The 144,179-nt window shown below is 38.6% G+C and overlaps 2 protein-coding genes and 2 pseudogenes across 2 annotated transcripts; all 4 read right to left on the bottom strand.

Moving 5' to 3' along the window:
* Positions 1-26,454: 26,454 nt before the first annotated feature.
* On the bottom strand, positions 26,455-28,650 carry LOC129517998 (translationally-controlled tumor protein-like; annotated as a pseudogene).
* Positions 28,651-36,142: 7,492 nt separating this feature from the next.
* ARMCX5 (armadillo repeat containing X-linked 5) lies at positions 36,143-110,439 on the bottom strand. Its single transcript, XM_055338069.1, has 3 exons — positions 110,300-110,439; positions 106,759-108,406; positions 36,143-36,368 (listed from the first exon to the last, which is right to left on the bottom strand). The coding sequence occupies exons 1-3, from the start codon at positions 110,437-110,439 to the stop codon at positions 36,258-36,260; spliced, it is 1,899 nt and encodes a 632-aa protein (XP_055194044.1). The 3' UTR covers positions 36,143-36,257.
* GPRASP1 (G protein-coupled receptor associated sorting protein 1) lies at positions 67,334-73,301 on the bottom strand. The gene is made up of 3 exons (XM_055337658.1): positions 73,135-73,301; positions 72,504-72,583; positions 67,334-71,785 (listed from the first exon to the last, which is right to left on the bottom strand). Exon 3 carries the CDS (start codon positions 71,462-71,464, stop codon positions 67,349-67,351), a length of 4,116 nt encoding a protein of 1,371 aa, XP_055193633.1. The 5' UTR covers positions 71,465-71,785; positions 72,504-72,583; positions 73,135-73,301; the 3' UTR covers positions 67,334-67,348.
* Positions 110,440-136,911: 26,472 nt separating the features above from the next.
* LOC129517996 (AMMECR1-like protein) lies at positions 136,912-141,745 on the bottom strand (annotated as a pseudogene).
* Positions 141,746-144,179: the final 2,434 nt, after the last annotated feature.

Here is a 144,179-nt window from a genome sequence, read left to right as displayed (position 1 = left end):
CTATATAATTGTCCTTCTCACTGAAGAATATTGATTAACTGGAGACAAATTCTCTCTCTCTCTCTCTCTGGCTCTCTCTCTCTCCTCTTTTTGTCTGAGAATGTCTTTATTTTTCCTTCATGTTGGAAGAATAGGCTTCCAGATACATAATTCTAGGTTGGTGGATATTTTCCTCCAACACTTTAAATATTTCACTTCATCTTCTTAAGCTTGCAAGGTTTCTGGAGAGAAATCTGATGTAATTCTTACCCTGTTCCTCTCTATAGGTAATGTGGTTGGTTTCTCTGTTTTGTTTTCATTTTTCAATATTTTCTCTTTGTTTTTGATATCCCACCATTTTTTTTTTTTTAGAGAGAGCCCTAGCGGGGAGGTGGGGGTAGGGGGAGAGGGAGAGAATCTTAAACAGGCTCCATGCCCAAGACAGAATCTGATGCAGAGCTTGATCTGATGACCCTCTGATCATTACCTGAGCTGAAATCAAGAGTCAGATGCGAAACTGCCTGAGCCACACAGGCACCCCAATATTCCTCCACTTGAATATGATATGCACAGGTATATATTTTCTAGTTTTTATCCTAATTTATGTTTTCTAAAATTCCTAGATCTGTGGTTAGGACTGTAATATTAATTTTGGAAAATTTGGGGGAGGAGGGTCAAGATGGCGGAAGAGTAGGGTCTCCAAATCACCTGTCCCCACCAAATTACCTAGATAACCTTCAAATCATCCTGAAAATCTACGAATTCAGCCCGAGATTTAAAGAGAGAACGGCTGGAATGCTACAGTGAGAAGAATTCGCACTTCTATCAAGGTAGGAAGACGGGGGGGAAAAGAAATAAAGAAACAAAAGGCCTCCGAGTGGGAGGGGCCCCGCGAGGAGCCGGGCTGAGGCCGGGGCGAGTGTCCCCAGGACAGGAGAGCCCCGTCCCGGAGAAGCAGGAGATGCACCAACCTTCCCGGGCGGGCGGAAAGGCGCCCACAGGGAGTTAGAGCAGGACCCAGGAGGGCGGGGATGCCCTCAGGCTCCCTGGGACACTAACAGACACCTGCGGCGTGCGCAGGAGAGTGTGCCGAGCTCCCTAAGGGCTGCAGCGCGCACGGCGGGACCCGGGGCAGCTCGGAGGGGCTCAGGCGGCGGCTCCGCAGAGAGGCGGCTGCAGAGCCGGAGCGTGAATCCAACAGTGCAGGCCCGGGAGCACTGGGCGCCGGGGACACAGCCCAGGATCCGGCTACCCCCCTGGGGACAGGCAGAGGCCAGGAGGGCTCAGGACAGCAAGGACGCTCCTGCCCTGAGCTGAGCAGATCAGCGGCCCCGCCCCGGAGCCTCCAGGCCCCTGCAGGCTGAGAGCTCCATAGTTACTGTGGGAGCTGAATCCAGGGCTCCAGAGCTGGCCCCGCCACTAGCGCTGTTCCTCCTGGGGCCTCACAGGGTAAACAACCTCCACTGAGCCCGGCACCAGGCAGGGGGCAGAGCAGCTCCCCCAAGTGCTAACACCTGAAAATCAGCACAACAGGCCCCTGCCCCAGAAGACCAGCTAGACGGAAAGTTCCAGGGGAAGTCAAGGGACTTAAAGTATACAGAAACAGAAGATACTCCCCTGTGTTTTTTTTCTTTCCTTTTTGATTACTGTTTGCTTCCACCATCCTTTTTTTCCCCTTTCTTTCTCTTTCTTTCTCTTTTTCTTCTTTTTTCTTTTTTCTTTTCTTTCCTTCTTTCTCTCCTCTCTTTTTTTCCTTTTCCCAATACAATTTGTTTTTGGCCACTCTGCACTGAGCAAAATGACAAGAAGGAAAACCTCACCTCAAAAGAAAGAATCAGAAACAGTCCTCTCTCCCACAGAGTTACAAAATCTGGATTACAATTCAATGTCAGAAAGCCAATTCAGAAGCACTATTATACAGCTACTGGTGGCTCTAGAAAAAAGCATTAAGGACTCACGAGACTTCATGACTGCAGAATTTAGATCCAATCAGGCAGAAATTAAAAATCAACTGAATGAGATACAATCCAAACTAGAAGTCCTAACGACGAGGGTTAACGAGGTGGAAGAACGAGTGAGTGACATAGAAGACAAGTTAATGGCAAAGAGGGAAACTGAGGAAAAAAGAGATAAACAATTAAAGAACCATGAAGACAGATTAAGGGAAATAAATGACACTCTAAGGAAGAAAAATCTACGTTTAATTGGGGTTCCCGAGGGCGCCGAAAGGGACAGAGGGCCAGAATATGTATTTGAACAAATCCTAGCTGAAAACTTTCCCAATCTGGGAAGGGAAACAGGCATTCAGATCCAGGAAATAGAGAGATCCCCCCCTAAAATCAATAAAAACCGTTCAACACCTCGACATCTAATAGTGAAGCTTGCAAATTCCAAAGATAAAGAGAAGATCCTTAAAGCAGCAAGAGACAAGAAGTCCCTGACTTTCATGGGGAGGAATATTAGGGTAACAGCAGACCTCTCCACAGAGACCTGGCAGGCCAGAAAGGGCTGGCAGGATATATTCAGGGTCCTAAATGAGAAGAACATGCAACCAAGAATACTTTATCCAGCAAGGCTCTCATTCAAAATGGAAGGAGAGATAAAGAGCTTCCAAGACAGGCAGGAACTGAAAGAATATGTGACCTCCAAACCAGCTCTGCAAGAAATTTTAAGGGGGACTCTTAAAATTCCCCTTTAAGAAGAAGTTCAGTGGAACAATCCACAAAAACAAGGACTAAATAGATATCATGATGACACTAAACTCATATCTGTCAATAGTAACTCTGAACGTGAACGGGCTTAATGACCCCATCAAAAGGCGCAGGGTTTCAGACTGGATAAAAAAGCAGGACCCATCTATTTGCTGTCTACAAGAGACTCATTTTAGACAGAAGGACACCTACAACCTGAAAATAAAAGGTTGGAGAACCATTTACCATTCAAATGGTTCTCAAAAGAAAGCAGGGGTAGCCATCCTTATATCAGATAAACTAAAATTCACTCCGAAGACAGTAGTGAGAGACGAAGAGGGACACTATATCATACTTAAAGGATCTATCCAACAAGAGGACTTAACAATCCTCAATATATATGCCCCGAATGTGGGAGCTGCCAAATACTTAAACGAATTATTAACCAAAGTAAAGAAATACTTAGATAATAATACACTTATACTTGGTGACTTCAATCTAGCTCTCTCTACCCTTGATAGGTCTTCTAAACACAACATCTCCAAAGAAACGAGAGCTTTAAATGATACACTGGACCAGATAGATTTCACAGATATCTACAGAACTTTACATCCAAACTCAACTGAATACACATTCTTCTCAAGTGCACATGGAACTTTTTCCAGAATAGACCACATACTGGGTCACAAATCGGGTCTGAACCGATACCAAAAGATTGGGATCGTCCCCTGCATATTCTCAGACCATAACGCCTTGAAATTAGAACTCAATCACAAGAAGAAGTTTGGAAGGACCTCAAACACATGGAGGTTAAGGACCATCCTGCTAAAAGATAAAAGGGTCAACCAGGAAATTAAGGAAGAATTAAAAAGATTCATGGAAACTAATGAGAATGAAGATACAACTGTTCAAAATCTTTGGGATGCAGCAAAAGCAGTCCTGAGGGGGAAATACATCGCAATACAAGCATCCATTCAAAAACTGGAAAGAACTCAAATACAAAAGCTAACCTTACACATAAAGGAGCTAGAGAAGAAGCAGCAAATCGACCCGACGCCCAGCAGAAGAAGAGAGTTAATTAAAATTCGAGCAGAACTCAACGAAATTGAGACCAGAAGAACTGTGGAACAGATCAATAGAACCAGGAGTTGGTTCTTTGAAAGAATTAATAAGATAGATAAACCATTAGCCAACCTTATTAAAAAGAAGAGAGAGAAGACTCAAATTAATAAAATCATGAATGAGAAAGGAGAGATCACTACCAACACCAAGGAAATACAAACGATTTTAAAAACATATTATGAACAGCTCTACGCCAATAAATTAGGCAATCTAGAAGAAATGGACGCATTCCTGGAAAGCCACAAACTACCAAAACTGGAGCAGGAAGAAATAGAAAACCTGAACAGGCCAATAACCAGGGAGGAAATTGAAGCAGTCATCAAAAACCTCCCAAGACACAAGAGTCCAGGGCCAGATGGCTTCCCAGGGGAATTCTATCAAACGTTTAAAGAAGAAATCATACCTATTCTACTAAAGCTGTTTGGAAAGATAGAAAGAGATGGAGTACTTCCAAACTCATTCTATGAGGCCAGCATCACCTTAATTCCAAAACCAGACAAAGACCCCACCAAAAAGGAGAATTACAGACCAATATCCCTGATGAACATGGATGCAAAAATTCTCAACAAGATACTAGCCAATAGGATCCAACAACACATTAAGAAAATTATTCACCATGACCAAGTAGGATTTATCCCCGGGATGCAAGGCTGGTTCAACACTCGTAAAACAATCAATGTGATTCATCATATCAGCAAGAGAAAAACCAAGAACCATATGATCCTCTCATTAGATGCAGAGAAAGCATTTGACAAAATACAGCATCCATTCCTGATCAAAACTCTTCAGAGTGTAGGGATAGAGGGAACTTTCCTCGATATCTTAAAAGCCATCTACGAAAAGCCCACAGCAAATATCATTCTCAATGGGGAAGCACTGGGAGCCTTTCCCCTAAGATCAGGAACCAGACAGGGATGTCCACTCTCACCACTGCTATTCAACATAGTATTGGAAGTCCTAGCCTCAGCAATCAGACAACAAAAAGACATTAAAGGCATTCAAATTGGCAAAGAAGAAGTCAAACTCTCCCTCTTCGCCGATGACATGATACTCTACATAGAAAACCCAAAAGCCTCCACCCCAAGATTGCTAGAACTCATACAGCAATTTGGTAGCGTGGCAGGATACAAAATCAATGCCCAGAAATCAATGGCATTCCTATACACTAACAATGAGACTGCAGAAAGAGAAATTAAGGAGTCAATCCCATTTACAATTGCACCCAAAAGCATAAGATACCTAGGAATAAACCTAACCAAAGAGGTAAAGGATCTATACCCTAAAAACTATAGAACACTTCTGAAAGAAATTGAGGAAGACACAAAGAGATGGAAAAATATTCCATGCTCATGGATTGGCAGAATTAATATTGTGAAAATGTCAATGCTACCCAGGGCAATTTACACGTTCAATGCAATCCCTATCAAAATACCATGGACTTTTTTCAGAGACTTAGAACAAATTATTTTAAGATTTGTGTGGAATCAGAAAAGACCCCGAATAGCCAGGGGAATTTTAAAAAAGAAAACCATAGCTGGGGGCATCACAATGCCAGATTTCAGGTTGTACTACAAAGCTGTGGTCATCAAGACAGTGTGGTACTGGCACAAAAACAGACACATAGACCAATGGAACAGAATAGAGAATCCAGAAATGGACCCTGAACTTTATGGTCAACTAATATTCGACAAAGGAGGAAAGACGATCCACTGGAAGAAAGACAGTCTCTTCAATAAATGGTGCTGGGAAAATTGGTCATCCACATGCAGAAGAATGAAACTAGACCACTCTCTTGCACCATACACAAAGATAAACTCAAAATGGATGAAAGATTTAAATGTGAGACAAGACTCCATCAAAATCCTAGAGGAGAACACAGGCAACACCCTTTTTGAACTTGGCCACAGTAACTTCTTGCAAGATACATCCACGAAAACAAAAGAAACAAAAGCAAAAATGAACTATTGGGACTTCATCAAGATAAGAAGCTTTTGCACAGCAAAGGATACAGTCAACAAAACTCAAAGACAACCTACAGAATGGGAGAAGATATTTGCAAATAACATATCAGATAAAGGGCTAGTTTCCAAAATCTATAAAGAACTTATTAAACTCAACACCAAAGAAACAAACAATCCAATCATGAAATGGGCAAAAGACATGAAGAGAAATCTCACAGAGGAAGACATAGACATGGCCAACATGCACATGAGAAAATGCTCTGCATCACTTGCCATCAGGGAAATACAAATCAAAACCACAATGAGATACCACCTCACACCAGTGAGAATGGGGAAAATTAATAAGGCAGGAAACAACAAATGTTGGAGAGGATGCGGAGAAAAGGGAACCCTCTTACACTGTTGGTGGGAATGTGAACTGGTGCAGCCACTCTGGAAAACTGTGTGGAGGTTCCTCAAAGAATTAAAAATAGACCTGCCCTACGACCCAGCAATTGCACTGTTAGGGATTTACCCCGAAGATTCAGATGCAATGAAACGCCGGGGCACCTGCACCCCGATGTTTCTAGCAGCCATGTCCACAATAGCCAAACTGTGGAAGGAGCCTCGGTGCCCATCGAAAGATGAATGGATAAAGAAGATGTGGTTTATGTATACAATGGAATATTACTCAGCCATTAGAAACAACAAATACCCACCATTTGCTTCAACGTGGATGGAACTGGAGGGTATTATGCTGAGTGAAGTAAGTCAATCGGAGAAGGACAAACAGTGTATGTTCTCACTCATTTGGGGAATATGAATAATAGTGAAGGGGAATATAAGGGAAGGGAGAAGAAATGTGTGGGAGATATCAGAAAGGGACACAGAACATAAAGACTTCTAACTCTGGGAAATGAACTAGGGGTGGTGGAAGGGGAGGAGGGCGGGGGGTGGGGGTGAATGGGTGACGGGCACGGAGGGGGACACTTGACGGGATGAGCACTGGGTGTTATTCTGTATGTTGGTAAATTGAACACCAATAAAAATTAATTTATAAAAAAAAAAAGAAAAAAGCATAAAGGACTCAAGAGACTTCATGACAGCAGAATTTAGATCCAATCAGGCAGAAATTAAAAATCAATTGAATGAGATGCAATCCAAACTAGAAGTCCTAACGACGAGGGTTAACGAGGTTGAAGAACGAGTGAGTGACATAGAAGACAAGTTGATAGCAAAGAGGGAAACTGAGGAAAAAAGAGACAAACAAAAGACCATGAGGATAGATTAAGGGAAATAAACGACAGCCTGAGGAAGAAACACCTACGTTTAACTGGGGTTCCTGAGGGCGCCGAAAGGGACAAAGGGCCAGAATATGTATTTGAACAAATCATACCTGAAAACTTTCCTAATCTGGGAAGGGAAACAGGCATTCAGATCCAGGAAATAGAGATTCCCCCCCTAAAATCAATAAAAACCGTTCAACACCTCGACATTTAAGAGTGAAACTTGCAAATTCCAAAGATAAAGAGAAGATCCTTAAAGCAGCAAGAGACAAGAAGTCCCTGACTTTTATGGGTAGGAGTATTAGGGTAACAGCAGACATCTCCACAGAGACCTGGCAGGCTAGAAAGGAATGGCAGGATATATTCAAGATCCTAAATGAGAAGAACATGCAACAAAGAATACTTTATCCAGCAGGGCTCTCATTCAAAATGGAAGGAGAAATAAAGAGCTTCCAAGACAGGCAGGAACTGAAAGAATATGTGACCTCCAAACGAGCTCTGCAAGAAATTTTAAGGGGGACTCTTAAAATTCCCCTTTAAGAAGAAGTTCAGTGGAACAATCCACAAAAACAAGGAATGAATAGATATCATGATGACACTAAACTCATATCTGTCAATAGTAACTCTGAACGTGAACGGGCTTAATGACCCCATCAAAAGGCGCAGGGTGTCAGACTGGATAAAAAAGCAGGACCCGTGTATTTGCTGTCTACAAGAGACTCATTTTAGACAGAAGGACACCTACAGCCTGAAAATAAAAGGTTGGAGAACCATTTACCATTCAAGTGGTCCTCAAAAGAAAGCAGGGGTAGCCATCCTTATATCAGATAAACTAAACTTTACCCCGAAGACTGTAGTGAGAGATGAAAAGGACACTATATCATACTTAAAGGATCTATCCAACAAGAGGACTTAACAATCCTCAATATATATGCCCTGAATGTGGGAACTGCCAAATATTTAAAACAATTAATAACCAAAGTGAAGAAATACTTAGATAATAATACACTTACACTTGGTGACTTCAATCTAGCTCTTTCTACCCTCGATAGGTCTTCTAAGCACAACATCTCCAAAGAAACGAGAGCTTTAAATGATACACTGGACCAGATGGATTTCACAGATATCTACAGAACTTTACATCCAAACTCAACTGAATACACATTCTTCTCAAGTGCACATTGAACTTTCTCCAGAATAGGCCACAGACTGGGTCACAAATCGGGTCTGAACCGATACCAAAAGATTGGGATCGTCCCCTGCATATTCTCAGACCATAACGCCTTGAAATTAGAACTCAATCACAAGGAGAAGTTTGAAAGGACATCAAACACGTGGAGGTTAAGGACCATTCTGCTAAAAGATAAAAGGGTCAAACAGGAAATTAAGGAAGAATTAAAAAGATTCATGGAAACTAATGAGAATGAAGATACAACCGTTCAAAATCTTTGGGATGCAGCAAAAGCAGTCCTGAGGGGGAAATACATCGCAATACAAGCATCCATTCAAAAACTGGAAAGAACTCAAATACAAAAGCTAACCTTACACATAAAGGAGCTAGAGAAAAAACAGCAAATGGATCCTACACCCAGCAGAAGACGAGAGTTAATTAAGGTTCAAGCAGAACTCAATAAAATCGAGACCAGAAGAACTGTGGAACAGATCAACCAACCAGGAGTTAGTTCTTTGAAAGAATTAATAAGATAGATAAACCATTAGCCAGCCTTATTAAAAACAAAAGAGAGAAGACTCAAATTAATAAAATCATGAATGAGAAAGGAGAGATCACTACCAACACCAAGGAAATACAAACGATTTTAAAAACATATTATGAACAGCTATATGCCAATAAATTAGGTAATCTAGAAGAAATGGATGCATTCCTGGAAAACCACAAACTACCAAAACTGGAACAGGAAAAAATAGAAAACCTGACCAGGCCAATAACCAGGGAGGAAATTGAAGCAGTCATCAAAAACCTCCCAAGACACAAAAGTCCAGGGCCAGATGGCTTCCCAGGGGAATTCTATCAAACGTTTAAAGAAGAAACCATACCTATTCTAATAAAGCTGTTTGGAAAGATAGAAAGAGATGGAGTACTTCTAAATTCGTTCTATGAGGCCAGCATCACCTTAATTCCAAAACCAGACAAAGACCCCACCAAAAAGGAGAATTACAGACCAATATCCCTGATGAACATGGATGCAAAAATTCTCAACAAGATACTAGCCAATAGGATCCAACAATACATTAAGAAAATTATTCACCATGACCAAGTAGGATTTATTCCCGGGACACAAGGCTGGTTCAACACTTGTTTTTTTTTTTTTTTTGTTCAACACTCGTAAAACAATCAATGTGATTCATCATATCAGCAAGAGAAAAGCCAAGGACGATATGATCCTCTCAATAGATGCAGAGAATGCATTTGACAAAATACAGCATCCATTCCTGATCAAAACTCTTCAGAGTGTAGGGATAGAGGGAACATTCCTCAGCATCTTAAAAGCTATCTACGAAAAGCCCACAGCAAATATAATTCTCAATGGGGAAGCACTGGAGCCTTTCCCCTAAGATCAGGAACAAGACAGGGATGTCCACTCTCACCACTGCAATTCAACATAGTACTGGAAGTCCTAGCCTCAGCAATCAGACAACAAAAAGACATTAAAGGCATTCAAATTGGCAAAGAAGAAGTCAAACTCTCCTTCTTCACCGATGACATGATACTCTACTTAGAAAACCCAAAAGCCTCCACCCCAAGATTGCTAGAACTCATACAGCAATTTGGTAGCGTGGCAGGATACAAAATCAATGCCCAGAAATCAATGGCATTTCTATACACTAACAATGAGACTGAAGAAAGAGAAATTAAGGAGTCAATCCCATTTACAATTGCACCCAAAAACATGAGATACCTAGCAATAGACCTTACCAAAGCAGTAAAGGATCTATACCCTAAAAACTATAGAACACTTCTGAAAGAAATTGAGGAAGACACAAAGAGATGGAAAAATATTCCATGCTCATGGATTGGCAGAATTAATATTGTGAAAATGTCAATGTTACCCAGGGCAATTACCATGTTTAATGCAATCCCTATCAAAATACCATGGACTTTCTTCAGAGAGTTAGAACAAATTATTTTAAGATTTGTGTGCCATCAGAAAAGTCCCCAAATAGCTAGGGGAATTTTAAAAAGAAAACCATATCTGTGGGCACCACAATGCCAGATTTCAGGCTGTACTACAAAGCTGTGGTCATAAAGACAGTGTGGTACTGGCAAAAAAACAGACACATATATCAATGGAACAGAATAGAGAACCCAGAAGTGGACCCTGAACTTTATGGTCAACTAATATTCGATAAAGGAGGAAAGACTATCCATTGGAAGAAAGACAGTCTCTTCAATAAATGGTGCTGGGAAAATTGGACATCCACATGCAGAAGAATGAAACTAGACCACTCTCTTTCACCATACACAAAGATAAACTCAAAATGGATGAAAGATCTAAATGTGAGACAAGATTCCATCAAAATCCTAGAGGAGAATACAGGCAACACCCTTTTTCAACTCGGCCACAGTAACTTCTTGCAAGATACATCCACGAAGGCAAAAGAAACAGAAGCAAAAATGAACTATTGGAACTTCATCAAGATAAGAAGCTTTTGCACAGCAAAAGAAACAGTCAACAAAACTAAAAGACAACCTACAGAATGGGAGAAGATATTTGCAAATGACGTATCAGATAAAGGGTAGTTTCCGAGATCTATAAAGAACTTATTAAACTCAACACCAAAGAAACAAAGAATCCAATTATGAAATGGGCAAAGGACATGAAGAGAAATCTCACAGAGGAAGACATAGACATGGCCAACATGCACCTGAGAAAATGCTCTGCATGACTTGCCATCAGGGAAATACAAATCAAAACCACAAAGAGATACCACCTCACACCAGTGAGAATGGGGAAAATGAACAAGGCAGGAAACAACAAATGTTGGAGAGGATGCAGTGAAAAGGGAACACTCTTATTACTCTGTTGGTGGGAATGTGAACTGGTGCAGCCCTCTGGAAAACTGTGTGGAGGTTCCTCAAAGAGTTAAAAATAGATCTGCCCTACGACCCAGCAATTGCACTGTTAGGGATTTACCCCAAAGATTCAGATGCAATGAAACGCCAGGACACCTGCACCCCGATGTTTATAGCAGCAATGTCCACAATAGCCAAACTGTGGAAGGAGCCTCGGTGTCCACTGAAAGATGAATGAATAAAGAAGATGTGGTTTATGTATACAATGGAATATTACTCAGCCATTAGAAACGACAAATACCCACCATTTGCTTCCACGTGGATGGAACTGGAGGGTATTATGCTGAGTGAAGTAAGTCAATCGGAGAAGGACAAACAGTGTATGTTCTCATTCATTTGGGGAATATAAACAATAGTGAAAGGGAATATAAGGGAAGGGAGAAGAAATGTGTGGGAAATATCAGAAAGGGAGACAGAACATAAAGACTCCTAACTCTGGGAAACGAACTAGGGGTGGTGGAAGGGGAGGAGGGCGGGGGGTAGGGTTGAATGGGTGACGGGCACTGAGGGGGGCACTTGACGGGATGAGCACTGGGTGTTATTCTGTATGTTGGTAAATTGAAAACCAATAAAAAATAAATTTATTTAAAAAACTTTTGGAAAATTCTCAACCATATTACTTCAAATAGTTCCTCTTTCCCTTTCTCCTTCTTCTCTTTTTCTGGTATTTCTACTATCTGTATATTACATATTTTGTATTTGTCCTCCAGTTAATGGATATTATGTTCATTCTTTTTCACTCCTTTAGCTCTTTGATTCTGTTTTGGAAGTTTCTATTGACATTTCCTGAAGCACACTGATTCTATTCTCCTCCATGTACAGCCTATTGAAGAACTCATCAAAGACATTTTTCATTTCTTTTACACTTTCTGATTTCTAGCATTAACTTCTGAGCTTTTCGTAGGGTTTCTATCCCTGTGCTTATATTACCCGTTTTTTAAAAAATATTTTATTTATTTATTCCTGAGAGAGAGGAAGAGGGAGAGGGAGAGAGGCAGAGACACAGAGAGAGAGGCAGAGACACAGGCAGAGGGAGAAGCAGGCTCCATGCGGGGAGACTGACATGGGACTTGGTCCCAGGTCTCCTGGACTGAAGGTGGTGCTAAACCCCTCAGCCATCCAGGCTGCCCCACCCATCTGTTTTTTAACGTTACCCACTTTTCCAATAAGAGCACTTAGCATGATAACCATAGTTGTTTTAAATTCCTGGTTTGAGGGGCACCTGGGTGGCTCAGTGGTTGAGCGTCTGCCTTTGGCTCAGATCATGATCCTGGGGTCCTGGGATCGAGCCCCATATCAAGCTTCCCTCAGGGAGCCTGTTTATGTCTTTGCCTCTCTCATGAATAAATAAATAAAATATTAAAAAAATTCCTGGTATGATAATTCTAAAATTTTTACCATATCTAAATCTGGTTCTGATGCTTGCTCCATCTCTCTTTTTTTTTTTTACAGATCTTTTTATTTCTTTTTTTATTTTTTTATTTTTTAATAAATTAATTTTTATTGGTGTTCAATTTACCAACATACAGAATAACACCCAGTGCTCATCCCGTCAAGTGTCCCCCTAAGTGCCCGTCACCCATTCACCCCCACCCCCCCCCTCCCCTTCCACCACCCCTAGTTCATTTCCCAGAGTTAGGAGTCTTTATGTTCTGTCTCCCTTTCTGATATTTCCCACACATTTCTTCTCCCTTCCCTTATATTCCCTTTCACTATTATTCATATTCCCCAAATGAATGAGAACATACACTGTTTGTCCTTCTCCGATTGACTTACTTCACTCAGCATAAACCCTCCAGTTCCATCCACGTTGAAGCAAATGGTGGGTATTTGTCGTTTCTAATGGCTGAGTAATATTCCATTGTATACATAAACCACATCTTCTTTATCCATTCATCTTTCGATGGACACCGAGGCTCCTTCCACAGTTTGGCTACTGTGGACATTGCTGCTAGAAACATTGGGGTGCAGGTGTCCCGGCGTTTCATTGCATCTGAATCTTTGGGGTAAATCCCCAACAGTGCAATTGCTGGGTCGTAGGGCAGATCTATTTTTAACTCTTTGAGGAACCTCCACACAGTTTTCCAGAGTGGCTGTACCAGTTCACATTCCCATCAACAGTGCTTGCTCCATCTCTTGATACAGTGTGTGTTTTTGGGTTTTGATATCCCTTGAAACTGGTTAAAAGACAAACAATATGGGTTAAGGAAACGGATGTTAATAGGCCTTTAGTGTGAGGTTTTATGTTTATATGGGTAGAGAGATTGGAACTGGAGGGTATTATGCTGAGTGAAATAAGTCAATCAGAGAAGGACAAACATTATATGGTCTCATTCATTTGAGGAATATAAAAAATAGTGAAAGGGAATAAAGGGGAAAGGAGAAAAATGAGTGGGAAATATCAGAAAGGGAGACAGAACATGAGAGACTCCTAACTGGGAAACGAACTAGGGGTGGTGGAAGGGGAGGTTGGCGGGGGGTGGGGGTGACTGGGTGATGGGCACTGAGGTGGGCACTTGATGGGATGAGCACTGGGTGTTATTCTATATTTTGGCAAATTGAACACCCATAAAAAATAAATTTATAAATAAAAATATGGGTAGAGAGATTAGACTGTGTATACTGTGTCCTGTAGCTGTATATGTCAGAGGCTAAATTTTCTTCTAATGTCCTTGTTTTTTTATCTCCCCATTTGTGTTTCCTTAGAGAATTTTTTTTTTACAGAAATATGACCTTGCTGAGGCTGGGAAGGCTTCTTTATACTATACATGATGTAAATGATGTACTTACAAAGATTTCACATTTAGCTTTTATCTTAATACTTAAAACAATATTTCTAAAGTAAAGTAAGCTCTATGCCCAATTTGGGGCTTGAACTCATCATCCCAAGATCAAGAGTCACATGCTCTACCAACTGACACCCCTTTTATCTTATTTAAACAAGAATGTGCAAACATCAATGAACTATGTTTCCAAAATTTTATTCCATTGAACAACAGGTCAGCAGGATGTTAATTGGTGTTCCATTTCTACCATCATCTAATGAAACTGGGAAATGTTGTTATAGAAAACCTTGAAATATTTTGATTAAAATGATGTGAAGGACCTATGAATAGAGATTTAAAAAGAAAAAAATATTCAAAAATATTTTTATAGGAGTAAAATAAAACCGAGGGGAGAACAAGTAGTTGTAAGTGGGAGGGTTATTATAAGCTGAATACTGCCTGATGAGAGCGTGAGAGGAAAATATTAAATTATTATTGTGAGAGAGCATATCATATTCAACTTTGGATACGTGATAGGAAAAGCAGAAAAACATTTAAAAATGATGTACGGTTTCGATTTCTATTTCCCTGATGGCCAGTGATGCAGAACATTTTCTCATGTTCTTGTTGGGCATGTCTATGTCTTCCTCTGTGAGATTTCTGTTCATGTCTTTTGCCCATTTCATGATTGGATTGTTTGTCTCTTTGCTGTTGAATTTAATAAGTTCTTTATAGACCTTGGAAACTAGCCCTTTATCTGATAGGTCATTTGCAAATATCTTCTCCCATTCTGTAGGTTGTCTTAGTTTTGTTGACTGTTTCTTTTGCTGTGCAAAAGCTTCTTATCTTGATGAAGTCCCAATAATTCATTTTTGCTTTTGTTTCATTTGCATTCGTGGATGTATCTTGCAAGAAGTTACTGTGGCCAAGCTCAAAAAGGATGTTGCCTGTTTTTTCCTCTAGGATTTTGATGGAATCTTGTCTCACATTTAGATCTTTCATCCATTTTGAGTTTATCTTTGTGTATGGTGTAAGAAAATGGTCCAGTTTCATTATTCTGCATGTGGATATCCAATGTTCCCAGCACCATATATTGAAGAGACTGTCTTTTTTCCAGTGGATAGTCTTTCCTCCTTTGTCGAATATTAGTTGATCATAAAGTTGAGGGTCCACTTCTGGATTCTCTATTCTGTTCCATTGATCTATGTGTCTGGTTTTTTGCCAGGACTACAATGTCTTGATGATCACAGCTTTGTAGTACACCCTGAAATCTGGCATTGTGATGGCCCCAGCGATGGTTTTCTTTTTTTAATATTCCCCTGGCTATTCGGGGTCTTTTCTGATTCCACACAAATCTTAAGATGATTTGTTCCAACTCTCTGAATAAAATCCATGGTATTTTGATAGGGATTGCATTAAATGTGTAAATTGCCCTGGGTAGCATTGACATTGTCACAATATTAACCCCTTCCAATCCACGAGCATGGAATATTTTTCCATCTCTTTGTGTCTTCCTCAATTTCTTTCAGAAGTGTTCTGTAGTTTTTAGGGTATAGATCCTTTACCTCTTTGGTTACTTTTATTCCTAGGTATCTTATGCTTTTGGGTGCAATTGTAAATGGGATTGACTCCTTAATTTCTCTTTCTTCAGTCTCATTGTCAGTGTCTAGAAATGCCACTGACTTCTGGGCATTGATTTTGTATCCTGCCACACTGCCAAATTGCTGTATGAGTTCTAGCAATCTTGGGGTGGAGTGTTTTGGGTTGTCTAGGTATAGTATCATGTCATCTGTGAAGAGGGAGAGTTTGACTTCTCCTTTGCCAATTTGAATGCCTTTTATTTCTTTTTGTATCCTGCCACATTCCCAAATTGCTGTATGAGATACCACCTCACACCAGTGAGAATGGGGAAAATTAACAAGGCAGGAAACAACAAATGTTGGAGAGGATGTGGAGAAAGGGGAACCTTCTGGCACTGTTGGTGGGAATGTGAACTGGTACAGCCACTCTGGAAAACTGTGTGGAGGTTCCTCAAAGAGTTAAAAATAGATCTGCCCTACGACCCAGCAATTGCACTGCTGGGGATTTACCCCAAAGATACAGATACAGTGAAACGCCGGGACACCTGCACCCCAATGTTTCTAGCAGCAATGTCCACAGTAGCCAAACTGTGGAAGGAGCCTCGGTGTCCACTGAAAGATGAACGGATAAAGAAGATGTGGTATATGTATACAATAGAATATTACTCAGCCATTAGAAACGACAAATACCCACCATTTGCTTCGACGTGGATGGAACTGGAGGGTATTATGCTGAGTGAAATAAGTCATTCGGAGAAGGACAAACATTATATGGTCTCATTCATTTGGGGAATATAAAAAATAATGAAAGGGAATAAAGGGGAATGGAGAAAAAATGAGTGGGAAATATCAGAGAGGGAGACAGAACATGAGAGACTCCTAACTCTGGGAAACGAACAAGGGGTGGTGGAAAGGGAGGTGGGCGGGAGGTGGGGGTGACTGGGTGACGGGCACTGAGGTGGGCACTTGATGGGATGAGCACTGGGTGTTATGCTCTATGTTGGCAAATTGAACTCCAATAAAAAAATAAAAATAAAAATAAAAATGATGTATGTATCTTGCTTCCTGGAGCTGTGAGGCAGGTGACCCTTTGAATTTCTTTCTCACTACATAATTCCATGATGTTAGTACGGTGGACCTGAGGATGAAGGTAGAGACTTTTTCTTAAATAAGGTCTAAGATGTAACTTCCTTCAGCTTAATCTGCTATTATTACACTTGAGCCTTATTGAAATGTGTAGGAAAAATAGGAAACATTCTATATTTCTATTATTAGGTCTCAGTGTTGTAGTGAGCCTTTGTCCCTAATTGTGACCTTCACAAGTGCTTCTCAGATTTTTTTCCACTTTTAGGTGAGATAGGGAGTCTAGAGTGGGCAAGAGTTGTGTTTTCATCTGGTCTGTGGCTTCACAAGCATTCTTTACCTTTTTTTCCTCTCAGCAAGACAGGAAAGTTAGATGGGGCTGGAAATGAAAAAAAAAAGGCCTTCCCCAGGTGGTGTAATACTCTTCTAGACTCTTCCCATTCAGAGTAGGTAATTGTAATGGAGAATGTTGAGAGTATATTCCAGAATGGTTACTCTTCCTCTTCTCCCGCTATATGTATGAGCGGATTTTTCTTGGCTCTTCACCATGAGAACTGAATGGTTTTCCTGAAGGTCAAATCCACAAAAGCCCATTACAGAATCCCTCACTCTGTTGCTGGCCCATACTCAGCTTTTAGCAATTTATCAAAATTGCCATTTAAGTGTTCCTACCAGTTTATGGCTCCAGTGGATTCTACTTCTGGTAAACAAATCTCAACTGTGATTCTGAATTTGTCTGTTTCTCCACATATTAAGATGGTGGCGGTTTGTCCTATGAACTTGGTGTTTTAGTTTGTTCAGCTTTTCTTGTTGTAAGTTTAGCGTGATGATTCCAAGCTCTTTATATATTACAGCTGAAACAAAAATTTTGGATAGAATACTTTTATATTTATGTTATTTGAAGATGTACTGACAGTTATTTTTTCTTTTGTTTTTTAAATATTTTATTTATTTACTCATGAGAGACAGACAGAGAGAGGCAGAGACATAGGCAGAGGGAGAAGCAGGCTCCCTGTGAGGAGCCTGAGGCAGAACTCAATTCCAGGACCCTGGGATCATGATCTGAGTCAAAGGCAGGTGCTCAACCACTGAGCTACCCGGATGCTCTGACAGTTATTTTTTCTTAAGTCTCTAGGGGCCCCTTTATTCTTCTTCTTTGTTCAAATACTCAACCACTAGATAAGTGTTACTGTGCTCCCATAAAGGAAGTGACAGAAGATGATTGTAATTTTTCTTTTATAACTAAGAGTTATTTAACAGAAATTGAACTAGAAGTTCTACTCCTAGGAATATTCTGTAAGGAAATAGCTAAGAATGTACAAATCAAGTACAGCAATCTCCTCTTATCCCTTCAACTATGGAATGAATGGAGAGAAGAAAACATCACAGAGGGAGTGCACTAAAAGTGTTGATGGAAACAGAAAAAGTGAAAAAGTTATCTAGGCACCAGCAAACACAGACACCTACACAATCCACAGGTTTTCAAGGTCTGTATTAAGTATTCTGGAATTTACCCGGGTGATCATGCTAGGTGAAAGAGGGCAAAAACTATAACTGGACTGAATTGAATTGGACTGAAACAAATAAAAATACCTAAGTGAAATGTTCCATTTGGTGATAGAAATTTGCCACAGGGAAGTTTATCACAGAATTGTTTATAATAGGGAAAAATAGATATAACTTAAATACACTATTATCAGAAATTTGTTAATTATGACAAGCTCAGGAGATAGAATGCTATGCCAACAATAAAAGAAAGTGTGTGTTTCAGAAACATCTTGTCAGAATTGGCTATTACAAACTTTTATTTTTGTCAATATTATGGATAAAAACCAGAATACTATTATTTTGATTTGTATTTCTATTATTGTGCATGAGCATATCAGTCAGAACATGATGCATTATGTAGCAGTAACAACTCCTAAATTTTAGTAAGTTAAAACAGAAAAAATATATTTCTTGTTCTCACTACATATCCAACACAAGTTGGCTGGGAGCTCTGCTTACTAAGATTAAAATGATGGGGTTCCTCTTTCACCACATCCTCACCAACACCTGGAAAACAGTATAACGGTTCCTCAGAAAGCTAAAAATAGAACTACCCTAAGATCCAGCAATTGCACTACTAGGTATTTACCCAAAGAACATAAAAATACTAATTCAAAGAGATACATGCACCCCGATGTTTATAGCAGCATTATCAACAATAGCCAAGTTACGGAAAGAGTTCAAGTGTCCATCGACTGATGAATGGATAAATAAGATGTGGCATACATACTGTGATATATATATTCAGTATATATACTCAGCCATCAAAAAGAATGAAATTTTGCCATTTGCAACAATGTGGATGGAGCTAGAGAGTATTATGCTAAGCAAAATAAGTCAGAAAAAGACAAATACCATTTGATTTCACTCATATGTGGAATTTAAGAAAAAACATATGACCATAGGGGAAAAAGAGAGGCAAATGAAGAAACAGATTCTTAACTACAGAGAACAAACTGATGGTTACCAGAGGGAAGGTGGGTGGAGGGATGGGTTATATAGATGATAAAGATTAAGGAGTACTTGCGGTGAGTACTGACGTGTTGTATGGCAGTGTTGAATCACTATGTTGTATACCTGAAATTAATACTATGCTGTATGTTAACTAACTGGAATTTAAATAAAAATTTAAAAATAGACTGATGAAATAGTGACTATATGGAACATTATTGGATACCATGGAATAGGAAGACAGATCATGAGAAATCATAGTGTCTATTAAAAGTTCCCTCCCCAAGAGTTTCCCCCAGAATTGACAAAAATCTTTCTATTCCATTTTATTGATTAAAGTAAGGTATGTGGACATAGCTGTAATTAAAATGAGTGGGGAAGTACAAACCTAAGTGTCTGGAAAATTAAAAGGCAGAAAATCTTGGTGAGCAACACTAATAACTAAAAAAGATCTCAAATTTTGTCATTGAGTACTGAAAATTCAGTTCATTTCCTATGAACTGAACTATTTACTATTTGCTTACTCAGTTTTCCATTGGGTTATTCACTCCACTGATTTGTACTATTTCTCTGTAAAATCTGAAACTAGTCTATAAATTGCATCTATATTTTAACTAGTGTTTCCATTATATGTTGTCTTTTCACTTGATTATAGTATTTTACAACAGCTTTATTTAGATACATTTCATACACCATTTAATTCACCAATTTAAAGTGTAAAATTAAATAACTTTTAATATACTTTTCATTTCATTCACTTTTCATTCATTTACTTTTCATTTACTTGATTATGTCTTTTGATGCACAAAAGGTTTTCATTTTGATGATGTCCAGTTTGCCTATTCTTCCATTTGTTGTTGTGTTTTTGGTATCATATTTGAGAAACTATTGCCTAATCCAAGGTCACATAGCATTATACCTATTTTTTCCTCTAAGAGTCTTATAATTTTAGGTCTTACACTTAAGTTTTGATCAATTTCAAATTTTTTATATATGGTGTGAGATAAGGATCCAAATTAATTATTTTACATGTGCCTATTCAGTTGTCCCAGCATCATTTGTTGAAAAACAAGTAATTTTGTATATTTATATTTTATCATGCAAACTTGATGAACTTGTTAATTGGTTTTCATAGATTTTAGTGGATTTTTAAAGGAATTTTTATATATAAGATTAATCTGACAGCAAATGTTTATGGTATTACGAGTCATGTTAGCATTATCAGTTAACTTTATCAATCTTTTTTAATGTACCCATTGATTTCTATGTAACCTGCAATGGCATTTTCTCTCAACAAGAATATAGGTAAAAAAATCTCTAATATATTCTTTTAGTACTTTTATGTTTCAATATTTGTGTTTAAGTCTTTGAATCAATTACAGTTTATTTTGGGAATATATTTTGTTATTTTTTTTCCAAATAGGTCACACTTGACCAAATGCCATTAATTTATTCTGGTAAAGTATACGTACATAATATTTATCACTTTAATGATTGTTAAGTGTATAATTCAATTGCATTAAATACATTTACAATGTTGTATAATTATCACTACTATTTATACCAAAGCATTCTAATGATTCATAACAAAAACACTATAACCAATAAATAATAGTCCCCCACATCCCCCTTCCCTAAACTCCTCCTCCTCCTAACTACTATTCTACTTCATGTCTCCATAAATTTGGCCATTCTAGGTACCTAACACAAGTGGAATCATGTATTTGCCTTTCTGTGCCTGCTTTATTAATAAGCATAATTTTTCAAGGTCTATCTATGGTATAGTATATATCCAAATTTTATTCCTACTTATTGCTAAATAAAATTCCATTGTATGTATTTATCAAATTTTGTGTACGCATTCATCCACCAATGGACACTTAGGGTGTTTCCACCTTTTGGCTATTGTAAATAATAATGCAAGAACACTGGTGTAGACATATCTATTTAAGTCATTGCTTTCAATTACTTTGGGTATATAGCTTGGTGTGAAATTCATGGGTCATATGGTAGTTCTATGTTTAACAATGTAAGAAGCTGCCAATCTGTTTTCCACATCAGCTGCACTATTTTACATCCCTACCAGCAATGCGCAAGGGTTCTAGTTTCTTCACATCCTTGCCAACCTTTGTTATATTCCATACTCATGGATTGGAAGAACAAATATTGTTAAAATGCCTATATTACTCAAAGGAATCCACATTTAATGCAATCCCTATCAAAATACCACCACTATTTTCCTTTCCTTAAAAAATTGTTATTCTAGTAGGTACAAAGTGGTATGTAGCAACATTATCAACAATAGCCAAAATGCAGAAAGAGCCTAAATGTTCATCAACTGATAAATGGACAAAGATGTGATACTCAGCCATAAAAAGAATATCTTGCCATTTGCAACAGTGAGGATGGACCTAGAGTGTATTACGCTAAGTGAAATAAATCAGTTAGAGATAGACAAATACCATATATTTCACTCATATGTGGAATTTAAGAAACAAACAGATTAACATAGGGGAAGGAAGAAAAAAGAGGGAAGGAGGCAAACCATAAGAGACTCTTAACTCTAGGAAACAAACTGAGGGTTGCTGGAGGGGAGGTGGATGGGGATAGGCTAAATGGGTCATGGGTATTAAGGAGGACACTTGTGATGAGCACTGGGTGCTATACGTAAGTGATGAATCACTAAATTATACTCCTGCGGGCACCTGGGTAGCTCAGTTGGTTACGTGTCTGCTTTTGGTGAGGTGGTGGTCCAGAGGTCCTGGGATCAAGTCCTGCATCAGGTTCCCCGCAAGGAACCTGCTTCTACCTCTGCCTATGTCTCTGCCTCCTTCTCTGTGTCTCTCATGAATAAATAAATAAAATCTTAAAAAATAAATTCTACTCCTGAACCAATATTACAATATGTTAACTAACTAGTATTTAAATAAAAACTTGAAATAATAAAATAAAATAAAATAAAATAAATAAAATGGTATGTCATTGTGGTTTTGATTCACATTTTACTAATGACTAATGCTTTTTACATGCTATTAACCATTTGTGTATCTTCTTAGGTGAAATGTATATTTATATCCTTTGCTCATTCTTAATTAGGTTGTCTGCTATTTTGTTATTTAGTTTTAGGAGTTCTTTACATATTCTGGATATTAATCACTTTTCAGATATATCATTTCCAAATATTTTCTCCCATTCAGTAGGTTATCTGTTCACTCTCTTGGAATTATCTTCTGAGGTACAAAAAGTTGTTAATTTTGATGAAGTCCAATTTATCTATTTTTTTTTATTTTATTTATTTATGATAGGCACACAGTGAGAGAGAGAGAGAGATGCAGAGACACAGGCAGAGGGAGAAGCAGGCTCCATGCACCGGGAGCCCGACGTGGGACTTGATCCCGGGCCTCCAGGATCGCGCCCTGGGCCAAAGGCAGACGCCAAACCGCTGCGCTACCCAGGGATCCCCCAATTTATCTATTTTTGTTGCTTTGCCTATGCAGTTTGGTGTCATATCTGTGAAATCACTATCAAATTCAATGTCATGAAGTTTTCCCCAAATGTTTTCTTGAGAGTTTTATCTCCTAAATTTAGGTTATGAATTCATCTTGAATTATTTTTTGTATACGGTATAAGATAAGGGTCCAACTTCCTTCTTTTGCATGTGGATATTCAATTTCCCTGAATCATTTATTGAGAAGAAGGTCTTTTCTCCATTAAAGGGTCTTGGAATCTTGGTTGAAAACTAATTGACTACTGATTTTTTGCTTACTTCTGGGCTCTCTCTACTTTATTCCATTGGTCTATGTATCTTTATGCAAGTACCATACTGTTTTAGTTGCAGCTCTGTACTAAGTTTTGAATTTGGGAAGTGTGAGTCCTCCAACTTTATTTTTCTTTCTCATGACTGTAATGGTTATTAAGAGCACCTTCCAATTCTGTGTAAATTTGAACATCAGGTTTTCCATTTCTGTGAAAAAAGCTGTTGGAATTTTTATTGCATTGAATCTTTAGTCACTGGGGTGCCTGGGTGGCTCAGTGGTTGAGTGTCTGCTTTCAGCTCAAGTCATGGTCCTGGGGTCCTGGGATTGAGTCCTGCATTGGGCTCCCCATAGGGAGCCTGCTTCTTCCTCTGCCTGTGTCTCTGACTCTCTCTCTGTGTCTCAAATAATCAAACAAACAAACAAATAAATAAAATCTTTAAAAAATTAATCTGTAGATCACTTTGGATAGCACTGACATCTTAATAATGCTAAATCTCTGTAACCATGAACACACAATATCTTTCCATTTATTTAAGCCTTCTAAAATTTCTTACAAAAATATTTTATAGCTTTCAGCATACAAATCTTTCACCTCTGTGGTTAGATATATTGTAAAATATTTAATTATTTTAGATGCTATTGCAAGATTAATTGCTTTCTTAATTTCCTTTTCAGATAGTTCATTGCTGCTATATAGCAACAGAACTGATTTATTAGTGTTGTTCTTTTACCTGGCAACATTGTTAAGTGGATTATTAGCTTTAATAGCTTTCTTGTAGATTATTTGGATTCTATGTATAAAATATCATACCAGCAGTAAACAGAGATAATTTTACCTTTTCCTTTCCAATTTTTATGTCTTTTATTTCTTTTTCTCATAGAATAACTCTGGCTAGAACTTCTAGTACAATGGTGAATAACAGCAGTAAAGGTTGGCAATCTTGTCTTGTTCTTGATCTTAGAGGAAACCTAAGTCTTTCTCTCTCTTTTAAAAGATATTTATTTATTTGAGAGAGAGAGAAGGAGAGGAAGAGGGAGATAGAGAGATACGAATGAGTGGAGGAGGGAAAAGCAGACTCCCCACTGAGTAGAAAGCCCAGCACAGGACTTGATCTTGGGACACTGAGATCATGACCTGAGCTAAAGGCAGGCACCTAATTGGCTGAGCCACCCAGGTGCTCCACCACTGAGTATCATGTTAGCTGTGGAATTTTCTCAAATACCTGTTATCATGGTGATGAATTTTCCATTTCTAGGTTTCTGAGTTTTTATTATGAAAGGTTATTGGGTTTTGTTAAATGTCTTTTCTTTTTCAACTGAATTAATAATGTTTTCTTCCTTTATTTCTATGAACGGGATGTATTACATTGATTTATTTTCTTATGTTGAAACACCCTTGAGTTCCCATTTGGTTATACTGAATAATATTTTTAATATGCTTTTGGGTTTGATATGCTTTTGTGTTAAAGATATTAGTGTTCTATTTATAAAAGGTACGTTTTTAATTTTTTCTTGTAATATATCTAATTTTTGATATGGTAATTCTGGCCTCACAGAAAGAGTTTTAGAAAGTGTTTCTCTAATTTTTTGGAAGAATTTGAAGAGGATTGCGTTAATTCTTCATTGAATACCTAATAGAATTCACTAGTGAAGGTGTCTAGTCCAGGACTTTTCTCGAGAGGTTTTTGATTTAGTGATTCACTATTTGTTCTAAGTCTTTTGAAACTTTTTCTACTATGCTAAAAATATGTAACATAAAATTTAGCATCTTAACTATTTTTAAGTGTACAGGTCAGTAGTTTAAGTATATTCACATTATTGTGAAAATATTTCCAGAAATTTTTCATCTTGCAAATCTGAAACTCTATACCAATTAAACAATTCCCCTTTATCCCTTTCCCCAGCCCATGGAAACCACCATTCTACTTTCTGTAGCTATGACTCAACTACTTTAGATACATTATATAAACAGAATCATACACTACTTGTCTTTATGGAATTGGCTAATTATACTTAGCATAATGTCATCAAGATCACATTCATGTTGAATAATATGACAGATTTCTCTCCTTCTTAATGTTGAATAAAATTCCATTGTACACATATACACATTTTGTTTATCCACTCATCCCTCATTGGACACTTAAATTGCTGCAACCTCTTGGTTATTGTGAGTAGTGCTGCTATGATCATGGGCATGGAAATAGCTCTTAAAACCTGAATTATTTCAGATACATACCCAGAAGTAGAATAGTTAGATAGTATGGTCATTCTATTTAAAACGTTTTGAGGACCCACCATACTGTTTTCCATGGTGGTTGCACTATTCACAACCCCACCAACTTTTCCACATCCTTGCTAAAACTTGTGTTTTTGTGTATAGTAGCCATACTAATGGGTGTAAGGCAGTATCATATAGTGGTTTTGATTTGCATTTCTGATTATTGATGTTGAGCATCTTTGCATCTTCGTTGGCCATTTGTATATCATCTTTGGAGAAATGTATATTCAAGCTCATTACCCATTTTTAATCAAGTTATTTTATTTTTTGTTGAGTTGTAGTTCTTTATAAATTCTAAATATTTATCCATTATTAGATATATAATTTGCAATTGTTTTCTCCCCTTCCATAGGTTACCTTTCATTCTGTTGATTGTGCTTTTTGATTCACAAGAGTTTTTATGTTGGAACAATGTAGTCCCATTTGTCTGCTTTAGCTTTTGTTGCTTGTGCTTGTGGTGTTATATTCAAGAAGTCATTGCCAAGTCCATTTTATGAAGATTTCCTCTTTTGTTTTCTATAAGAATTTTATAATTCAGGTTCTTACATTTAGGTCTTTAATCCATTTTGAGTTAATTGTATATGGTACAAGGGCCCCAATTTCTTTTGGATATAGATATCCAGTTTTCCCAACACCTTTTGTGTGTTTTTGGTTTTGCTTCCAACTGTATTAGTCTTTTTATTCTTTTGATAATTTCTTCCAGAGTTAACTACTTCCATTTGTAGGTAATGGAACGTGTAAGGAACCCACTTCAAATGTTGGCACAGCTACGAGCATGGTCTTTCCCTTTACTTGAACTCAGAATTAAGACTTTTGGTTCTTGTTTTTATAGATCATTCCCAGAGTAGAGATTTCTATAGAAATTACCTGCAGGGAGTCTTATGATTTCTAGTAGTAGTCTACAACCAGACTCTAGCTTCTCCAGGACAATACATAGGATGGATTTAAATATGTATTAAACTATGAGACACTTTCTCAAATGAATTTAAATGCATTTTATTTTTTAAAAAGATTTTATTTATTTATTCATGAGAGAGAGAGACAGAGAGAGACAGGCAGAGGGAGAAGCAGGCTCCATGCTGGGAGCCCGACGTGGGACTTGATCCCAGGACTCCAGGATCGCACCCTGGGCCAAAAGCAGATGCTAAACCGCTGAGCCACCCAGGGATCCCAAATGCATTTTATTTTTAGACAGCCTGCATGACCTGTGTTTTTTTCCTTAAAAACAATGCTTCCACTCCAAATACATCAAGGTCAAAATAAATGAAGAGCTGAAGAAGACACCAGTCCCATTTCTCTAAGTCCTGGTGTTGTGTGGATTAAGAGCAACAGCCAGTTATGACAACAGGTGATACATCCAAAGTAATAGTCAAATTCCTTAACATTTTTCCATGTCCAAACCGTCCTTAAAGAGAATCATATATGGGGTCACACCATCCTTATCGTAGTCTAGCAAAGAAGCCATGCCATCTGGATTCACATTTTCACCAGTAAAGAAATGGTAGTTTTTGAAATTAGCAAAGGCGTGCTTGATTTGTTCTGCAGCTTCTGTCATGAAAGGTTTTACTCTCTCTAATCTGTTTTTCAAGTTTGCCTTTGATTGATTTCATGTAATCTTTGACGTACTTCATGTATGCTTCTTTTGTGAAGCAGGTTTCCTGTAAGTGATGGTTCATGACAATCAGTCATGATCAGCATCAGTGACTTCTGTGATTTTCGTACCTTTGCCCTCAGGGCCTTCAGCAGAAGCATTTCCACCCATGAGCAGCAAGTCATCAGTGTCACCTTCTGTTCTACTGATTATCTTCTCCTCTATCTCTAGGCACAGGTCATCCATGATCTCCTGGATCTTGTAGATGTTGGAGAATATCTCATCATGGCTGAAGATGTCTGGGTAGATGATTATAATGGAAGCTGGAGAAAGGATGGCAGCACTAGCTTAGTAGGAGCTGGGAGTTTTGAGCCTGTAGTGCAGCCTGGGTGACACTTGCGGGGAGGGGAAGCAGGCAGAAAAGCTCCCATCACCATTTGTTGATAAGACTGTCCTTTCCAAAAAAAAAAAAAAAAAAGACTGTCCTTTCCCCATTAAATGGTCTTATCACCTTTATTAAATATAATTTAACCATATATGGAAAGACATATTGCTAGGATCTTTATTCTATTCCATTGGTATATTTGTCTGTTTTCATGGCAGTACATTGTTTTCATTATTATAGCTTTGCAATGTTTTGAAATCAGGAAGTGTGTCCTCCAAATTTGTTCTTTTTCAAAATTGTTTTGGCTATTTGAGTTCCCTTGAGATTTCCATACCTATGAATTTTAGAATGTTTTCTCTATTTCTGAAAAAAAATATGATAGGGATTGTGTTGAATCAGTAGAGCACTTTGGGTAGTATGCACATCTTAATAATATTACATCTTCAAATCCATAAACATGGGATGTCTTCCCATTTACTTCTGTCTTTTAAAACTTCTTGGGACACCTGGGTGGCTCAGTGGTTGAACATCTGCCTTTGGCTCAGGATGTGATCCTGGGATCCCGGGATTGAGTCCTGCATCGGCTTCTCCCTCTGCCTATGTCTCTGCCTCTCTCTCCGTGTCTCTCATGAATAAATAAAATCTTTAGAAAATAAAAAATAAAACTTCTTTCAGTAATATTTTCTTGTTTTCTGTGTACAAGTCTTTCACCTCCATAGTTAGGTTTATTTCTAAGTATTGTATTATTTTGATGCTATTGTAAATAACATCATTTTTTTCTTTGTAAATTACCTTGAGATATAACTTACATACAAAATAATCTACCCTTTTTTTGTATCTTCAAGTACTTGATTTTTTTAAATAATAAATTTATTTTTTTATTGGTGTTCAATTTGCCAACATACAGAATAACACCCAGTGCTCATCCCGTCAAGTGCCCCCCTCAGTGCCTGTCACCCATTCACCTCCACCCCCCGCCCTCCTCCCCTTCCACCACCCCTAGTTCGTTTCCCAGAGTTAGGAGTCTTTATGTTCTGTCTCCCTTTCTGATATTTCCTACCCATTTCTTCTCCCTTCCCTTCTATTCCCTTTCACTATTATTTATATTCCCCAAATGAATGAGACCATATAATGTTTGTCCTTCTCTGATTGACTCATTTCACTCAGCATAATACCCTCCAGTTCCATCCACGTTGAAGCAAATGGTGGGTACTTGTCATAATCTACCCCTTTTATTTAAAATTTTTTCCATTTATTTTTTAAAATATTTTATTCATTCATTCATGAGAGACACAGAGGGAGAGGCAGAGACATAGGCAGAAGGAGAAGCAGGCTCCTGACAGGGAGCCCAATGCAGGACTCGATCCCAGGATCCCAGGATCATGACCTGAGCCAAAGGCAGATGCTCAATCACTGAGCCACTCAGGTGTCCCTTATGTTTTTTTTTTCCAATTTGTACGTTTTATTCCCACAAGATAACCGGGGGGGGGGGGGCGCCAAGCCTCGAGCCGGGCAAAGGAACCTTCCTCCGGCAGGGGGTGCACGCCGGGTTCTCGGGTCTGCCCCACCAGCGGACTGGTTTTTAGACAGACCGTCATGGGTGCCGGGATCCCTTATGTTTTTATTGAAGTTGGATGTGACAGCATATAGCATAACACCAGTGATGGGATGAGCACTGGATGTTATAATAATTATTTTCTTAATTTCTTTTTTGAATTGTTCACAATTCATATACAGAAAAACAATTCATATTTTTTATAATAAATTTATTTTTTATTGGTGTTCAATTTACTAACATACAGAATAACACCCAGTGCTCATCCCGTCAAGTGTCCCCCTCAGTGCCCGTCACACATTCACCCCCACCCCCCGCCCTCCTCCCCTTCCACCACCCCTAGTTCGTTTCCCAGAGTTAGGAGTCTTTATGTTCTGTCTCCCTTTCTGATATTTCCCACACATTTCTTCTCCCTTCCCTTATATTCCCTTTCACTATTATTTATATTCCCCAAATGAATGAGAACATATAATGTTTGATTTTGCATCCTTCAACTTTGCTGATTTCATTCTTTAGTTATCTCAGTGTGTGTTTGCGTGCAAAATCATTAGCATTTTCTACATATAAGATCAAGTCATCTGCAAACAGATTTTACTTCTTTTTAAAAAGTTTTTATTTTAATTCCAGTTAGCATACAGTGTAATATTAGTTTCAGGTATACAGCATAGTGATTCAACACTTACATACAACACTGGGTATTCATCACAAGTGCTCTCTTGAATCCCCATCACCCATTTAACCCATTCACCTACCCACTGCCCCTCTGGTAACCAGAAGTTTGTTCTCAATAGCTAAGAGTGTTTCTTCGGTTTGGATCTTTTCCCCCTTTGCTCATTTGTTTCCTAAATCCCACATATGAGCAGAATTATATGGTATTTGTCTTTCTCTGACTGATTTATTTCACTTAGCATAATACACTCTAGCTCCATCCACGTCCTTGCAAATGGCAAGATTTCAATCTTTTTATGGCTGAATGATATTCCAGTGTGTGTGTGTGTGTGTGTGTGTGTGTGTGTGTGAGTGTGTGTATCGTTTCTTTATCCATGCATCAGTCAAAGGACATTTGGGCTCTTTCATAATGTAGCTATTGTAGAAAATGCTGTTATAAACATCGGGATGCATGTATCCCTTTGAATTAGTATTTTTATATTTTTGGGGCAAATACCTAGGAGGGCAATTGTTCGATCTTAGGTTTGTTCTGTTTTTAACTTTCTGGGGAACCTACATACCCTTTTCCGGAGTGACAGCACCAATATGCACACTCACGAGTGCAGAAAGGCACCCAGCCTCACCAACACCTGTTGTTTCTTGTATTGTTGATGTTAGCCATTCTGACAGGTGTGAGGTGATATCTCATTGTAGGTTTGATTAGTATTTCCCTGATGATGAGTGGTGTTAAGCATCTTTGCATGTGTCTCTTAGCCATCTGGATGTCTTCTTTGGAAAAATGTGTATTCATGTCTTCTATTTTTTCATTGGGTTATTAATTTTGGGGGTGTTGAGTTGTATAAGTTCTTTATATATTTTTGATACCCTTTATAAGATATGTCAATTCCAAATATTTTATCCTATTCAGGAGGTTGCCTTTTAGTTTTGTTGACTGTTTCCTTTCCTCTGCAGAAGCTTTTTATTTTGATGAAGTCCCAATAGTGTATTTTTGCTTTTGTTTCCTTTGCCTCTGGAGACATAACCAGAAAGAAGTTGCTCTGACAGATGTCAAAGAGGTTACTGTTTGTGTTCTCCCCTAGGATTTTTATGGTTTCAGGTCTCCAATTTAGGTCTTTAATCCACTTTGAATTTATTTTTGTGTATGGTGTAAGGAAGTGGTCCAGTTTTATTTTTTGCATGTTGCTGTCCATAGACTTTTATATTTTTTAATGTATGCATTAGCAGCTATAAATTTCTCTTAGCACTTGTTTTGCTGCATCTATCTTAGGATGTTGTGTTTTTGTTTTCATTCATCTTTAAGTATTTTCTAATTTTCCTTGTAATTTCATTTTTGACATATTTATTGTTTGATCTTGTTTAATTTTCACAATTTGTTAATTTTCCAGTTTTCCTTCTCTTATTGATTTCTGAGTTAATGCCATGTCATTGAAGAAGGTATTTTGTATATTTTTCTTTTTAAATAGATCAAGACTTGTTTTATGGCCTAACAGAGTCTTGAAGAATGTCCTATGTGCACTTGAGAATAATGGGTATTCTGCTTTTGTTGAATAGATGTTCTGTAAATGTTGAATAGATCTAGTTGGTTTATTATGTTGTTCAAATTTTTTATTTCCTTACTTATCTTCTGCCTACTTTATCCACATATTATGGAAAATGATGTATTGAAGGCTTTAACTATTACTGTAGAACTATTTCTCCCCTACAATTCTGTCAATTTTTGCTTCATTAAGTGTCTATTAGGTATGTAAATATTTATATTTGTTGTATCTTCTTGATGTATTGATCCTTTATTAATACAGAATGCCTCTGACTTTTATAATCTTCTAAAATTTATGTCTATTGTTTCTGGTATCAGTATAGCCAACAAAGCGTTCTATTGGTTACTATTTGTATGGAATATCTTTTTCAATTTTTTCATTTTCAATCTGTCTTTGGAGGTAAAGTGAGTCTCTTATGGAGAACATGTAGATGAATCATGTTCTTTTAATCTCTTCTGAAAATATATTTTGATTGGAGTGTTTAATTCATTTACATTTAAAGTAATTATTGATAAGAACAGGCTTACTTCTGCCATTATGTTATTATAAGTCTTATAACTTTTACACCCTTCATTTCCTCCATTATGGCCTTTTTTTGAGTATTTAATTGATTTTTGTAATAAAATATTTAATTGCCTTCTAATTTTCTTTTGGATATATTTTATAGATTTTTTTTGTGGTTACCAGGGGGATTACATTTAAAATTCTATAGGCATAGTAATCTAATTTGAATTCATCCCAACTGAACTCCAGTAGCTTACAACACTTTCCTCTCTACAGCTCCATCACCCTTTTTTTCTGTTATTGTTATCACAGATTATATCTTTATACATTGTGGACCCAAAAGTATAGCTTAATGATTGCTTTTTCTTACTTGTGTTTTTTATTTTATTTTTTTTCTTACTTGTGTTTTAAATAGTATTTTAAAATGTGGAGTTACAATCCCAACTAAAATGATGCTAGCTTTTATAATTGCCCTATATTTATCTTTACTGCAGGTCTATATTTCTTCATATAGCTTCATATTGTCTAGTGTCCCTTTCATTTTAATCTACTCCCTTCAGCATTTCTTGCAGGATATATCTAGTGGAAATGAACTCCTTCAACTTCTGTTTATCTGAGAATGTTTTAATTACTCTCCATTTAAAAAAATAGTATTTGCCTGATAGAGAATTCTTGGTATAAATTCTTCCTTCAGCATTTTGAATATATAAACTCACTACATTTTTGTCTCCAAGGTATCTGGTGCTAATAATCTTAAGGATGATCCCTTGTATGTGACAAGTCACTTTTCTTTTGCTGCTTTCAAGGTTCTCTTTGTTTTTGTCCTTCAGTAGTGTGATTATAATATGTCTTAGTGTGGATTAGTTTGTTTTTCCAACATGGAGTTCATTGAACCTCTTAGATTTGCACATGTGTCTTTAATCAAATCTGTAAAGTTTACAGCCATTACTTTTTTTTGGATAATTTCTGTTCTTGTTTTTTCTTTCAAGTTTTTAAGTTCCAGTCAGTTAACATACAGTGTAACATTAGTTTCAGGTGTAGAATTTAGTAAATCATCACTTACATACAGCACCCAATGCTCATCACAAGTACCCTTCTTGATATCCATCATCCATTCAACCCATTACCCCCACCACCCTCTAGTAACCCTCAGTTTGTTCTCTATAGTTAAGAGTCTGTTTTCTGGTTTGCCTCTCTCCCATATTCATCTGTTTTGTTTCTTAAATTCCACAACTGATTAAAATCATATGGTAGTTATCTTTCTCTGACTGACTTATTTCACTTAGCAGTGAAGGAAACAATAAAACTAAGTTTACCTTCTGAATGGGAGAAGATATTTGCAAATGACATATCTGATAAACAGTATCCAAAATATATAAAGAAGTTATAAAACTCAATACTCAAAACACACATCTCTGCTCCTTTCTATCTCTTCTTCTGGAGTTCCTAGAATTGTATATGTTGGTTTATTGGTCAGCTTGATGGTGTCCCACAGATGTCTTAGGCTCTGTTCACTTTCCTTCATTTTTTCTTCCTATTTATCAGACTCAATAATTTCCATTGCCCTTACTTCAGATTAACTGATTCTTTTTACTGCTTGCTCAAATATGCCTTTGAGCCTCTCAAGTATATTTTCGTTTCAGTTAACTTTCAATTCCAAAATTTCTTTCTCGTTCCTTTTTATTATTTCTCTTCATTGATATCCTCACTTTGCTCATACATTATTCCTTTCTTTGTCCATGTCTTCTGTTAGATTTTTGAGCATCTATAAGACAATTGTTTTAAAGTCTTTGTTATGTGTGACACCTGTGCTTTTTTTTTTGAAGTTTTTTTTTTGACTTTTATTTATTTATTTATGATAGTCACACAGAGAGAGAGAGAGAGAGAGGCAGAGACACAGGAGGAGGGAGAAGCAGGCTCCATGCACCGGGAGCCCGACGTGGGATTTGATCCCGGTCTCCAGGATCGCGCCCTGGGCCAAAGGCAGGCGCTAAACCGCTGCGCCACCCAGGGATCCCCACACCTGTGCTTCTTTAGGTAAGTTTCCTGTAAATTTATTTTGTTCCTTCGAAGAAGCCACACTCTTGTGTTTCTTTGTATGCCTTTGAAAACTGAGCATTTGAATCTTATAATGTGATAACTTTGGAAATCAGATTCCCTTTTCCATATCCAGGATTCTGTTTTTTATGTTGTTGTTGTAGGGAGCCTCTTTGCTGGAAATCAACCTGAGGTGGAAGTTTAACTTCTCAGGGCTTTTCTGAGACTGTCTTTTCTTGTGCATGCACAGTGGCTTTCTAAATTATCCTTTATATGCGTTTTTTTTTTGTTGTTGTTTTTGTTTTTTTGGGTATGCGGTTGTTTTTGAATGCCCCTTCCCACAAACACCCTGGGTGCATCTCCTCTGTTTACCTTAGAAGCCACCTTGGCTGGTAGGTGTGAAACAATGACCAGCCTCTGTGCCAGTAATCTTAAACAATCAAAAATCAGAATACAAACCCCAATTCTTAGAATACAATGTATTTACTGTCCACCCTGGCTCCAGCAAATCATGTTTCAAATGCAGGTTGGTGTTCCACAGCTGCCTGTCATGGGCCTGGAGATTGGAGATTTAGTAGCTGCTACCGCACTGAAGGGTGAAATTCACTATTATTCATAGTTTTTTTTAGCTAAACTTTCCCCTAAACACTGCAAAAGTTCATATAGAACCCATAATTTCAATCTAGTCACTTCAGACAGTTTTTTACCAGTAAAATTTTCTAAGTGGAGAGATGGTTTCATGGCACTTTCTACTCTACCATCTTCCCTGATATTACTCCCCAAATATAATTTTAGAATATCCCATCTTTTACATGGAGACCTGTCATGCCATCTTTATTATATATAAAGTCACCATTTTGGTCAGTTACTGATTTCTAATCCGTTCTATAGTTCTATTTTTACCTCATCACCAAATTATCTAATTATTGTAGTTTCATGATAAGTATTTACACAGTTTAAATTCAATTTTGTATTTTGAATGTAAGGTCTGATTGAGGTAGTGCTATACTAGAGGAGGAATGAAACAATATAAGACACTAGTGGACTGCCTGGTTCCTTTCAGATTTCATGATCCCTGTAAAATTGTGTCTGTTCATTTTATCACTTTTACCCTAGTGCCTATCATGGTGCTAATCAGTTACTACTTGACAGAAGATGAGGATTACTGGCCTTTGTCCCTCAAATAGCAGCATTTCATGCATGGAAGTCCTGCCCTCAGCTGGCTAGATGGCCACACACTGAATACTTTTTCCTGTTAACTGCTTTTGCCTTTTCTTTCAGATTCCAAACATAGGAGCCCACAGGAGAACCTAGCCCTTTGCCTTCCTGGTGTAATGCCTTCTAGGTCTGGAGAATATGAGGCAATTCTTGTGATATTTATAAAATTATCCAGAGATGAGTGAATCAGTTGACATCTAATATTTGAATAAGTCTTTTTAAGTGGACGCACTGTCTCTTCTCATTGGCATCTGCATTCCCTTTAGAATCTCTCAGAGCTCACCATTATTTGTGGTTTAGATGCACTGCCAGTAGCATTTATTAGTGCTAAACTGTCACTTTTTTTTTCTATATGAAACAGAGACTACTGTTTTAAGCCATGATCACCATCATCATACACACATTTTTATCTCACTTGTCTACTTTATTTCCTAATTATGTATTTCTACAAGTGAAAGTGCTGGACCCAAAAATATGGATCTCCTCTATTTACTGATATTATAAAATTATTTCTGTGTTAAAATCATACCATAGTACAGTCCTTACAGCAAATTATTGGTATGCTTATTTACTCAATTCTTCTGATTTTATGTATCCAACATTTAAGATGAAAAGCCTCACCAATGTCATAGATGAAAACCAGTATTTTTTTACATATGAATTTAAAGATTCTTTTAATATTTTAGTTGGTCAAACTTTATTTCTTGTTACAAATCTTCATATTCTTTAATCATTTTGCTTTACATATTCTCACATGTTCCTTTAGATTTGTGCCTTCCCTCTCCTGGTCCTGAGATAAATATCAAAGTTGGCTAAATCCAAGCTTTGTGGTCTTGTCATGAATGACTACAAAACTACTTTGGGAGGCACTTATGCATGAATTCTTGTCTATTACTGATCACTTGTAAGTCAACTATGGCTAAAGCTTGAAGGATGGTCCTTGACAGCAATTAGAGCTTATTCTTTGTGAAATGTCAGGATGATTACATTTCTCATTTCTTGATGATTTTATATTTAATTCTAATTTGTGCACTGTAAATTGGTACAATTTTCTGAGTGCCACCTGTGAAATTGAATTAAATTTGGTCATTCTATTTGAGTCAGCATTTCTACTTATAAAAGTGCATCCTAATGCAATAGTAAGGGATGTTTCCAAAAAAATAATTAAAATTGTCATCCTTTTAATCACCAGCCTAACTCATCTGTTATGGGATGGATGGAATTTAGAAACGATAGGGGTAGGACAATAATAAAGTTCCAAGGGGAAACAAATTCGATAGACATCACCAGATGTGCAGTATGCATGTGCACTTACACATACACTCGGTGCATACACACATATACATACAGTCCTGTAGGTCCTGTTATTATAATCATAAATTGCGGGGGAGCGGAGACAAGGGGAAACTTATTGTTTGGCTGAATGAGTCAAATGATATACATGAAACATATACTTTAACAAATGAAATAACTAAAAGAATGTTAGTGTTCACTTCCTATTGGTAATGTAAAAAATTGCCACAGATTGGGTGGCTGATAACCAAAATTTATTCTCATAGTTTTGGGGAGCAGAAATGCAAAACCAGTATCACTAGGCCAAAATCAAGGTGTTGGTAGTGACATGCTCCCTCCAGAAGTTCTCAGGAACAATCCCTTTCTTTCCTCTTCCAGCATCTAGTGGCTGCTAGCATTCCTTGACTTGTGGCTTCATTACCCCAGTTTCTGCCTCTGTGGTCACATTGCCTTCTCTTCCACTTGTGTCTTCTCTTCTGTGTGAATATCCTTCTGCAGCTCTCTTAAAAAGATATTTATTATTACATTTAGAGCCCTCTACCAATGAAGGATAATCTCTGAAGAACCTTTTTTGCCACGTATGGTAACATTCACAGGTTCCAGGAGTTAAAACATTGGTATCTTTTGAGAGGTAATTTTCAGCCTACCACAGTATTCATTGATGTATATTTTGTAAGAGGGAAAAGTGAAAATCATCCTAAATTGTCAACTACATGAACTGGTTCAGTGATGTCACAGTCATAGGATAGAATGCTATGTGACCCTTAAAATTACTTATAATTGAAACAATTATTTTTTTCCTGTAAAACTATACACAAAATATAAAGAATAGACAGTGTTTGCTAAGGTGTAGGAAACTAGACACTGCAATACACTGTTGGCAGAAATATACATTACAATATTTGCAAGATTTTTTTGAAATAAATAGTAAAATATACAATGTTCAAGTTTTTTTGGTAAAAGTTTTAGGTCTAGGGACGCCTGGGTGCTCAGCGGTTGAGCCCTTGCCTTCTCCCCAGGGCATGATCCTGGAGTCCTGGGATCGAGTCCCACATCGGGCTCCCTGCATGGAGCCTGCTTCTCTCTCTGCCTGTATCTCTGCCACTCTCTGTGTGTCTCTCATTAATAAATAAATAAGATCTTTTTAAAAAGTTTTAGGTCTAGGACTTTTCAGGTAGATATACATACTCCCTTCTCAAGTGCAAATTGTATAGAGAAAGTTGATTTCTGTAGCTAGTTTGTAGTAGTAAAAATGGGACAGAAGCACAATGGTCTTCACTCAGGAACAAATGGAAGAGTAGGAAATCTCACAGAGGAAGACATAGACATGGCCAACATGCACATGAGAAAATGCTCTGCATCACTTGCCATCAGGGAAATACAAATCAAAACCACAATGAGATACCACCTCACACCAGTGAGAATGGGGAAAATTAACAAGGCAGGAAGTCACAAATGTTGGAGAGGATGCGGAGAAAAGGGAACCCTCTTACACTGTTGGTGGGAATGTGAACTGGTGCAGCCACTCTGGAAAACTGTGTGGAGGTTCCTCAAAGAGTTAAAAATAGACCTGCCCTACGACCCAGCAATTGCACTGTTAGGGATTTACCCCAAAGATTCAGATGCAATGAAACGCCGGGACACCTGCACCCCGATGTTTCTAGCAGCAATTTCACAGTAGCCAAACTGTGGAAGGAGCCTCGGTGTCCATTGAAAGATGAATGGATAAAGAAGATATGGTTTATGTATACAATGGAATATTACTCAGCCATTAGAAACGACAAATACCCACCATTTGCTTCCACGTGGATGGAACTGGAGGGTATTATGCTGAGTGAAGTAAGTCAATCGGAGAAGGACAAACAGTGTATGTTCTCATTCATTTGGGGAATATGAATAATAGTGAAAGGGAATATAAGGGAAGGGAGAAGAAATGTGTGGGAAATATCAGAAAGGGAGACAGAACATAAAGACTCCTAACTCTGGGAAACGAACTAGGGGTGGTGGAAGGGGAGGAGGGCGAGGGGTGGGGGTGAATGGGTGACGGGCACTGAGGGGACACTTGACGGGATGAGCACTGGGTGTTATTCTGTATGTTGGTAAATTGAACACCAATAAAAATTAATTTATTAAAAAATAAAAAAAATAAAAAATAAAAAGAGAAATAGATTAAATTTGTACTTTAAATGGAAAGACAAGCGTTATATATTAAAAGAAAAAGCATTCAAAGATAGCCTAGATACATTGTTAACCTAAAAATCAAGACCTGTACTATTTTCTGTAGGGATGGAAAAAGAAAGAGAACACAAGGGACATATGCTTCTGTGTTGTTGGAATTAGGCAGGCTAATATACCTACCTGGATTCAATAAATACATATTTATCTTTTTCTCTTATACATTTTTTGGCCTAAACTTTTAAAAATAAGTTATAACATGTAAGCCTAAATAATTTACGATGCATCTTTATAAGAACATTCTCCTATATAACTAAACTACCAGTTTCCCTAGCAGTAGGATTAGCTATAATTCCCTGTATCTGATTTACTCTACATTAATAATTTCCCAATTGTTCCAAAATGTGGTTTTATAGCAGTTTTACAAAACAGGTTCCAATCAAGAAACATGCTCTGCATTAGTTGTCATTATTTCTTGAATCTCATTTAATCTATAATAGTTTATTCTCTTCACTTTTTTCCTATGACACTAGCTTTTTGAAGAAATTGTGATTATTCTTTTGAATAATGTCCTACATTCCTAATTTGACTGAATATGCATGATATTGTTTAACTTGTTTTATGCCCTATATTTCCTATACCATAAAAATAAGATCCAAAAGCTATATTTCTGTAACTTTTTTTTCCCCTCTCATTTTTGGGGGTTGCATTCTACATTGACAGAGTTGTCTCTTTTACAGTGAGGGTTTAATTCCATTGTGTTCTGGTTTCCATTGATGTTCTCGTTTGAAGGCAATTTATATTCTTTAGCTTTTATTAAGGTCATCTTAATTTCGTGTATATGAATATGATGTGTACAATTTTACTATGATGGGTTTAGATGTGTATGTCTTTTCCTTAAGGGGCTTTAGATTCACTGGGGTTTTTGAAGATGTGGCTTCTGTTTTTCATCAATTCTGAAATACTCTCATTCATTTCTTCAAATGTTGCCTCTATAATTCCTTGTTTCCCTTCTATATGAAATATTGTCTCTTATTTCTAACTGCAAAAAAATTGTAATCAATTCCACTTAATGTATTTTCTCATGTGAATATGCTATAAAATATCAATTTCAATTAGTATACATTGTCCTTTGCAGAATTTCAATTTGTATTTATTTTTCTAATTTATTTAGAATTTTTGTTGGCACTTAATAATTTCATTTCTTTTTTCTAGAAACCTATTAGATATATTTAATTCTCCATGATTGAAAATTCCAAAATATGAAATTCCTGAGAGTTTTGATTCTTAGAGCACTAGGTCTTGAGAGTTTTCTCATGTGTCTTTTCTCATGTGATTTTTAACTGTGAAGTATAACTTTTCCTTGAAAATACATCTATTGTAATTCTTTAAGACCTAAGGAAAAGGTAGATGTCCTTCAGGGATTTATCTATTTGAGCAATGTACCTAGGTTCACAACTTTGTTGGAAACTCAAAATTGTCTACATGATATTCATTTCACCCAAATAGAGTGACATGAAACTTCTAAATTCTGTGTGAATTGGCTTGATTAAAAATTCTCATAGTTGTGATGTCATTGAAAATGGTAGAGTAAGAAATTCCAAAACCCTATTCTTTACCAAAGGAAGAAATTAAGGTGGCAAAAACTATCAAAATCAAATGTTTTAGAAAACTGTGGTAAAAAAAAAAATCTTACAATACACTGGGTGTTATGCTATATGTTGGCATATCGAACTCCAATAAAATTATATACAAAAAAATCTTATAATAACCAAGGGAGCATTTAATGAGGAATTAAATGTTGTAGCCTTTTAACTTACCACCTACCATCCTACACTACCTAGCTCATAGGCAGCCATGAGGATGGCTGCCTGTGTTCCTGGTTTACCTTGCTTGATCCAGAGGGGCAACACAGATCTTATTATCAAAGAAACATGTTTTTTTAATTTCACCTCTCTGAAGATTTCCAGAGACGTCTGAGGACTTGACTTTTTTTTTTTTTGCCTGCCTTGGAATTTTCTTAAAGAAGTGGTTTATCGGGCAGCACTTGTTGAAATCATTTATACATAAACATACTGCTGCAACCATGTGGGACAAGCAATATAGAGATTAAAAAGCCTATGGGCAGCCCAGGTGGCTCATTCAGAAGAAAAAAAAAAAACTAAAGTAGAAACAGTCCCTGAGTAAGCCCAAATATTGGACTTAATAAACAAAGACTTTAAAGTAAATATCCTAAATATGTGGAAAAAGTTAAAGGAAAGCATGAAAAAAAGGCAATCAAAACCTGGAGAACAATGTCTCAAGAAACAGAAATATCAGTAAAGAGATAGAAACTATAAAAAAGAAACAAAATTTCTGTAGATATAAAACAGTACTTGGAATGAAAAATTCATTAGAAGGGTTCAAGAGCAGATTTGAGAAGTTAGAAGAAAAAAGTCAGCAAACTTAAAAATAGTTCAGTTGATATTATTCAGTGGAGGAACAAACAGAAAGTAAAAAGACTGGAGAAAAATGAACACAACCTAAGATCCCTCTGGAGAAACATCAAGCACACCAACATACAAATGAGAGTCACAGGAGGAAAAGAGAAAAAGAAGCAGTAATGATGTTTGAAGAAATAATGGTTAAAAAATTCCCAAATTTTGATATATGACATAAATCTATACATTTAAAAGTAGCTCAGTGAATTCCAAGTATGAAAAACTAAAGATATCCACACTATCCATATTGTAATCAAACTGTCAAAAACTAAAGCCAAGGAGAATCTTGGAAGTATCAGGAGAGTAGCAACCTATGACATATGAGGGAATCTCAGTGGGAAAAAGTCAATTTCTCATGAGAAACATGAAAAAGCCAGAAGGCATTTGGATGGCATATTTAAATTGCTCAAAGACCAAACTGTCAAACAAGAATTGTGTATGTGGCAAAAATATACCTCAAAGATTAAAAAGGCATTAATATATTCCCAAATAAATTCACAGATAAATAAAAACAAAAATCTTCTGCTTTTAGTAGATTTGCCCTGCAGGAAATGCTAAAGGGAGTACTTCAAGCTGAAATGAAAAGACACTAGACAGTAACATGATGTCTTCTGAAGAAATAAGGAATATGGGTAAAGGTTAAGTACATAGGCAAACATGAAAAAGCCAGTATTACCATATTATTGGCTTATAATTCTTGTTTTGATTTAAAATATTAATACATAAAACAATAATTATAAAATTGTGTTAATGGGCACACATGTATACAAATAATTTGTAACAATAAGATGGGCAATTGAAGTCACAGGAATAGAAAGTTTCTATATTATTGAAAGTAAGAAGGTATTAATTCAAACTAGATTTTTATAAATTTAGGATATTAGCTGCAATCCTCAAGTCAACAAATAAGAAAATAACTAAAAAATATAGAAAATGAGAGTAGAATCAAAATGCTACCCTAGGAAAAAATCAAGTGTAAAAGAAAGGAGTAATGGAGGAAGTAAAGAACAAAAAAGATATGACATATAGAAAAAAATAGCAAATTAGTAGAAGTCATTCATAATTAAAAATTACTTTCAATATAAATGGATTAAACTCTTCAATCAAAAGGCAGAGAATGGAAAAATGGATTTAAAAATGAAGCCATGATCCAACTATATGCTGTCTACAAGAGAGTCACTTTAGTTATTTTAATTTTCATACCATTATAAGTAGCAAAGTGTTGTACTAGTTTCAGTTGTATAATACAGTGATCAAAAATTCTATATATTACTCAGTGCTTATCAAGATGAACATACTCTTAACCTCATTCACATATCTCACCTATCCCCCCCACCAACCTAATATCCTGTAACTATCAGTTTGTTGTCTATAGTTAAAACTGTTTTTTGGAATTTCTCTTTCTTAGGACATTTATTTTGTGTCTTAAATTCCACATATGAGTGAAATCATATGGCATTTGCCTTTCTTTGACTGGCTTATTTTGCTTAGCATCATACTCTCAAGGGCCCATCCATGTTGCTGCAAATGTCAAGATTTAATTCTTTTCTATGGCTGAGTAATAATCCAATGTATAGATACCATTTCTTCTGTATCAATTTATCTATGAATAAACTCATGGGTTGCTTCCATACTTTGGCTATTGTAAATAATGCTGCAATAAACATAATGGTGCACATATCTTTTCAAATTAGTGTTTTTGTATTCTTTGGGTAAATATCAGATTGGAATTACGAGATCATAAGGTAAGTTTATTTCTATTTATTGAGGAACCTCCATGCTGTTTTCTACACTGGCTACACCAAGTTTGCATCCCCACCAACCATGTATGAAGGGGCTGTTATATCTACAGGATTGCCAAACACTGGTTATTTCTTGTGTTTTTTATTTTAGCCATTTTGACAGTTCTCAGGGGATGTCTCATTGTGGTTTTGATTTGGATTTTCCTGATGATGAGTTATGATGAGCACCTTTTCATGTGACTGTTAGCTATCTGTATGTCTTCTTTGGAGAAATGTCTATTCAGGTCTTCTGCCAATTTTTAATTGGACTATTTGTTTTTATTTGGTGTCGAGTTGTGTAAGTTTTTATATATATGGGATGCTAAGCACTTATTGGAGATGTCATTTCCAAATATATTCTCCCATTCAGTAGGTTGTCTAGTTTTGTTGACTGTTTCCTTTGCCATGCAGAAGATTTTTATTTTGATGTATTCCCAATAGTTTACTTTTGCTTTTGTTTTTCTGGCCACAGGAGACACACATGGAAAAATGTTGCTATGGACAACACTAGAGAAATTACTATCTGTGCTCTCCTCTAGAATTTTTTATGACTTCAGTTCTCACATTTAGGACCTTAATCTATTTTGAGTTTATTTTTGCATATGCTGTAAGAAAGTGCTCCAGTTCATTCTTTTGCATACAGTTGTCCAGTTTTCCCAACACCATTTGATGAAGTGACTGTCTTTTTCTGATTGCATATTCTTGCCTCCTTGGTCAAAGATTAATTGACAATATAAATGTATGTTTACTTTATAGGCTCTCTATTCTGCTCCATTGATCTATGTGTGATTTCTACTGTAATACCATACTGCTTTGATTACCAGAGGTATGTGACATAACTTGAAATATGGAATTGTAACACGTCCACTTTTTAAAAAAATATTTATTTAAATACAATTTAGTTAACATACAGTGTATTATTAGTTGCAGGGGTAGAATTTAGTAATTCATCAGTTGCATACAACACCCAGCACCCATTACTTCAAGTGCCCTCCTCAATTCCTATCAACCAGTTGCCCCTTCCAACCTATGACTTGCCCTCCAGCAACCTCAATTAGTTTCCAAGACTTAAGTGTCTCTTATGATTTGCCTCCCTCTCTGTTTTCATCTTATTTTTCCTTCCCTTCCCCTGTGTTCATCTGTTTTGTTTCTTAAATTCCACATCTGAGTGAAATCATATGGTATTTGACTTTCTCTGACTGACTCATTTTGCTTAGCATCATAACTTCCACCCACATCATTGCAAATGGCAAGATTTCATTCTTTTGGATGGCTGAGTAGTATTTCATTGTGGACACACACACACACACACATATTCTTTATCTATTCATCTGTAAATGGACATCTTGGCTCTTTCCATGGTTTGGCTATTGTGGGCATTGCTGCTATAAACATTGGGGTGTGTTTGCCCCTTTGAATCACTGTGTATGTATTCTTTGGGTCAATACCTAGTAGTACAACTGTTGGGTTATAGGGTAGCTCTATTTTTAACTTTTTGAGGAACCTCCATACTGTTTTCCAGAGTGGCTACACCAGTTTGCATTCCCACCAATAGTGCAAAGGGGTTCCCCTTTCTCCACATCCTCACCAACATCTTTTGTTTCTTGACCTGTTAATTTTAGCCATTCTGACCAGTGTGGAGTAGTATCTCGTTGTGTTGAGCATTTTTTCATGTGTCTACTGGCCATTTCTCTTTGGAGAAATGTCTGTTCATGTCTTCTGTCCATTTCTTGACTGGATTCTTTGCTTTTTGCATGTTGAGTTTGATGAGTTCTTTATAGATTTTGGATACTAGTTCTTTGTCTGATAAGACATTTGCAAATATGTTCTCCCATTCTGTAGGTTGACTTTTAGTTTTGTTGACTGTTCCTTTGTTATGCAAAGGCTTTCTATCTTGATTAAGTCCCAATAGTTTACTTTTCCTTTTGTTTCCTTGCCTTTGGAGACATCTTTAGCAAGAAGTTGCTGTGGCTGAGGTCACCAAGGTTGCTGCCTGTGTTCTCCTCTAGGATTTTGATGGATTCTTGTCTCACATTTAGGTCTTTCATCTATTTTCAGTTTATGTTTGTGTATGGTATAAGAAAGTGGTTCAGTTTCATTCTTCTGTATGTGGCTGTCTATTTTCCCAACACCATTTGTTGAAGAGATTGTCTTTTTCCATTGGATATTCTTCCCTGCTTTGTCAAAGATCAGTTGAACATAGAGTTGAAGGTCCATTTCTGGGTTCTCTATTCTGTTCTATTGATCTTTGTGTCTGTTTTTGTGCCAATACCACACTGTCTTGATTTTTACAGCTTTGGAATACAGCTTGATGTCCAGAATTGTGATGCCACCGCTTTGGTTTTCCTTTGCCTATTTGGGGTGTTTTCTGGATCCATACAAATTTTAGGATTATTTGTTCTGGCTATGCGAAAAAAAGTTGATGGTATTTTGACAGAGATTGCACTGAATGTGTAGACTGCTTTGGGTAGCATAGACATTTTCACAATATTTGTTCTTTCAATCTATGAGCATGGAATGTTTTCCCATTTCTTTGTGTCTTCCTCAGATTTGTTCATAAGTGTTCTGTAGTTTTCAGAGTAGAGATCCTTTGGTTAGGTTTATTCCTAGGTGTCTTATGGTTTTTGGTGCAATTGTAAATGCGATCAATTCCATGATTTCTTTCTTCTGCCTTGTTGGTGTATAGAAATACAACCGAAGTCTGTGCATTGATTTTATATCCTGTGACTTTGTTGAATTCCTCTATCAGCTCTAGCAGTTTTTTTTTTGGTGGAGGCTTTGGGTTTTCTTTTTTTTAAATACTTTATTTGTTTATTCATGAGAAACACACACACAGAGAGAGAGGGAGGTAGAGACGAAAGCAGAGAGATAAGCAGAGAGAGAAGCTGGCTCCACGAAAGGAGTCCTATGTGGGACTCAATCCTGGGACTCCAGGATCACGCTCTGGGCCAAAGGCAGGTGCTCAACCATTGAGCCACCCAGGCATCCCTCTTTTGGGTTTTCTACATGTCTTCTGTGAATAAAGTTTGATTTCTTCTTTGTCAGTTTTCTTTTTGTTGTCTGATTGCTGAAGCTAGGACTTCAAGGACTATGTTGAACAATAGTGAGAATGGGCATCCCTGTCGTGTTCCTCAGCTCTCAGTTTTTCCCCATTGAGGATATTCGTTGTGGGTCTTTCATATATGTCTTTTATGATATTGACGTATGTTCCCTCTATCCCTACATGGTGGAGAGCTGCATATTTTTCCCTCTCAGCATTTCGAATATATCATGCTAGTTCTTTCTGGCCTGCCAGATCTCTGTGGACAGGTCTCTTGCCAGCCTATGTTTTTACTACCCTTGTAGTTTAAGGACCTCTTATCCCAAGCCGCTTTCAGGACTTTATCTTTGAAATTTGCAAGCTTCACTGTTATGTGTTGAGGTATTGACCTATTTTTATTGATTTTGCAGGAGGTTCTCTGTGCCTCCTAGACTTGAATACCTGTTTCCTTCCCCAGATTAGGAAGTTCTCAGGTATAACTTATTTAAGTAAATCTTCTGCCCCTCTCTTCTACTCCTCATCTTCTGGGACCCCTATTATCTGGACATAATTTTGCTTTATGAATCACTGATTTCTCTAAGTCTCCCTTTTTGATCCAATAGTTTTCTATCTCTCTTCTTTTTAGCTTCCTTATTTTCCATAATTTTGTCTTCTGTATCACTGATTCACTCTTTAGCTTCATTCATCCTCATGTTTAAAGCCTTCATTTGGGGCTACATCTTGGTAATAGTATTTTTTATTTCAGCCTGATTAGATTTTCATTCTTTTATTGGTACAGTGAGAACTTCTCTAGTGTCTTCTATGCTCTTTTCAAGGCAGGCTAGTTTCTTTAAAATTTTTTTTAAATTCTAGTTCAGACATCTAACTATATCCATATTAATTAAATCCCTGGCAGTGAGTACTACCTCCTGTTCTTCCTTTGGGGTGATTTTGTCCAGAAAATAACAGAACAAACTTATAATTAAAAGTTAAAGACAAAAAATTTTGAAAGCAGGAAGAGAAAAGCAATTCATTGCATACAATAGATCCATAAAGCTATTTGGATTTTGCCACAAAAACCTTGCAGGCCAAGACAAAATAGGAAGAAATATTCAAAATGTTGGAGGTGAAAAAATTCGAAAAAGATACTATGCCCAGCAAATCTGTCCTTCAGTTATGAAGGAGAGATAAAAACTTTCCCAAACAAATAAAGTATGAGGGGATTTGTTAGCACTAGATCAGCCTTACAAGAAATGCTAAAGGGGTTTCATCAAGCAGAAAAGACAGGACACCAACAATATAAAAAGTGGAGTGTCTGGCTGGCTCACTTGGTAGAGCATGCAACTCTTGATCTTGGGGTCATGAGTTCAAGCCCCTTATAGGCACCTAGCTTACTCAAAAAAATAAACAAAATACAAATAAATTAAAAAATAATATAAAATATATGAATGAGTAAAATCCACTGTTAAAGGCAGATATGGAGTCAAAGTCAGATTCTCTAATGTGATAGTGGTGTGTAAAACACTTTTGACTCTAATTAAAAGTCAAAGTCAAACTTACATATAAGACAACATGAGCTAAACAAGACAGAAAAACAATTAACAAAATGGCAAATATTAGTTCTTAGCAATATTATTTTATTTCTTTTTAAATTTTATTTTTATTTTATGATAGTCACACAGAGAGAGAGAGAGAGGCAGAGACACAGGCAGAGGGAGAAGCAGGCTCCATGCACCGGGGGCCCGATATGGGATTTGATCCCGGGTCTCCAGGATTGCGCCCTGGGCCAAAGGCAGGCGCCAAACCGCTGCGCCACCCAGGGATCCCAGCAATATTATTTTAAACATAAATGGATTGGGGACGCCTGGGTGGCTCAGCGGTAGAGTGTCTGCCTTTGGCTCAGGGCATGATCCCCAGTCTGGGATCAAGTCCCGCCTCGGGCTCCTAGCAGGGAGCCTGCTTCTCCCTCTTCCTATGTCTTTGCCTCTCTCCCTGTGTCTCTCATGAATAAATAAATATTAAAAACATAAATAGATTGAATTTTTCAATCAAAAGACATACAGTGGATGAATGGATTAAAACAATAGGATGCAATGATATGCCACCTATGAGCAACTCATTTTAGCTTTGAGAACATACATATATTGAAGTAGATGGAAAGATAGTCCAATCAAATGGTAAACAAAAAGAACAGGGGTGCTATATATGTATAGGTTTCCCCTGGGTATGAAAGTAGAGTTCCTATGAAACCTTTTGTAAGCTGAAATGGCATAAATCAAAGAGAATCTCCGGTTTTCTAAAAGTTTGCATTATTATGCTACTTTGCTTTTTTTTTAAAAGACTATTTATTTGAAAGAAAGAAAAAGCACAAGTTGGAGGAGGGGCAGAGGGAGAAAGAGAAGCAGACTCCCTGATAAGCAGGGAGCCTAATGTGGGGCTCAATCCCAGACCCCAGGATCATGACCTGAGCCAAAGGCAGATGCCTAACAAACTGCCCTCCAGGCACCCCCCACTTTGCTTTGTTATAATTTTCAATTTTAATTCCTGTAGTTAACATACAGTGCTATATTGTTTCAGGTATACAATATGATGATTTAACAATTCTATACATTACTCAATGCCATCATCATAAGTACTCTTTAATCCCCATCACCTGGGACGCCTGGGTGGCTCTAAGGTTTGTCTCGCGCGCGCGCGCACGCACACACACACACACACACACACACACACACTGGAATGATGTATATATATACTGATGAATTGGGCTACTTCCATACTTTGGCTATTGTAAATAATGCTGCTATAAAACACAGGGGTGTGGGGTGATTGCATGGTTCAGTTGGTTAAGTGTCTGACTCTTGGTTTCAGCTCAGGTCATGATCTCAGGGTCCTGAGATGGAGCCCCACATCTGGCTTCATGCTCAGGTTGGAGTCTGCTTGTCTTTCTCCCTCTGCTCCTCCCCTGCTCTCTCTCTCTCTGGAATAAATAAAATCTTCAAATAAAATAAAATAGGGGTGCATTTATCACTTTGAATTAGTGTTTCTCTATGTTTGGGATAATTACCCAGTAGTGCAATTACTGGATTAGAGGGAAGTTCTAATTTTAACTTCTTGGGTAACTTCCATACTGTTTTCCACAGTGGCTGCACCAGTGTGCATACCCACCAACAGTGCAAGAGGGTTTCTTTTTTCTCCACATCCTTGCCAAAACCTGTTGTTTCTTATGTTTTTAATTATAGCCATTCTAACTGGTTTAAGGTGTTATCTCACTGTAGTTTTGATTTGCATTTCTCTGATGATGAGTGATATTGAGCATTTTTTCATGTGGCTGTTGGGCATCTGGATATCTTCTTTGGAAAAATGTCTGTTCATGTTTTCTGCCTCTTTTTTAAATTGGATTTTTTGTTTTTTAAGGTATTAAGTTGTATAAATTCATTATATATTTTGGATAATAACTCTATTGAATATGTTATTTGCCAGTATCTTCTCTTATTCAGTAGGTTGTTCTTTTAGTTTTATCGATTGGTTCCTTCACTGTACAGAGGCTTTTTATTTTGATGTAGTCCCAATAATTTATTTTTACTTTTATTTTCCTTGCCTCAGGAAACATAGCTAGAAAAATGTTGCTACAGCCAATGTCAGAGAAATTATTGCCTGAGCTCTATTCCAGAATTGTACTGGTTTCCTGTCTCACATTTAGGTTTTTCATCCATTTTGAGTTTATTTTTGTTTATAATGTAAGAAAGCGGTCCAATTTCATTCCTTTCCATATTGCTGTCCATTTTTCCCAGTCTCTTCATTTAAAGAGACTGTTGTTTTCCTATCGTGTTTTCTTTCCTCCTTTGTCAAAGATTGAGTATATAATTATAGGTTTATTTCTGTGTTTTCTAGTCTGTTCCACTGATCTATGTGTCTATTTTGTGCTAGCCATTTTGCTTTTATGAAAGAACATTATAACCTGTTTTCACTAATAGAAATCTGAGGAGGAATTTCACTTTTGTAAAAAAATTTATTACTTTACTAATGTAGATCTTTTGTACAAGTGAAATGACATAACTCCAACTTTTGTACAGATGATACCTGTACAAGACAAAAATAAGTTTTAAATTAAAAGTGGACACAAGAGACAAACATAATTATTATATGACGATAGAGTAGTCAATTAAAAAAGAAGATGTGACAGCTGTAAATGTGCATCTAACCTTGGAACATCTAAATATATAAAGCAAATGCTAACAGAACTCAAAAGAGAAGCAACACAATAATAATAGATGACATTAATACCCCACTCTTAATTATGGATATATCATCATCCAAACAGAAAGTCAATAAGCAAAAAGCAGATCTGAGCAGCACTGTAAAGTAAAATGTGTATAACAGACATATACAGAACATTCTATTCAATAGCAGTAAAGTACATTCTCTTTACAAGTGGACATAGAACATTCTCCAGAATATATCATATGTTAGATTACAAAACAAGCCTTAACAAATCCAAATGGTTGAAATTATATCAATAATCTTTTTCTACAACAATGGCATGAAACTAGAAATCAATAACAAAAGGATAATTGGAAAATTCACAAACATGTGGACATTAAACACACTCCCAAATAACCAAGATTCAAGGAAGAAATAAAAAAAGAAATTTAAAAAACTTTAACATCAATAAAAACAGAAGCACAACATACGAAAACTTATGGGATGCAACAAAAGTATTTCTAAGAGTAGTGTTTATAGCTATAAATGCCTATTTTAAGAAAAAAAGATCTCAACCTATCTCACAGAACTAAAAAAAGAACAAACTAAGGCCAAAATTAGCTGAAAGAAGTAAATAATAAAAAATTAAGCAAAAATATATGAAATGAACAGGGGCACTTTGGCTGTTCAGTGGTTGAGCATCTGCCTTTGGCTCAGGTCGTGATCCCGGGGTCCTGGGATCAAGACTCACATCAGGCTCCCCACACAGAGCCTACTTCTCCCTCTGCCTATGTATGTCTCTGTCTCTCTCTCTCTGTGTCTCTCATGAATAAACAAAATCTTTAAAAAACAAAAGCACTATATGAAATGAAGAAAAGGAAAACAATAGAAAATATCAACAAAACTAAGAATTGGGTTCTTTTGAAGGATGAACAAAACTGACAAACCTTTGGCTAGACTAACCAAGAAAAAAAAGAGAAAGGACTCAATAAATAACAGCATAAGTAAAAAAAAGAGACATTATAAATTATGCCATGGAAATATAAAGGACCATAATAGATTACTATGAATAATATAAGCCAACAAATTCGATGACTTAAGAGAAATGCATAATTCCTACAAATGTACAACTTACCAAGATCGAATCATGAAGAAATAGAACATCTGAACAGGCCAATAATGCCTAAGGAGACTGAATTAGTAATCAAACACCTCTCAACAAAGGAGAGCCCAGTACCAGATGAATTCACTAGTGAATTTACCAAATGTTTAAGGACATGTTAACATGTAAACTTAACCAAATGTTAAGTTTAATTAATGCCACCCCTCAAAAACTTGGGGAAGGGAACACTCCCAAGCTCATTTTATGAGGCTAGCAACACTTTCATACCAAAGCCAGAGAAGGACACTACAAGAAATAAAATTACAGGTCAATATCCCTGTTGAATATACATGCAAATATTCTTAACAAAATACTAGCAAATTGAATTCAACAGTATATTTAAAAAATCATACACCATGATCAAGTGGGACTTAACCCTGAGGTGAAAAGATGGTTCACCATATGCAAATCAATAATGAGATACACCACCTTAACAGAATGAAGGATAAAACCATATAATCTCTCAGTAGATGAAGAAAAAAATGATTTGACAAAATTCAACAACTTTTCATGATAAACTCTCAAGACACTGGGTACAGTAAAGGCCATATATAAATAGCTCAGACATAGCTAACATCATACAAAATTGTGAAAAACTGAAAGCTTTTCCTCTAGAATCAGGAACAAGACAAAGGTGCCCACTTTCACTAGTCTTATTCAAAAAAACATTGCAAGTCCCAACCAGAGAAAATAGGCAAGAAAAAGAAATAAAAGCCATTCATAAAAAAATCCTCAATAAAATATTAGGAAACTACATTTACCATTATACTAAAAGGATCATTCACTGGGGCACCTGAGTGGCTCAGTTAGTTAAGCATCCTATTCTTGATTTTGGCTCAGGTCATGATCTCAGGGTTTTGAGGATAGAGCCCCACATCAGGCTTTGTGCTGGGCATGGATCATGCTTGGAATTCTCTCTCTCTCCCTACCACACCCGTACCCTGTTCATGCTCTATCTCTCTCTCTAAAAAAAAAAAAAAAAAAAAAAAAAAAGGCTCATTCACCACAACCAAACCAAGTGCAATTTATTCTGGGGATGCAAGGTTGGATCAAAATTTAGAAATCAATGTGAGGGATCCCTGGGTGGCGCAGCGGTTTGGCGCCTGCCTTTGGCCCAGGGCGCGATCCTGGAGACCCGGGATCGAATCCCACGTCGGGCTCCCGGTGCATGGAGCCTGCTTCTCCCTCTGCCTGTGTCTCTGCCTCTCTCTCTCTCTGTGTGTGTGTGACTATCATAAATAAATAAAAATTAAAAAAAAAAGAAATCAATGTGATACATTATATTTAAAAAGGATTAAAATCATATGATCATCCCAATGGATGCAGGAAAAGCATTTCACAAAATTCAAACCCATTCATGATAAAAAACCTTCATTTTAGAGGGAAGGAACATACCTCAACATAATAGAGGCCACATATTCCAGATCCACAGCTAACATCATACTTAGTAGTGAAAAACTGAAGGCTTTTCCTCTAATACCAGGTAACAAGACAAGGATGTGCACCCTCACCACTATAATTCAACATAGTACTGAAAATACTAGCCACAGCGAGCAGAGAAGAAAAATAAATAAAAGGTCTCTAAATTGGTGAGGAAGTAAAACTGTCACTATTTGCAGATGACGATACTATACATAGAAAATTCTAAAGCATTTAAGACACTAATAACAAAGTAGCAGAAAGAGAAATTAAGAAAATAATTCTGTCTACAATTGCACCAAAAAAAACCCCTAGGAATAAGCATAACCAGGAAGATGAAAGAGCTGTATTCTGAAAACAATAAAATACTGATGAAAGAAATTAAAGATGACACAAACAAATGGAAAACTATTTCATGCTCATGGATTGGAAGAATTAATATTCTTTAAATGTCTATATTACCAAAGCAATGTACAGATACAATGCAATCCCTATCAAAATACCAATTGCATTTTTCACAGAACTAGAACAAATAATACTAAAATTTGTATGGAACTACTTAAGGCTCCAAAGAGCCAAAGCAATCTTAAGAATGAGGAACAAAAAAAAAAAAAAAAAAAAGAATGAGGAACAAAACTGGAGGTATTACAATCACAGATTTCAAGATATACTACAAACCTGTAGTAATCAAAATAGTACGGTACTGGTACAAAAATAGACACACAAATCAATGGAACACAATAGCCCAGAAATAAACTAATGTTTATATGGTCAATTAATCGATAACAACAACAAAAAGGCAAGACTCCTTAATAAACGAGGAAAACTGAGAAGGTGCATGCAAAAAAAAGAGAAAGAGAGAGAGAGAGAGAGAGAGAGAGAGAGAGAGAGAGAGAGAGAGAGAAACTGGACTTTTTTTATACCATTTACAAAAATAAACACCTAAATGTGAGATTGAAAACATAAAACTCCTAAAAGAAAACAGAGGCAGTAATTTCTTTGATATTGGCTTTACCAGCATTTTTCAAGAATGCCTCCTCAAACAAGGAAAAAAAAAGTAAAAATAAACTATTGGGACTACCAAAATAAAAAGCTTTTGCACAGTGAAGGAAATCATTAACAAAACAAAAACACAACCTAACTGAATGGGAGAAGATATTTGCAAATGTTTTATCCAAGAAGGTGTTAATATCCAAAATATATAAAGAACTTACACAACAAACAAGCCTTAACAAATCCAAATTTAAAAAAATTTTAACACCAAAATACCAACTAAAATATGAGCAGAGGACTTGAATACAAATTTTTCCAAAGAAGACATGCATATGCCAAACAGACACATGAAAAGATGCTTATCATCACTAATCATGAGAGAAAAGCAAATCAAAACTACAATGAGCTATCACTTTACACCTGCCAAAATGATGAGACTCAAAAAGGTAAGAAATAACAAATGCTGGTGAGGATGTGAAGAAAAAGGAACTCTTGTTCGTAGTTGGTGGGATATAAATTGGTGCAACCACTGTGGAAAACAGTTCCTCAAGAAATTAAAAGTAGAATTGCTGGGACGCCTGGGTGGCTCAGGAGTTGAGCATCTGCCTTCGGCTCAGGGTGTGATCCCAGGGTCCTGGGATCAAATCCTGCATCAGGATTTGTGTGTATATATACATATACACATACAGATACACATACTATGGAATACTGCTCAGCCATAAAAAATGAGATCTTGACATTGGCAACAACATTGATGGACCTACAGGGTATTTTGCTAAGTATATAAGTTAGAGAAAGACTAATACCATATGACTTCGCTTATATATGGAACCTAAAAATGTATGAATTAACAAACAAAACGCAGAAACAAACCCATAAATACAAACTGATGGTTGCCAGAGGGGAAAAAATGGGCAAAGGGGAATGCAAGGTACAGGTTTCCAGTTATGGAATGAATAAGTCAGAAGAATAAAATGTACAGGACGGGTAATACGGTCAATGGTATTGTATTAGGACTGTATGTTGACAAATGGTAGCTGTACTTATGAGCATAGCAAAACGTATAGAGATGTTTAATCACTATGTTGTATACCTGAAACTAATGTTAACACTGTGTGTCAATTAAAAAAGAAAGAAAATGCATCTAAATTATAAAAGAATAAGTACAATTATCTGTGCTTACACATAAAGTAACCTTATATTTAAAAAATACTGGGATGCCTGGGTGGCCCAGTTGGTTAAACAGCCAACTCTTGATCACAGCTCAGGTATTGATCTCAGGGTTTTGAGTTCAGGCCCCACCATGGAACCTCCTTAGAAAAAAAATAAAAATATCCTGAAGACTCAACCAAAAACTGCTGGAACAAATTCAGTAAAGTTTCAGGATATACAATCAACACTGAAAAATCAGTTGTGTTTCTATACACTAACAACAAAGTATCTGAAAATAAATATAGAAAACAATCCCAGGGGGATCCCTGGGTGGCGCAGCGGTTTAGCGCCTGCCTTTGGCCCAGGGCGCGATCCTGGAGACCCAGGATCGAATCCCACGTCGGGCTCCTGGTGCATGGAGCCTGCTTCTCCCTCTGCCTGTGTCTCTGCCTCTCTCTCTCTCTCTCTGTATGACTATCATAAATAAATAATAAAAAAATTAAGGCCTTTAAAAAAAAAGAAAACAATCCCAAATTACAATAGCATCAATAACAATAAAATATTTAGGGATAAATTTAAGGAGGTGAAAGATCTGTACATTGAAAACTGGAAGACACTGACAAGAGAAACTGAAGAAACAAATAGAAAAATGTTCTGTGTTCATTGATCAGAATAATTAGTATGTTAAAATGTCAATACCCAAAGTGATCTGTAGATTAAATGCAATCCCTATTAGGCAACCTGAGTGGCTCAGCGGTTTAGCGCCACCTTCAGCCCAGGGTATAATCTTGGAGACCCGGGATCGAGTCCCACATCAGGCTCCCTGCATGGAGCCTGCTTCTCCCTCTGCCTGTGTCTGTGCCGGTCTCTCTCTCTCTGTGTCTCTAATAAGTAAATAAAATCTTTAAAAAATGTAATCCCTATCAAATTCCAATGGAATTATATATAAAAAATATATAAGGAAACCATAAAACCGAATAGTCATCCTCCTCCTCATCATCTGATTTTAAAATGGGCAAAGGACCTGAATAGACTGTTTCCCTCAGAAGATAAACAAACAAATGGCTAATACGTCCTTGAAAAGATGCTCAACATCACTAATCATCAGGGAAATGCAAATCAAAACTACAATGAGATCTCTCACACCTGTTAGAATGGCTATTATCAAAAAGCAAAAGGTAACAAGTGTTGAGAAGAATGTGAAGAAAAGAGAACTCTTCTGCACTGTTGGTGGGAATGTAAATTGCAACAGCCACTACGGAAAACTGTGTTGGAGGCTTTTCAAAAAATTAAAAATAGAACTACCATACGACCCAACAACCCAACATCTGGTAAAATATTCTAAGGAAATGAGATCACTATCTCAAAAAGATATTTGCACCCCCATGTTCCTTTGTTGTATTGTTCACAATAGCCAAGACATGGAAACTACCTAATTATGTACTGACAGATAAAAGAATAAAGGAAATGTAATACATATAAAATGGGATATTATTCAGCCATGAGAAAGAAGGAAATCCTGCCATTTGAGACAACATGGATGGACCTTCAGGGCATTATGCTAAGTGAAATATGTCAGAGAAAGACAAATACTATATGTTCTCACTTATATGTGGAATCTATTAAGTCAAACTCATAGAAACAGAAAATAGGTGGTTGCCAGGTAGGTGGGGAAAATGGGGAGATATAGTTCAGAGGGTAGAAACTTGCAGTTATACGATGAGTTAGTCCCAGGTATCTAATGTACAGCCTGATGGCTGTAGTTAACCATACCATATTACAAACTGAAATTTGCTAAGTTCATAGATCTTAAATATTCTTACTGCATATACACAAACACATACACACACAAAGATAACTATAGGAAGTGATGTTACCTAACCTATTTGATAGAAGAACAAAGAAGAATCATTTCACAACATATATGTATACTGAATAATCACATTGTACACCTTAAACTTGTACAATGATTTTTGTCAATTATATCCCAATAAAGGTGGAAAAATGTTTGAAAAATTTAAATTAAAAGTAATCTTATCTTTCAACTTTATAACAAACTTTTACACATTTAAATTTATATGAGAAGTATTTACTTTTAAATTCAATTTAATTGACCTGATATTTATTTTAATTTCCTATAGGTGTACATACAGCGAGAGAATCCAATGGATAATATTATTTCATTTCCTTTGATGTTGCTATTTCCCTGTACAAATTAGTAAACTGATACTCTGGATTCTATATAAGCCTTGTGATTTTGTTAATTATGAGCTCATCCTCCATAAATGGATGCTAATTTCTTGTACAAGGAAATTCGGCTTCTGAGCTGGTATGGTTGAGGTCCAGATATTGTGGATTCCTTAAAAAAGTCATCTAGGTAATGAGGACCATCATGAAAGTCTTCATGAAAGACAACGAGCTGGCTTTGGCAACACAGAAACATAGTCTTTGCTTTGGCCAATACTTTCCTTTTGAAATTCCAAGAGTTTCAAAGAGTTATATGAGAATTTTGGTACTTCTCAACCCCAAGCAATATAATTCTATTATGTTAAAGATAAGATAAAATGATAAAATTAACTGAAGAGTCGTCTGATCACGTATGTGAACTGTGGATATAACATTTCAGATAATCCACTATGCTTACTATAAACTGCAATAAGCAATCCTGTATATTCTAACACCAGAGAACATTTACCTCAGAAACATGTATGAAACCAATTCCACACACTACAAAGAAGACATTAGAAATTGTTGGGGTAGGGGCAAATTATTTAATAAATGATACTCATATTATGTGAAAGGATCCATCTCCATTTCCCTCTACTTAACACAAGCCCAAATTCATTCTAGATAAATGAGTGTTTCTCTTTTTCTTTCCATGCATTTAAAAATATTTAAGATACCTAATTTTCCTGGAACTTGCTCATGTGTATTGGGGTTTAACTTTGTTTTCTCAAATGACTAGATAATTATTCTAACATCATTCACCAAACGTGTAGAGTTAACATAACAGACCTGAATTTACTAGCCTTTGAGATATTGGCTTGCGAAGGTTGGCCCTTGATGGTAATATATTCTGGTAATATATAAACTATAATTTATTAGCCACAAAGAAAACAAAAGGGAAGACCCAATTACTAACATTAGGAATGAAAGAGGTAAATCACTAGATATTCTACAAATATCAAAAGGATACTAAGAAGTTGCTTGACAAGGTTGTAGCAAAACAGGCACTCTCATACATTGCTGGTCATTTGATCTACATCCCCACTTCTAGGAATCTACCCTGAAGACAGACCTCTAACCATATAAAAATACATTTGCATAAGGTTAACCTTCTAGCATTAATTACAACAGAAAAATATTGGAACAAATGTCCACATATAGAGTGATTAAACAAATTATGGTACTGACACAAGGGAGTGTTATTCAGCTGTAAAAAATGAGAAAGGTATCTATGTACCAATTGGTTTCAAGTCTGTAAAATGTGCAAATAAATAGATTAATGGGATTAGTAAAATTTATTTTTCCTAACTATATTTTCCTGAAAAACACTTTGGTATCCTGTGGCTGTTTCACAGTGCTGGGCTCTGACCAAAAGGGATCATCACATTTAAGGCAGTGCCACAAAGGATAGCTATAAATCACCAAGTCTAAAGCTTTGGCCAGAAAACAAAAACAAGGAAAAGACCTAAGGTCTGCAGAAGGGAAGTTGTGAGACCATCCATAAATCGGTTTCTGTAGATGGTTCCAAAGAAAACCTTCCCTTAAAGCTCAGGACTGAAATGAGAGGGAACAGATAGAGCCGTGACCCATGTATCCTTATATGGGAGGAAACTGTCTGGAGTATAATGGGACTAGGTCCTTTCAGAACCTCTTATCTAGGGAAGATGCACAGAATGCTGCTGCCTGGGATGAGATCCAGGGTTCCTCTTTGGAGTTGAAAAGCTTGTTGTTCTACCAATTGAGAAATCCTATGTGAAGGGCCCAAAGCATCCAGGTTCCTACCTTTTAAGTGTGTTGTCTCTCACTTCCCCTACAGCAACTGGATTGAGGTTAATTCCTCTCTTGCATATCCAGGCAGCTGGAGCCTTGAAGTAAAAGTTAGTCTTGTTTCCCTCTCATCCCTCAACCCTAACTCACCCCCAATATTGAGCTTGGCCATCCCCAGCACTTGAAAGATATACAGCAAACAGCGCGAGCCAAATAAATGAGAGGATGAGAGTGGTAATGTAGGCCACAGATTCCATCAGTTCCCATCCCTGCTTTTTCAGAGAAAATGCCACTAGGGTTCAGAAATTGTCACTTCACCATTTCCTCTCTCTGGGCTCCTCTGAAGCCACCTCCCTCCGTGTGTCCACCTCCCTCACCCACAATAGAAAGAGAGTCACACAGAGCTGGGCAGGGAGGCTGGGTGTGGGGGAGGGGTGTTCAGAGGGCAGAAGACAGCAGAGAGCAGGAGGGTCCCAGGCACTTCTGGCCCCCACACCTAATAGTCTCAGCCACCACCTGCCACGGATGCCATTTCCCCCCCTGGCCTCGCACCCACCTCCTCCAACAGCAACCGCTGCTTCTCTCCACGTCCGCCTCGCACAAGATGACTTCCTGCCTCTTGAGCTCCTGGGCGAAAAGACTGAACCCGGCTAAGACGCTGGCAATAGGCTGACGGGCTGTGTGTGCCCTCTACCAACAAACGCTGTAATTCTGGTCGCCTGAGAAATTCGTTTCCAAGTTAGTGCAGCATGGAGGGACACCCAGGGACACCCACCCACCCACCCACCACAACATCCTACCGCTCCTCTCAGATTGTAGTCTGTCACTCCTCAAGTGTATGTCCTTCCTGCCTTGTCCGCGCTGCACATCCCTGTGCTTGCCCAAGTGAGAGCGTGGTCACGTGACTCACCACCAGCCTCATGTGACCACGCAGTCAGTCAGCTTGTCTGCCACAGCCCTGCAGCACGAATGGCGGACTCTTCTGCCCCTGACGTTGAGATGCTTGCTCGAAGATTCTGAAGCTCCGGTCCCTGGTGAAGATAGAGAGCTGAAGGCAGACTGGATTTGGAGCCAGAGCTGCCAGCCCTAATGCTAGACCTGGGCCTTGCTCTGTTAGGAGCACAGGGATGGTGAGGAATACTCGGTGAGGAGTTTGGAGACGAACGGATTTTTATTATTCTGTATGATACTCGGGCGACACATTAACACACACACAGGCACACACACACATACACACAGAATGTCTTGAAAAATATTGGTAAGCAAAACATTCAAACTCCAATGTCCACTACCAGGAAGACTCCTGTTAATGCTTGTGGTTTGTGAAGGCGGGCAAAACTGCCACTTTGCCCTACTTCCATAGACCTTGCATACCAGAATCGGGTAGGAAAAAAAAAAAAAACACTTTGAATTCTCACACAAAAAGTAACAGGATCACCATGTCTGGCTATTTTCCTGAAAATAATAAAATTTTATATATTTCCCCTTAACCTGGACTCCCCAACACTCCCTATCCCCCACCCAAAACAACTGTATGCCTGACTTTCACTAACTGAATATATATTACCTTTTGAATGTGAAAAACCTGTAGTATGAATTCAGGAACTCTTGAAATTTTATAACTTACTCCCTTTAATTTATGTATTTTCATTTGGCAAGCCAGTCATTTTGAAATTGTAGTTTCTTACGCTTATTTATTCTTTTGGTATGTTTTATATCATTTTTAAAAAAGATTTTATTTACTTATTCATGAGAGACACACACAGAAAGAGAAAGAGAGAGGCAGAGACACAGGCAGTGGGAGAAGCAGGCTCCACGCAGGAAGCCAGATGTGGGACTTGATCCCAGGGCCTCCAAGATCAGGCCCTGGGCTGACGGCGGCGCTAAACTGCTGAGCCACCCAGGCTTCTCCTTTATGTCATTACAGATTTTTCCATAGCCAAATACAAGTTTGCATAGATTTGGTCCACTTACACACATTTTTATAATGGTGTTATACTTTCATGTATGATACCAGTCTTTTCTATTTCACCAAATAAAGCACTAGAGCTTTTCTGATTCAATTTAAAAATCTGTACCTCCTCACTTTTAGTGGCTGTATTACAGCAACATTTTCCACAGGCACCACCCTGAAGAAATGGTTTTCCAGACTCAGTTAATTTTATCTACTTTCCTGTCTTATGCTTTTACCTTTCAGGCAGTTATCAAAGAAACATCCATACTTTGAACTGCAAAACCCAACTTCTCAGTTCTTCAAAACTTACCTCATACTCTATATCCCTTAGCCACTGGAGACTGACTGGATAACTCACTCCTGTACAAACTCCTTTTCCAACTCCATGCTTTTCTTCACACCACCCAATCTCTTTCACACATTCCAGAGCCCGACTTAATTGGGTCCTTTTTCTCTGAGGCATGCCCTGAGTAGCAGCCCATGGTAAGTTTTGCATTTAAAGTTATTAGAATAAGCTTTTTCAAGGAACATATTATTTATACATTAATTACCTGTATGTGTTCCTGTGTTATCTTTGCTTCTGTATCTTAAGTTCAGGGATAAGGGTGACTTCTGACAACTTTAACACAACTTTATTGAAAACACAAACAAAACTCAAATAGATCTCAATAAACTAGAATGACAATCAGAAGGGTAGCTGCCTTACTCACGGTGGCTCAGTTCACTTTAGCTTAAATACTAAATGTCACAATCTGGACAAAAACACAAATATCAACAAATGTGCTTTCAGTTCTAATATTCATTTGGCATCAAAATGATTCAGCTCATACAGAGTTGGGTAAAGTCAGTGTTAGCAATAAAGATGTACATTACAACACAGAACCGGTAAGCCGGGCAAGATGGCGGAAGAGTAGGGTCCCCCAAATCACCTGTCCCCAACAAATTACCTAGATAACCTTCAAATCATCCTCAAAATCTACGAATTCGGCCTGAGATTTAAAGAGAGACCAGCTGGAATGCTACAGTGAGAAGAGTTCGCGCTTCTATCAAGGTAGGAAGACGGGGGAAAAGAAATAAAGGAACAAAAGGCCTCCGAGGGGGAGGGGCCCCGCGAGGAGCCGGGCTGAGGCCGGGGCGAGTGTCCCCAGGACAGGAGAGCCCCGTCCCGGAGAAGCAGGAGCTGCACCAACCTTCCCGGGGGAAAGGGGCCCGCAGGGAGTTGGAGCAGAACCCAGGAGGGCGGGGATGCCCTCGGGCTCCCGGGGACACTAACAGACACCTGCGAGAGCAGGGGAGTGCTCCGAGCTCCCTAAGGGCTGCAGCAAGCACCGAAGAAGTTCGGAGGGGCTCGGGCGGCGGCTCCGCGGAGGGGGCTGCGGGGCGGGAGCGCAAATCCAACAGTGCAGGCCCCGGAGCACAGGGCACCGGGACACAGCCCAGGATCCGGCCTCCCCCCGGGACAGGCAGAGGCCGGGAGGGTCCAGGACAGCAAGGACGCTCCTGCCCCGAGCTGAGCAGATCAGCGGCCCCGCCCCGGAGCCTCCAGGCCCTGCAGAGAGCCCCGAGCCCCATAGAGCCCCGTAGTTCCTGCAGAGGCTGAATCCAGGCTTCCAGAGTTGCCATAGCAACTGGGACTGTTCCTCCTGAGACCTCAGGGGGTAAACAAACCCCGCTGAGCCCTGCAGCAGGCAGGGGCAGAGCAGCTCCCCCAACTGCTAACACCTGAAAATCAGCGCAACAGGCCCCTCCCCCAGAAGACCAGCTGGACGGACCAGTTCCAGGGGAAGTCAAGGGACTTAAAGTCTACAGATTCAGAAAATACTCCCCCGTGTTTTTTTTTCTTTTTTCTTTTCTTTTTGATTTCTGATTGCTTCCCCCACCCCCTTTTTTTTCACCTTTCTTTCTTTTTCTTTCCCTTTTTCTTCTCTTTTTTCCTTTTTATTTTCTTTTTTCTTTTTCTCTTTTCTTTCCTTCTCTCTCTTTCTCTCGTTTTCCCAATACAACTTGTTTTTGGCCACTCCGCACTGAGCAAAATGACTAGAAGGAAAACCTCACATCAAAAGAAAGAATCAGAAACAGCCCTCTCTCCCACAGAGTTACAAAATCTGGATTACAATTCAATGTCAGAAAGCCAATTCAGAAGCACTATTATACAGCTACTGGTGGCTCTAGAAAAAAGCATTAAGGACTCACGAGACTTCATGACTGCAGAATTTAGATCCAATCAGGCAGAAATTAAAAATCAACTGAATGAGATGCAATCCAAACTAGAAGTCCTAACGACGAGGGTTAACGAGGTGGAAGAACGAGTGAGTGACATAGAAGACAAGTTAATGGCAAAGAGGGAAACTGAGGAAAAAAGAGACAAAAAATTAAAGGACCATGAAGACAGATTAAGGGAATTAAATGACAGCCTAAGGAAGAAAAACCTACGTTTAACTGGGGTTCCCGAGGGCGCCGAAAGGGCCAGAGGGCCAGAATATGTATTTGAACAAATCCTAGCTGAAAACTTTCCCAATCTGGGAAGGGAAACAGGCATTCAGATCCAGGAAATAGAGAGATCCCCCCTAAAATCAATAAAAACCGTTCAACACCTCGACATCTAATAGTGAAGCTTGCAAATTCCAAAGATAAAGAGAAGATCCTTAAAGCAGCAAGAGACAAGAAGTCCCTGACTTTCATGGGGAGGAATATTAGGGTAACAGCAGACCTCTCCACAGAGACCTGGCAGGCCAGAAAGGGCTGGCAGGATATATTCAGGGTCCTAAATGAGAAGAACATGCAACCAAGAATACTTTATCCAGCAAGGCTCTCATTCAAAATGGAAGGAGAGATAAAGAGCTTCCAAGACAGGCAGGAACTGAAAGAATATGTGACCTCCAAACCAGCTCTGCAAGAAATTTTAAGGGGGACTCTTAAAATTCCCCTTTAAGAAGAAGTTCAGTGGAACAATGCACAAAAACAAGGACTAAATAGATATCATGATGACACTAAACTCATATCTGTCAATAGTAACTCTGAACGTGAACGGGCTTAATGACCCCATCAAAAGGCGCAGGGTTTCAGACTGGATAAAAAAGCAGGACCCATCTATTTGCTGTCTACAAGAGACTCATTTTAGACAGAAGGACACCTACAACCTGAAAATAAAAGGTTGGAGAACCATTTACCATTCAAATGGTTCTCAAAAGAAAGCAGGGGTAGCCATCCTTATATCAGATAAACTAAAATTCACTCCGAAGACAGTAGTGAGAGACGAGGAGGGACACTATATCATACTTAAAGGATCTATCCAACAAGAGGACTTAACAGTCCTCAATATATATGCCCCGAATGTGGGAGCTGCCAAATACTTAAACGAATTATTAACCAAAGTGAAGAAATACTTAGATAATAATACACTTATACTTGGTGACTTCAATCTAGCTCTTTCTACCCTTGATAGGTCTTCTAAACACAACATCTCCAAAGAAACGAGAGCTTTAAATGATACACTGGACCAGATAGATTTCACAGATATCTACAGAACTTTACATCCAAACTCAACTGAATACACATTCTTCTCAAGTGCACATGGAACTTTTTCCAGAATAGACCACATACTGGGTCACAAATCGGGTCTGAACCAATACCAAAAGATTGGGATCGTCCCCTGCATATTCTCAGACCATAACGCCTTGAAATTACAACTCAATCACAAGAAGAAGTTTGGAAGGACCTCAAACACATGGAGGTTAAGGACCATCCTGCTAAAAGATAAAAGGGTCAACCAGGAAATTAAGGAAGAATTAAAAAGATTCATGGAAACTAATGAGAATGAAGATACAACTGTTCAAAATCTTTGGGATGCAGCAAAAGCAGTCCTGAGGGGGAAATACATCGCAATACAAGCATCCATTCAAAAACTGGAAAGAACTCAAATACAAAAGCTAACCTTACACATAAAGGAGCTAGAGAAGAAGCAGCAAATCGACCCGACGCCCAGCTAAGAAGAGAGTTAATTAAAATTTGAGCAGAAATCAATGAAATTGAGACCAGAAGAACTGTGGAACAGATCAATAGAACCAGGAGTTGGTTCTTTGAAAGAATTAATAAGATAGATAAACCATTAGCCAACCTTATTAAAAAGAAGAGAGAGAAGACTCAAATTAATAAAATCATGAATGAGAAAGGAGAGATCACTACCAACACCAAGGAAATACAAACGATTTTAAAAACATATTATGAACAGCTCTATGCCAATAAATTAGGCAATCTAGAAGAAATGGACGCATTCCTGGAAAGCCACAAACTACCAAAACTGGAGCAGGAAGAAATAGAAAACCTGAACAGGCCAATAACCAGGGAGGAAATTGAAGAAGTCATCAAAAACCTCCCAAGACGCAAGAGTCCAGGGCCAGATGGCTTCCCAGGGGAATTCTATCAAACGTTTAAAGAAGAAATCATACCTATTCTACTAAAGCTGTTTGGAAAGATAGAAAGAGATGGAGTACTTCCAAATTCATTCTATGAGGCCAGCATCACCTTAATTCCAGAACCAGACAAAGACCCCACCAAAAAGGAGAATTACAGACCAATATCCCTGATGAACATGGATGCAAAAATTCTCAACAAGATACTAGCCAATAGGATCCAACAACACATTAAGAAAATTATTCACCATGACCAAGTAGGATTTATCCCCGGGACACAAGGCTGGTTCAACACTCGTAAAACAATCAGTGTGATTCATCATATCAGCAAGAGAAAAACCAAGAACCATATGATCCTCTCATTACATGCAGAGAAAGCATTTGACAAAATACAGCATCCATTCCTGATCAAAACTCTTCAGAGTGTAGGGATAGAGGGAACTTTCCTCGATATCTTAAAAGCCATCTACAAAAAGCCCACAGCAAATATCATTCTCAATGGGGAAGCACTGGGAGCCTTTCCCCTAAGATCAGGAACCAGACAGGGATGTCCACTCTCACCACTGCTATTCAACATAGTATTGGAAGTCCTAGCTTCAGCAATCAGACAACAAAAAGACATTAAAGGCATTCAAATTGGCAAAGAAGAAGTCAAACTCTCCCTCTTCGCCGATGACATGATACTCTACATAGAAAACCCAAAAGCCTCCACCCCAAGATTGCTAGAACTCATACAGCAATTTGGTAGCGTGGCAGGATACAAAATCAATGCCCAGAAATCAATGGCATTCCTACACACTAACAATGAGACTGAAGAAAGAAAAATTAAGGAGTCAATCCCATTTACAATTGCACCCAAAAGCATAAGATACCTAGGAATAAACCTAACCAAAGAGGTAAAGGATCTATACCCTAAAAACTATAGAACACTTCTGAAAGAAATTGAGGAAGACACAAAGAGATGGAAAAATATTCCATGCTCATGGATTGGCAGAATTAATATTGTGAAAACGTCAATGTTACCCGGGGCAATTTACACGTTCAATGCAATCCCTATCAAAATACCATGGACTTTCTTCAGAGACTTAGAACAAATTATTTTAAGATTTGTGTGGAATCAGAAAAGACCCCGAATAGCCAGGGGAATTTTAAAAAGGAAAACCATATCTGGGGGCATCAATGCCAGATTTCAGGTTGTACTACAAAGCTGTGGTCATCAAGACAGTGTGGTACTGGCACAAAAACAGATACATAGACCAATGGAACAGAATAGAGAACCCAGAAATGGACCCTGAACTTTATGGTCAACTAATATTCGACAAAGGAGGAAAGACGATCCACTGGAAGAAAGACAGTCTCTTCAATAAATGGTGCTGGGAAAATTGGTCATCCACATGCAGAAGAATGAAACTAGACCACTCTCTTGCACCATACACAAAGATAAACTCAAAATGGATGAAAGATCTAAATGTGAGACAAGATTCCATCAAAATCCTAGAGGAGAACACAGGCAACACCCTTTTTGAACTTGGCCACAGTAACTTCTTGCAAGATACATCCACGAAAGCAAAAGAAACAAAAGCAAAAATGAACTATTGGGACTTCATCAAGATAAGAAGCTTTTGCACAGCAAAGGACACAGTCAACAAAACTCAAAGACAACCTACAGAATGGGAGAAGATATTTGCAAATAACATATCAGATAAAGGGCTAGTTTCCAAAATCTATAAAGAACTTATTAAACTCAACACCAAAGAAACAAACAATCCAATCCTGAAATGGGCAAAAGACATGAAGAGAAATCTCACAGAGGAAGACATAGACATGGCCAACATGCACATGAGAAAATGCTCTGCATCACTTGCCATCAGGGAAATACAAATCAAAACCACAATGAGATACCACCTCACACCAGTGAGAATGGGGAAAATTAACAAGGCAGGAAACAACAAATGTTGGAGAGGATGAGGAGAAAAGGGAACCCTCTTACACTGTTGGTGGGAATGTGAACTGGTGCAGCCACTCTGGAAAACTGTGTGGAGGTTCCTCAAAGAATTAAAAATAGATCTGCCCTACGACCCAGCAATTGCACTGTTAGGGATTTACCCCAAAGATTCAGATGCAATGAAACGCCGGGACACCTGCACCCCGATGTTTCTAGCAGCCATGTCCACAATAGCCAAACTGTGGAAGGAGCCTCGGTGCCCATCGAAAGATGAATGGATAAAGAAGATGTGGTTTATGTATACAATGGAATATTACTCAGCCATTAGAAACGACAAATACCCACCATTTGCTTCAACGTGGATGGAACTGGAGGGTATTATGCTGAGTGAAGTAAGTCAATCGGAGAAGGACAAACAGTGTATGTTCTCATTCATTTGGGGAATATGAATAATAGTGAAGGGGAATATAAGGGAAGGGAGAAGAAATGTGTGGGAGATATCAGAAAGGGAGACAGAACATAAAGACTTCTAACTCTGGGAAATGAACTAGGGGTGGTGGAAGGGGAGGAGGGCGGGGGGTGGGGGTGGGGGTGAATGGGTGACGGGCACTGGGGGGGACACTTGACGGGATGAGCACTGGGTGTTATTCTGTATGTTGGTAAATTGAACACCAATAAAAATTAATTTATTAAAAAAAAACAACAACACAGAACCAACTATGTAAATCAAAACATTATTTGAGGAATTGTTAACTCAGGAACATAAGGACAAAGGCAAATGATTAACCACACTAATTTTATTGGTCTGCCTCAGGGTCCTTTTGATCATCTGTTTTGTCTTGCAGTTCCTTAGCAAATTCCTCAACTTCATGGAATGCAGAAATAAGTGGTTCAAGACTGAAATCATCATCAGTGAACAATACTGTCTCCTTTTTGATATTGTTATCAATATTCTCAAACATCTCTAGAACTTGAATATTGTCATTTGTCTCTTTCCTTTTACAAAGGCCCATAAATTCTGACATTGCTTTAGCATGGAGTAATTCTTTTGTCATGACAGGATTTTCAGACAAATTCATTAGCATTTTTAGAACATGAAACCTTGTTTTGGTATTGCCCATGTCTAACAAGGAGAGAAATCCAGACATATACTTGGCAACCAGTGTGTGGTAGTCAGTAGTTGTAGTGAGATGTCTAACCATCCTTATTCCAGATAGCTGTTCAGGGGAATCTAAGCTGTAAGCAAGGGTTTCTTCACACACTTGACATACATATATCTGAATCATGTTTAGATTTGGATAAGGTGGAGCCAGGCGAATCATATTTTCCAAAAAACTTGTCCTAACTTGGGACGAGGGATAATTGAGCAAGGTTTCAATAAGTGAGACAACACCTGAATCCCAAATGAAATCTCGAGTAAATTGAGAAGCACTTCTCATACCCATTGTAATTTCTGATATTTCATGAATAAAAGGATCTTGGATTTTGTCCATTAATAGAAGGAGTTCTTCAAACTCTTCAGAACCAATTTTAAGCTCACATTGGATGCAGCTACAGGACCAACTCTCAGGCTCTGCACTCTCCCTGGCCTTGAGATGCTCCTGAATTTCTCTGACTGACCTGTAGGATGGATCATACTGAAATGGAAACTCAGGTTCAGGCTGATCAGGCTGAAGCAAAGATTCCTGCTCTTCCCATTCTGGGTTAAGTTCCATGTGCTTGGGCTTTCCTCTAAACATTTCAGAGAACAGAGATGCTGCCTCTTTTGGAAACCTAAAGGGGATTGGAGATGGGAAACCAACCCTACCCCACGGACCAGGCTTGAACCGAACAGTGACCTCTTCCCAGCTCTGGGGCCTGCGTGAAGCATCAGGCTCCTGCTCAAATGAACACCCAGAACTGCAGATAGCCCTGAACACAGGGCTAGGATTTGATTCAAAATGGGCCTCATCTCCTGCCCAGAACCAGGACCCCACTATGGCCTCATCCTCCTCAGCTACTGTCCTGGTTTCCTGGCTGATCTCATACCCGGCCCCAACAACTATCCCTTCCCCATTTTCTGGTCTGGACTCATAGGTAACAACAGTTCCAGTCTCATTAACGTCCTTCTTTCCAGACCAGAACCAGGACTCAAAAATTATCTCATCATCCTCTGAATTGGATACACAGCATTTCTCTTCTATGCTGGCTTCTTTTGCAGCACAGAACCAGGATCTAAAAAGGATTTCTCCTTCAGTCCTTGACCTGCTCTCACCTGTTGCCTGATGCCCAATCTCTATACTGTCATCTTCTTCAGCCCAAAACCAGGACCCAAAAATGACTTCCTCTTCCTCAGTCACTGGCATAGACTCGAAACTGACTCCTGCCTCCAGACTGGCCTCTTCCTCAGCCCAGAACCAAGAACCAACAGTGGCTACATCCTCTTCAGCCTCTGGTCTAGATTTGTTGCAGAAGCCAGCCTCCTTCCTAATCATCTCTTCTCTGGCCCAGAACCAAGACCCAACAATAGCTTCCTCCTCAGCTGCCAGCCTGTCCTCTTTTCTAGCCTCAGCTGCTATCTTGAGCCTGTCTTCATCCCCAGCCCAGAACCAAGAACCAATAATGTCTTCCTCCTTAGCATTTGGCCTGGATTCTTCTTTGCCTGTAGCCTCTTTAATGGTTTCATCTCCTTTCCAGAACCAGGATGTGATCATGGTCTCTTCCTCCATCAGTGGCTTGGCCTCTTCTCCAGTCCTATCATCTATACTGACCTCTTCTGTAGCCCATAACCAGGGCCCTATAATGGTCTCTGAGCTTGTGTATTTTCTGGACCAGAATGATGAATCAACAGTTTCCTGTTCCTCCTCTGGCCTAGACTTCCAGCTGCTTCCATTGGCAGTATACATGCATGGATCATCTTCATCCAAGAAGCAAGACTCATTATTGGTGTCTTCAGTCCTTGCCATAAATTTGCATCTGGCACCAGTACCGTACTTCATACTGACCTCTTCTGTGGTCCCAAACCAAGATGATATAATAACCTCTTCCTTGTCCTTCAGGCTAGACTTGTTGCTGACCTCAGTCCCCACACTAGCTTCTACTCCTTCCCAGAACCATGACCCAATGATGGGCTCCTCAGCTCCTGGCATGGTGTCACAGCTGACTTTAGCCCCAGAATCTATCTGGGCTTGGTTCCCAGCCCAAAACCAGGACCCAAATATTGTCTCTTCTTTATCTTCTGGATTGGCTTCTTCTACAAACTCAGCCTCTGTATTGACCACTTTTCCATCCCAGAACCAGGGACCAATAACCTCTTCTTCCTCAGACCTTGGCCTGGATGCACAGTTGGCTCTAACATCAGATTCTACACTGGCCTCAATACTGACCCAAAACCAGGGCTCAAAAATGGTCTCTTCCTCAGCCTCTAGGTTGGTTTCTTCACTAGCCCAGAAACAGGAATCAGCAATGACTTTTTCTTTATCACATACTACCATAGATTTGGAGGTGGTCTCAGCCCCAGTTTCCATAATGGTCTTTTCCCCAGACACAAACATGGAATTGCTAATAGACTCTTCCTCAGTCCTTGGTCTGGATTTACTGCTGGCATCAATCCTCATACCGGCTTCTTCTTCAGTCCAGAACCAACAGCCAACAATGGACTCATCCTCCACTTGAGAATTGTACTTGACACTGTCCCCACCTACTACATTAGACAATTCTGTAGCCCAGAACCAGGTCCCAATGAGGAAGTCTTCCTCAGACCTGGCTTCTTGCTTGGACCTGGCCCTGGCCTTAGTTTTGGGCTTTTCCTTAGCTATTATTCTGGCCCTGGCCTCTTTCTTGGATTTGGGCCTTGGCAAGTTATTAGCCTTTTCTCCAGGCCAAACCCAGTATTCTTTTTTTACTACATTTATAGATCCAGACACAAAATCAATGTAATCTTCTTGCTTGGCCCTGTGCCTGGCCCTGACATTGGCCCCTTTCCTGGCTCTGGGTTTGGACCTGGATTTGGCCTCCTCTCTAGCCCAGAACCAGGACTTCACATTGTCCTCATATTCAGATCCAGAACTGGACTCATAGAGTTCTTTCTTGGACCTAAACCTGGACCTGTTATTGGTCTCTTCCTTGGGCCTGGACCAGATATTAGTCTTTTCTCTGGCCCAGAACCAGGATGTCTTATTAGATTCATCCTCAGAGCTAGAACTAGACAAAATATAAAATTCCCGATTGGTGTTGGGCCTAGACATGGCCTCTTCTTTGGCCATACTCCTAGATCTGGCACTGCCCTTTACCTCGCCTCTAGGATGAAGATTTGTACTGACCTCTTCTCCACTCCAGAACCATGAATTCAGATCCTCTCTGTGTTCACACTTTTGAGAGAACTCTTCTTTGGATGTAGGCCTGGGGTACCACCAAGACCCCATACTGGTGTTCTCTGACCCAAACAAAGGCTGTATTCCTGATTGGAACTTGACTTTGGTGCCAGAAAAGGACTCAATGTCCACACTGATTGGTTCCCTATCCAGAGATAAAATCTTAGATTTAGCAACTGACCCAGATTCTGTACTGACAGTAGGCCAAGCTATGGCATTGGTCTGGGACACTCCCTCTGTCTTCAACATTGCTTTACCATCAAACTCAGTCTGGGCCCATGAATGGGCTTTATCTATGGGCCTTGCCCCATGGATCACCTTGGCTTCATTCTTAGGATGTACCACACCTACTACCATATCTTCAGCTTTGGGCTTTACACCACCTACTACCATGGCATCAGATTTAGGCCTTGCCCCAAGCATTACCTGTACCTGGGTCCTAACCTTGGGTCTGACCACCAATGGGACTTCATTCTCTCTTTCAGCCCCACCCCCAACCTCTTCTCCAGCCTTCTTTTCAGGCTTTGCCTGGGCAGTAGGTTCAATATCAGCCCTAGTCATGGTATAATTTACAGAGGAGGCCCAGTTAAGTAGCCCTACCCCAGTCTCAGCCTCTACTACAGATCTCTCCCAGTTTTGTATCTTCACACTCTAATCTTTCAGTGATTCAGGTGGTATAGTTGGAAACAAATGTTAGAGTCAATCACCAGTCCAGCAGTCAATTAACCTCCTTCCGAAGCCTAGCCTCAGTCAATATCACAAAGTGCAGAAGAGGCACAATCAAGCTGGGGAACGATGAATGTTCCTGGGTGGGTGCAGACCTGTTGAGGGTAGTGGTCAGCAGCAATTCCAACACCACCAGAGTTGCCACTGGAGGTGGATCTAAGGAAAGAGAATGACATGGGGCTTTGAATCTCTACTAATTGTGTTGCTCCATACAGAGATTCACAGAGAGAGACTGGACCTTGAATGTTTAGTGGGACAGTTAGACTAGTAGAAAGTCTTCTGTCACCCTCATTTCACCCATGTTTTACCCGAGTTTGCCATGTTATTTGCTTAATACAAAAGAGGTGTGAAATTGGTGAGTGTTGGCAATGAGAGAGCTTTGGGAGCCCCCTAGAATACCCTAATCATTCCTGGGCCTGTGTTGATTTCCACTTCCCCACCCAAAGTTGTACCCACTTTCATACCAACCTGTATGGATGTGGTGTGATTTCCCCCTCCTTTCTTGATTCCAGTGTTAAGCCCTAAAGCAGCCTGTAGGCTATCCTAGGAATAAGTAAAAATAAAGGAAAGAATGGAGGATGATAGCTAGATAGATAAGAGGGCATGCTGACCTTTGATGTAAATCTCTCTCTTACCATAAGAGTTCAAATTGCTGTTTCCTATCTCCTGGTCTTTGCTCTCAGTTAGGTCTTCTCCTCTCCTCCACAGCCAATCTACACCTACCCCAATATTGCTAATATCTCCTGCAGGAAATAGACAGGGACATGCTGTGGCAGTGTGTAAATCTGGCAGCAAGCAGGAGAGATGGAGGAGACCCACTTGGATCAAAGACACTTGCCATGATCTTACTCTGTAGTACTCCCGATTTACCCACCTTCACACTAACCTCCAGAGATTTGAACCAGTCTCCTTCTCCTCTCCTTCCTTACAGAAGTGAACAGCCTTAAAGCAGGTCTATGGACAGACACAAAGGCAAACGTTTAGGAAATAATGGTGGCAACTGAGTGCTTAGCTGACTGAACAATACTAAAGATAAGAATATCCATATTATCTTCTAACATTTAGGGTTATGTTGATAGAATATTCTCATTTAATTTAGACCCTGTTTCAGGGTTCTAAGTAACAACTCCTCACATCACTCACATCCAATTATTCCCATCTCCAATTCTGAAGATTCACCATTAGGTGTTCAAAATCCCTTGCTCTGTACTACAGAAAGGAGGAAAAGTACACAAAATACCCCCAAAAAACAGAATGTGACTGGCACTTGTAATTACGACTTCTGTCTCACCCTCACCTCCTAGTCCATCTTTTCCTGCCACAAATTTTGGGTGGAGGTGAGGAAGGAAGACAAGGGAAGTGCTTAGAAAGCTATTACAAAGAAGAATTTTACAAGGTATTCCTGGATGCCTGACCTGTTCTGGTCGCAGTCACCCCACCCTGATTCGGGTCTCCACACTGTGGCTGCTGCCCACCGCCGCCCCCACCCCCAGCTCCACACACACCTCCAGAAATCCAGGCCATTGTCCTGCTCCTCCTTTTTCTGAAGCCTCTCCTTTACAGATGCACCCTGCGGGACGAAACCGCCAGACCTACCGCGCAGAGAGAAGACTTTGGCATCAATCAGCCGCCTGTGGTAAGGGACGGCACCCGCGGCGCGGGCCCAATAGGGCCCCTTCCAGAATCAGGGCCCGGAGTGGCCAACTCCGCCCGCCACCGGCTCCCGCCAGCGGGGCACAGCGCTCGGACGCCGCCCCCCTCTCCCGCCCCGGCGGCTTTCCTGGGCGCCCCCCACCCCAGCACCCGCTCCGCCATTTCTTCCTCAGCAGCCTCCCCCCAGAGCTCTCCCCCGGCACAGGCACCGTCGAGGGCGGGTCGCGGGTCCCTGGAAAGGTGGCTGCGGAGTGGAGGGCGCAGTTCGTCTCCACAGGATCCGAGGGAGCCAGCCTCTCCCGCCAGCCCCCGTGCCCTGGGCCCGGCCCGCGCGGGTCGCCGCCTCTCCTCGCCAGGGTCCCGTGGCGCTGCGCACCTCTCTCAGGCACCAGCTACGACCGGGTCGCCTCCTCTTTGCCAGGCTGCCAGGGTCTGGGGCTCGGGAGGGCTGGAAGCGGGCGACAGTGGGGGCCTCCCCCACCCCACGACACCCCCACTTGCCTTCACAGGCTCAAGGTGCCGGTCGTTGGGCTCCCCCTCCTCTCAGAGCTCCTCACCCGGATTCCCACCGCCTTGCGTGCGGCCACAGTTGCAAAGAGGCGTCCCGCCCCCCCCGCCCCCCCCCCCCCCCGCGCTGCCGCACCAAACTGGGCAGGGGCTGCGCAGGATGCGGCACGAAACGCTCGCGGCGAGGGTGTCGGGAAGGGGGGCGGAGGGATAAGGCACGAATGGGCTCGACGCCCCCTCCCCGGCCCACCCTAGTTCCGACCCAGAGGGGGCGGGGCCGGGAGGAGCCCCGGCCTAAGGGGCGGGCTCACAGCAGCCCGCCTCTGCAGACAGACCTCGGCCGCGACCACCCCCTCATCGCTGGCACCGCGATATGTGGGACTGGGGGACCCTTGGCGGTGGGGGCTAGCATCGAGAGACCGGGGGTGAGGGGGACGGGGGGGAAGGGCGGAGAAAGTGCGCTGCAGGCAGCAGCGGATGGATATCAACCGCCCCTCGGTGTGGGAGAGCCCCCAGACCTCTCACCGTCTGCCTGCCCCCCTCCCCCATTCCGTCCGCCACCCTCACTCGAGGCTGGTGGGCGAGGGGCTGTCAGGACAGCAGGCTGCAAGGGGAGAGACGACCTAAGCCCAGACTGCCCCGGGGGTCCTGGGGTGGCCCTTTCCTTCATTGCTTCGCGGGGCCACGGAAGGGAGGAAGGTGGGCGGGGGTTCCCATGGAGGCCTCACCACTGCGCCTTTTCTAATGGAAGGCGACCTACACACCTGTAACCTGAGGAAACCAACCACTGCTCTGCGCGCATTCTTTCTGCCACACTGCTGTTTCCCCCGCCTCATTCAAACCGGTAACATGGCCGGGATGAGCACTGGGTGTTATTCCGTATGTTGGTAAATTGAACACCAATAAAAAATTAGTTTATTAAACAAACAAACAAACAAACAAACCGGTAACCTGCTTTGCCATTTCACGGTCCTCACAGTTAGTTGCCCAAGAAGGAGGGCCGTTTTTTTCCCTATCAGGACCCGCACTGGGTCATACGATCTTTCCTGTCTGTTGCCCCCGTGGCCGGTGCCGGGCTGGTCCTGGCTCCTCTTCAACTGGGCTATCAAGTCTCTTGCAGTCCCATCCAAGCTCTCACGATCTTCGGCAGTGTGGAAATGTGGCAGGGATTAGAACCAGCTTGGATCTCAGCCACTTGCCATACACACCTGTCTAGTTTCCCCAGCCACACTTTGGAGGAAGGCGTCATCCTGTACCTACTTCCCCAAGACAGAAGCCTGGTGGTTCTTGAATCCTCTCATTTCTTTACCTTTACATCCTTCCTGTCATCTTGAGCCCTTCCTTTCTGTGCTCCATGGCACAAACAGAGCAACATGTTTAAGCTCCACTGTGGTTGAGCACAAACCTGCTGGTGCCCATTTTAAACCCAATTAAATGGCACTTTCACTGTGATAGGCTGAATAAAGGTCCCTCAATGACGTCCATATCCTATTTTCCATAGCCTGTAAATATGTGATGTCACAGGGCAAAGGAGAAGTAAGATTGTTGACGGAATTAAGATTGCTAATCAGCTGAATTTAAAATAAAAATATGCTGGGTCTCTTCCTGGCCAGTGTAATTACAAAGGTACTTCAGATGTGGAAGAAGTAGGCAGAAGGGTCAGTGTCACAGTGAAGTAGAAAGAGAAAGCATTGCTGGCTTTGAAGATGAAACAAAACCAAGGCACAAGGAATGCAGGTAGCTTCCTGATGCTAGAAAAGGCAAAAGCATTTCAGAGAAATGAATCCTGGCCATAGCCTTCATTTCAGACCAGTGAGATCCTTGTTGTTTTCCCAACATCCAGGACTGTAAGATAATACTTTTGTGTTATTTTAAGCTGCCAAGAATGTAGTAATGTGTTGACAACAGCAGTAGGAACTGAATTTACTCACCATGTTGATAAAGTCCATTCCCCTTGACTTACTTTACTTAGCCTTGAACCCCTGGGAAGATCACCTTGGGGGCTCATCTCTTACCCCTATAACCACCCTCTCCAGCAACCCCCATCTCTATTTTCTAAAGAAGAGATTTTTGCAGTGGCCTTTGAGGTTTATCTTGAAGAAAGTCCCCATTTGCTGAAAATCACTGATGTTTTTGAGGATGAAAAGGGAACCATATTCTTTCCAGGAATTTTCAGGTATTTTAATTTCATTCCAGGAATTTTCAGATATTTTCATTTCAAGTTTTGTTTTTAAACATTTATTATAACTGTGCAATATTTAGGTGATAAAAATATCTGGAGATGATTCTATACAGTATCTGGACTGACAGTGGACATCAATTATCAGAGGAGGGCTTCTTTTTACTGTGCTGTTTAAATGGCTTTAGTTGAATTGTGGATCATTTTTTTCTTTGTTCCATAGCATATACCCTCTTGGTTGAATGCCAGGCTTGAAGAAGGGAGTCTGAGCTCTGCTGGGATCTGTGGGTGTGTGTGAAGGTCTTTACCTCCCTGAACTGTTCTTTCACTTTCTTAAAGTCTCTGGTGCCTTTCATTAATTCAAGAAATACATATGAATACTTTTATCTTAGGCACTGGAATTAGAGTAGAAACAATCGTGAAAGAAATCACGAGGGGGGCACTTGATGGGATGAGCACTGGGTGTTATACTGTATGTTGGCAAATCGAACTTCAATAAAATATATATGTATATTTTACATATATACATATATATAAAAGAACTTACAAAATTCAACGCCCAAAAAACAATCCAATGGACAGAATATATGAACAGACGTTTCTCCAAAGAAGACATCCAGATGGCCAACAGACATATGGAAACATACTCAACATTACTCATCATCAGAGAAATGCAAATCAAAACTACAATGAGATATCATCTCACATGAATTAGAATGGCTAAAATAAAAAACACAAGAAATAGCAAGTGTTGGCAAGGATGTAGGAAAAAAGGAACCCTCATGTCCTGTTGGTAGAAATGCAAACTGGTGCAGTCACTGTGGAAAACCCTAGGAAGTTTCTCAAAAATTTAAAAATAGAACTACCCTATGATCCAGTAATCACACTACTAGGTATTTACCCAAAGAATACAAAAACACCAATTTAAAAGGATATATTCACCCCTATTTTTACTGTAGCATTATTTACAATAGCCAAATTATGGAAGCAGCCCAAGTGTCCAGGGGCAGATGAATGGATAAAGAAGATGTAGGAGATATAGATAGATAGATATAGATATAGATATAGATATAGATATATAGATAGTGGAACATTATTCAGCCACACAAAATAAGTTGGAGCAAGAGAGTATAATGCTAAGTGAAATACGTCAGTTAAAGAAAGACAAATATCATGTGAATTCACCGATATGTGGCATTTAAAAAACAAAACAAAAGATCAAAATGGGGAAAAAAAGAAAAAACAGACTCTTAATTATAGAGAAGAAACAGCTGGTTACCAGAGGGAAGGTAGGTGAAGAATGGGTGGAATAGGCAAAAGACATTAAGAGTACACTTATCTCAATGAGCACTCAGTAATATATAGAGTTGTTGAATCACTATATTGCATACCTGAAACTAATAAAACTTTGTATATTAACTATTAAAAAAACTGATACCACTCAACATCCTAAAAATAAATAATTCATTCAAAAATTGGGGAGAAGACATGAACAGATGTAGAAAGCAAAATGGAGTCTCTCATGTTAAGCAGGAGTCTGTGTCAAGTAGGCGCCTATGTCAAGCAATGACTCAAGGAGTTAAATACACTACAGCATGAGATATTACAGAGACCAGCATCAACTGACACCACAGAACTGATAACAAGGAGAACCAGAGGAGGTCTGCAGGGGCTCAAGACCGATTAAATCCCTTTAAAGGGGGTAGGATTTTTATAGCAAACTGTTATAGACTCTTCAGACATGACCCCTTTATGTCTGACCACTTAAAAAAAGGCAACTGCCATCAAAGGCTCTGCCCAATTGATCTCCAAACAGACTGGAGATCTTTCACTGCTTGAACATAATATGCAGTTAGTGCCAAGAGCCGACCTACACTGGCCTTATCTCAACTGTGTGCTAACAGACTAACTTCCCATTTGGTTCATTAACTTCCTATACCCTTCTTTTATCTTGTTGTGTGGTTTGCTTATTTTCTCCTCTATGTGTTATGTAAAAAGCCAAGTTTAATCACAGAGTTTGGAAACTGGAACCTGCTTTATAACTGTGATTAACTTTGTCTTATGATTGAATAAAACTGAGATTCTGGAAAAATACAAGTCATGTATGCACCTTTATAGCATGCTCATGACAAGAGACATTTTTTTTTCCAAAAAGACCTCCAGATGGCCAAGAGACACATGAAAAAATGCTAAACATCATTCATCATCAGGAAAATGCAAATGAGATTTGACCTCACACGTGTCAAAACGGCTAAAATCAACAACACAAGAAACAACAAGCACTGGTGAGGATGTGGAGTAAAAGGAACCCTCTCGTATTGTTGGCAGGAATGCAAACTGGTGCAGCCACTGTGAAAACAGTATGGAAATTCCTCAAAAAGTTAAAAATAGAAATACCCTACAATCCAGCAATCTCACCATCAGGTATTTACCCAAAGAATACAAAAACACCAATTTTTAGAGATACATGCACCCCTATGTTTATATCAGCATTATTTACAGCATTATTTCCAAAATATGGAAGCAGCCTCAGTATCCATCTATTGATGAATGGATAAGGAAGATGTGGTATAAATACAATGTAATATTAGCCATAAAAAAGATCAAAATCTTTCCATTTGCAATGACATGGATAGAGCTAGAGAGTATAATGTTAAGCAAAATAAGTAAATCAGAGAAAGAGAAATGCCATATGATTTCACTCATGTGTGGAATTTTAGCATCACAACAAATGAGCAGAGGAAATAAAAAGAGAGAGAAAGACAAACCAAGAAATGCTCTTAATTATAGAAAGAAAATAGTGGTGACCAGAGGGCAAGTGAGTAGGAATATGGGTTAAATAAGTGATGGGGATTAAGGAATGCACTTGTGATTAGCACTGGGTGATGTATGGAACTCCTGAATCACTAAATTGTACACCTTAAACTAATATACACTGTATGTTAACTAACTGGAATTAAAATAAAAACTTAAAAAAAGACATCCATCTCGTATAGACACACTGCTAGGTGTATGACCCACCTACTAGCAAAACAATCAGATAAGGAACTCCGCCACCCCCATCCATGAAGTTACCTTTCAAAATGCCCTGGTTAAATGAAACAACTGAGCTCTTGACTCATTCTGCTTTTTCCTTCACTGTCCTAATTCCCAATCTTATGCCTTAAATTAGCCAATAAGGAGTGTATGTGTGGAACCCTAGGCTCTCTATTCTCAGATCCTAATAAATGAAAAATCCTACCTCTTTTCTCCCTCCCACCCCCCACCATATGCTTGGGACCTATGGAACAACTTTAGAACAAAATAATCCTCCAAGCATTAAGTCAGGGAGGGATACAGAAGCAGCTGTGCCCCAAGCTCCCCCCACCCCCACCGTGCTGCATACATGCCTGTGAACTTTCAAACTAGCATATCCTTTTACTTGTGCAGGTCAAATAATTTCCTCTTGTCTCTCAATCATCAGAGTCATGGACCCGTTTTTTGCCCACTTAAGTTAATTTGTCTCTCTTCTGTCCTTCATTTGCCTCAGGAAAATTTTCCATCTAAGATTTCCCTTTTGTCTAAGATAGAGCCAAACTATGCATTCTTGGAATTTATCCATTCTCCTATCTCTGAGTTTCAGGAGCTTTACACAGGAACCCAAGTCCCTCACAGGACCAAGAAAGCTGGGTTCAGTTCTTGTGAACTATTTGATGAAACTGGCTCAAAAGATGTCTGCTTCAGTAGTCTTACAAGCCTCAGGGAAAGATCTCAGCCTGTGTCCACTACATGAGACAAGGCACACTAAAAAAACTTGTAGGGAGACCTGACCCAAGAATATTTTCAGGTCACATTTAGAGTGGGTTCTGCCTTAAGAGAGTTTATCTTGAGGGGAAACAGAGCCAGGCGCAATGACCTCAGTCCAGAAACAACACCTTGTCATTAGGGAAGTATAGCTATTTTAATGGCCACATTTGGGATTAGGACTCCTATTTTTGCCTGGATTAGCATATGCCCTCAACTATATGTCTGTCACAACAAAAGCAGATAAAACAAAATAAAACAAGAACAAAAAAATTTTTTTTAAAGTCAAGTTATTCCAGAAACAACTGTTGCATATCACTCTGTAAAACTCTGGTGTGCAGATCCCACCTATAAAGTGTAACATAAAGAGAGGAAAATATATTCCTCTACAACATGCATTTAAAGTTTAGAATAGTACTCAACTCTGACATCATGAGGACTCTGGAATGAGAAAATTCGAGGGAGTCATTGGAGTAACTTAAGTGTTTGGGATAGTAAAGCTTAATGTGGCAACAACACCTGGAAAAATCATGTGAAAACCATAATTCAGGACATGGGATTATGGGTGCCCCTTGAGGATTTCTGGAATTAAAAGGGCTGGTAAACTAAGGTTATTAGCTTTGAAGGGATAAGAAATCCTGAATTTCCACACTGTCAGCAAATCTAAGTTAACTGAATGTCAAATTACTTTTTAAAATAGAAAAAAATATATATATATAAGTCCATAGTACATTTTGTTATGTTTCTCATTACCTAACCATCACTTACTGCTTTGCTATGACAGGACATCATCAACGTCTGCTTCTACACAGCAAAATGAGAAAAAAAAGAGTAGAGGTAGTCCACACTCTTCTTAAAATCCGTGGTCAAGAAATGCTCACATCATTTCATCTCACATTCATTTGACTGGAATTCAATCACCATTTATTGAAAATACCGTCTGTTCACAAGCTGTGCTGGGACAAGTGGATATCCACCTGCAGAGGAATAAAGTTGTCTCAGCAGACCAGGAATACAGCAAAACTTCCTTCACTTGATAAAGAACATATACAAAAACCCTATAGCTAACACCATACTTAATAGTAATAATCTTGGAAGATCAGGAAAAAGGCAAGGATGTTCATCCTCTCCCACCATTCCCTTTCAAAGTTTTCCTGGAATCCTCAGTTAATGCATTAATCCCAGGAAAGAATATAAAAGGAATACAAATTGGGAATTAGAAATAAAACTGCCTTTATTTGCAGGTGGCATGATTGTCTATATAGAAAACTGGAAAAACATAGACAAAAGAAACACTCTTGGAAGTAATAAGTGATAGTATCAAGGCTAGAGGATAGGGCTAATATACAAAAGTCCATTGATTTCCTATATACCAGCAATGAAAAAGTGAAGCTTGAAATTAAAAACACAATACCTTTTATATTAGCACCCCAAAAAATGAAGTCCATAGGTATAAATCTAACAAATATGTACAAGATCTATATGAGGAAAACTACAATGAAATCTTAGAAGAACTGAATAAATGTGGAGAGATATTCTGTGTTTATAGATAGGAAGATTTGATATTATCAAGATATCAGTCTTTCCCAACCTGGTCTATCGATTCAATGCAATCGCAATCAAAATCCCAGTAAATTATTTTATGGATGTTGACAAGCTGGTACTAAGGTTTATATGAAGAGGCAAAAGACCCAGAATAGCTAACTCAATATTGAAGAAGAACAGAGTCAGAGGTATTACCTGACTTCAAGACTTACTATATTACCTGACTTCAAGACTTACTATAAAGTTACAGTAATCAAGATGGTGTGATACTGACAAAAGATTTGACAAATAGATCCGTGGAACAGAAGAGAGTCCAGAAATATACAGACATAAATACAGTTAATTAATCTTTGACAAAGGGGCAAAGGCATATAATGCAGCAAAGATAGTCTTTTTAACAAATGGTGCTAGAAGAAATGAACATGCACATGCAAGAAACCGAATTTAGACACAGACCTTATACTCTACAAAAAATAATTCAAAATGGATCACAGAGCTAAATAAAAAGGAGAACTAAAAAACTCCCAGAAGATAACATAGGAGAAAACTTGATGACCTTAAGTGTAATAATGACTTTTTAAAACAGCTTTGACATATAACTAACATATTAAAAACTGCATATATTTAATATACACAATTTGGTTAGTTTGAACATATGTATACACACTCATGAAACCATCATCACAAAGTAATAACATATTATCTTCTCCAAAAGTTTACTTGTGCCCCATTATTGTTGGTATTATTGCAGTTGTAAGAACACATAACACAAGATCTACCATTCCTTTTTTTAAGATTTTATTTATTTATTCATGAGAGACACAGAGAGAGAGGCAGAGACAAAGGCAGAGGGAGAAGCAGGCTCCATGGAGGGAACCTGACATGGGACTTGATCCTGGGTCTCCAGGATCACGCCCTGGGCTGAAGGCAGCATTAAACCTGAGCCACCTGGGCTGCCCAAGATCTACATTCTTAACTAAATTTTAAGTGCACAAAACTGTATTATTATAGGCATTATGTTGTACAAATCTCTAGGACATTTTCATCTTCTTCTTCTTCTTCTTCTTCTTCTTCTTCTTCTTCTTCTTCTTTTTTTTGCTATTGAGTTGTGGAAATTCCTTATACGTTTTGGGTATTAGCCCCCCCCCTAGATATATGGTATGCAAACATTTTCTCTCATTCTGTAGTTTGCCTTTTCATTCTGTTGATTATTTCCTTTGCAGTACATGAGCTTTTTTAGTTTGATATAATGTTGTTTGTCTATTCTGGTTTTTGTTGCCTGTGGCTTTGGTACTATATCCAAAGACTAATATCAAGAAGCCTTTCCCCTATGCTTTTGTCTAGGAGTTTTAGAGTTTCAGGCCACATGTTTAAAGTCTTTAATCCATTTTGAGTTGATGTTTGTGTATGTTAGGACTCTAACATATCTTTTCTGGAAGACACAGTTCAACCCATAACATGATAAAAATGTTTGAAATAAATAGTGGTAATGGATGTATAACTGTGAATGTAATTAATGCCACTTAATTGTTCACTTAAAAATGGTTGAAATGGAAAATTTTGTCACATATATTTCACCTAAATAAAAAAAAGATATCACATCCTCTCTTCTCTCCTCAGACCCAAATTACTTTCTCTCAGCTGATGACTTTGCTTATTTCATTGCAAAAATAAAAGCAATTTGAAGAGACCTTCCACAAACTCCTACCACCATGTCTACTCACCATTTGCATCTGTGCCCATAAATTCTTCCTATTCTAATGTTCTATGAATGAACTGGCCATGATCCTATCTAAAGCCAGCCTCTTCATATTTCCATTGGATAATGTCCCACCTCTTCTACTCATGGTCATTGTTCCAAAATTTCCTTCTCTCTCTCTCTCTCTCTCTCTCTCTCTCTCTCACCATAAAAATTTCCCTCTCTAGTGAAACATCCCCATCAACATTTAAACATGCTTTACTATTTCCTATCTTAAAAGCAAATTTCTTCCTTTATCTCATATCATTCCATAGCTACCACTGCATTTATTTTGCTGCAAAATTCCTCAAAACAGTGGTTTATTGACACTGTCTCCTCCTTTTTCTTAATACTACTCTATTTCTTCATCTTCAACATCTAATGAAGTTTCACTGCTCTATTGAAACTGCTCATCAAGATTGCTAATGTTCTCTATGTTGGTAAATCCAATAATCAATTCTCAATCCTCATCTTGACCTATTATCCTAGTGACCATATAATTTATCATTCAAATCAAAACATTTCTGAGAGTAAAAAGAAAACTTTTTTAAATTTTTATTTATTTATGATAGTCACACACACACACACACACACACACACACACACACAGGCAGAGACACAGGCAGAGGGAGAAGCAGGCTCCATGCACCGGGAGCCCGACGTGGGATCCGATCCCGGGTCTCCAGGATCGCGCCCTGGGCCAAAGGCAGGCGTCAAACCGCTGCGCCACCCAGGGATCCCAAAAAGAAAACTTTTTAAAAAGTGTTGTTAACAAGTTATTCCTGTACAAAATTCATAAACTGGGCTTGTCCTGGAAAAATAGGGATATTTGATCACCTTACCTATCAGTAATGTTGGGCAAGGTTGAAAACTCTGTTCTTGAAATATCTTGACTTAGTTTCCAAGACACCATACTCTCCTGGTTTTTCTCCTAATTTACTGGGTACTCCTGACTGCACATTCTTAGCTTTCTTTTTTGTTGTTGCTTTTGCTATTTCATTGTCATCTCCTCTATCTCAATACTGAAATGTTCCAGCACTCAATCTCTGGGCTTCTTCCATTACTACATACACATTCTATATTTCTTAGTGATCTCATCATGTGTCATGGCTTTAAACACCATCCATTCCTTGATGAGTCTCAAATTTCTATCTCTAATCTGGATCTCTCTCAAAAATCCTAGATTTTTATATATATATCCAACTGCCTACTTTTCATCTCCCAGTATATGTGTAAAAGGCATCTCAAACTCAACATGTCCTAACCTGAGCTCCTGAGCTTCCTCCTGAAATCTGCTACTCCCAGTCTTCCCCCATCTTAATAAATGATTATTTACTAAGTTGCTCAGCTTCAGAATAATCATTGATTCCACTTTTTATCTTACATTATATTCAATTCATCCACAACCTCCATTGTCTCTACCTCCAAAATATATGCCAAAGCTGGACACATCACCATAGCCACAGCTAACACTTTAGTCCAAGCTAAAGAGACTATCATCTCTTACCTAGACCATTGATTTCTTCCTACCTCCAAATTTTTCTCCTTATTTTCATTCTTGTTTCCCAAGGGTCTATTCTCTTCACAGTAGCCAGGTTTATCCCTTAAAAACACAAGTCATATCATGCTGATCCACTTATTGAAATCCTCTAATGGCTCCCCATAGCCCTTAGAATAGTATCCAAACTTCTTTCCAAGGCTTACAATATCTCATGTGATCTGGCCCCTGGCTACCACTCTAAACTCACGTTCAACCATCCTCCCTTTGTTTGCTCCATTTGAGCCACGCCTCCTTGCTATTTCTTGAACACACCAAGCATATCTCTACCCAAGGAACTCTGCATTTTTTGTTCCCACTGTCTATAATGATTTTTCCCTAAGATAGTTTCATGGTCCATTCTCTCATTTCATTCAGATACTTGCTCAGAGAGAATTTCTTTGATTATCCAATGTAAAATGGTATTCCCCCTTCAAATATACTTTATCCTCATATTTTATTTTTCCCCATAGCATTTATCACTATTAAATATTATATTGCATATTTTATACATTGACTTATTATGTTTTCCTTCATTCTTAAATGTAAGCTCCATGAGTATGACACTTTATCTTGTTCTATATACTCCCAACAACTAGAAATAGTGCCTGTCACATAATAGATTGCTCAATAAATATTTGCGGAATATATAAATGTCTCTGGAACTCTGAGGTGCTTTTTTGTTGTTGGTTATATAAATCAAATACCATAATTTAAAAATATGGGCAGAGTTATTATGCTTTATGCTTCTATCATTGACCAAACAGACTAAGGAGCACCCCATTAAAAATCTTTAGACTATTTTATTGGGAGATATTTTGTGTTGAAGATGAAAATGTCTCACAGTGTTCCCCACCCCACCCCCATTCTGCTATCTAAAGCAAGTGGAAAGCTAATGTATACACCACCATGCTGGAACATAATACTAAAAAATGCTGTAGGTTTGCTAAGATTTATACAGTTTGGAATTTTAAAGAAGCTTCCACAAAATTCTATATATCTACCACAAAGATGGGGTTTCTTTTTTCTCAGGCTGATATAAGATGCTGAGCCAATAAATGAAAGTTTGAGGATGTATTAGTTTGCTGGGGCTATCATAATAAAATACTACAAACTGCTTGGCTTAAACAACAGAAATTTACTTTCTCACAGTTCAGGAAGCTGGAAGTCCAAGATCAAGGTGTCAGCAGGTTTGGGTTCTCCTGAGGCCTCTCTTTCTTGGCTTTCAATAGCCACCTTATTGCTATGTCCTCATAAGGTCCTTCCTCTGTGTGCATGCATGTCTGGTGTCCCTCTGTGTGTTCAAATTTGCACTTGTTATAAGGATACTCATAGGAATGTGTTAGGGCCTAGTCCAATAGCCTCATTTTAACTTAATCACCTCTTTGCCCTGTATCCAAATATAATCACATTCTGAGATACCAGATTAGGGCTTCAACATATGAATTTAGGAACAATTCAGCCCATAACAGTGAATTATCATGGAAAAGACAATGTTAAAATGAACCCCTATCATATTTCTAGAAACTCCACCAAAGGACATCTTTCCAAGTTGCTTTATAGTTCATTGGAGGTGAAACTCCGAATGGTCAAATTTCACTTTTTAAAGGAAATCTGGGGAGTTTGACACTCATCTGTTTTTACTTATTATAATATACCCTTTTATGAATTCATGGATGGAATTCATGTCACCATGGTGATGACTGGATGGAAGTCTGTCAAAGATGTCCATAATAATGCCCAAAACTCAAAGTATATGAGTAGCCTGCTTTACCACAGCATTTATTTACCTATCTGGAACTTGCTTTACTGTTTTCTGTGACTCCAGCCTTTACTATAAGTGGTGCGGTAGGTTGAATAATGTCTCCCCTCCCCAAGTATGCCAATGTCCTGATCCCTGGAACCTATCAGTATGTTACCCTACATGGAAAGAAGCTACTCTGCTAATGTAATTATGTTAAGGCTCTTGAGATAGGAAGGTTAATTATCCTGGATTATGAGATGGACCAATGTAAGTACAGGATCCTTAAAAGAGGGACACAAGAAGGTGAAAGAGAGAAGACAGAGATGAGGCAATAGAATCAAGGGTTAGAGTAATTCGAGGAAAGGGCCATTAGCCACGGAATGCACGCAGACTCTAGAAGCTCAAAAAAAGCAAGAAAATGGATTTTCATCTCACAACCTCCAGAAGGAAGCAGCCCTGCTGATACCTTCACTTTAGCCCAGTAAGACTAATTTTGGATCTTTGACTTATAGAACACTAAGATAATAAATTCATGTTGTTGTAAGCAACTATATTTGTAGTAATTTGTTACAGGAGCTATAAAAAGAAACTCAGTCAAAAACTGTTAGAAGAGACATATATTGAAAAGGAAGGGCTGATTCACTAAGAAAATGTAACAATTATGGACATATGCACAAAACATTAGATTTCCAAAATATATTAAATAATTACAGAATTGACAGGAGAAATGGACAGTTCTACATTAATAAAGACATCAGTAACCCCACTTTCAATAATGGATAGAAAACCAGACAGAAGATAATAAACAAATAGGGGACTTGAATACCACTACAGACTAATGGGATCTAATAGACATAAAAAGCATGCCATCCAACAACAGCAGGATACACATTTTTCTCAAGTACGCATGAAACATTCTCCAGAATAGACTATATGTAAGACCACAAAGCAAGTCTTAATATTTTTAAAAGGATGAAATCAAACAAAATACCACTTCTGATCATATTAGAATGAAATTAAAGATCAACAATAGAAGAAAAATTGGGAACTTCACAAATTTGTGAAAATTAAATGATACACTCTTCAACAACCAAAAGGCCAAAGAAAAAATCACAAAGGAAATGTAAAAAATAACTGAAGAAATGAAAGTTAAAACAAAACATAGGAATAACTATGGGATGCAGCCAAAGTAGTGCTATAGTTCTAATTACTTACATTAAAAAGAAGAAAGATCTGGGATGCCTGGGTGGCTCAGTGGATGAATGTCTGCCTTCGGCTAAGGGTATGATCCCAGAATTCTGGGGTCAAGTCTCACATTGGGCTCCCTGTGGGGAGCCTGCTTCTCTCTCTGCCTACATCTCTGCCTCTCTCTGTGTGTCTCTAATGAATAAATAAAATCTTTTAAAAAAGAAGAAGAAATATCTCAAACCAACAACTAAACCATATACCTTAAGGAATTAGAAAAAGAATAGCAAATGAAATCCAGAGCTAATAGATGGGAGAAAGTAATAAATATATATAATATAAAAACAGAGAAAAATCAATGAAACCAAAACTTAGTTCAAAAGATCAACAAAGATTGACAAGCTTGTGGCTAGGTTAACAAAGAAAAAAAGAGAAGACTCAAATTACTAAAATCATAAATTAAAATGGAAACTTTACCAATATCACAAAAATAAAAAGCATTATAAAGAGATACTATGAACAACTGCATACAAAGAAAACTGGATAATATAGGGGAAATGAACACACTCATAAAAACACAACCTACCAAGACTGAATCATGAAAGAATGGAAAATGTGCATAAACTTATATTTAGTAAAAAGATTGAATAAGTAATTCAGCAAAGTTCCAGGATTCAAAATCAACACACAAAATGGGTTGCATTTCTATACAATAACAATGAACAATCTAAAAAAGAAATTCAGAAAGCCATTTCATGTACAATAGCATCAAAAGAACACAATACACAAGAACACAATGAAGCAGGCCAAAGACTGTACACTGAAATCTATAAAACATTGCTAAAAGAAATTTGAAGATATAAATATATGGAAATACATCTCGTGTTCATCAACTATAAGATTTCACATTGTTAAGATGTCACTATTACCTAAAGTGATCTGTAAGATCCACTGCAATCCCTATCAAAATCCCAATCATAGGGGTGTCCTGGGTAGCTCAGTCAGCTAAGCATCCAATTCTTGATTTTGGCTCAGGTCATGATCTCAGAGTTGTGAGATACAGCCCTGAGTTTGGCTCATACTCAGCATGAATTCTGCCTGTTCCTCCCACCCCCTCTCTGCCCCCCACCCCTCCCCCTCTGCCCCCAGCCCCCTCCTCCCTCCCCCCTCTACCACCCCTTTGCCTCCCTTGTCTCTCTGCCCCTCCCCCTGCTGGTGCAAAGCACATTCTTTCTCTATATAATAAATAAATAAAATTCTTCTAAAAATCTCAATGATATATTCTGCAGAAATAGGAAAACCTATCTTAAATTAATATGGAATCTCAAGGGATCCCAAATTAACAAAATAATCTTGAAAAAAAAAGTTGGCACTCATTTTTCCTAATTTCAAAGTAAAGGTATTCTGGCACCAATTCCAATGTGTGTGTGTGTATGGTGGGGGTAGAGTTCCAACACCACTAAGAGATGCTTGGGCACCAGCAGGGTGTATCAATTTTGATACTATCTACGTGGAAAGAGCGTCAGATCCCAGTCCTATAGGACTACACCCCCTCAACCTTTGAATGACAGTCTTAAAACCAGATTACCATTTCTGCTTCCCACGGACAGACTATAGATGGGAGGTCCCAATGACCCCCTCCTTAAATTTGATTAATTTGCTAGGGCAACTCACAGAACTCACAAAAACATTTTATTTTTTGGATTACCATTCATTAAGAAAAAAAAATATAACTCAGAAATAGCCAGATGGAAGAAATGCATAGGGCAAAGTATGAGGAATGGAGCTTTCAAGCTCTCTCTCAGTGCTCGTCTCCCAGAATCTTCATGTTTGCCAATGCAGAAGCTCTTTGAACCCTCTCCTTCTAGGTCTTTATGGGAGTTTTATTATATAGGCATGACTGATTAAATTATTGACCACTGGGGATTGATTCTACTTCCAGACCCTTCCTCCCTTTCCAGGAAGTAGGGGTGAAATGGGGGGTGAGGGGTTGGACTGAACCCCCAACTCTCTAATCATGTGGCAGGTTCCTCTATAAGTCAGCTACCACCCTTGGGTGCTTTCCAAAAGTCACCTTATTAACATAAACCCAGTTGTGGTAAAAAGGTACGTGTTATAAATAACATGACATCCATTTCATGTTAATGGCTTTAAAGAAGATTTCAGGAATTGAGGACAAGAGACCAAATATTATGACAAAAGATGATCCCATTGCTATTATCACTTAGGAAATCCCATGGGTTTTTAGGTGTAAGCCAGGAATCATGAATAAAGACCACAAATATATTTATTTCTTATAAACCACAAGATCACACAAAGCTTCCTACAATAGCTTCAGTAATCTAAACACTATGGTTCTGGCATAAAGACAGACATATAAACCAGTGAAATAGAATAGAGAGGCCAGAAAGCAACCCTTGCATATATGGCCAAATGATGTCTGACGAGGACGAGGGTATCAAGACCATTCAATCAGGAATAGACATTCTTTTCAAGAAACGGTGTTGGGAAAACTGGACATCATATGCAAAAGACTAAATTTTGACCCTTACCTTATACAATATACAAAATTAACTCAAAATGGATCAAAGACAAACTTGAGAGCTAAAGCTTTGAAAGTTTTAGAAAAAAACATAGGGAAAAACTTCATGACATTGGGTTTGGCAATGATTTCTTGGATATGACATCAAAAACATTAAAAATAGATAACGTGGACTTCATCAAAATTAAAATCTCTGGCATATCAAAAGATCCTTTTAAGAGTGAAAACACAATCCACAGATGGAAGAAAAAACTTCCGAATCATAAATATGATAAGGGGTTAATATCAAAAATATATAAAGAACTCCTAAAACTCAACAACAACAGAAAGACCAAATAACCCTATTTTAATGGTTTATTTTTAAGGGCCAAATCCTTGAATAGGAACTTTTTCAAAGAGAATATACAAGTGGCCAAAAAGAACATGAAAGGATGATCACTAGTCATTAGAGAAATACAAAGGAAAACCATGAGATACCACTTCACAAACATTAAGATGGGTATAATCAAACCACTGAAAACAACACAAGTTGGCAAGGATGTGGAGAACTTAAAACCCCTGTGCATTGCTGGTAGGAATGTAAAACTGTGCAGCTGCTTTGGAAAACAGTATGGTAGTTCCTCAAAAAATTAAACACAGAATTAACACATGATGAAACAATTCCACTTCTAGTTATAAACCCAAACCAACTGAAAGCAGAGATTCAGATATTTGTACAACCAGTGTTCTTAGAAGCATTATTCACAACTCAACTGCCAAAGAGTGCAAACAACCAAAATATACATAGAGATGAATGGATAAACAGAATGTGGCATATATAAACAATGAAATACTATTCTATCTTACAAAGAAATGAAATTTTGACATATTTTAAGGATGAACTTTGAAAATATTACACTATATTAAACAGCCAGATACAAAGTAACAAATGTAAAATTCCACTTTTGTGATATATCTAGAGCTGGCAATGTTATACAGACAGAAAATAGAATAGTGCTCATTAGTGGCTGACCAGGAGTGGGTAGTGAAGTGGGAATTTATTGTTTAATGGATAGAGAGTTTCAGTTTGGGATGACAAAAAGTTTCTGGAGATGGACATGGTGATGGTTGATACACAATGTGAATGTACTTAATGCCAATGAATTGTACACATAAAGTTGGTTAAAATGGCAAATTTTATGTTATGTGTATCTTACCACAATTAAAAAAAACAGAAATGTACAACACAAAAAGTGAACAGTAATGTATATTAGAGACTCTAGTTAACAATAATGTAGTAATTAATCAATTATAACAAATGTATCACACTAATGCAAGATACTAATAATATGGGAAACTATATGGGAAAAGAGTGGTGGGAGAGACGTAATATATGGGAGCTTTCTATACTTTCTCCTTAAGCTTTTGTAAACTTAAAACTGCTCTAAAACAGTCAAGTAATTTTTTAAAGCCAATATTATTTGCATTCTTGGTTTGTCATTTCTTGTTTTTTTTTCTGATGCATTTTAAAAGTCAAATGCATAAAACCATAATTGAAGATCTATGTTAATGGATACACAATGTAAAAAGATCTAATGTGTGACAATAACATAAAGAGGGGACCAGAATTGTAAAAGAGCAGAGTTTTGTATACTATTAAAACTAAGTTGATATTAGTTCAAACTTGGGTGTTATATTTGCCACAGTAGTCACTAAGAAAAAAAAAAACTAAAAACAGAAACAAGTAAATAATAAAAATGGTACACTAGAAAAAAATGCCAAATTGCTTTGTATAGTGACTATACCCTTTTATATTCCCACCAGAATGTACAAGGGTTCAGTACCTCTATATCCTTGCCAACATTTGCTATTATTCACTTTTTAAAGAATTATAGCGGGCAGCCCCGGTGGCGCAGCGGTTTAGCGCCGCCTGCAGCCCAGGGTGTGATCCTGAAGACCCTGGATCGAGTCCCACGTTGGGCTCCCTGCATGGAGCCTGCTTCTCCCTCTGCCTGTCTCTGCCTCTCTCTCTGTCTCTATGAATAAATAAATGACATCTTTAAAAAAAAAGAATTATAGCTATTTAGTGGGTGTGAATTGATATTATCATGGTTTTGGTTTGAATCATTATTGATTATTTGAATATCTTTTGGAGAAATATCTATTCAAATCCTTTGCCTATTTTTTGTTTTATTTTTCTTTTCATTGAGTGGTAAGAGTTCATTTTATATTCTAGGTACCAGACCCATATCATACATATAATTTGCAAATACTTTCTCCTATGCTATGAGTCATCCTTTTACTTTATTGATGACATCATTTGAAACATGTTGCTATTTTTAAAGGCAAAGTGAGTAACCCTAATAGCTTTGCTCTAAAAGCGCTGAAGGAAAATACTTGATATTCATTCTATTAATCACCAAACTCTGGTATTGATGTAGTGAATCCAATACTTAAGTTACTCAAGATATCTATGCCATTGATTTATTGAATCCTTGCAACTCCAGGATATTCTGATACATTTAGTTTTTGGGACAAAGATGCCAGAACAAAAGTATGTGTTTTAGAGAAGTTTGATCAACCAAAAGTGACATTCTGCTTCAATCACAAGAGAAACCTATCTGTATATGCTTCTAGTTATGACTGGTAAAGAAAACAGGTATTTTATAGTCTGTGTAACAAAAGGCTGGCTCCACATTTTGATCTTTGACTAGTGTCGGCTTTTAAGCTTCACTCCTCCTTCTCTTCCGCCTCCCATATAAATAAGTTTTGTTTTTCTTTTTTTAGGGTTTTTTTCAAGGTTTTATTTATTTATTTATTTATTTATTCATGAGAGACACAGAGAGGGAGAGGCAGAAACAGAGGCAGAGGGAGAAGCAGACTCCATGCAGGGAGCCCGATGTGGGACTCAATCCCAGGACCCTGGTTTCATGCCCTGAGCCAAAGTCAGGTGCAGCCACTCTGGAAAACTGTGTGGAGGTTCCTCAAAGAGTTAAAAATAGATCTGCCCTACGACCCAGCAATTGCCCTGCTGGGGATTTACCCCAAAGATACAGATGCAATGAAACGCCGGGACACCTGCACCCCGATGTTTATAGCAGCAATGTCCACAATAGCCAAACTGTGAAAGGAGCCTCGGTGTCCAACGAAAGATGAATGGATAAAGAAGATATGGTTTATGTATACAATGGAATATTACTCAACCATTAGAAACGACAAATACCCACCATTTGCTTCCACGTGGATGGAACTGGAGGGTATTATGCTGAGTGAAATGAGTCAATCAGAGAAGGACAAACATTATATGGTCTCATTCATTTGGAGAATATAAAAAATAGTGAAAGGGGATAAATGGGAAAGAAGAAAAAATAAATGGGAAATACCAGAAAGGGAGACAGAACATGAGAGACTCTTAACTCTGGGAAACGAACTAGGGGTGGTGAAGGGGAGGTGGGCGGGGAGGTGGACGTGACTGGGTGACGGGCACTGAGGGGGGCACTTGATGGGATGAGCACTGGGTGCTATTCTATATGTTGGCAAATTGAACACCAATAAAAAATAAATTCATAAAAAAAAGTCAGACGCTCAACCGCTGAGCCACCCAGGCGTCCCTTGCCTCCCATATAAATAAGTTAATAACTTCTTGTGTCCCTTCTCTTTAGAAAAGTTTAGTAATCTTACTTCAAAATATTCATTTACCACACTAATTATTGATGATTTTTAAAGCATTTTTTTTTTAATTTTTTTTTTTTATTTATGATAGTCACAGAGAGAGAGAGAGAGAGGCAGAGACACAGACAGAGGGAGAAGCAGGCTCCATGCACCGGGAGCCCGACGTGGGATTCGATCCCGGGTCTCCAGGATCGCGCCCTGGGCCAAAGGCAGGCGCCAAACCGCTGCGCCACCCAGGGATCCCCTAATTATTGATGATTTATATAATATCTGAACAGTATCTCCACATATTTGAAACAATTAAAATAATAAAATATAATAGTAAACTCAAATTTAGTAGCACTATGAGAATTCTTATCTTTTCTTTGCACATCACAGATTTGTGAATCTTAAGTTTATGTAAAAATTTTTTTCTTTTCAGACTTTTCCACAGCCCCCAAAAAGCTGCTAAGAAGCATTTATCTGCTTACAGCTTGAGTTGTATTTTCTTTTTTTAAAAGATTTTATTTATTTATTTATTTATTTATTTGAGAGAGAGAGAGAGAGAGAGAGAGATAGCGAGGGGAGGAGCAGAAGGAGAGAGAGAATCTGGAGCTGACTCTGCACTGAGCACCGAGCCCAACATAAGGCTCAATCCCATGACCCTGAGATCATGACCCGATCATGCCTAGGTGTCCCTGCACTGTATTTTCTTAAAGGGGAAATTCATATTCTTCATCTGATTCTTTTCTGTGAGTTAACAGAACTTATATATTTTCTTCAATATTAGTAAAATTTTAATCTAAACAAAGTGATATCATTTTGCCTCTATCAGACTGGCAGATATGTTTAAATATGCAAATACTCAGAACTGGTAGTGGGTGTGTGGGGAACCAGGGACTCTCATATACTGATAGTCAATGTGTAAAATGATATACTTTTCTAAGGATATTTCAAATTCTATTAAAACTAAAAGTACCTATAACCCAGAAGTCTACCTGGAATCACCGAGAGAAACAAAAATTATATTGTAATACATGAAATATGATACAGCAATAAGAAAGATATAGAAACATATGGTAAAATCTCTAAATCATACAATTGGAAAAAATGTTAAAGAATAATATATACACTATGACAAAATTTAATACTTTAAATAATTCTCAGGATACTTGCATATCTTTGTATGTAGGCAATGCATAGAAAAGTTCTAGAAACTGACAATATGTGTTGCCTCTAGGAAGGGGACTGGGATTGGAGTTGCATTCAAAGAGGTATTTTTTTTTAAATTTTTTATTTATTTATGATAGGCACACAGTGAGAGAGAGAGAGAGGCAGAGACACAGGCAGAAGGAGAAGCAGGCTCCATGCACCAGGAGCCTGATGTGGGATTCGATCCCGGGTCTCCAGGATCGCGCCCTGGGCCAAAGGCAGGCGCCAAACCGCTGCGCCACCCAGGGATCCCTCAAAGAGGTATTTTTATAAATAATAGTGAAAGGGAATATAAGGGAAGGGAGAAGAAATGTGTGGGAAATATCAGAAAGGGAGACAGAACATAAAGACTCCTAACTCTGGGAAACGAACTAGGGGTGGTGGAAGGGGAGGAGGGCGGGGGGTGGGGTGAATGGGTGACAGGCACTGAGGGGGACACTTTCGGGATGAGCACTGGGTGTTATTCTGTATGTTGGTAAACTGAACACCAATAAAAAAATTAATTTATTAAAAAAAAGAAAATAAATAAATAAATAAATAAATAAATAAATAAATAAATAAAAATAGAAAAAAAATAACAAAAAAACAAAGAGGTATTTATTTATCATGTCTAATTTTTTGAAACCTCACTGTATTAAGATACTGCACAAATAGAGGTTTGAGGGACCAAGTAAGTATCTATCCTATTGCCCTACCCATACTCTAGATAAAATGAGTAAAAAATAATAAAGTAGGGATGTGATGTCAGCAACACAGATGCAAAGAGCTGTCTAGTACTCAACTACCTTAGAAATATCAACTTGAATAACTATCCATGCACAAAAAATACCTTCAAAAGAGCCAAGGATTCCAGTTGAGGGATGACAGCACCTGGGTGAAGCATAGAAATAAGAAAATATGTTTTGAGGAGGGTAGGAAAGATAGATTCATATTAACTCCATCTACCCCCAGACCCAGTAGCCCAGCATGGAAAGATATCCTTCCCATGGAAAACGGAGAGCAAAGTGAGTACCCAATTTCACCAGACTGCAGAGCCAGACTGTCCCAGCACAAGGCCAACTCTTGTGGCCCTAAGTGGCTCTCTGTAGACTCCCACAACACCAGGCACCCAGCTCACTGCAGTGCCTACCAGCTCCACAGCTTTAGGCATCTCCCATGACACTGGGTTCCCAGTCAGCTCCTGCCAACTCAGGCTCCTGGCTCACCTCAGTGCCTATCAGCTCCAGCATGCCCAAGTGGCTCCCATAGCTCCAGACAGCTTTCAGAGCACCAGACTCCTGGGGGGCTCCCACAAACCCAAGCCTCTGATTTCTCCTGGTGTCTGTCAACTCCTGAGGCTTCAGGTGGCTTCTTGTGGCACCAGGATTCCAGAGAGTTCTCATAAACCCAAGCTTCTGCTTCACCCTGGCAACAACCAGCCCCAATGGTCTAGGGTGGTGTCTGTGGGCCCATGCTCATAGGAGACTCCTGCATACCTAGCTTCCTGGGTTACCACATTGCTGGCTGGCTCCTGAGGCCATAAGTGGTTCTGTGGCCCAGGCTCTCAGCACATCCTCATGCTTGCCAGCTCCTGTAGACCCAGGTGGTTCCTATCACCTCAGGCAATCAAACAGCCACTGTGAATTCAGGCTCCCAGCTAGGCCCAACACCAGGCTGGCCGCTGCAGACCCAGGCTTTTGATCCACCCCAGCACGAGGCTAGTTCCTGCAGCACTAGTCTCAGTCCACCCCAGTGCAGCCCTTACTTCTAGGCCAGTTCCTATGGATCCAGGCTCTTAGCCCTGCCCTAGCACCAGGCCAGCCTTTGTGATCCAGTCTCAAGGACAGCTCCTACATACCATGTGTCTGGCCTTCCCCATCACCAGAGCAGCCACAATGGCCCCAGCCTTCAGGCTGGCTCCTGTGAAACCAGGCTCACAGCTTCCAGTACAGGACTGGACCCTTTGGACTGAGACATCAGGCCAACGCCAGTGGTCCCTGGTGCCCATCAGGCCCCAGTGAACTTAGGCTCCAGGCCTGCCTCCTTGGAACCAGGTACCAGTTGGATCCCCATGTACACAAGCATGAGATCTGCCCACTTGCTGACCCAGACACCAAACCTGCCTGTCCAATAGAAAGCCCAACATGGACACCAGTGGATAGCTCATTCAGAATCCCTGGATGAGTTGTTTGGTGATGGGCATATATACAGAAGAATATTATTCAGCCATAAAAATGTAAATCCTGCCTTTGAGAACAGTAACAATGGACCGTGAGGGCATTACATCATGTGAAATAAGCCAGAGAGAGAAAGACAAATATTGTATGTTCTTACTCATATGTGGAATATAAAAAAACTCATAGAAATAGAGAGTAGCATGGTGGTTGCCAGGGGCTGAGGATGGGTAAGATGAGATGTTGGTCAAAGGGTACAAACTTCCACCTATAAGATGAATAAGCTCTGGTGATCTGATGTACAGCATGGTGACTATAACTAACAATACTGTATTACATATATAAATAAGTTGTTAAGAGAGTAAGTCTTAAATATTGCCACAAAGAAAATGGTAATCATGTCAGGGAATGGTGGTGTTACCTAATCTTATAGTGGTAATCATCTCACAATATATACATGTATCAAATCATGATGTTATACAAGTTAAATTTACATATGTTATTATGTTAATAATATCTCTGTGAAGCTGGGGAATAAAAGAATCTCTTTTTTAAAGATTTTATTTATTTATTCATGAGAGACACACAGAGAGAGGCAGAAACATAGGCAGAGGGAGAAGCAGGTTCCATGCAGGGAGCCTGATGTGGGAACCCATCCCGGGACTTCGGGATCATGCCCTGAGCCAAAGTCAGACGCTCAACCGCTGAGCCACCCAGACATCCGAATAAAAGAATCTTTGTTACTGACAAATTTTACACAGATGAATGTAACTTAGAATTTTGGACAACAGTATCCCTAAAAATAAATCCAAGAATTTGCTACAATATCCCACCAGTTAGAAACTGGGGATCTATTCCAATATACACATGAAAATTTATATTATGGAAAAGCAAAGTAGGACACAGCCCTCTGTGGTAAGGCAAATTTTCAAAGAGAAAGGGAAGATGGAGAAACAAAAGTAAAGGTGAAGGCAGAGAAACATCACAGTTGTCATTCTAATGAAGTTCCCACCACATGGAAGAATACATCAAAAGTAGAAAATATGCATTAATCTCCAATACCATGCTTAAAATATTTTAAAAATTAAATTGTCCCTTTTCTTTAGGGAAGATGAGAGTTTTGGGGCAGAGTTCCCATACAGAATAGAGAAAGAAACTAGACTGCAATTGTGTGAGGACTAAGTAAGAGATGAGAAAGCAGGAAAAAAAAAACAATGTAGAAATGGAAAAAACACTGTTGTGAAAGGGTAGAGAAAGATGGAGTAGTAGATGGAAAAGTGTGTGGAGTTAGAATTGAAAAAAGTATTATTCTTTTTCATATATATAATAACAATATATAATATATATACTCTCATGCAGTTGAGAGTTCTAAAGGAACCTATAGATAGAGTGGGCTTAAAAATGGTAAAAATAGGGCATCTGGGTGGCTCACAGTTCTACAATAATAGTTGAAGACTCCCAACATTACATTCAATGGGTAGAACATTTGGTAAGAATATGGAAAAGGAAACAGAGGGTTTCAGCAGTGTTATAAATCAACTAGACCTATCAGACATATATAGAATACTCCACAAAACAACGGCAAGATACACATTTTTCTCTGGTGTACATGGAACATACTCCAGACATGTTAGAACACAAAACAAGTCTCAATAAACTTAAAATGACTGAGATGATATGAAGTATCTCCACTGACAAGAGATGAAGCTAAGAATCAATGACAGAAGGAAAAGTGGAAAATTAACAAGTGTGGAAATTAAACAACACAGTCTTAAACAGGCAATGGGTCAAAGAAAAAGTCACAGGGAAATTAGAAGATACTTAGAGATGAATGAAAATGAAAAAAAATAATATATGAAATCTTAACAGTTTGCAGCAAGGGCAGTGTTCAGAAGGAAATTTATCATTGTAAACGTGTGCTTTAAAAAGTAAGAAAAATCCCCAATTACCTAGCTTTCCATCTTCAGGAACTAGGAAAAGAAGATGAAACCCAAACCTAGCAGAAGAAAGGAAATAATAAAGATTCAAGTGGAGATAAACAAAATAGAGAATAAAAAAACAGTAGAGAAGAGACAATGAACAAAACCAAATGTTGGTTCTTTGAAAAGATCAACAAGACTGACAAATCTTTAGCTAGACCGACAAAGAAAAAGAGAAGACACAACAAATAACAAAATTCAGAAATGAAGGTGGGGGCATTATTACTAACCATACAGAAATTTTAAAAACTACAAGAATACTATAAACATTGTACACAAAAAATTAGATAACCTAGATAAAACTGATAAAAGTCCCCAAAACACACAAATTACCTAAACCAACTTAAGAAGAAATAGAAAATTTCAACAGACCATAAATGGTAAAGAGATTACATCTGTACTCAAAAACCTCCCAACAAAGAAAAGTCCAGGACCAGATGGTTTCACTGGAGTATTGTACCAAATATTTAAAGAATTAACACCAATCCTCAACTTTTCTAAAACAGAGCAGGGAACATTTCCTAACTAATTCTATGAAGCCAGCATTATCCTGACACCAAAGCCAGATAAAGATATCACAAGGAAAGAACAAAAGAGACCTTATGAATGTAGATACGAGATATAGTTGCAAAAATTCTCAACTAAATACTAGCACACTAAATCTAACAGCATATCAAAAGGATTATACACCATAACCAAGAGGGATTTATTCCAAGAAATCAAGAGTGTAAATATTTGTAAGTCAATCAATGTAATACATCACTTTACTAGAACAGTGTAATACATCACCTTAAGAGAACAGCAACAATAAAACCCACATAACAGCCTCATTTAATGCAAAAAAGACATTTGATTAAGTCTGATACTCTTTCATGATAAAAAAATTTCAGAATATTAGGCAGAGTAGGGAACTTCCTTAACATGATAAAGGGCATTTATGAAAAGCCCACAGCTAACATTATACTCAGTAATGAAAGACTAAAAGTTTTCCCCCTAAATTCAGGAAAAAGACAAGCATGCCCATATTCCCCAATGTTATTCAACATTATTCTGGAAGATCTAGCCACAGTAATTAGGACAAAGAAATAAAAGGTATCCAAATAGGAAAGGAAGAAAAAAAAGTATTGCTATTTGTAGATGACATAATCCTATATAGAGAAATTCCCAAAGAGTTCACCAAAAAAGCCACTAAATTTAATAAACAAATACAGCAAAGTTGTAGGTTACAGCACACAAAAATTTACAAAAGATCAACACAAAAAAATCAGTTGTTTCTATATACCAGCAATGAATAATCTGAGAAGGGAATTAGGGAAGCAATTTCACTTACACTAGTATTTAAAAGAATAAAACCTCTAGGAATAAGTGTAACCAAGGAGATGAAAGGCTTGTATATAGACTACAAAATACTGCTAAAAGGATTTAAGGATTTACATGAATATAAAGGTATCCCATGTCCATAGATTGGAAGACTTAATGTTGTTGAGATAGCAATATCCCCAAAGCAATCCACTGATTCAATGCAATCCCTATTAAAATCCCAATGTAGGGGGATGGAGTGACTGGGTGACAGGCACTGAGGGGGGCACTTGACAGGATGAGTACTGGGTGTTATATGTTGTCAAATCGAACTTCAATAAAAAATATACATAAAAAACTCAATGGCCTCTGTGATGTAAATGGAAAAGCTGATCCTAAAATTCAAATGGAATGGAAAGGGATTCAGATTCTAAAAAAATTTTTTTAAAGAACAAAAAGTTGGAGCACTTACACTTTTGATTTCTAAACTTATTACAAAGCTACAGTAATCAAAACCCTGTGGTACAGGTATAAGATAGACATAGAGATGAATGGAACAGAATTGAGAGTCCCAAAATAAACCAATATGTCTATGGCAAATTGATTTTGACAAGAGTGCCAAGTCCATTAAATGGAGAAAGACTATATTATTCATCAAATGGTGCTGAGACAACTGGATTCCCATATGTAAAAATATGAGTTGGATCCTTTCTTCATTTCATATGCAAAAATCAACTCAAAAGGGATCAATGAGTTAAATATAAGTTACAACTATAAAACTCTCAGAAGAAAACAAGAATAAATCTTCCTGGCTTTTGGATCTGGCAATGTATTCTTAGATATGACACCAAAAGCACAAGCAACAAAAGACAAAAAATAGATAAATCTGACATCATCACAATTAAAAACTTTTATGCATCAAAGGACATCATTAACATTAAAAAACCTAGAGTAAAATACTTGCAAATCATATTGTTGGGAGTGGTCCCGCGGTGCGAGGCAAGGTTCCAGGTTGAGCAAAGGCTCCTTGTCATACCTAGCCAACCCGCTGGGACTGCACCTAATTCTTCCCCCTTATGGAAGTAAAAGTACATATTTGCTTCTCCTTTAAAATGTTATCGAGACAAGTTCCCACAAAGTAAGCAAGGAGGTGGCCTGACACATGACCGCCTTGGCAGACATTACTTAATAAACAAACCTCACTGTTTAGTCTAAATGTGGCATTCATGCTCTATTGCTTAAACAAATAACAGGTGTTAGTTTTAAAAACAATGTATGTTTGTGCGCGAGATGTACTTCTCCTTAAAGAAATAAGCCGCCTGCTTACGGAGGCTATATAAACTCTACATGTAAAAATAAAGCTTGTCCATTGCAGCCATCAGCTGCATGGAACCTCCTATCCCATGAACTTTTAGTCTCTTGTTTCTTTCTCATCCCCTTGCCCTCGGTTCCTGAATCCGGACCTTCTCGCGCCGGCCACGACATCATATAGCTAATAAGTGACTTGTATCCTTAATATATAAAGTACTACAATATAACAACAAAACAACTCAATTTAAAAATAGGCAGAGAACTTGACTAGACATTACTCCAAAGAAGATATGCAAATAGCCAATAAACACATGAAAAAATGCCCAACACCATTAGTCATTAGGGAAATGCAAATGAAAACTACCATGAAATTGTACTTCATACCTACTAGGATAGCTACTAAAAATGTAAAATAACAAGTATTGCTAAGGATGTAGATAAACTAGAACCCCTGCTGTTGCTAATGGAATTGTTAAATGGTGCAGCTGCGGTGGAAAAATTGGGTAGTTCCTCAAATTGCTTAACATAAAATTATTATATGGCTCAGAAATTCTAGTTCTAGGTTTATATTTAAAAATTTTGAAAGCAGGGGATCCCTGGATGGCTCAGCGGTTTAGTACCTGCCTTCGGCCCAGGGTGTGGTCCTGGAGTCCTGGGATCAAGTCCCATATTGGGCTCCCTACATGGGGCCTGCTTCTCTCTCTGCCTGTGTCTCTGCCTCTCTCTCTCTGTGTCTCTCATGAATAAATAAAATAAAATCTTTAAAAAAATAATAAAAATAAAAATTTTGAAAGAAGAGATTCAAACAGATACTTGTTCACCAATGTTCACTGCAGTATTATTTATAATAGCCAATAAGTGGAAACAACTTAAGTGCCCATCAACAGATAAAGTATATACAAAATTTGGTGCACACACACAGATACACAGATATGCAGACACACACACACAGTGGAATACTCAGGCACAAAAAAGGAATAAAGTTCTAATACATGCTACAACATGGATAAACTTTATTTTTGGAGAGAGAGTGTACACATGGGAAAGGGGGAGGGGCAGAGGGAGAGGGAGAAGCAGACTCTGTGCTGAGGGACGGAGCCAACACCCCCGCCACTCGGGGCTCAATCCCAGGGCCCTAGGATCATGACCTGAGCTAAGACAGATGATTAACTGACTGAGCCACCCAGGTGCCTGAACATGGATAAACACTAAAAACATGCTAAATGAAATAAACCAGACACAAAAGAACAAAATCATATGATTCTACCTATAATAAATATTCAGGGAAATGAACAATGGGTAGTGGAAGGGGAGGCGGGTGGGGGTATGGGGTGACTGGATGACGGGCACTGAGGAGGGGACTTGATGGCATGAGCACTGGGCATTATACTATATGTTGGCAAACTGAACTTCAATAAAAATATATTTATATATAAAAGAAATATTCAGAATAGGCATTTTCATGGATACAGAAAGTAGATTAGGAATTACCAGGGGCTGAAGGGAGGAGAGAATTGAGAGTTACTGCTTAATGGTTTATATAGTTTCTCTTTTGGGTGATGAAAAAGTTTGGAAATAGATAGTACTGATGGCTGCACAACATTGTGAATGCAATTAACGTCACTGAATTGTGCACATAAAAGTCATTAAAATGGCAATTTTCATGTTATATGTATTTTACCACGCTAAAAAGTACTTAAAAACATGTTGAAAATGATGGACCATAAATGCTTAGTTGGGTAGGGAATGAAGATAAAGCCGGGAGGTGTCCTACAGGAACAAAGCAGAAGAGATAAGGGACCTGTGCAGTCTTACATCACTCAAACTTAAGTTTGAGACGGGCCATGTACATTACTAAGAGCTATGTGGGGTTATGGAGTTACAAAGTGGGTACATATGCTGGCTCCAGACTCAGACTGCAAAGGTTTGAATCTCAGCTCTGCTGCTAACCAACTCAATGAACTTGGGCAAGTTAGTTAACCAATCAGTATATCAGCTTTCTCCATGTAAAATGTGGATAGGGGGACCTACTCCATAGGGATGTTTTAGAATTTAAATGAGTTAGTACAAGTAAAGCACATAGGATGGTATCTGGCACACAGTAAACACTTAATGAATGTATAAGTATTAATAATTATTATTACTATACATAATAAAAAGTTCAGGCTTTGAAATTCAGACATTCTCAAAGCCCAAGCTTCCCCCTCTATGCTGACTCTAAATACAAGCTCCAACTTACTAAGAAGATTCCAAGGCACAATATAAAGACACAAATGCTAAAATAAAGGAGTAAATAAAAAACTTTGGAAATGCAGAAGGGGCTATTAATTCCAACATGGACACAAGGAGGATAAGCACCTCAGGGAAGACTTCAAAACAACTTTGCATTTGAGCTGACCTTAAAAGGAATGAGTAGTATGCCCAAAAGCAAAAAAAGAAAAAAAAAAAAGGTTTGTAAAAGCATTGCAGTTGGCCTAAGCAAACAAACAAAAGCAGGAAAGTGCATTAAAAGTATGGAAACATTGGCCCATTGTGGTTTGAATGTAGGCCACATGGTGGGATATAATGGGAAAAATAGAAAGGTGCTGAAGGATACAGAGCTCTGAAAGTCTTACTGGGGAATTTGGTGATATTGTATAGATGAATTCCCATAGAAAAGTCCTCTTTTAAAATTGAGGGTATGGTAGACAGTGTCAGTGTGTGCTAACAGTCCAGCTGTGCTGTAGGAAGATCACTTCATAACAGGAAGATGAGAAATCCAACCTGATTTTTACTCCCAGGCAGCAACATTTTAGAAGTAGTATCAGATCAGCCCTGATACTACATGGAGTTGCCTGAATTATTTTTCCAGGAAAGGAGTGAAACAAGGGATGAGCAATAGGGTTTTGACTTCAAGCACACCCCAGGAACAATTTAGGAAATGAATGTCTCCCCTAATTCCCACCCAAGGAGAAACCATCAGCTTCTTGCTTTGAAACAAATAGCTGCATACCCCACTCTTTAGCTGATGGAAAATTCCATAGATATCAACTGATTGTGTGCTCCATAGGGCATTTGAGATACAGAGTATTTCCAAAGGGCCTGGTCCAATTGTATTGTGACAACCCCAACTCTGAAATTAGTACACATATTTGGAATTCCAGGGGATTAAAAAACAAATTATAAACAAGCGCCTGGGTGGCTCAATAGGTTAAGCATCTGACTCTAGATCTTAGCTCTGGTCTTGATTTCAGGGTTGTGAGTTCAAGCCCTGTGTTGGACTCAATGCTTAATGGAGCCTACTTAAAAAAAATTACAAAGAACTTCAAAAATCTAAGCTGCAATTACACATTGCAAAAGCCCTACTTTTTTCACACTTAATGTACATGTGTGGCCAGTTATCCTTCATTCCAATTCCTAAGTGTATAAAAGATGAGTTCAGAACTGACCTTAATGGAAATTAAACTAGGCATGGCTTCTAAAACTAGGAGTATATGAAACCTTGTTCAAGTTTTTCAGTTTAGGTCTCCCATCAAAAACATAAACTAGGAACAAGAGGAAGTTTAAATAAAAGAAAGACTAGTATTTGTACACTGATCCTAATATCTATATTTCTCAATTCTTGGTAGTAAAGGAAAGAGAACAATAACAGAAAAGGAGGCAGAGATGATCCCAGATCCCAATCTATACTCTGAAATCTATGCCAGTAACCCCCAGCCAGAACCTAGCTTTCATTAAGTATAGACAGGAGGAGCTGAAGCAGTACAGACAAGGCTTCAGCTCTGTAACCTGCACCAATAGATAGGATAATGGAACTAGGGGAATTAATTTCTTCCTAACCACACATCCCTAAAGGACTTTGGAATCCTATAGCCATCTCACTGAGCTCAGCTTGCTGAAATCTGACCAAAAGGGGTCAGCACAAACAAGGTGCTGCCACCAGGATAGGTGCAAAGTGCCAAGCCCAAAGTACTGGCAAGCAAATAAAAGCAAGGATGAGAGTAAACAGTCACCAAGACAGGACAAATGAGACTATCCATGAAGCAGTTTTTGTAGTTGGTCTCCAGGAAGACCTTTCTTTAAGGCCCAGGACTACAGGGGATGAAGCAGTAAACCTGGTACCTTGATGGGGGTACCTGGAGTTTGAGGGCATGGTAGGGCTGGATCCTTTCAGAATCATACTCCCATGTCTTTGCTGAATGGGGGTGAGAACCAGGAATCCTCCTGGGACTTAAAAAGCTTCAAGGTATCCTGATGAGATATCCTATGTTAAAGGGTGAACAGAGGTTCTGGGACTCAGACTGGAATGAAAGTATATATGTTCCCTTTCTCCTAGGACTGTGTCCTCACCCCCTTCCCCAGATGAGCCCAGAATGTCATCTAGTAGCATAGTCCTCTCTCATGGTATTGAGTGATTCCATTCCTTGAACACACTGAAACTACAGGATCTATGTGAACCTATTTTGTTTGTACCCTCCCTCCCACACACACAGACAGTACTCTTTATCATCTTTGTGGTAATTGTGCTTTATCCTTCTAACTAGACTTCATAATGTTTTTTTGTTTTGTTTTTAATTTTTATTTATTTATGATAGTCACACAGAGAGAGAGGGAGGCAGAGACATAGGCAGAGGGAGAAGCAGGCTCCATGCACCGGGAGCCCGACGTGGGATTCGATCCCGGGTCTCCAGGATCCTGCCCTGGGCCAAAGGCAGGCGCTAAACCGCTGCGCCACCCAGGGATCCCTCTAACTAGACTTCAACTGAAGAACTACGACAATGTTTTCATCAGTTTTAGCGTATAACTTTATTAACATGTAAATAAAGTCTCAAATGAATACACTTATGTCAATATAAAGCACAGAAATATAGCTACTCAGGATGAATAGATTCATTATCAGGTAATGTTGCAGAAATACTAAAAATATCTCAATTTATATAGCACAATAAAAATCAACAAACACTCAAAGCTCTCAAGATCATTTGGTATCCATAAAATCGCTTCCTTCAATCAATAGAAATAACATAAATATTTAACTTACAATTATAATATGCATGGCTTCATATTACAACACCAAAAAAATTGTTCACGGTTTTGTGAGAACATACAGCTATTCAGAGTTTGAGTATTAATCGTATAACTTTATCTCTCACCTCAGGATCACTGTGCTCTGCTAAGTCTTGGAGTTTCTGACCAAACTCTTTTGCTTCCTGGAATATGGAAATAAGCTCAGATTTAGTGAACTCTTCCTTAGTAAACAGCTTCGCCTTCTTTTTGAATTGGAAATTTATATTCTCAAATATTTCAATGATACTAAGAATATTGGCCTTTGACTCATTCTTGTTAAAGGGTGCGACCAATGATGATAGTACTTTGGCACTAATCAGTTCTCTTGTATTGGCTTGATTTTTAGACAAGCGCAAGAAGACTTTTAAAACATAAAACTTAGTTTTGACACTTCCATTGTTTAACAAAGTAAGGAAATCTGGAATGTAATTTGCAATTATATGGTGATCCTCAAATTTCACACTCAGGTGCACTAATAATTTTAGTCCAGCCAGTTGCACAGGGGAGTTCAATGGATAAGAGATTATGTCCTTACAAACTTGATGTATGTATGACTCTGCCGGTTTTCGTTCTTCAGAAGACTCAGAGTTATCATCTACCATATTTAAAGCTCTAGGGTGTTCTGTAACATTGGGATTACTGACCAAGTTTTCAATCATAACAGTAATACCTACATCATGAATTATATCTTGGGTAAATGGATAAGCAGGACTGATGCCCATTATCATAGTAGCTATTTCATGAATAAAAGGATCCTTAGTTAACTTAAGTAGGGCAACGAGTTTATCAAACTCTTTAGGCTCCAAACTAAAGTCACGTGATTTACAGCGGCAGGCTCTTGGATTGGGCCCATACTTTTCCCTATACTTAACTTGGTTTTTTATCTCAGCTAAGGTTTGGAAGTAGGGCCCTTTATAGGGTGGGATCTTGGTCAGAGGCCGAATTCCCAGAGGAGTTTCAATCAAGGTCTCAACCAGAGTCCAATTCCCTTCTGGAGGCAAGGATCGCTCCCCTCCCTCTATTGGGACTAGGACACTATACCTGGCCCTTGACCACGCTGCTGCTTTTTGCTTTATGGTGAGTTCAGGTTTGGGTATGGGCTTGGGCTTTTCCTGGATCTTAGGTGGAGGCTTATAAACTTGAGAAGGAGTCTCCTCTTCAGGCCAGAACCAGGATCCTACACTAGGCTCTTCTCCGGTCCAGAACCAGGAGCAGACATTTTCTTCATCCTCATCACTGGACTCGATTATAATACCAGCTCTGTCCCCAGCCTCAGCCCTGAATTTGATGTCGTCCTCTCTCTTTCTCTCGGGCCTGGACTCAATACTGGCCTTATCATCAGCCTTGGCAAAGGACCTGATAGCAGTTTTACTTCCAGCAGCAGGCTTGACTTCACACTTGGTCACTGCACTGACCCTGGCCATAGGCATCACCTTTGACTTGGTTTGGAGCACTATACCTGGTTCTGCCACGGATTTTGCCTTAGTCTCAGTCATGACTCTATTCTTAGTCATAGTTTCCATCTTGCCCACATCCCTTGTCACAGCCACGGCCTCAGTGCAGGTCACTGTCTGTGTCCTGGCCACTGCTCCATCCCCAGCCTTGGCCTGGGTCACTGTTCCTGTTTCCAGTTCTGCCTCACCCACTGCCTTGGCCTGGATCCTAGCCTTGGCTCTAGGGTTGGCAGGGCTACTGATTCCAGCTTTTAGGGCAGTCCCAGCACCTGCTCTGCCCCTGCCTCAGCCTCAGAGCCAGTCATGATCCAAGTTAAAGGCAAGGCCAAGTTATATACCCCAACCCCGTCTCAGCCTTCACTGAAGGTCTGTCCCAGGTTGGTGTTTTCATACAAAGTCCATTCGTCACTCAGCCCCCTTTCCACCTACAAGCTCTGCCAATGATATAAACAACGTGCAGAGGAAGCTCACTCAGGGAAGGGAAGAATGGCTTTGTGCCTGAGCGCAGCCCTGTGGAGGGTGGTGGTCTTCAGCCACTCCAAGGCCACCAGATCTGCCACTGAAGTTGGACCTAGGAGTGGAGGAAGGAAATGGGGCTTTGAGTCTCTTCCAATGTATTTCTTATGCTGATTAGCACAGAGAGACAGGAGAGTATGAACATTCAGGGCCAAGTGGGAGAGGTAGATAATTATCAAACTCTCTCTCTCCTCATTTCACACTCTCTACAAAACTTCAGGTGCTACTAATTTTCTTTCTAGACACAAAACAGGAGTATGGAGTGGGAAAGCTTAATGGGAATGAGAGAGACTAAGGAATCCCTAGACTGACTCTTTATCCCTGCTGGACTACTACTTCATCCTACACGTCTACTGAGGAAGTCTCCATATTCATACCAAACTTCACTGATCTGGAGTAATTTTCTCCTCCTTTCCTTGCTTCCGATGTTGACAAGCCCTATGGCAGACCTACAGGCAGATCAATGGACAAATAAACAAATCAGAAGATATGGACACTGACCTCATGGTAGAAAGATCTTGGTCCTTGGTCTAGTCCCTGTATTTGTAGTTTGTGTAATGTTTCCCTCCTTCTGGTCCCATACCACCATCGCCCTAATTCAGGACTGATCCTCCTTCTCCCTGTTGCCCACCATTTTACTATTCAGTGACTGTCCTTTCATTTCTCTAGTTTAAAATTGGCTTAGGTGAAGCATAAAAATAGGAAAACCAAGTGGGAAATCAGAAAAACAAGTGTTACCCTTCTGTACTCCCAAAGCTTTCAAAGACTCCTATCTAAATCAGCAGGGAACCAAAGAGAGGTTAGTAAACTGGCAAAACAAAAGAGAATAGAATTCCCTAGTCTCAATCTTCTCCTGTCTACCCTCACACCAATCGTTAACAGATACAGGGCATGTTTCTTTTCATTATTTCCTAGGTTCAAGCTGGGTTACCATTTGTAAACCTTCACAACAGAGTTCCACAGACCTGGAGATGGGTCCATATCCAGAGAGTCACAAATGTGGTGATAAGTAAATGAAGACACATGAGACAATGGAGACTAATTCCTTAGGAGAGATCGGCACCTGGGACACCTATCCTTTCTGGAGACAGGTACCTGTTTGCCAAAATTTTCTGTGTCCCTTTCTTCCTCCCTCTCCCTTCATGTTCCTCTGCTCCACTCCTAAAGTCTGACAATTCCCCTACACAGACAACTCCAACATCCCTAACAAGATAGTGATGGTGGTAGTAGAGATGGAATGCTCAGACAAGCCATGGAAATTGGCTGCAAATAAATGAAAAGTATTATCTCCAAATTTCATCTAAGCATTTGTTTCCTTCCTCTCCCTAAAGCCTATCATTTTCTGCAACACAGCAGGAGTAAGGGAGGACTGTTTACAAAGCATGTAGAAAGGAGATCTGGAGTTTCACCTAGATTCCTGCCTGTTCTAGTCTTAGCCATCTACCAACTCCAAACACTGCCCACTCCACAGAAATTAGGCCAAGCGTCCTTTTCTTATCCCCTCCCTCTGAGGTCCAAGGCCCTCTACAGATCTTTACAAAAACATCTGTACCGAAAACTTCGGAACAGACCTAAATATGTAAACGCATGATACACACCCAAAGACCAAACAAAAAGGCAGTGAGAGAGACTTGGTTATTAATGGTCAGACTAGTACCAGGACATGAGACCATTTTCTAATCCAGGGCCTTGATTATCAAACACTTGAAACTTCTTTTTACACTCTCCCTCCCAGGGTTCCCGACAACCACGCTCACTTACAGCAACAACCCCTCCTTCTATTATACAAACCGCCATTTCTCCGCTAGAAGCCGCTACTATACTCCTTTACCTTCCCAAATACGGTCGGAGGTGGAGTTAGTGTCTGGAAATCAAGCTAGCAAGATCATTTTAAATTTATAGTTGCGTGCCACTCAAATTACCCATCCCCCTCTCCCTTTCACCGCCCGCGCCCCACGACCAGATAGATCACTTTTCCCAGATTTCTCTCTGATACCCATATCCACACTCCCAAGAGATGCCCGCCTTCTCACTGACCTGCTCTGCTTGGATCAGAGGCAGTTCTCTTATTTCCTTGCCTCAGGGGGTGCTGTGCCCTACAGAAAGAGGGACGGACAGTCAGCTGGACACGAGGACTCGAGACAATGGCGGCGACTGTGTTTGGGGATTGGCCCGGCACCTGGGATTTCGGACGTGAAACCTGCTTTGTCATATTAAGGGCCGTAACTGGCAAACAATTGCCACTTTTTGGTATTCCCTTCCTCCCCTACCCAAAGCTCCTCGGATACCCACGTCTAGTGACTAATTAACAGCTACCTTCTCCTCCGCAGACTTTGCTTTGCCACGTCCCCGTACCCATATCCGCAGCCGCAGTCTCTGGAGAGTTGTGTAAGGCGATCCGGCCTTACAGAAGCGGAGTGATACTAAGCTTTGTATAGCGCCACTGCGCCCTCTGTCGGTGAGCTCAACTCTAGCCTTTTCTCATCCTGGTAAGAGCTGGAGCGGCAATCTGAACGTAGAACAAGCGGCGCGATACTGAGAGAAGCAGACCAACACTAAAGGGTCTCAGCATTAGTTCCCTTCTTTCAGGATCTTCCCCCAACCAAGCCAACACTTTTTTTTTTCTTGAACTGAAGCGCATGTGGATTATCAGGCGGTGGCGTCGCTGACTCCGCTCTGCCCCGACCATGCGGAAGGACACCTCAGTGTCTTACACACTTTCCAAAGTCCTAGGTCCACCTAAAGAGGCGGGTTGGGGGAGGGGATGAGAGGGTTGACAAAGAGGCTCAAGACTGAGGGAAGAGGGTACATTCTAATCTATTCCAAAAGCCGTCAATGAGAGAAGACACCTCAAGCTGAAGCGCCAAGGACTTAATTCTCTGCACAAAATGGGATACTGTGGGCTTGGCGTCTGGAAGACTACTCTGGTCTGACTTGCTGAACAATATCAAACATCATGGGCTTTTTTTGATTTTTTTTAATTTTTTTAAATTTATTTATTTATGATAGTCACAGAGAGAGAGGCAGAGACATAGGCAGAGGGAGAAGCAGGCTCCATGCACCGGGAGCCCGATATGGGATTCAATCCCGGATCTCCAGGATCGCGCCCTGAGCCAAAACAGGCGCCAAACCGCTGCACCACCCAGGGATCACTCAAACATCATGGGCTTTTATTGCTATCTTCTAAGTTTCTCATCTTATTGCCTACCATGTTTCTTGTACTGAAATAGTCAAGGCAAAATGGGATAAAGATATGGGGAAAGCAGTAACGGAGAGAAGCATCTTAATTCCAAATACTCTTGTGTGTACCTATCCCATTCTCACGCCCTGCCTCTCCACCTGTCCACAATATTTCTTGCACCTAAATATGCATGGTCTTGAGCATGCACAAGAGGGTAACAACTCTGTACTCATGAAAGAAGCTTACTCATCAAATAACCTTGTACCTGTAAACCACCTATGTTGGAGGTTCTAGGGTGGCCTTCCCAATTTTTTTCATTGCTTATGGGGCCGTGGAAGGGAAGAAGGTGGGAAGGGGTTCCCGTGGAGGCCTCACCACTGTTTCTGTTCTAAAGGAAAGTAGACCTTGCCCTCTAACACAAAGAAACAAACCACTGATCTGTGCCAAGTCATTCTTTATGCCACGCTGCTTTTTTTCTCACTTGAAATGGTAGCACACTGTGCCATTTCTAGGTCCCTACAGTTGCTCAAGAAAAAGGGCCTGTCTCTGTAAGGATCGAAACCGGTCATGCAATCCTTCCTATCCGTCACCTCACGGCCAGGTGTCAGGCACTAGTTAGGGATGGTCTGGCTTCTCTTCCACATTTCTATCTAAGGAAAGGGATACTACCCATGTACTTCTCAAGGCAGATCCTAGCTGCTCTCCTGCCTCCTTTTCTCTCACCTGCCTAATGAATGCATATGCTTTCTCCCTGAATATATAAAATTCTTTGAATTTGCATTCCAAGCACTGTCAGGAGGGAATTTGAATTAGACTGTAAGTTCCATGAAGGAAGGGCCACTTTCTCAGTCTTGTTCACCACTGTATTCTCAGTGTCATACATGGAAGACGAAGGAAGTGAAGACCATTGACTCATGAGAATTCCACGATATATTCTGTTGATTATAGATCAATGCCTGCCTAAAAGTATGTCTTTGTCTTTGATGTCTGTAACCCCAGAGCGTAGCCTAGAGTCTGCCGCACAGGAGATGCTTTATATGTGATTTTTCAATAGAGGAGGGAGGAAGCAAGAGTTTACTAAAATATATTTTAGAAAGAAACTTGGGGTATCTTAATATCTCATACTGTAATAACATTTGGTGGATACGTATAATTTGGATTTGGTGCTTTGTTACTCTTTTTTGGTCCTCTTTTTTTAAAAAAGATTTTATTTATTTATTCATGAAAGACGCAGAGGAGAGAGAGAGGCAGAGACACAGGCAGAGGGAGAAGCAGGCTGCATGCAGGGAGCCTGATGTCGGACTTCATCCCAGGACTCCAGGATCATGCCCTGGGCCAAAGGCAGGCGCTAAACCCCTGAGCCACCCAGGGATTCCCTCTTTTTTTGATCTTCTATTCATGTTTAGAATTATGCCTTACTAAGCTCCCTAATATAGCGCAAACCTCTATGAACTTATAAAGAAAAGATAATGACCAACAATCCAGTAGAAAAACAAATGACAAGACTATTCATTAAAAAGACAAGGGACAAGTGCACAAATGCACGTAACTATTGACCAGCAATTATACTTAAAGAATCTATCCTAATGTAATATTTGTACATTGCAAAATACTATATGTAAAAAAATATTCACTGCAGAATTTTTTAATAGTAAAAGATTGGAAAGATTCTAAATAATTATAAATAGTAAAATTGTGGTGTATATCGCTGTGATATGCAGCTGTTAAAAAGAAAGAGCAGCTCTCTCTATGTATACTGATATGGAATGATGTCCAAAACACATTTTTAAGTGAAGAAAATAGGGTGCATAGCAATGTTTAGTGTGCCATCATTTGCTTAATGATACTTTACTACATATATGTATACATTGAATATCCCTGTTAATATCAACAAGTAACTGGTAACAGTGCTTGCCTTTTTTGAAGGGTAACCTATTTGCAGAGAAAGTGGAAGGAGACTTGAAGACTTACCTGTGTGAACTTTTGTGCTTTTTGAATTTGGAACCCCATGTTTGTATTAACCACTCAAAACTAAAATTTAATTTAATATATTCCTTAGAATCATAGGATATTTAAAAACCTATACCAAAAAAAAAACCTATACCACATGTTCTTAGGAAGGCTAAAACTCTGCAGGCCTACACCCTTGGATTCTAAGCTGGGCCACTGTGTCAGGAAAAGACAGTGAGAGAGTCCTTTTTGTTTGTTTAGGAATATTTCTAATTCTGCAATAACATTAGTGAGGGCTTACCCTCCAGATTTGAAGGACGAGCTTCTAATACTTCTTTACACACTTTTCCTGTGCGATTCACAATGTAGTTTACTAAGTAAGTCCATAATAAATGCTATTCTAGTACTACTACTACTACTACCAAAGATAATGCTTTCCATTTAGGAGAATGTATTTGAATCCATACAGAAATCAGATGTGAAACAGCACTGTTGATACTCATGAAACACTCAAAGAATAGAAGGGGTACCTATTGAAAACAATGATTATGGGAGATATACATTCTATTTCTTAGGCACCTTTATTGTTTTGGAGAGGATCCAGATTTGGGCACATCCATTGGAGGAAACAGAGAACAGTGAGATAGTTCTCATGATCATACTTTTAACTGAATCCATAGGTTGCTTTAGAACTGTTCCTTAGGGGCACCTGTGTGGCTCAGTCAGTTAAGTGTCCAACTCTTAGTTTCAGCTCAGATCATTATATCATGGGTAGTGAGATTGAGCCCTGTATCAGGCTCTGTGCTCAGCAGGGAGTCTGCTCGAATATTTTCTCCCTCTGCCTCTCTTGACTCTCTCGCAAAAAATAAATAAATGAATCCTTAAAAAAAAGAAATGTTCCTTATCCCAAAAATGGTTCAGCTTCTTTTCTATTGTATTTTTTCTATTGAAATTGCTAGGAATGTGTCTCTTCCATATCCTTTAACTTATTTTTTATTACATAAGTTATATATGTTCACAGTAGAAAACCTAGTAATTATATGGAAAATTAAAAATATATATGTTGCATTTCCTAACACTGATAAATACTCCTAACATTTTGATATATACCCTCCCAGACTTTTATCAATGCCAATATGTGTATATATATTTACACACATATACACACACACACACATTTTTCAAGAAAAGATTTCATTATACTTATTTCATTGTAATCAGTTATCTTTTCAGCAGCATAAAACATGCTGTTTTTTTTTCCTCCCATTTTAAAAACACACTATCTTGAGGCCCCTATTTCCCCCAAAGCTTCTGCTTCCACCATTTCTTGGTTCAAAGATTTTTCTACTTGTTTATTTATAGTAGTTTGCAATTTGCTTTCTTAAATTTATGTTTAGGAAAATTTGAATGACATAGGGAAAACTCTTATGAAATGATGCCAAGTGAAAAAATATATTCTCTAAAACAATTTTATCCAGAATATAAGTTATATAGGGAAATAGTATGTGCAAAGAAAAGCAAAAATCAGTAGTGATTGTATTTATGATTTCAATTATAGTTTTCCCCATAGTTTTATAACCTGTATTTCCCACATTTCTACAGTAATTATATTATATTCATGAAAAATTCAGTATTATTTTTAAAAGATCTCACAGTGGAGTGGGATTGATATTTGGGAGTGGTATTTATATATATTATAGTAAGTATATTTTTTTAATTTTATAATAAACTACACAACCATTGTCTGAAATTGCCATACTGTTTTATATTCCCAACAAAAATGCATGTGATTTCAAATTGCATCACACTCTTTCCAGCACCTGATATTGTCAGCCTTTTTATTTTATTTTTTAAGGATTTTACTTATTTATTCATGAGAGATACACACAGAGAGAAAGAGGCAAAAACACAGGCAGAGGGAGAAGCAGGCTCCATGCAGGGAGCCCAACACAGGACTCGATCCGGGTCTCCAGGATCATGCCCTGGGCTGAAGGTGGCGCTAAACCTCTGAGCCACCCGGGCTGCCCTGTCAGCCTTCTTTCTTTTTCTTTTTCTTTTCTTTTCTTTTCTTTTTTTTTTTTTTTTTGTCAGCCTTTTTAAAATTAGGAATTAGGGACGCCTGGGTGGCTCAGTGGTTGAGCATTTGCCTTTGACTCAGGGCATAGTTTCGGGGTCCTGGGATCGGGTCCCACACTGGGCTTCCCTCAGGGAGCCTGTTTCTCCCTCTGCCTAAGTCTCTGCCTCTCTGTGTCTCATGAATAAATAAATAAAACCTTTAAAAAATTAAAATAGATTTAGAAATTATCGAGATTTCATATAAGTTTCTCATTTTAGTTTTAATTTGCATTTCCATGATGATAAATAATGTTAAATATCCCTTTATGTGCTCATTGGCCATTTATATATCTCCTTTTGTGACAAATCCACTGTTGTTTGCACATTTGAAATTATATTTGTTTTGCATTTTACATTGAATTGGATTTTATTGGATTTTTAAATATTTTATATTTGATTTTATATTGGATTGTCTGTCTTCATATTATTGATTTGTAAATTTTAACTTTTTTTGATTTGTAACTTTTTAAATATATTCTGCATATAAATCCTTTGTTAGATATATCTTGCAAGTATTTTCATTATCTTAATGTTGTCTTTCTAGGAGCAAAGCATTTTAAGATGTCTAATTTTTTTTTCTCTTAGGGTTCACGATTTTTTGTCCTAAAAATCTTTTCTTTTTTTAAGATTTTTTTTAATTATTCATGAAAGAGAGACATAGGCAGAGGGAGAAGCAGGCTTCTCACGGGGAGCCCAATGTAGGACTCAAACCCAGGACACCAGGATCACGCCCTGAGCCAAAGGCAGACGCTCAACCACTGAGCCACCCAGGCGTCCCTAAGAAATCTTTTCTACCTCAAAGTTACAAAGAATTTCTCCTACATTGTCTTGTAGACACTTTATAGTTTGAGCTCTTATTTTGAAGTCCACAATAAATTTCAAGTAAATTTTCTGTAAAATGTATGGTAAGGATCTAGGTTCATTTCCCGCCCCGCCCCCCCCAAAAGTAAATATACAGTAGAACCAGCTTTATTTGTTAGAAGGACTGACTGTCCATTCCCTTGATCACTTAAATTATCTGAGTACCTTTTTAAAAAATCAATTGATGGCTTATATTTGTCTATTTCTAGACTCTATCTTGCTGCATTAATCCATGTTTATGTCCTTATACCAATGCCTCATTTATAGCTTAAAAATCAGCAGTGTAAGTCCTTCAACATTGTTTTTCTTTTCCAATATTGTTATTGCTCTTCCAGGTCCTTCGAATTTTTAAATCAATTTGATAATTTGGTTGTCTATTTTTATGAAAAATATGTCTAATAAGGAACTTGGATGCGGAATATATAAAGAATTCTTACAACTCAATAACAAAAAGACAAAAAAAAGATCCAATTAAAACATAAAACATTTGGATAGGGACTTCCCCAAAGAAGATATATAAATGACCAATAAGCATATGAAAAGATGACCAATATCAGAAATCATTAGGGAAATGCAAATTAAAAACCATAGGGAGGGCGCCTGGGTGGCTCAGTCAGTTAAACATCTGCCTTCGGTTCAGCTCATGATCCCAGAGTACTGGGATCTAGCCCCACATTGGGCTTTTTGCTAAGCAGAGAGCCTGTTTCTCCCTCTCCCTCTGCCTGCCACTCTGCCTATTTGTGTTCGCGCACTCTCTTTCTCAAATAAATAAAATCTTAAAAAAAAAACTACAGGGAGATACCACTCTATACCCATTAGAATGGCTATATTAAAACAACTCAAAACAGAGATCCCTGGATGGCTCAGCGGTTTAGTGCTTGCCTTTGGCCCAGGGTGTGATCCTGGAGTCCTGGGATTAATTCCCACATCAGGCTTCCTGTGTGGAACCTGCTTCTCCCTCTGTGTATGTCTCTGCCTCTCTTTCTGTGTGTTTCTCATGAATAAATAAATAAAATCTTTTTAAAAAACCACACAAAACAAAAAAACCCATATAACATAACAAGTGTTGGAAAAGATGTGGAGAAACTCTTGTGTATTGCTAGTGGGAATGCAAAAATGGGGCAGCAATTGTGGAAAATAATATGGCAGTTCCTCAAAAAATTAAACATAGATTTACCATATGATCCAGCAATTCTATTTCTATGTATATGCCCAAAAGAATTGAAAGCATGGACCCAAACAGATATTTATACACCAATGTTCACTGCAGCATTATTCACAATAGCAAAAAGGTGGAAGCAACCCAAATGCCCATTGACAGATGAATGGATAAACAAAATATAGTATATACATGCCGTGGAATATTATTTAGCCATAAAAAGGAATGAAGCACTGGTACATGCTACAACCTAAATGAACCTTGAAAACATGCTAAATGAAGTCACAAAGGACCATATATAGAATGATTTCATTTATATGAAACATCCAGAATCCACAGATCTAGAAAGTAGATTACTGTTTGCCAGAGGCCAGGGAAGGGGAGAAATGGGGCATGACTGCTTAATAGATATGGCAGATATGAGAATGCTTTTGGGGTGATGAAAATGTTCTGGAACTAGATAATGGTGATGGTTGTACAAAATTTGATTATACTAAATACCACTAAATTGTATACTTTAAAATGGTTAAAAAGGTGAATTTTATGTTATGTGACATTTTCCACAGTAAAAAATAGGTAAAACATGGACTAACCTTGGAAACATTCCTAAATGAAAAAAAGTCATTTATGTAAAATATCCAGGATAGGTAAACAACAGTGACAGAAAGCAGATTAGTGATTGCCAGAAACTGGATGGAGGAGGAATGGTAGTGAGTGATTAATGGTATGAAGTTTCTGAATAATTTCTGAAACTAGATAATGATGACGGTTGTATAACATTTTGGGTATGCTTAATGCCACTTAATTATATGCTTTAAAATGCTAAAAAAAAGGGGGGGGGAACCTGGGTGGCTCAGTCAGTTAAGGTCTGCCTTTGGCTCAGGTCATGATCCCAGAGCCTAGGATCAAGCCCCCACTCCATGGGGCCCTCTGCTCTGCAGGGAGCCTGCTTCTCCTCTCTCTGTCCCCTGTTCCCACTCAATCTCTCTCTCTCTCTCTCTCTCTCTCTCTCTCTCTCACATAAATAATCTTTTAAAAAATAAATAAAATGCTTAAAATGGTAAATGTTATGCTGTCTGTATTTTACCAAAAATTTTTAAATCCAAAATATCACTGCTTTAAATTTTCCATAAAGTAGTGTAACACAACCTCAAATACTACACTAAATCTATTTTAATACCCTCTAACCGAGATGTCCCATGGTTCTGCATGCTGTATGTTGTCTCACAAAACAAAGAGTAATGGATACAGCTTACTCAACTTCAAGTGTATTCCTGTGTTCTTTGGCTGGAGGACATGGAATTTAAAGCTTATTTTAAAAGTTGAAATTGTATTGCCTAATTTCAAAATTATTTAAAAATTTTCTATTATATATATTATATATATTTAAATTGTTAGCATAATTTCACTGTTATTGAGGAATATACTGTTAAAAATCAAAATTCAACTGAGTAAATATTGAAGATCTTATTGACTTTATTCATTGAATCATGCATCAGTCAGCATCCCATTTAGCAGATAGAAAGGAGCTCCAAGGAATCATACAAAATGAAAGGCCTATAGGCAGAAAGGAGCAAAAACAAGAAAGTTATACTAGCAAAAAGTGGATTTGTTGTAGAAAGATTGCTTTCCTTTAGGGGAATTGCAGGGGTCTACCAGGTAGACTACTTCACTAGTGCTGATCAGGTAGCTCCTGACTGACTTGTCCAAGATTACACTTCTGGGGGAGGTCAAAAATATAATTAAGGTAAAACTTGACTTGGTAACTTGGTTCTTAGCAGAAATGACTCCACTTTGGGCCTTTCGTTTTGTTTTTAACAATATTGTTGATTTCAGTTGCTTGCAATGCATTGAGAAATTTGTTCTCATGAAAAATGTTCCATGTTCTATATTCACTTGAAAAAATGTTTATAATATTGTATATAAATGTATATAATAAAGAATGAACATTCTTTTTTTTTAAGAATGAACATTCTTTAATTGTTTATTTTACTATTCTATGTCAATGAGGTTAAGTTTATTAGTCATTTATTTCAAATTTTCCATATATCAACTGGATATTTCTGTTTGTTCTAACACTTATCAAAAGACTCATGTTAATGCCTACCACCTTGTGTTTTTTTTTAACTAGTCCTTTTACTTATACAATTTATCCTTTGTATGTTTTGGAACTATGTTATTTGGAATACACGAATGTAGGATTATAATATCACGATGGATTGACCCTTAACTTTATGAAAGTTCCCTATTTCTAATAATGTTTATTCCCTTTATGTCTACATTTTTATTATAGCTACATCCTATAAAATTCCTGTGCTTTAATTTTTATGCTTTATCTGTTGATGCAACCTAATAGTTTTCTCTTTAAATTCAGCTTCACAGTTGTCCCTTTTTAAAATATTTATTTCTTTATCTTTGGTGGGGAGGGGAAAAGGGAGAGAGAGAGAGAGAGAGAGAGAGAGAGAGAGAGAGAGAGAGAGAGAATCTCCAGCAGTCTCCTCGCTGAACATAGAGCCCAAAGGCAAGGCTTGATCCTGTGACCCTGAGATCATGACCTGAGCCAAAATCAAGAGTTGGACACTCAATCAACTGAGTCACCCAGGCACAACATAAAATTGTACCTTTTAGTTCACCTTTATTTAATGTAATTATTGATATAATTGATTTTTTAACCTCAAAAGACATTGTTATTTTTAGTATCACTTTATAAAACCAGTATCAGGGATCCCTGGGTGGCGCAGCGGTTTGGCACCTGCCTTTGGCCCAGGGCGCGATCCTGGAGACCCAGGATCGAATCCCACGTCAGGCTCCCGGTGCATGGAGCCTGCTTCTCCCTCTGCCTGTGTCTCTGCCTCTCTCTCTTTCTCTCTCTGTGACTATCATAAATAAATAAAAATTAAAAAAAAATTTAAAAAAACAGCTTTATAAAAAAAATAAATAAAAAAATAAAACCAGTATCATTTAAATATACCCACACATTTATCCTATATGTCACTCTTCATTACATCCTTATCTTTGTTTGATCATGGGTGGTTCTTTTTCTACTTAAAGAATACACTTAAATATTTCCTTTAGAATGGGTGTGCTGGTGAAACATCCCTTACTAATTTAAATTAATAAATTTTAATGTTTACCTCAGTTTTGCACTTAGAATAAAATTGGAAAGCATAGAGAGTTCCTGCATACTCCTTATCCCCACCACCTGCACCCTGCTCTTGGTTTCCCCTATCATTTACGTCTTATATTATTGTGGTCCATCTGTTACAATTGATGAAACAATCAATATTGATTCACGATTATTTTAAGCCATAGTTTACATCCCAGTTCACTCTTTATATTGTATTTTTGACAAACATAATGACAGGTCCATCATTACTGTAACACAGAGAATACTTTCATTGTCCTAAGATGCCCTTTTGCTCTATTTATCCTTCCTTCATTCACTCCCCCCAAATCCTGGCAAACGATCTTTTTAGGGTTTCCATAGTCTTGCCTTTTCCAAAATATTATATGTGGCAATTGGAATTATACAGTAGTTAGGCGTTTCAGAGTGTTTTTTTCCATGTAGCAACATGCTTTTAGGTTCCTGAATGTCTCTTTGCAACTCAGTAGTTCTTTTCTTTATCACTGAATAATACTGCATTATATGGATGTACCAGAGTTTATTCACTTACCTATTGTGGGTCATCTTTTATTTCAGCTTTATTGGGATATAGTTGACAAGTAATAATTGTATATATGTAGGTGGTACAACATAATTTTTTGATATACACAGTAGAATGACTACCATAATCATACTAATTAACATTGTTACCCCTTTCTTGGACAGGGAACTCTTGGTATGTACTATCTCAGCAAATTTCAAGTATACAATATACTGTTATTTACTGTAGTCACCATGATGTAATGATTGTATCCAAGTTTTAGCACTTATGAATAAAACTGCTATAAATTTTTGCTTGCACGTTTTAGAGTGGACAAATATTTTCAATGTATTTGGGTAACTACCAAGAAGCATGATAACTGGATCATATAATAGGAATATGAAACATTCATTGTTTTGTTTGTCTGAAAATGCCTTTATTTCACCTCCATCTTGAAGGGACTTATTCCTGGTAAAAGAGCCCTAAGTTGGCACTTTGAATATTTCATCCTACAGACTTCTGGACTTCCTTGTTTATTTGAAATTCAATTGTCACTCCCAATGTCCTGTTCTGAAGTCCATGCCTTTATTTTCTATGGTTGCTTTCATGATGTTCTCTCTCTCTCTCTCTCTCTTTTGCAGTTTGACAATGTAAGTTTAAAAGATGTTTACTTTAGAATTATTTTGCTTGGGATTCTTAGTCTTCCTTGAGTCTTTTTAAATTTATATTAAATTAATTAACATATAATGTATTGTTAGTTTCAGAGGTAGATTGCAGTGATTCACCAGTCTTATATGATGTGCAGTGCTCATCACATGATTTGCCCTCCTTAATGTCCATCACCCAGTTACCCATCTCTCAACCACCTCCCTTCCAGAAACCCTGTTTGTTTTCTATGATTAAGGGTCTCTTATGGCTTGTCTCTCTCTGATTTTGTCTTGTTTTGTTTTTGTCTCCATTCCCCTATGATTCTGTTTTATTTCTTAAATTCCACATGTGAGATCACATGATAATTGTCTTTGTCTGATTGACTTCTTTCACTTAACATAATACCATCTAGTTCCATTCATGTCATTGAAAATGGCAAGATTTCATTTTTGAAGGCTGAGTAGTATTCCATCATATATATAGAGAGAGGCTATTCTGGGAATTCCTGCTATATATATATAGGAATTCCATTATATATATATATATATATATATATATATATATATATATATTCCCAGAATAGCCTATATATGTGTGTGTGTGTGTGTGTGTGTGTGTATATATATATATTATATATATATATATATATATATATATATATATATATATATATAGGCTATTCTGGGAATTCCTGCTATAAAAGTGGGGTGCAGGTACCCCTTTGAATCATTACATTTGTATCTTTGGGGTAAATGCCTAGTAGTGCAATTGCTGGGTCATAGGGTAGCTCTATTTTCAACTTTTTGATGAACCTTTGTACTATTTTCCAGAATGGCTACACCAGCTTTCATTCCCACCAGCAGTGTAAGAGCACTGCCCTTTCTTTCTCTGCATCCTCACCAACATCTATCATTTCCTGACTTGTTTTTTTTAATTATATATATTTTTTATTGGAGTTTGATTTGCCAACATATAGTATAACACCCAGTGCTCATCCCGTCAAGTGCCCCCCTCAGTACCTGCCACCCAGTCACCCCATCCCTCCACCCACCTCCCCTTCCACTACACATTGTTTGTTTCCTAAAGTTAGGAGTCTCTCATGTTCTGTCACCCTACTGATTATTTCCCACTCATTTTCTCTCCTTTCCCTTTTAATCCCTTTCACTATTTTTTATATTGCCCAAATGAGTGAAACCATATAATGTTTGTCCTTCTCCAATTGACTTACTTCACTCAGCATAATACCCTCCAGCTCTATCCACATTGAAGCAAATGGTGGGTATTTGTCATTTCTAATGGCTGAGTAATATTCCATTGACTATCTATACAACATCTTCTTTCTGACTTGTTAATTATAGCCATGATGACTGGTGTGAGGTGGTATCTCATTGTGGCTTAGATTAGTATTACCCTGATGCCGAGTGATGTTGATCATTTTTTCATGTCTGTTAGCCCATTGTATATCTTCTTTGGAGAAATGTCTGTTCATATCTTCTGCCCATTTCTTGACTGGATTATTTGTTTTTTGGGTATTAAGTTTCATAAGTTTTTTATAGATTTTGGATGCTAGCCCTTTATCTGATAAGACATTTGCAAATATTCTTCTCCCATTCTTTAGGTTGTCTTTTGTTTTTTTTTTTACTGTTTCCTTCGCTGTGAAAAAGCATTTTATGTTGATGAAGTCCCATTAACTCATTTTTGCCCGTGTTTCCCTTGACTTTGGAGATGTATCTAGTCAGAAGTTGCTGTGGCGGAGGTCAAAGATGTTGCTGCCTGGGTTCTCCTCTAGGATTTTGATGGATTCCTGTCTCATATTTAGGTCTTTCATCTATTTTTAGTCTATTTTTGTGTATGGTGTAAGAAAGTAGTCCAGTTTCATTCTTCTTCATGTGGCTGTCCAATTTTCGCACCACCATTTGTTGAAGAGGCTGTCTTTTTTCCATTGGATATTCTTTCCTGCTTTGTCAAAGATCAGTTGACCATAGATTTGAGGGTTTATTTCTGGGCTCTCTATTCTGTTCTATTGATCTACGTGTCTCTTTCTGTACCATACTATTTTGATTATCACAGCTTTGTAATAGAGCCTGAAGTCCAGAATTGTGAAGCCACCAGCTTTGGTTTTCTTTTTCAACATTCCTTTGGCTATTTGAGGTCTTTTCTGGTTCCATACAAAATTTAGGATTCTTTGTTCCAGCTCTGTGAAAAAATATGATGGTATTTGATAGAGATTGCATTGAATGTGTAGATTGCTTTGAGTCATATAAAGATTTTAACAATATTTGTTCTTCCAATCTATAAGCATGGAATGTTTTTCCATTTTTTGTGACTTCCTCAATTCTTTTGGAGTGGTCTATAGTTTTCTGAGTACAGATCCTTCACCTCTTTGGTTAGGTTTACTCCTAGGTATCTTACGGGTTTTGGTGCAAATAAAGTGGGATTGACTCCTCAATATCTCTTTCTTCTGTTTCATTGTGTATAGAAATGCACCTGATTTCTGTGCATTGATTTTTGTATCCTGCCACTTTGCTGAATTCCTGTGTGAGTTCTAGCAATTTTGGGGTGGAGTCTTTTGGGTTTTCCACATAGAGTATCATGTCATCTGCAAAGAGTGAGAGTTTGATTTCTTTGCCTATTCAGATGCCTTTTATTTCTTTTTGTTGTCTAATTGCTGAGGGACCAGTACTATGTTGAACATCAGTGGTGAGAGTGAACATTTCTGACATTAGGGGAAAATCGCTCACTTTTTCCCAATTGAGAATGATATTTGCTGTGGGCTTTTCATAGATAGTTTTTATTATATGTTCCCTCTAGCCCTACACTGTGAATAGTTTGACTCAAGAAAGCATATTATACTTTCTCAACTTTTTCTGCATCTCTTGAGAGGATCATATAGTTCTTGTCCCTTCTTTTATTACTGTAGTACATCACATTAATTGATTTGCAGATACTGAACCACCCATGCAGCCCAGAAATAAATCCCACTTGGTCATGGTAAATAATCCTTTTAATGTACTATTGGATCTTATTGGCTAGTATCTTGATGAGAATTTTGGCATCCATGTTCATCAGGGATATTGGTCTGTAATTCTCCTTTTTACTGGAGTCTTTATCTGGTTTTAGGATCAAGGTAATGCTGACCTCATAGAAAGTGTTTGGAAATTTTCCTTCCATTTCTATTTTTTGAAACAGTTTCAGAAGAATAGGTATTGATTCTTCCTTGAATTCTTGGTAGAATTCCTTTGGGAAGCCATCCAGCCCTGGACTCTTGTTGGGAGATTTTTGATTACTGCTTCAATTTTGTTATGGGTCTGTTCAGATTTTCTATTTCTTCCTGTTTCAGTTTTGGTAGTTTTGGTAGTTATATATGTTTCTTGGAATGCATCCATTTCTTCCAGATTGCCTAATTTGCTGGTATAATATGTTCTTATAACTGTTTGTATTTCTTTGGTGTTGGTTGTGACCTCTCCTCTTTCATTCATGGTTTTATTGATTTGGGTCCTTTCTTTTTTCTTTTTGATAAGTCTGGACAGGGGTTTATCAATCTTATTAATTCTTTCAAGCACTAGCTCCTATTTTCATTGATCTGTTCTACTGTACTTTTGGTTTCTATTTCATTGATTTCTGCCCTGATCTTTATTAATTCTTGTCTCCTGCTTGGTTTAGGCTTTATTTGCTATTCTTCCAGCTGCTTTAGGTGTACGTTTAGGTTGTGTATTTGGGACTTTTCTTGTTTTTTGAGAAAGGCTTGTATTGCTATATACTTCCTTCTTAGGGCCACCTTTGCTGAATCCCAAAGGTTTTTGAACAATTGTGTTTTCATTTTTATTTCCATGATTTTTAATTTAATTTCCTGGTTGACCCATTCATTCTTTAGTAGGTTGCTCTTTAGCCTCAGTGTATTTGAGTTCTTCCAAAATTCCTCTCGTGATTGAGTTCAAGTTTCAAAGCATTGTGATTTGAAAATATACAGGAGTAATCCTAAACTTTGGTACTTATTGGCACCTGATTTGTGACCCAGTATGTGAGCTATTCTGGAGAAAGTTCCATGTGCACTTGAGAAGAATGTGTATTTTTTTTTTTTGCTTTAGAATGGAATACTCTGGATATATGTGTGAAGTCCATCTGGTCCAGTGGACTTCAAGCCCACAAGGATTCAAAGCCCTTGTTCCTTGTTGATCTTCTGCTTAGATTATCTTTCCCCTGCTATGAGTGAGGTGTTAAAGTCCTCTACTATTATTGCATTCTTGTCAATGTATTTCTTTAGTTTTGTCATTAATTGGTTTATATCAGTGGTTGCTCCCAAGTTAAGAGCATAAATATTTAAAATTGTTAGATATTCCTGTTGGATAGGCCATTTAATTATGATATAGTATCCTTCTTCATCTCATTACAGTCTTTGGTTTAATCTAGTTTGTCTGGTAAAAGGATTGCTACCCCAGCTTTCTTTTGATGTCCATTAGCATGATAAATTGTTTTCCATCCCCTTACTTCCAATCTGGAGGTGTCTTTGGGTCTAAAATGTACCTCTTGCAGACAGCATATTGATAGGTCTTGCTTTTTTATCCAATCTAATACGCTGTGTCTTTTGATTGGAGCATTTAGCCATTTACATTCAGAATAACTGTTGAAAGAAATGAATTCGGTGCCATTATATTACTTGTAAAGTCACTCTTTCTATAGATTGTCTCTGTTCCTCTCTGGTCTATGTTACTTTGGGTCTCTTTCTTTGCTTACAGGATCCTCTTTAATATTTCTTGCAGGGCTGATTTAATGATCACAAATTCTTTCAGTTTCTTTTTGTCCTGGAAGCTTTTTACCTCTCTTTCCATTCTGAATGATAGCCTTGCTGGATAAGGTATTGTTGACTGTATAATTTTCTAATTTAGCACTCTGAATATATCATGCCAGTCATTTCTGCTCTGACAGAACTCTCTAGATAGGTCTGCCAACCTTTTAGGTTATGGACCTCTTGTCCCGAGCTGCTTTCAGGATTTTCTCTTTGTCTCTGAGATTTGCAAGTTTCACTATTATGTATCAAGGTATTATTTACCAATTTTTATTAATTTTGCATGTGCTTCTCTGTACCTCCTGGCCTTGAATGCCTGTTTCCTCCCCCAGATTAGGGAAGTTCTCACTATAATTTGCTCTAATATGCCTTCTGCCTTCTCTCTCTCCTTTCTCTTCTTCTAGGATCCCAATTATTGTAACATTGTTTTGCTTTATAGTATCACTTATCTCTCACATTCTCCCCTTGTAATCCAATAGTTGTTTATCTCTCTTTCTCGGCTTCTTTATTCTCCATCGTTTTGTCTTCCATATCACTAATTCATTCTTCTGTCTCTTTTACAGCCTCCATTTTTATTGCATCTCATTAATAGCTGGTTTTGACTTGATTAGATTTTAGTTATTTTTTCAGAAAGGGATTCTCTAGTATCTTCTATGTTTTTTCAAGCCCAGCTACTATCTTTAGAGTCATTATTCTGAACTCTAGTTCCGACATCTTACTTATATTCATTTTGATTAGGTCCCTGGCAATCAGTACTGCCTCTTGTTCTCTTTTTTGAGGTAAGTTTTTTCATCTTGTAATTATGTCCAGAGAATAGATGAACAAGAGAACAAAATACTAAAACAGCAACAATGACCACAGAGAAATATACAGTAAACAAAAGGAAAAAAGCTGAAAACAAAATTTTTAATGAGAAAACATAATGAGACAGGTGAACAGAACAAGCAGCACACTGGATCCTGTGTATTTTGGTCTGTTAAAAAACTAGATCCCAAAATTGTAAAGAAAGTAATTATATATATATATATATATATATATATATATATATATATACACACACACACACACAATGAAAGGATAGAATGTAACTGTAAAAATGAAATGAAAATTAAAAAATATTTTAAAAAGAGTTGATAAAATAAAGGAAATAGGAAAAAAATTAAAATCGGAAGACTAAAGAGTCATGGGGGAAAAGCCCCACGAATTCTTTGACAATTTTCCCCTGGCACTGGAGTTGTGTAGTTCTGTGTGATTGGTAAACTTGGTCTTAGCAGGAATTTCTTGCTGATCTTCTTGGAGAGGGGCCTGCTGGGCTGATTCTCATACCTTGGGTGGAATTGCACCACCCTTGCCAGGGGCCAGGGTAAGTCAGCTACTCCAGATTGCTCTAGGTGACTTTTATTCCCTGAAGGTTTTCTGCGTGCTTTAAAGGATGAGAATGAAGATGGCAGTCTCCAGCCCCAGAGCTGAAAGGTCATGTTCCACACTCCTCCTTGCACTCTCAGAGCAAAGCAGTCAATCACTCCTGTCTCCCTAGTCTCTGCCCCACTCTGTGCTCACCCAGCCTGTGACCAAGCATTTCTATGTCAGCCATACAACCCCACTTCTAGTATCCAAACCTTGCAGACTTCTGTGGCCCACAACTCCAACGCTCCTCCTGGGAGACCCAGGGGAGTCTCCTTACAGTCCTGGCACTTGCTGGGCCCCTTCTTGGAGAGCAGTCCCCTTACCCTGCAGGGGTTTGTGGTTTTTGGAAACATGGAGCTGAAAGCCCGTTCCTGGGCTTACTGGGCTTCTCACTCTGATGCCTGGGAACTCTGCCACGCTCAGGCACCCCTGTTCTTTCTGTGACCCTGGGAATCCTGAGAGCACACACTTCCCACTTAGGATTCTACCCCACTTTGCCACCTGAGTACCTTTCAGGCAGGGATGTCCCTTATCAGAGAAGACTTCCAAAAGTTCCAATTTTGTGCTCTGCTGCTATATCACTTTCTGGTAGTGAGCTTAAAGAGCCTCCCTCTCCCCTCAGTTTATCTTCTGATATATCACCATGGATGGATTCACTTCTCTGCACCTCTTACCTTGCAGAAAGTTGTTGTTTTTCTATTTATAGAATTGCAGCAATTCTTTTCTTAGACTTCCAGTTGAGTTCATAGGTGTTCAGAATGATTTGATAGCTATCTAGCTGAATTCCTGGGACCAGACAAATCTAAGGTCTCCACTTCTTTGCCATCTTGGTCTCCTTCTCTGTAATTGGTTTTAAATCTAGATTTTACTATTCATTTTCTATTTTTCCCATTTGTTACAATGTCCATTTTTCTTTCATGTACTTAATTCTTTTGAGTAAATTGATTATTTTAAAAATTATTAAGTTTCTCCATTAGATTGCTAGCTATGTAATCTGTTATCATTCTTTTAGATTATCCTAGATTTTACATGTACCTTTGACCTATTTAGGCTTATAATAAATGCTTTTCAGCACTCCTTTGTAAACGTTGAGAACTTAGGACATTTTAGCACTATATTCCTCCATTCTTTTCTGATATTGTTTCTTTGGAGTTTATCTCTACATGTTATTTAAACTCCCAGAAACATCACCATCATTATCATCATTGTTATTTTATACAATTGATATTCATTTAGATTTGCCCACACTTTTACCTGTTGCAGTTGAGTTAGGGACAAATGGGGCTAGGCAGGGAAATATAAGAGAAAGGCCCAGAGTCAGGCTCCCATAAAGACCAAGGACACCTAGATGCAACAAAACCAGAGATAAGGAAATAGATCTGGCCACCTGGCTCCAAATGTTAGGGAGTATCTTCTTTTGACAGCTACAAAGTAATCACAGAGACTCACCAGACCAAAATGCAGCCACATGTCATTCCCTCAAGATGGCACAAGAAATCTCAAGGCCAAAAACTCCCTAGTTAGGTTCTCAATGAAAGGCCAGCCAAAAAACCTTTGGTGGCAATCCTGTTGGGACCCCTCACTTCTGAGAGTTTTTTTCTGTATCCTTGCTTAATAAACCTCTATCGCTTTACTCACTCTCCTTTGTCTGTGAGATTCATTCTTCAACTCTGTGAGATAAGAACCAAGGGCTCCCACTTCACAGTGATCTTTACCTATTCCTGCATTTCTCTATTTCTGTCTGGGATCATTTTTCTTTTACTTGGATAACTCCTATTTTTTTAATGTAATTCTGTGGAAGATAAATTCTTTTGTTTGTCTGAAAATCCTTTATTTACCACAATATATAAAGATTATTTTCGCTCTGCACCAAATTCTATATTGGTACTCATTTCTGTTCACCACTTAAAAATGTCATTCTATTATCTTTTGACCTCCTTTTTTACCTGTTGTTGAAATCTTAGCTATCACTTTTATTGGTTCTTTCTTTAATAGTAATGGAATTTTTTCCTCTTACTGATTAAAAATTTTTCTTTTTTATTTACTTCTTAGCAGTTTTATTAAGATGGAGATTCCATGTATATATGATTATCTTACAAATTTAATGGATATTTTTGACTATGTGGATTGATATTTTTTATCAGAATTGAAAACTCCTTATCAATTATCATTTCAAATATTGCTTCTGTCCCATTCAATCTTCCTCCCCAAGTCTTCTCTGACTCCAATTACCCATGGAGCAGAAATGTGACTTATCATAATTACATTTTGAATTTATATAGCCTGAATACAACACATTTAGGAAGGCTTAATGACCTCACTACTGAAATATGTCTGTGATATAATTTTTTAAAAACTTATCATTAGTTTTCATAATAACTGCTATTTTATGGCTTTTGTAATTATCCTAATAACATTTCAAGGATGAGGGTGCCTTTGTGGATCAGTTGATGGGTGAAGCATATGACTCTTGATCTTGGGGTTATGAGTTTAAGCCCCATTTTGGGTGTAGAGACTACTTAAAATTTTTTTTAATTAAAAAAAGAATATTTTAAGGACATTTGGAAGATCAAAGGGTATATCGAAAAGTAATCTAAGTATTTTTTAGCACCTGATTTCATGTTTCTTTTGGGGGGTGTCAATAACTCAGAACAGTAATTGAGGCAGTTGGCCTTCCACTTTGAGCCAGCAAGTCTTTGGAGGTTTCAAATTAATTTCTATTGTTTAAGGGAAATTCATACTTCTAAATCTTATATTTTGCCTAAATGTAAAGTGATTTAATCTTTCCTCTAGATATACCTTATAGATATGTTTGAGGGTTGAATGACAAAATAAATTTTAGCAATTGTTAGTAGAGATTTTTCAGCACTTTATTATCCATTCTCTATTAATCTCAGGCGTATATTTTGCAGACTATTTCTATTTCTGTAATGTACTCTTTTATATAAAAAATATTCAAATATATATACACATAACAAAACATTAGTTCACAAAACTGTGACTGCACTCTATATATTACCTTATTTCTTTCCCTTATTGTGCTACCTTTAAATTTTCATTTGCCATTTCATTTGGTTGAGCACATATTCAAATGCTTTTTGGATATTACATGGTTCTTTATGTGCATTCTATTTTTATTCATTGCCTATTTCTTTCTTAAGCTGTTGCATATATATATTATACAAATATATATTTATGCAAATATATATGCAATTTATCTTCTTCCAATTGTAATATGCTAGCTATTTATAGAGAAGGCCATATAACGACATTCATAAATATCATATATGTACATTAAACATATGCATATAAAAAAATAAATAAACATATGCATATATATATAGCTATACATAAGACATTTCACATTATATATATACATATATTTCTTAATTTTAAGAAGTAGTACCTTTCATTATTTAGGAGAAAAAGATAAACTTGGGGACACTGAAAGTCTGTTCACATGATAGAATAGAAAAATATTGGGATGTTGAGTATTTCCAAGGTTTGAGTCCCTGAAAAGTAATTGACATGGATTTTTCCCTGGGGAAAATCAATTCTCTTAACACATGATCTTAGTCATGGTAATAATAAAAGGTAAGGTCAAATGAGTTAAGCATGTATAATACCTGGAATACAATAATTCTATAATTTTAATTCTCTACCCCTTAGGTCAGTTACCCTGTGTTAAGAACCTAGGATTCTGCCTGAATAACACAGTACCTCAGGGACCAGTCAATGTGCATAACTCCAACACCCAGGCCTCCTCATCCAAGAGGCAGAATTTTACTTCCACAATCATTATCCTAATCAACAGGGCAAAATCTTGGATTTGAACTCTGTAGGTATGGCTTTAAAGCCAGGGCTCTTAACTACTGTACTCCAGAACCTCTCAAGAGAAATTATCAGAATGAATGAGCACCTGTGTAGCTACTCTCAGCATTCCTGGTCTACATGCTGTGAAACATTAAGAAAATCATTGAACAAGATCTAGTTTCTTGTGGAAGTTAGGGTGAATTCTATAAAACCATGTTAATATATAAAGAGAAGGGAAGCCTCACTGAAGTTGTCAGAGACTCCTTGAAGAGGAGTTAGACCTGGCAGGTAGAGCTTATGCAATATTGAGTGAGAGAGAGGGGACAGGGAGTCTAGCCTGAATGAGTGAAGAGTAGGGGCCTCCTATTCAAGCAGACAAGGGCTCAGAGATAAATGATTAGAAACTTCACGGTGAAAGCTTGTCCACGGTTAGGACTGATGAGAAAAGGAAGATGTTTGCTTCAATGGAATGCTACATAGCCCCTTTACACACTAAATGACACAAATGTTGATAAGCAGAAAGCCCACACCTCTGTCACTAATCCATGGTGGCAGGGAAGAGCCAGAAGCATTGAGAGCAGTGAAGACAAAAGGATGTTTAGTTCCCTAAACCTTCATTAATATTAGGAAGCTGATTTTATTTTATTTTTTTTTAATTTTTATTTATTTATGATAGTCTCACATACACACACACACAGAGAGAGAGAGAGAGAGGCAGAGACACAGGCAGAGGGAGAAGCAGGCTCCATGCACCGGGAGCCCGACGTGGGATTCGATCCCGAGTCTCCAGGATCGCGCCCTGGGCCAAAGGCAGGAGCCAAACCACTGCGCCACCCAGGGATCCCAGGAAGCTGATTTTAAACGAAATGTTTTATAATTAATTGAATCTACCACTCTGTTTGGAAATCATCCACTCCCTTTATGTGCTCTCTGACTCTGGGTCCCATGGACTCCCATCTACCAGTTTTCTGCCTACCTCCTGAAGTCACATTTTTAAAACCCATTATTATTTATTATCTATAATACTGTGTTAAATAGTTCAATGACTTACACTCAGAAGTTTTATAGCCAAGAGGCAACCAATTATAATGCAAAGAATTGTTCTAAACTGCACCAAAGGCTCTACAACTTCTTGCTTCAGGGCAATAAGGAAGAAAATAAACAAAAGAACTCATAGTCCTCTAGGCTTCAAGCTCTCAATAGAAAATAACATCAACAATTAGTGAAACTGTAGGTGTTAACATTTCATGGTAAAACAGGTCTTGTGCAAATATTAAAATTAACACTCAAGTTATAGATTATTTTTATTATAAGCAATAAAACATATTTAATGTTTTAACTACAAACCTTTCATGTTGAAAGGGTCTTTAAGCTGAGTTGCTTTAATATTATGAAGCAAAAATGTTTAAGAACTTCACAGTAGGGGATCCCTGGGTGGCTCAGTGGTTTAGTGCCTGCCTTTGGCTCAGAGCGTGGTCCTGGAGTCCCAGGATCAAGTTCTGGGATCGAGTCCTGGGGTCGAGTCCTGCACCAGGCTCCCTGCATGGAGCCTCCCTTAGCCTCTGTCTCTGCCTCTCTCTCTCTCTCTCTCTCTCTCTCTCTCTCTCTCTCTCTCTGTGTGTGTGTGTGTGTGTGTCTCACAGGAATAAATAAAGAAAATCTTTAAAAAAAGAACTTCACAGTAGAAACAATCCAATGTTAACAAACTTTAGTGATCAAAGCCAGGAGACTGGGAAAATATGACAACTAAATGCAATGTGGCATCTTGGATTGAAACCTGCAAAGAAAGAGACAGTGAACAAAGTGGTAAAATCCACATAAATCCTAGAGTATACTTATAATCATGTACCAATGTTTGTTTCTTAGTTTTGACAAATGTAGATGTTAACAACTGGGGAAACCAGATGAGGGGTATTCAGAAAGTCTCTATCTTTGCAACTTATCTGTATATCTAAAATTACTCCAAAATAAAATGTTTGTTTAAAACATTTGAGTTTATGTAAAACAAGGAAAATTCATAATTACAGAGAGAATGTCCTATTGATAAGGGAACAGAGGACTAGCTGAGGACAAAGCACATTGAAAAGTCCTTGAAACAGGGAGAGTGACATCCCTCTACAGACTCAACTGCCTCGATGTTCATACTTTGCTAAGGGCAGAAGGCAATCTTAGCCCAACCTCCAGGATCCTGTAAGTCTACTTTAACATATAAAAATTCCTTCAGAAATTTCCTTTTATCTCTAAACCCCCAAAATACATGTTGGCAATCACCCTCCAAGCACATGGCCTGCCGATATACATCTGAAGTGTTTCATAACTCAGGTTTTATTAGACTGTACTAAGTGACCTTTTCCCAACAATACTAGCCCCCTCAAGGTCTTGGAAACCTTGCTTCCAAACTTGGTTAGAGAGTATGCTATCCTCAAAACCCTCTCAACTCCTAGGTATATAATCAGCCACCCCTCACAGGCTGGGGGCAGCAGCTCTTCCTGCCCACAGGTCCTGTCCCCATGCTTTAATAAAACCACCGTTTTGCACCAAAGACGTCTCAAGAATTCTTTCTTGGTCATTGGCTCCGGACCTCACCTATATTCCAAAACTTCAACACTATGTGCAGATATTATGAGACACACCCACTTTTTCAGACCAAAGGCACTCATAATTGGGGATGAAATGAACTCCAAACCAAACCAGCCAAGTAGGATTGGTTCCTTTAAAATAAAGGTTACTAGAGCACCTAGCTGGCTCTGGCTGGCTCAGTCAGTAGTATATATGACTCTTGATCTTGGGGTTATTAGTTCAAGCCCCACATTGGACATAGAGATTACTTAAAATAAATAAAGTTACATGTTCACTTACTGTCAATCATTTAAGAAAAAGACTATTTCTTAAGATTTGAGGTGCCCAGCTGGCTCAATCAGTGGAGCATACAACTCTTGATCTCAGGGTTGTGAATTCAAGCCCTATAATACTGGGCATAAAGCTTGCTGAAAAAAAAAAACAATGATTACCTATTATTCAGCTGAACAATCTAAGGAAAAAGAAAACACTAAGCAGAATGCATTTCCTATTTCTTTAAACCTACCACTCACACCACATGTGGTCACTCTCCTCACCCTCCTCACTCAGGCATGTGGTAGGCAGTCTGGTTCCAGTTCAGAGCTGTCATCTCCCTATGTAAAGCTGCCACATAGATGATCCAGACTTAGTATTTTTCCTGAGAACCACCTGCTGCATATCTTCATGAGGTGATCATAACTGTACATTTCCAGAATGTTTAACTAGGTCCATTCAGGATGGAAACTGGCAGTGCCCATTCCTTATGGAGTCAATAGCTTTCCTTGGCCAACTCCTGAGTCCTCTTGACAAGGCAAGATGAACTTGAATATTTCCACTGCTGAATTTGTATGAAAGCATGAAGAACTACACAGAGAATAAGATTTCTTCACTTCCCAAAACCACTGAGTTCACTTTGGTGTGATGCTGGGCTTAATCAGCTCAATTTTTGTTCACTGATTCTCCCCCTTGCCATTTCATGGGTTTTTAAATCTTCTGTTCATTTTCTTAAAAGACAGGAATCATACACCACCGTCAATGAAATAAAATTTAAATTTAAAAACACACTGTACGTTGGAGAAGACAAATACAGCAGCATTTCTACAAGGAAGACTAAGCTTCAAGAGCATGGCATTGTAAATATTTGCATAACCAATATCATAGAGGTGGGTAGTTTAGTCCAGAGCTGACCACTCTGACATCAATTCATGGCACCCAAGAGTAACTGTCATTACATTTGTTTATAACAAGATGTTTATTATTCTAAGCAGCAGGAAATCATTAGATGAACCCTTCATCTTCAGAAGCTTTTTTTCATTAACATTGTACATGACAGGGTATGAGAATACACTGCAACAATAAGAGGGAGTGATGCTGTCTGATTTGAGCATTCTGATGTCAGTCTCACATTTTTAATGCACATTCCATATCCTTGTGAACAACAGATGATGGTGCCAAGCCAATCTGCTCATCTTTATGCATTTCTTCCAAGAAATGAGACAGCAATGCTTAGAAAAATATGAGTATCACTTCTTAGATTGTGTCCCTTCCCCATTCCTGAAAGAATAAAATTCAAAAGATCTTCTGATTTGGATATTTGCCCATTTAGGAAAGCCATAGTATCACCACACTAAATTTTTAAAAATAAATTTATGAAAACATTGTGTTCACCGGCTTGATATCCAATCCACTTTAAGAATTTGTTCTCTAAACACATTGTTGAAAACTGGTGTATCATTCTTTGGGTCCTTTCTTCCACCTAGCTACCTCCTCCTATGAATCATTTCATTAATGTCTTTGCAACAATATTTTCAAAGCATTTCCAAGTCCCCAACAATTTCTATGAACTTTGCCACCAAATGAACGAAGAATAGACAAGATGGAGGAGAAACTTGTTAATGGTTATTTAGAATCAGCAACAATGGGAATGGAAAATATACCACATGCAAGTTTGAATGACATAGAATAAAATGAACTATTTGGTATTTTGCCCTGATGGAGTGAAGATTTCCAGCAAATTAAGCAAGGTAGACTCATCTTGTATAATTTTTGTTCTCAAGTCCTATAAAGAACTGAAACCAAGTCTTCTCAATGATATCATAGCCATTGGTGGCCACAAAGGAATGGGACTGGTCATGCAGCTCATATATCAGCAGTAATGATTGTATGGGGCAGGGTATGAAGAGTGTGATTCTGGAAACAGTGCTGTTGAGAAACAATATACTCTGCATAACTGATTGTCACCTTCTCACTTTGGTAACTGGTATGTTTGATTGTTTTTCTGAGTTCTCTGGTAATTGGAGACTTAAGGCCACCTTTCCTGGGCAAGGAGACTATTGTCTGGATTTGATCCCAGTCTTGTTTCTTGGCAACCTCAGATACATATGTAGCTGTAATTTGATGCTTTTTTGATTGATGAATTCAATTTGAATCCCATAGCCCTCTATGGTAATCACTGGTAACCTCAAAGTTAATAAGGAAGGAGACAAGAGAGAAAAGTTTAGGCAGCTACTCTCAGGTTGAGGGGCTTGGGGATCAGCTGTGATAAATGATAAACTAGTTAACATATATTTCCTGAGTTTGAATAAAGATTCACAGCTGAGAATGTTCCAATGCAACCTCAGGATTGTGTGTCCTGCCCTGTCTTCCACATCACAAAGAACAGATAGGGGTCATTGGTGAATCTAGGAAGTTGTGGCTGTGGAAAGCCATAGAAGTGACAACAGAAAATGTCAAAATAGTAGCAGCATGTCTCTTTAATCACCACCAGATTCTTGGTGGTGTTGGCAGTTCTATTGGGCCAGGGTGGAGTACTCAGTGCTCCAGATTTGGGATTCATTTGTGTAATGGGAGAGTTTCTAAGTCCCAGACTTAAGTCTGATACATTCTCCTGACTGCTGCTGGTGGTTTTGAGGAGCTTCTGAACTAGAGTCAAGGACAGTTGAGGACTGTTTTCCATTACTATGTATTCCATTTCCAGATGATTTGGGCTTCCTGACCCCAAGACAGCCTACTACCAACCTGGGCTTGAGTGGAGGAACACAATATCTTTTTCCTATCCTAATTTAGTGTTTGAGGTCTGGAATGCTGCAGAACCTCAATTTCTTTCATGAATGGTGTATAGTTTTCTAAGTACAGATCCTTTGCCTCTTTGATTAAGTTTATTCCTTAGTATATTATAGTTTTTGGTGCAATTGTAAATGGGATTAACTCTTCAATATTGCTCGTGTATAGAAATGCAACTGATTTCTGTACATTGATTTCGTATCCTGCCCCTTTGCTGAATTCCTGTATGAGTTCTAGCAATTTGGGGGTGGAGTCTTTTGGGTTTTCCACATAGAGTATCATGTCATCTGAGAAGAATGAGAGTTTGATTTCTTTGCCATTTCAGATGTCTTTTTTTTCTTTTTGTTGTCTGATTACTAAGGCTAGGACTTCAAGTACTATGTTGAATAACAGTGGTGAGAGTAGACATTCCTGATGTGTTCCTGACCTTAGGGGAAAAGCTCTCACTTTTTCCCCGCTGAGAATGATATTTGCTGTGGGCTTTTCATAGATGGCTTTTATGATATTGAGGTATGTTCCTTCTATCCCTACACTGTGAAGAGTTTTGATCAAGAAATGATGTTGTACTTTGTCAAATGCTTTAGAAGAGATCACATATTAAGTCACAAGACAATTTCCAACAAATTCAAAAATATTAAAGTCATACCATGCATCTTTACTGACAACAACAATATAAAACTAGAAATAAACCATCGAAAAAATCTGGAACGAGCACAAAACATGGAGGTTAAATAACATGCTACTAAAAAATTAATGGATCAACCAGGAAATAAAAGAAACAAAAAAGTACATGGAAACAAATGAAAATGAAAAACTAGTGGTCAAAAATCTTTGGGATGCAGCAAAAGTGGTTCTAAGAGGGAAGTTTATAGCAATACTGGCCTACATGAAGAAGCAAGAAAAATTTCAGATGAAAACCTGCCCTTACACCTAAAGGATCTAGAAAAAGAAGAACAAACAAAACCACCAAACCAGAAGAAGGAAGGAAATAATAGACATTAGAGCAGAAATAAGTAATATAAAAACTAAAAAAAAAAAAGAACAGATTAATGATACCAGGAACTAGTTCTTTGAAAAGATCAACAAAATTGATAAGCCTGTAGCCAGACACATCAAAAAAGAGAGAGAGAGAGAGAGAGAGAGAGAGAGAGAGAGAGAGAGAAGATGGCAGAGTAGTAGGGGGGCTCTGTGCTTGCTTTGTCCCTCAAATGCAGCTAGATAAATATAAAACTATTCTGAACTACACAAGAAATCGATCTGAGGACTGAGAGAACAAACCGAACATCTAGGGGGAGAAAAATGGCCACATTGTGGAAGGTAGGAACTGTGGAGAGTTCGTTGATTTGGGGGAGAAAAGAATTGCAAGTGCTGTGGAGGGGAGGGAGCCCTGATCATGGAAAGAGGAGAGAGAGAGAAAGAGAAAGCAGCATTCAGGGGATTGAGAAAGAAAAGCATTTCCCCAAAACCATTGACTCGGGGAAAGGAAAGGGTTTGACTATCACAAGTTTTTACAAGCAGTAGAGCTCAAAGTCTGAAGTTTTAGAAATCCACACCATTGCTAGGGTGGTGCCTGGCAGGCTTAGCAGTGCTCCTGTGGGGAAGATGGCAGAGGTGCAGGAGTGTATAGCATGCTCTAAGGATCCTCTGGGTCACAGCAGAGAAACATTTACCCTTTTTGGAGTGCATTTGGGAGGGGTGGCACTGTCTTTCAGTGCAGACAAAAGGAGGGCATCATTTAGCAACTCTGTTAATTAGCATAGCAGCAGAGGTACCTGCTGAAGGCAGCTAAACTGGAAACTAGTTCTTGGCTGCACTGTAACATAAACTGAGCTCCTGCATGGTTGTGTGACTGCTTTTCTGGGACAAACCAGTACCAGCCACTGCGTAGTGAGACCCTCCCCCAGAGGGTCAGCAGGAGTCCCTGCCATGCAGGTTCCCTAAAATTTGGAGTTTTTGAAACAAGAGTACTGTGCCACCAGGCAGGCATATGGCTCAGACACAGACAGGGTGAAAGCAGGGTACTGATAGAAGTCTGGGACACAAGAGGGGAGATTTTTAGCTCTTCTCTGAGGGCTTCTTGAACAGTGGTGGGTGTGAATTACCCTCTCCAGGGATGAGAGAGCCAGGCGATGGTATTCCCCCGACCGCTGCCTGACACATCAGCACAGACAGACTTCAGTGAACAGCACAGGGCTCCCAGTGGAGGTTAGAGTTGCTTACATCAAGCCCTGCCCCACTGTATCTTACAGGTGCATTTTTACTAGGACAAGTCAATCTGAGAACCAGCATAGCAGGTCCCTCTCCCAGAAGACAAGCATAAATCCTTGCATGCACCAAATCTACCAATCATAGAGTGCTGCAAAGTTTCAGCTCTACTGAAAATAGGATCAGGCTTATTTTAAAAAGCAGACCAAAGCACACCTAGTTAAAATGCCATGCACTGGACAAGGTCCAAACACTCCCCACCACAGGCAAAGTAAAACTCTGCAGAGCACTGACCTGAGAGAAAGAGCAAAAAAAAAAAATACAACAACACTCTGAAACACTTCCTGAAGTGCCAGGCCCTGGACAGTATAAGACCTCTTCTTAATAATAGCCATTACTCTCAGGAGCAAGAAATATAACAGATATTCCTAACACAAACCCCCCCAAAATAGTGGCAAAATGCTGAGACTGAAGAATTCAAACCAGAAGAAAGAATGTGAAGAGGTCATGGCCAGGTATAAGTAATATGTCTGAACAAGAATTTGAAACAACAATCCTAATGATACAAGCTGGGTTTGAAAAAAGCATAGAAAACACCAGAGGAAAAAAAAAAGAAAACACCAGAGAATCCCTTACTAAAGAGATAAAAGAACTAAAAACTAGTCAAGCTGAAGTAAAGAATGTTGTAACTGAGATCCAAATCCAACTGGATATATGGCAACAAGGATGGAAGAAGTAGAGGAACGTACCAGGGACGTAGAAGATAAAATTATGGAAAATAATGAAGCTGAAGAGGGAAATAAAAATTGGATCATGAATGTAGACTTAGGGAACTCAGACACTCCATAAAGCATAATAACATTAATATTACAGGAGTCTCAGAAGAAGAAGAAAGGGGGAAAGGAGCAGGTTTATTGAGAAAATTCTAGTTGAAAAATTACCTTATTCTAAGGAAGAAAATAGACATCCAAATCCAGGAGGCACAAAGAACTCCCACCAAATTCAACAAAAATTAGCAAACACCATGACATATAGTAGTACACTTTTTAAAATATAGAGATAAGTCAAGAATCCCGAACGCAGCAAGGGAAAGGAAATCCCTAAACTACAAGGGAAGGCAGGGGGCAAGATGGTGGAGGAGTAGAGTCCTCAACTCGCCTGGTCCCACCAACTTACCTAGAAAACTTTCCAATCATCCTGAACACCTATGAATTTGACCTGAGATTTAAAGAGAGAACAGCCAGAACACTAGGGAGAGAAGGGTTTTCACTTCTAGCAAGGTAGAAAGGTGGAAAAAATAAAATAAAAAATAATCCGGGGGGGCGGGGAGGTGTGTGGCACTGCAAGGAGCCGGGCTAAGGCCAGGGGGCGAAAGCCTCCAGGACAGGAAAGCCCGCCCGGAGAAGCGGGAACTTTAAAAAATCCTCCCAGATGAAAAGGCACTTAGCAGGGAAACCGGGCAGAATTGCAGGAGGGGCAGTGAAGCCTCCAGTTTCCCAAAGTCACTAATAGAGGAAATGCACCCAGGGGAAAGTGTACCACAAACTGTGGACTGATCTCAGTAAAGAGCTGGAGTGTGCAGCTGGCGGGGCATTTGGGAGAAGCCAGTTGGTTAGGCGGGTGACTGGGAACGGAGTTGTCTGCACCCTGCTGTCTTTAGGAGCCGCGCATCCTGGGAGTATGATTCCAGCAGCACAGGCCCCGGATTCCATGGCGCCCAAGCAGGCACAGCCCACGATCCTACACTTCCCCCAGGACAGGTGAAAGCAGGGAGGGGCCAGGCAGCGAGGACTCTCCTGCCACCAGGCACCCACAAGCTGTGCAGATGAGAGCACCCGCGCCTGCCCCAGGAGCATCCAGGCCAGTGTGGACTGGGAGATTGCATTAGTTACTAGTGGGAAACTGACTCCAGAGCTGGAATTCTGGCCACCGCCATTGTTGTTGTTGCTCCTTGTTTCGCCCTATGTCTGAGAGAGGCAGGGCCACCAGGGAACAGAGGCCTCACAGGATAAACAGCTCCCACTGAGACTGGCACCAGGCAGGGGATGGGGCATCTCCCTCTGGTACACACACCTGAGAATCAGCACAACAGACCCTCCCCTAGAAGAGCAGCTGGAAGAACACGGGAAGAGCAAGTTCTTGACCAAGCAGCGCTGGAAAGCTCCAGGACCAAGGGAAAATCGAGGGAGTATAGGATATAGAACTAGAGGGTACCCTCCCACCCTTTTTCGATTTTTTTTTCCTTTTTCCATTACAACTTGTTTTTATAACAGACTAAAAATTTCCAATATATTTTTCTCTTTTCCCACCTTAACTACAATATTTTACCAGCTTTTCATTTTTAAGTTTCTTCCTTTTTGACTTTTATATTTCTTTTTTTATTTTTTAAATTTCTTTTTATTGCAGTTCAATTTGCCAACATATAGCATAACAGCCAGTGCTCATCCCATCAAGTGCCCCCCTCAGTGCCCGTCACCCAGTCATATTTCTACAATTACATGTCTTAGATATATTTTCCACTTCTAGATTCCCTTCAAGATACTCAATTTAATTTTGGGAGATATATGAGATATGTTTTTTTGTTTTGTTTTGTTTTGTTTTGTGCTTTTTGTTTTCTCTGCCTTGTTTTGTTCTACCATGGTGGAAGTTAATACCTTCTAAAACATGACCAGCATGCACCCAGAACCAAGTGGTATATGGTGCTGGTTCATTCTGTGAGATTATATTCTCTCTTCATTCCCATTCTGCCCCCCTCTTTGATCTCTTTTATGTTTTGGTAGTCAATGTTGGGGCTTTCTACAAGTACTGCTGGTTTATATAAATTTGGGACTGAGCATTTTCTAACATGCAGAACTTAATACACTCAGAACCAAGAGGATCACCCTCTAGGACTCCTCAGGTAGATTACATTCTCCCTCCACTACAACTGTTTCACCACCACCATCTCCCAGTCCTCCCCCTTTTTTTCCTTCTCTTTTTTCTTTTTTTCCTCTTTACTTTTGCTTTTTTCTCTTTTTTAATTCTTTTTTCTTTTACTTCTTCTTCTTTGGGATTCTTGGCCTTTTATTTTTTACTACTTTGTTTTAAAATTTGTGTTTTCACTTTAGTGGTCCTTTTGGTTTATTTCATTCTGATCTTTGTTTTTATTTTCTGGTCTCTGACCTTGTCAGAATCATATAGGGTTAAATTTACTTAGGTCATGGTTGTTATTCTTGACTCAGCCCACTCATACAGCCACTCTGCACTAAGCAAAATGACTAGAAGGAAGAACTCACCACAAAATAAAGAATCAGAAACAGTACTCTCTGTCACAGAGTTACAGATTATGGATTACAATTCGATGTCAGAAAGCCAATTCAGAAGCACAATTATAAAGCTACTGGTGGCTCTGGAAAAAGTATACAAAGAAAGACAAATCACTTTCACAACAGACTTCTCCACAGTAACCTGACAGGCCAGAAAACAGTGACATGAGATATTCAACGTGCTGAAGGAGTAAAGTATACAGCTAAGAATATTTTATCCAGCAAAGGTGTCATTCAGAAGACAAGGAGAAATAAAGAGCTTCCCAAACAAACAAAAAATAAAGGAATTTGTGACCACTAAACCAACCCTACAAGAAATATTAAAGGGGACTCTTTGAGTGGGAAAGAGAGAACAAAAGCAACAAAGAATAGAAACCAACAGAGAGAATCTCTAGAATCAGCGACTTTATGTAATACAATGGCACTAAATTTTTATTTATCAATAATTCCCCTTATGTAAATGGAATAAGTGTTCCAATCAAAAGACCTAGAGTATTAGAATGGATAAAAAAACACCAATCAATATGCTGCTTACAAGAAGACTAATTTTAGACTTACAGAAACGTCCAGATTACAAGTGAGTGGATGTCAAAGATTCAGATGCAATGAAACGCCAGGACACCTGCACCCCGATGTTTCTAGCAGCAATGTCCACCATAGCCAAACTGTGGAAGGAGCCTCGGTGTCCATCGAAAGATGAATGGATAAAGAAGATGTGGTTTATGTATACAATGGAATATTACTCAGCCATTAGAAACGACAAATACCCACCATTTGCTTCAACGTGGATGGAACTGGAGGGTATTATGCTGAGTGATGTAAGTCAATTGGAGAAGGACAA

This window comes from Nyctereutes procyonoides, unplaced genomic scaffold, assembly GCF_905146905.1.
Source record: "Nyctereutes procyonoides isolate TBG_1078 unplaced genomic scaffold, NYPRO_anot_genome, whole genome shotgun sequence".
Taxonomy (NCBI): Eukaryota; Metazoa; Chordata; class Mammalia; order Carnivora; family Canidae; genus Nyctereutes; species Nyctereutes procyonoides.
This window is presented reverse-complemented; position numbering and strand designations above follow the sequence as displayed.

What these genes read in the sequence shown, in the direction of transcription:
- GPRASP1 (XM_055337658.1), bottom strand. Translation starts at nt 71,464, where the DNA reads ATGACTAGGGCTGATATTGAACCTACTGCCCAGGCAAAGCCTGAAAAG.
- ARMCX5 (XM_055338069.1), bottom strand. Translation starts at nt 110,439, where the DNA reads ATGGCGGTTTGTATAATAGAAGGAGGGGTTGTTGCTGTAAGTGAGCGT. An exon ending in GAAAATGGTCTCATGTCCTG is followed by an intron (nt 108,407 to 110,299) that starts GTACTAGTCTGA and finishes AGGCTGAGGCAG; the next exon opens with GGGCAGAGCAGGTGCTGGGA. An exon ending in CAGAGCACAGTGATCCTGAG is followed by an intron (nt 36,369 to 106,758) that starts GTGAGAGATAAA and finishes TATCTTTTTAAG; the next exon opens with AGAGCTGCAGAAGGATATTC.